The sequence below is a fragment of the Coregonus clupeaformis genome, chromosome 15, assembly GCF_020615455.1.
Source record: "Coregonus clupeaformis isolate EN_2021a chromosome 15, ASM2061545v1, whole genome shotgun sequence".
Classification (NCBI taxonomy): domain Eukaryota; kingdom Metazoa; phylum Chordata; class Actinopteri; order Salmoniformes; family Salmonidae; genus Coregonus; species Coregonus clupeaformis.
In genome coordinates, this window is record NC_059206.1 from 6746655 (window position 1) to 6867286 (window position 120632).

At 44.4% G+C, this 120632-nt stretch overlaps 4 protein-coding genes and 2 long non-coding RNA genes across 9 annotated transcripts; 2 read left to right on the top strand and 4 right to left on the bottom strand.

The window, feature by feature from the left end:
- Positions 1-324: 324 nt before the first annotated feature.
- gpr107 (G protein-coupled receptor 107) lies at positions 325-21463 on the bottom strand. The gene is made up of 18 exons (XM_041897560.2): positions 21300-21463; positions 20764-20886; positions 20531-20581; positions 20310-20401; positions 19890-20038; positions 19634-19665; positions 18141-18197; positions 17943-18053; positions 17516-17649; positions 16778-16853; positions 16543-16616; positions 16306-16423; positions 15932-16062; positions 15714-15757; positions 11749-11798; positions 11093-11176; positions 10748-10866; positions 325-1659 (listed from the first exon to the last, which is right to left on the bottom strand). Exons 1-18 carry the CDS (start codon positions 21396-21398, stop codon positions 1569-1571), a joined length of 1635 nt encoding a protein of 544 aa, XP_041753494.1. The 5' UTR covers positions 21399-21463; the 3' UTR covers positions 325-1568.
- Positions 21464-22322: 859 nt separating this feature from the next.
- On the bottom strand, positions 22323-32750 carry LOC121582047 (folylpolyglutamate synthase, mitochondrial). Its single transcript, XM_041897558.2, has 15 exons — positions 32558-32750; positions 31532-31660; positions 31339-31392; positions 31115-31179; positions 30344-30458; positions 29665-29742; positions 29070-29131; positions 27821-27923; positions 27491-27568; positions 26899-27046; positions 26660-26743; positions 26143-26293; positions 25907-25982; positions 25483-25549; positions 22323-24923 (listed from the first exon to the last, which is right to left on the bottom strand). Exons 1-15 carry the CDS (start codon positions 32699-32701, stop codon positions 24541-24543), a joined length of 1737 nt encoding a protein of 578 aa, XP_041753492.1. The 5' UTR covers positions 32702-32750; the 3' UTR covers positions 22323-24540.
- Positions 32751-40360: 7610 nt separating this feature from the next.
- Positions 40361-51272, top strand: glipr2 (GLI pathogenesis-related 2). 3 transcript variants are annotated; one of them, XM_041897555.2, is made up of 12 exons: positions 40361-41564; positions 46573-46599; positions 46946-47155; positions 47385-47462; positions 47729-47917; positions 48130-48222; positions 48443-48655; positions 48946-49023; positions 49306-49533; positions 49706-49924; positions 50215-50292; positions 50610-51272. In XM_041897555.2, the coding sequence occupies exons 1-12, from the start codon at positions 41546-41548 to the stop codon at positions 50774-50776; spliced, it is 1599 nt and encodes a 532-aa protein (XP_041753489.2). In that variant the 5' UTR covers positions 40361-41545; the 3' UTR covers positions 50777-51272. The 3 variants fall into 3 exon arrangements, with proteins under 3 accessions (XP_041753489.2, XP_041753490.2, XP_041753488.2); XM_041897556.2 differs by lacking the exon at positions 40361-41564 and adding an exon at positions 44145-44559; XM_041897554.2 differs by lacking the exon at positions 40361-41564 and having other exon boundaries at positions 44582-46599.
- Positions 51273-53808: 2536 nt separating this feature from the next.
- On the bottom strand, positions 53809-61169 carry LOC121583193. Its single transcript, XR_006003456.2, has 3 exons — positions 60361-61169; positions 56314-56382; positions 53809-53883 (listed from the first exon to the last, which is right to left on the bottom strand). It is a non-coding gene; the product is annotated as an uncharacterized LOC121583193 (long non-coding RNA).
- Positions 61170-63030: 1861 nt separating this feature from the next.
- LOC121582045 lies at positions 63031-67176 on the bottom strand. 2 transcript variants are annotated; one of them, XR_006003308.1, is made up of 3 exons: positions 66817-67176; positions 65412-65553; positions 63031-64112 (listed from the first exon to the last, which is right to left on the bottom strand). It is a non-coding gene; the product is annotated as an uncharacterized LOC121582045 (long non-coding RNA). The 2 variants fall into 2 exon arrangements; XR_006003309.2 differs by lacking the exon at positions 66817-67176 and adding an exon at positions 65847-66795.
- Positions 65036-74603, top strand: zgc:55461 (beta-tubulin family protein). Its single transcript, XM_041897553.2, has 4 exons — positions 65036-65189; positions 65482-65590; positions 71451-71561; positions 73401-74603. The coding sequence occupies exons 1-4, from the start codon at positions 65133-65135 to the stop codon at positions 74459-74461; spliced, it is 1338 nt and encodes a 445-aa protein (XP_041753487.1). The 5' UTR covers positions 65036-65132; the 3' UTR covers positions 74462-74603.
- The last annotated feature ends 46029 nt before the right edge of the window (positions 74604-120632 follow it).

Consider the following 120632-nt stretch of genomic DNA (forward strand, 5'->3'; position numbering starts at 1 on the left):
TTATTATGAGCTGTTCTCCCCTCAACAACCTCCTATACTATAGTACATGGTGAGAGAGCAGAATTGCGCTGTCAGACTAACCAACCTCCCACACATCTCAAGCCTGTCAATGTATTATTGAAAGCATCCATCGGTCTCCCTCAAACGCCGCCAGAAAGAAAAAAACTGTTCCAGAACAAACAAGAAAGGATGGGTGAGGGCTTTTGTTACATGCCTCTCTTCCAGCCCCCCTTTTAAACATGTCCCCATCAAAATGCTCTGAAAATGTGATGCATAGCATTTAGTGCCAATTAATAAGACAGCTTTAAAAACAAAAGACGTCAATTGAGGGTCAAAAAGGCCTTTATGAACAGAGGATAAAGAATTTACTCCTTTTGTAATTTAACGATATATGGAGTCTTTAAACAAACACAGCTTATGTGCAACATCAAACATCAGCAAACATAATTGTCTATCTCCCATTGCTTTCTGGTCTGGAGGCCAATGTGTTTTGCATTACTGTTATATGAACAAAATATAGACATTATACCAACATCTTGATCGACAAATAATGCAATCATCGGTCAGTATACCCTCTCTGTCACTGAAGATCTGGTCTTCCGCTTTGGCCATACTGACTTTAAATACATTAATTTATCGGTCACCTCTGACCATACGGTATATGGAGAAGTAAAAGTACATCAAGATATTGTATAGTCTATATGGCCTTTCAGTTTCTCAAAGCAGTTAGGCAAGTTTCATTGCTACCAAAAATAAAACTTGACCGGCCAATGGATTTTTCCCTGAAAATGACTATTGCTGACAAAACTAATTGCAATCCACAAGCTAGACTCACATGAGGCAGGGAACCTTGACCCAAATGGGCACCTGTAAGCATCTCACAAACATAAGTCACAGTACCACTCCACTGCAGATGAAGCACCACAAATTAAGGAAGAATAGCGCAAACAGCAGTACTCTGATGCACAACACAAATAATAACTTAGTAGGTGAATAGAAAAGAGATCAGTCAGTTTATGCGAGTTGCTATATTTCGTTAAAAACATAACTTAGGTTTTCTTCCACTTTATGGTTTGCAAGAAGGGATAAATAAATAAACAGTGTTTCTGTACTTTACCACTGTCTTTTGACATTGTCTCATCAGAATGTATCTGGTTGTGAGTGTGTGGCAGATGGCGAGTCACAGGAGATCTCATGCTGCATGTACATTAGAAAATAAATAAAAACATACAAAGAAATCATTACCAAGCACAGCAGCCTCAGTGTATCAATTAAAACAGACAAGGAATTGTTACTTGGAGTCCCCACATTTGCTTCACTGTAACATCAAAGGGAATTCCGATTCAGAGGGTAATTTCATTGATATACATTAACATACACATAGATAGAGTTATAACCACCATTGTTAAACCATAGTTGGGGATCCCCTGTTAATATTGGGCTGCTACCCAAACTCAAGTGAAGTGGGTTAAGAATTCAAGTCTGGGCAATGAGTGTCCGTCGCCACACTTGTAGCCACATAGTCCAGAGACGCTGTATTTGGCTGAGCTGGGGTACTACATCTCCCATCAGGCCATGCTCTCCCTCTCTTCCGCCGGTCCATTTGCACTCCTCTTCACTTTCTTCACTCCGTCCCCCATCGCCGTCGAGGTCGTTATTCTGAGGAGGCAGCAGAGAAGGCATAGGATTTAGTCCCAAGAATAGTTTTTATAAATAAATGTAAACCCTGAAATTTCCACCACATCCCAACATTCAGTAAAGATGGAACAAGCATCTTTAACATTGGTTTAACTTCATTTGGATAGTCCCTCTTAGATGATTGACTGATGCTCAGGGGAAAGGACCATTGGATTTGAATTAAATACTATGATAAACTGGCCCCAGACCATGTACTATCCAATTAACTAGGTTTATTAACCATCCCTAGTCACCCAACCAGTATAAGAAATGCCTGCATATTGCATACAATTTACATTTAATAAGTTAGTTGAACTCAAGGCTTGCCTCTAGGTAGAGTTTTACCAAGTACCTGCCTCAAGCACACAAAATGGGAGTACCATCTAAAGAACCCGAAGGAGTTTTTGAAATATTCAAAATGTTCCACTTTCTTTGAAAGCCCCCCTCAGGCTGCTCCACAAACATACAGACCATGTTTAATTCATACTGTATGTGGTCCCACTTTAAAAGTTCCCTAACACTTACTGTATGTATTTAAATAGTATAGACAGGTACAGTATAAATACAGATTGTACATCCAGTGTTGAGACTGTTGATGTACATATTATTTATTTAACCTTTATTTAACCAGGTAAGCCAGTTGAGAACAAGTTCTCATTTACAACTGCGACCTGGCCAAGATAAAGCAAAGCAGTGCGATAAAAACAACAACACAGAGTTACATATGGGGTAAACAAAAAACGTACAGTCAATAACGCAATAGAAAATCTATATAGTGTGTACAAAAAGTTATTACATTTACATTACATTTTAGTCATTTAGCAGACGCTCTTATCCAGAGCGACTTACAGGAGCAATTAGGGTTAAGCGCCTTGCTTAAGGGCACATCGACAGATTTTTCACCTAGTCGGCTCGGGGATTAGAACCAGCGACCTTTCGGTTACTGGCACAACGCTCTTACCCAGTATTGGAAGTAAGGCAATAAATAGGCCATAGTGCAAAATAATTACAATTTAGTATTAACACTGGAGTGATAGATGTGCAGAAGATGATGTGCAAATAGAGATACTGGGGTGCAAATGAGCAAAATAAATAACAATATGGGGATGAGGTAGTTGGGTGGGCTAATTACAGATGGGCTGTGTACAGGTGCAGTGATCGGTAAGATGCTCTGACAACTGATGCTTAAAGTTAGTGAGGGTGTCCAGGTCTGTTTTGATGTAGATCTGTGTGTCGTCAGTCTAGCAGTAGAATGTATCAATGTGTCAGTCTAGCAGTAGAAGTGAACACCATTATTTTGGATCAGGAGGACAAGAGAGAGCATGTAAATTAGTTATAGAATGTGGCTTAAAATAGAGCCTTGAGGGACACCACATGAGTTCCCACAGTTAGGCATCACCCATGGCAACATTGTGTATTTTACTCTGATCACACACTTTGGTTGTTTCTCCTATCTTAGTTGAATGCACTTCGGTGAGTCAATAAAAAAGGGTTACAGACTAGGTCATACATATAACATAAACAGTTGTAAGGAAGTTCCTGAGCTCCAGACAGAGAATCAAGGCACATTACCTGGGCCCATATTCATAAAGCCTCTCAGAGTAGGAGTGTTGATCTAGGATCAGTTTTGCCTTGTATATTATGATGAATGGACAGGGGGGACCTGATCCTATATCAGCACTCCTACTCTGAGAGGCTTTATGAATACCGGCCTCCATTTCATGAATATGTTTTATTATAGAAATGTATTTTTTTTTAAAAGAGTCCTCTTTTGAGAATGCCAAAGCCATAAAGTAGCAGCCCTATTTACTTGACTTGCCTCAGTAAACATGTTGTGTACTGGGACTGGCTTGATGTATTGAATGTGAGTTCACCACTTAAAGATCGTAGCTCAGGACCTGAAGCAAGGATATGCATATTCTTGATACCATTTGAAAGGAAACACTGAAGTTTGTGGAAATGTGAAATTAATGTAGGAGAATATAACATTAGATCTGGTAAAAGATAATACAAACAAAAAAACATGCGCTTTCTATTTATTTTTGTTCCATCACCTTTGAAATGCAAGAGAAAGGCCACAATATAATATTGCAGTTTAGGCGCAATTTAGATTTTGGCCACTAGATGGCAGTGTGCGCGCAAAGTTTCAGATTGATCCAGTGAAGCATTGCAATACTGGACTATTTTGTATCAAGTCAGCCCAAATCTGCCGATTTGGTCAATTGATACATTTTCAAGTACATTACTATAGAGAACATACAAAAATGATATAGTAATACAAAATGTAAGTTTACACACTCCCAGGAATGTCATACATGATGGATCATTAGCTTATACACTAACTTTCACACATCTAGATGGCCGGGCGGGGTGGGTGTGGAGCCAGAGACAGCAGGGGTTCAAACTGTAGAACCCAGTTCCTACATTTGAATATAACAAAACGATGCTACATTTTATCTCTGGGACCCTTAGGATGACAAATCAGAGCAAAATTACTGAATGTAAGTACATTATTTACCTTCAGAGGTGAATGTATCAAACCAGTTGCCGTGCTAAGTTTTTTGTTGTTGTGCACTCTCCTCAAACAATAGCATGGTCTTTTTTCACTGTAAATTGGACAGTGCAGTTAGATTAACATGAATTTAAGCTTTCTGCCCATATAAGACATGTATATGTCCTGGAAAGTTTGCTGTTACTTACAAACAGTCATGCTAATCACATTAGCGCACGTTTGCTCAACCGACCCGTATACGGGACACTGATCCCGTAGAGGGTAAGAGTTGTTGTGGCTGGAATAATCAATAACGCAAGGCCAAGAGAGACATTTCAAAAGCAACCACCTCCTCATTATGTTCAATAACCGCTTGGAAGAGAAGACATCCTCGTAAACCCGGCAGCTGAGTCAACTATATACACCACACTACTTTTCAGAACATCCACTGAAGCACCGCCGCCCCCTCCCCCCGGTCAGGAATCAACAGGGGGAAAGAAGTGTGTAGAAAATGTTTGTGTTTGTACACTACTGTACTGTATGTATTTTAAGACGTTTTTGCATGACAACATGCATTGAATTTGTGTTTTTTTCTGTACAAGTACACATGTGAGTGTTTGTATTATACACCCGAGTGAGTTTACAGTCATTACTGTAAGCTTGTGTGTGTACGCTTGTGTGTGTGTCCACTCTCCCTTCAGCTCCTGGTCTGTGGGTCTGGTGCCAGCTCCCCAGGCGAGTGACCCAGTTCTGGGCATCCAGGCAGGCGGGAGGAGAGCAGGACGCTAGAAGCCGGACAGGAGGGGGAGAGGGAGGACGGCGCAGCCTAGACCCAGTTTACCAGCTGCACCTGGCACTCCTGCTCCTCGCCCCATAGAGTTGAACCTTCATCGTGCTCCATTGCAGTAGGAGTCCTGCTTGGTCTTGCTTGCTATAGGCCAACTCCTGGCATTCAGGCCCTAATCTCTCATGTACAGACCAACTAAACATGGTAGTAGCGTCTGTCAACAGACTGTGGGATGCGACGACTAACGAAGAACTTTGGTCTAGTATGCAGATTTTGTTGTTGTTGTGAATCATTTGGACAAATCACGATTTTCGCAGGTGCTCTCATCTTTCGAATTTCGTAAAAGGGGAGGGGACATTGGGTCCATAGACTTGCCTGAAATTTGCAGTTTCCGTTTAAGGAGGTGGTTAGTGTATTTATTAACACTCCTAAATTAAATAGAGCATCTGACCAAGTTACGCAAGATTTTAGTTCTGGGTTACCAAGATTATTATAAATCAAGAATGAACAACCCTGCTCCTAGGAGACCTAATGTTGTGTGTACAGGCATTTCTCTGCATTTCTCCTTTGCCAAGATAATCCATCCACCTGACAAGTGTGGCATATCAAGTAGCTGATTAAACAGCATTATCATTACACAGGTGCACCTTGTGCTGTGGACAATAAAAGGTCACTCTAAAATGTGCAGTTTTGCCACACAACACAATGCCACAGATGTCTCAAGTTGAGGGAGCGTGCAATTGGCATGCTGACTGTAGGAATGTCCACCAGAGCTGTTGCCAGATCATTTTAATGTTCATTCCGCTACCATAAGCTGCCTCCAACGTCGTTTTAGAGAATTTGTCAGTACGTCCAACCAGCCTCATTACCGCAGACCACGTGTAACCATGCCAGCCCCTGGGATCACGCCAGCCCAGGACATCCACATCCAGCTTCTTTACCTGCGGTATCGTCTTAGACCACCACCCGGACAGCTGATGAAACTGTGGGTTTGCACAACCGAAGAATTTCTGCACCAACTGTCATAACAGTCTCAGGGAAACTCAGCTGCGTGCTCGTCGTCCTCACCAGAGTCTCGACCTGACTGCAGTTCGGCGTCGTCACCGACTTCAGTGGGAAAATGCTCACCTTTGATGGCAACTGGCATGCTGGAGAAGTGTGCTATTCATGGATGAATCCCGGTTTCAACTTTACCGGGCAGATGGCAGACAGCGTGTGTGGCGTTGTGTGGGTGAGCGGTTTGCTGATGTCAACGTTGCGAACAGAGTGCCCCATGGTGGCGGTGGGGTTACGGTATGGGCAGGCATAAGCTATGGACAACGAACACAATTGCATTTCATTAATGGAAATTTGAATGCACAGAGATACCGTGACGAGATCCTGAGGCCCATTGTCGTGCCATTCATCCGCCACCATCACCTCATGTTTCAGCATGATAATGCACGGCACCATGTCGTAAGGATCTGTACACAATTCCTGGAAGCTGAAAATGTCCCAGTTGCATACTCACCAGTCATGTCAACACCCATTGAGCATGTTTGGGATGCTCTGGATCGACAGCGTGTTCCAGTTCCCGCCAATATCCAGCAACTTCGCACAGCCATTGAAGAGGAGTGGGACAACATTCCACAAGCCACAATAAACAGCCTGATCAACTGTACGCGAAGGAAATGTGTCACGCTGCATGAGGCAAATGGTGGTCACACCAGATACTGACTGTTTTTTTTATCCATGCCCCTACTTTTTTAATTTAAGGTATCTGTGACCAACAGACGCATATCTGTATTGCAAGTGAAATCCATAGATTAGGGCCTAATTTATTTATTTCAATTGACTGATTTCCTTATATGAACTGTAACTCAGTAAAACCATTGAAATTGCTGCATGTTGCGTTTATTTTATTTCAGTGTATATAATTAATAAACACAGTTGGTTCTGGGAAGTTTTTCCAAAATCCTATTTGGCCCCTTTGGGTGAGATACAACAGTCTACACAGAGTGAGGTAGAGAGAGAACAGGGAACAAGGACACATGGTGCCACCAGCTATACTTGGGAAATAAAGAACAAAAAAAAAAGAGAATAAGGTTGAAGAGCCTGGAGAGAGGTGGAAGGAGAGAAGAGGACGAGTGCGGCATTGTGACCTGGATGGAGGGATGAGAGAGCTGGAGGGGAGGAAGGAGAGAAGAGGACGAGTGCGGCATTGTGACCTGGATGGAGGGATGAGAGAGCTGGAGGGGAGGAAGACAGCTTGGGAGGAGGGCGAGAGGACATTGGTTAAGTATCTCAGGGACGTCGACATACTGACACTAAAAACAGATTGAGGTAAAAAAAACCTGTCTAAAATAAGAAAACGGTAGACAAGGTGAATGGAAGCAGGTCTGCTGGTTTCCTGCATGTAGGCTGGAGCAGGTGGTGACCCAAATAGCCATGAACTGACAGCGTTTTAACTACTTTGCAGATATGAAACAAACAGACAATCATAATATAAGTAAAAAATATAAAATACCCAGTTTATGCTTCAAAACCAACTTCATAAGAGGTTTTGACATACATTAAGGCACTGTTGGCAGAATAGATGGATGCAGTTCAATGCATGATTAATATAATTCACCAATACATTTCTTGGTAGTCCCAAAAATATTGCTATCAGGTTGTAAACCACAGCTGGCCTTGTACATTGTTTGCTGCCACAACCCATTCGGGATGCACCGTTTCAGTTTCAATGACTCAATATTCTGAACAAAATCGGATGACTAACTAAGGCTGGGAATGTCAATACACTCAAACTAGCAGGGGCAATGATCACAAGTCAGTCATAACATGGCTAATAGGCTAGTGCACGTGTCAAACACAAGCGAGTATAAATGAGTCAACAGTTGAGTCATCTACTTTATGAAATGACAGCCTGATGTGCTCTTGTCGGTGAATTCAACTTCAATTGCGCTGATTTCGTGTGTCCCGTTTCCAGCGTGCAGCAGAGGGAAAGTGTACAGACACATACCACAGCCCTAGCTAGGCTACTAACATGTTGCAGACTGGCTTTGGTTTTTAAAGCTTGACAATTTCAACTACAATAGCTACATTTTGAGTGTACCATAGAGCAATGCTGAATTCAACCACACTGATGATCCACGCAGTGCAAAAAAATGAAAAACATGTTTTAAGTTTAAATGATAGTTACCTTTGTGTTACTTGGGAGTTATTAAATACTTTTTGATTATGGTCACAGCATATTATGCACATTTGCAAGCATATCAGCAAAGGCTGGACAAATATTATTTCTCTTTTGTTTTAATATGTTCATAAGTGGACATTATAAAGGGCCATATTTTTACAAATAAAACTATGACCAGTTTGGATCGCAGTTGCACGTTTTGTTGTAAAAACAAATAGGCTATGTCTGGTCCGCAAATTCGTTGTGTTTTTTAAAATATGGTCTGTGCGCTGATTGAGTTTGACACCCCTGGGCTAGCTTATCTATTTATGTAGCTAGCTATTTATTTCGCAAGCTAAAAACACAGAGCCTAACGTTAGCTAGCTAGCTGCTGGGAAGATGTCATGTCATTGGAGGAGGGTGAGTGACCAACTTTTCCCTCTCATATCGTTTTTCATTGGCTACAGCTAGAGAAGCTGCAGGTGTCATTTGGTTAGCTAGCAATAAATGTTAATCGCTTTGCTAGCTAGCTTGCTATGCTGAACTTGAACGACTTATCCACAGTTAGCATATCTCTTAGTTGTCAATCAAATGTATTTGGCATCGATTAAATGGGCGGGCAGGGAAGTTCGCATTCAGTTGTCAAAACATGGGTTGGGACAAGCATGCATTGGCAGGCAAGCTGCAGAAGGACGAGCAGACTACTATTCCCCATCGTTTATCAGTGCCATTTTGACCGCCAACTAGCTGAAAAGGCTTTTCTAATGTTCTCTCATTAGATTTTAGCTCATCTCACTCTGACTAGCATTAGTTGTTGATCTTGTTGTGAATAGGCAACTAGCCTACCTTTTCATGGTTGTTTGATCAATAGGACTGTGAAGTTCCCAAATGTAAGACTCCCTAGGTATTTACATATTTGCAGAAATCCATTCTGGTGTATTTTGTGGCGAATGCATTCTGATGATCTAAAGTCGTGCTGTTGCTACTGCCTGTAAGCACACAGTCCAGTTCAAAGTGAATGATGGCAGGCCTGTGTGGCAAATGGCTTAATTGCATATAGCCCTACTGTAGCTTTGATTGGCTACGGCACACCGGTCTGTGTAGACTCCGTTCCTGGACACGACAGAAGTTTTTATTCTGTTTTATTTACTGCAGTGTCTATTAATTGTCCAAACGCACAACCGCTTTCCCTCTATATTGCTATAGAATTTTCACAAATGATTACTATATGTAATTCCCAAACATTCTATGAATTGATGAAAACGTGAAAAATGACCATATCTATGTTCTCGCTTGTCAGAAAATGTAAAAAATAAAATAAAATGTAATTCTTCCTGGGGGTGTATATGAACAGATTTTAATAAGATTTCATGTTGCTAAAATGCTGTCAGTTCCACTTTAATTGGGTTGCTCTCCCATCGGATGCCACAGTGGCCTTGGTAGAACTCTCAGCGTTGCAGGTGGCACCTAGGCTGGCAGGGAGAAGCCACACAGCTCTCAGACCAGACCATATTGGGAGGGTTGACACTTAAGCTCAACAGGTGGAGGCGATAAAACCGACACCGCTTTTCATGTGGGCCACAATGGCGAGTAAGGATAGAGGAAGTAGAACAAAGAGAGGTGCCTGGTTTACAGTAAGTGAGGGTTCTGTTTTAACACCATCATGCCAACCCAAACCGTACTGGCTCTGATGTTTTTTCGTTTACATTATCCTTTCCAGCACGATTACAACCCCTATGGTAGATGCATAACCAGGCCAGACCTGTACAGCTTGACAGTCAATTCGGCTCAGCAGTGTGAAAAACGGTACAATTTAGCGACGAATTCGAGACAAAAGCCAGCCATTTGTGACTCGTTTCAGGAAACTAGGCATATGTCGCGAGTCACTACTTCACAGGAGAGGCATTTGAACGCAATTTGTTTTATTTTAACAAAATGCGTTTTTTGGCAGAAATGCCCTCTGGAACATGTGAACTTTCATGTGCCTTTAAAACAAACTTGTATGCCACGGAAAAAGACAGGACCTTCCCGCTAGCCATGATTGGCTCAGATAATGGATGGGCTGGACATGCCGAGAGATGAGTTCGGATTGGTCTGCCATGTAGCTCGCTTCTGTCTATAACATGAGCTGCTTAGTATGTGTAGGTAATCCTTTCTAAAGCAGCTTTTTTGAAAGATATCACGAAAAACTGCACAAGTGTTGCTAAGGCTCTCCACTTTCTGGAGGACCGAGTTTTGAAATCATCGGAATGCCCGGTGGAAGCAGAGTATGATAGCTAAGGAGATGGAGAAAATTCAGGCATTTGATTGCAGATATGCAGAGGGAGTCGAAAAGAGAACACAAAAGGCTGTTGTATAAACCACCTGTCTAGATTACATCTTCAAACTAAGGGCAACCATGGCATCCGTGACAGAGGGAGAAGCGTTCATCCATGTATACGGGTAAGATATTATACGTTTCTAATTTTGTCAGAAAGTCGTTTTCATTGCAAATTAAAGCGTACTGTTAGCTAGCTAGCGTTAGACCAAATTGAGGCGGTCGGTCACATTGTCTGAGCTCTGACTATTACTTCTGACTTTACGTGCCAAGATTATGCTGATTTGTGCTTGATAATGATTTGCTGCTGGTCAGACTCACACTTCCTCCATCTCCACGTCATCCTCCACAGAGAGCAGCAGGTAGGGGTTGTAGGAGGCCGGGCGGAACTTATGGCCCGTCAGGAAGAAGAACGCCAGCGTGGCCAGCTCATCCAATAGCTGAAGACAAGGAGGAGAGAGAGCGAGAAAGAGACATGGGTAGAAATAAAAAGTGTGTCAGTACATTGTAACAGCTAAATGTAAATAAAATAAATGGATAAAAAATGATTTTTCAATCAAACTGGTTTTACTAAGGATTAACATACTGTTAAAGTATTTAACTTGGACTACTGTATCTATATATATTATTATTTTACCGTTAAAAAAAACATAGGTGAACACCCACCTGGTACAGCCACTTCCACTGAAAGGGAACAATGAACTTGATGAGAATGGCGATTATACGGGTGAAATAAATATAGCATACAATCTGAAGGAGAGAGAGAAATACAGACATTAGATAACCGATAAACAACAATTTGCTGAACATAGATATAAACACGTAACTGGATCATCCCTCTTTTTAGAGAGCGAGAGGGAGACAGGCAAATAGGGAAGCATAGAAAGCAAAATGCGTTTACATAATCAGGAAGATTGACATTGGCTGACAATCTGAACATCGATACAACAGATCAAGATGGAGGAGAAAGCGAGAACCCATTTGGTCTGCAGAGTGGACATTACAATAAGAGAGGAAAATTAAAACACCAACAAGACAGACAAATAAAAAAAACAGACCTTCAACAGAGAAAGACACCGCAACTGTTGTAATAACTTTATGGCGGGATTTCACACGTGACTATTCATGATTAAATGAATACAAAGAGAGAGCTGTGAAAGTGGAGTGTTTTTAGGGAGTCCCGTACAGACAGACGTAGACACAATGCTTGGTGTGTTTCCATTTAAAGGCGTGCGTGTGGCTGTGTGGCCTGCAGTGTGTATTGCTGGAGTGGTGTGTGAGGAGACAGAGTGTGTCAGAAGAGCATGAAAGAGGAACCTTACCATCACATAGTAGTGCCTGAAGAGCTTCAACTGGGCAAGGTTGATGGCAGCTGCAAAAAGACATGAGCAAAAAAAAGCACATTCATTAGTAAGATAGCAAAGACCAAATCCCGGGAGAGCTTTTCAACAACATCTGTCATTTCCCTCCAAAAATAAACATGGCTCATTTGAGTCACCTTTTAGAGCAGTCAGGAGATGAAGAAAAGGGTTTTCTATAAGTAGAGTATATGGATTTTTTTTTTATTAAAACACCTCTAAAACAGAACATTGAATGAATCAGACGGGTAAAGGTTAGGGGTAGTTCTAATTTGAGGAGTTTTGCTGACAATTCGAATGCATGTGATCCAAGACGTTTGGCCCGATAAAAATCTGTAGAAGGCTAAAAAGGCCCATCAGAGAAGACTGAGTGTTGGATGTAATAATGCTGCAAAGTGCCTTGATGCAATCTGAACCCCTTCCAACAGAAATGTGACCCGAGGGGAAAGAAATGGAGGGCGACTTGTACAGTAATTTATCATTCTCACACCGTACAACTTCTTCCACAGAAGTGGGCCTTCAAAAAGGGGACAGTAAGTATCAAGTGTGGATCTTACTGTGACCTAGTTAGGACAAAAAAAGGCCACTTTGAAACCAGGTGAGCAATTCTGGAAGTGCTGTAACAACCTACTGTAGAATCGAGGAATTTTAACACTATGTGCCGTAATCTACTCAGCCTACAGCGGTTACCTACCCATAAAGACAGACTTCTGAAGCTACACTAGGTTATTCAACCCTAAATGATTTATAAAAGACGCTTTCTAGCAGGCGAGGTTGACATACAGACATCCATGTGGCTCTGAGTGATAACTTCTGCTCTGATGAATAAATGATATGTACCATACATACTGTACACAAACGTGCGCGCGTGCACACCATTTTGACACTAAGAAGTGAAGAGCTAAGGGAGTTGATACAGGTGCACTGAGGACGAAACGAAACTCAATTAGCGGCATGGATCCAAATTGTGCGCCGCCCTATGGGACTCCCAATCACGGCCGGTTGTGATACAGCCTGGAATCGAACCAGGGGGTCTGTAGTGACGCCTCAAGCACTGAGATGCAGTGCCTTAGACCGCTGCGCCACTCGGGAGCCCAAATAGTGGATCATTCATTTGGAATGGTTACTCCATTATCTCTATGGGCTGTTCATTGACTTAACGGAGCATCCACGTAGAATTGAAACTGGTCAATCAATTACAGTTTAATAGGAGGTCACTCAAAGAGAAAAAAAGCACTTGAAGGCACGATTCCTAAATCTTCATGAATGTTGTCTGAAAATTGACGTTTTCTCGCATCGAATTGTATTCAATGTAGTTTTGGATAGACAGCAATCAATTTCTATTTGATCTGTTTAACAACTAGGAATTATAACACTAACACCAAGAATACATGGTAAGATTGCGCCTTTAAACCGGTGAACTCCGTCTTTAGAGTCAAAATGGTACAAACAAATATCTTGGGGATTGTCCTATATCATCCTGCCTACTGTTCAATTCAAAAACAGGGGAATGGAGTGTGTCCAAAATTAGACATTTGACCCTATTCACACACAAACAGAACCTTCTCTGAGCTCCCACTCATGAACCAGCTCATTGACAAGTGCCATAAAAAAGATGTCTGTTACAGTGCCCTGATGAGATGAGCCCAACCTGACTGCATGTGAAAAGGCCTGACATCTCGGTAATGAAACAGATCTGGTAGCTGTGCTTTTCCCTTTCCTCACCTGGTCTAATCAAATCGCGAGAGCATTAGTAGAATGGGAATTAATGAGGTGGCTGAAAACGTCAATAGAAAAACTGCTGCATGGGACAAGAAGGGGAGGAGAACAGAGCAGTGGTATTCTACCGTTACCTACAAGTTCCTGAGCCTGATGGTTTTCTGTTCTACCTGATAATTATACTGAACAAATATATAAAAACGCAAAAAATGTAAAGTGTTGGTCCCATGTTTCATGAGCTGAAATAAATTATCCCATAAATGTTCCATACGCACAAAAAGCTTATTTCGCTCAAATTCTGTGCACAAATTTGTTTACATCCCGGTTAGTGAGCATTTCTCCTTTGCCAAGATAATCCATCCACCTGACAGGTGTGGCATATCTAGAAGCTGATTAAACAGCATGATCATTACACAGGTGCACCTTGTGCTGGGGACAATAAAAATTTGCAGTTTTGTCACACAGATGTCTCAAGTTTTGTGGGAGTGTGCAATTGGCATGCTGACTGCAGGAATGTCCACCAGAGCTGTTGACAGAGAATTGAATGTTCATTCCGCTACCATAAGCCGCCTCTAACATCGTTTTACAGAATTTGGCAGTACGTCCAACCGGCCTCACTAACGCATACCATGTGTAACCACGCCAGCCCAGGACCTCCACATGCGGCTTCTTCACCTGCAGGATCATCTGAGACCAGCCACCCACACAGCTGATGAAACTGAGGAGTATTTCTGTCTGTAATAAAGCCCTTTTGTGGGGAAAAACTCATTCTGATTGGCTGGGCCTGGCTCCCCAGTCATGTGAAATCCATAGATTAGGGCCTAATGAAATGATTTCAATTGACTGATTTCCTTATATGAACTGTAACTCAGTAAAATTGTTGCATGTTGCGTTTATGTTTTTTGTTTATCCATCTGACACATTCTTTCGAATGAAATAAATATCCCTGGAGCCTTGGTTATTGTATTCTCATTTGTATGAGCTATAGCAAGTTCTTTGGCAATATGACTTGGCAGTGGCATATGTTTGTACTGGTCCCCCGTGGGAATCGAACCCACAACCCTGGCATTGCAAGCGCCATGCTCGACCAACTGAGCCACATGAGCTACCGAGACATTGGCTTACCGACGAAAGAGTGTGGAACTGTGCAACTATCAGGATGTAAACCCTGGCATGGAAAAATAGTTTTGAATGCAACGCTGCTCTTTAAAGGCTCTCTCATTCCTCACCACAGCCCCTGACCAAAGCCCTTATAAACCTCAAAATGAACCCCCCCCCATGACAACATTTACATTACACATTACATTTTTGTCATTTAGCAGACGCTCTTATCCAGAGCGACTTACAGTTAGTGAGTGCATACATTCTTTTTTATTTATTTTTATTGGCCCCCCGTGGGAATCGAACCCACAACCCTGGCGTTGCAAACGCCATGCTCTACCAACTGAGCTACATCCCTGCCAGCCATTCCCTCCCCTACCCTGGACGACGCTGGGCCAATTGTGCGCCGCCCTATGGGTCTCCCGGTCGCTGCCGGCTACGACAGAGCCTGGATACGAACCAGGATCTCTAGTGGCACAGCTAGCACTGCGATGCAGTGCCTTAGACCACATTACCCAACACCTTGGGTCCCAGCTCTCCTCAATGTCTGAATGTGTGGGAGGGATGAGTCAATGGTTTAAAGAAAGCTGAACTATGACCAACTATGATGTGGAATGCAGGGTGAAGCGCAAACAGTGAAGGGAGGGCAATGAATAAGTTAGTCAGTTGGAGAGCATCCAGCTATGACAGAAGAAAACGCTCACTATAAAACTAAGCTTTTAGGAGAAAGTCAAAAATAACACTGCCCATGACCTAGATTAGGATTTGCCCTTAAAATATTCACCATTTCACTCCACAAACTACTTTATTATTTTTTCCCAAAAGACTTTGGAATTGTTTAAACTTTTATGAGAGGTTGCTTAGGTTCTGACTAAAATAGCTGGGGTGAAAAACTATTCCAGACCACAGTTTTAAACTTTGTGGTTGGGAGTAGGACCATGGACATGATGATATGGAGTTGATTTTAAGTGGAAAGGTCCCATTAGATTAAAAGTTATAACTCCCTGCTTGCACTTGTTATTGAATATGCTGTCACGGTAAGGTGACCAACTGCAGAGAAGCACTGGCACACAAACATTTATGTTTTTTTAAGTGAACAAGCAGCATACCTTTCCCATCTGTTGATGACGCCTCTTGTAAATGTCTGATGGACCTGTGGACAAGTGAGAAAAGGAAAACGTCAGACCAAGTGGAAAACTGGAGAAGAGTGGCCATTATCTAAAATAATCTGTCTTTCAGCTGGTCTCTGGGTACTTTGGGGCGGGGCACCTTGAAAACCAAATCCTAGGGGAAACACTGCCCATAGAGAACCTCAGTCAGAACTCACCAGACCACAGGGAAGAGGATGGCACCGCAGCACAGCAGGTCCACTAGGAAGAGCACCTCTTTCCACAGGCCGTACTCCGTGGTGCCCTCCTCTGTCGACTCTAAGATTATGTACGCCACGTTTGCCAGCACCTGGAGGGGTCAAAGGTAATGTGCTCCCATCAGTGCCACTGCAGTCCGCACTAGGTTGCTTTTGGCGAAAGATTTCTAAGATCAGCCTATCCCTTGTCACTATATACATATTACCCATCATCGTGGTAGTCTTGCCTTTAGGTACAAATCTAGGATCAGCCCATCTTGTCATTGTAGACGTTATCAACTACAACGGTAATCTTGCTTCAACAGTTAGATGGTTCTACATGCATGGTATTGTACCTGTAGTGGAATGACGATCATGAAGATCTTCTTGTCCTTATCCGAGAGGATGTGCTTGACAAAAGCCCAGCCGGTCCCTATCAGGGCAATGGTGATGAATAAGAGTGCCCCCTTCAGTCTGCAGAAAGAAACACAAGCATTGCTCGCTCATACAAACTGACTTAACGACATTGATACGTTTCAGTGCAGGTGAAGAAGGGGAGACAGTGAGGAGGCCATTTTACTGGTGAGACTTACAGGTGAGTGATATAGTAGACCACAGCCCATCCTTCTATGGGGAAGCCCTGGTTAGAGATGTAGTAGTAGTCAATCTGGAAGACAGACGTCACAGTCAATGACTCAAGCTGATATAAAAAAGGGGACAAACTAAACTATATTCAATTTGATTCAATTTTTAACCTCAAAACTTGGAAGCACCACTTTTTTTAGCAGTTAAATACAGCAAGGCTTGGATTGTAGTCCGTGTGCTCACCGCGTGGAAGATGAGTGAGAGAGACTTGGTGAAGGGGAGAGCTGTCATGAGCCAGTGGATTTTATAGACATCAGCACTGCCAGAGAGAGAACAAGAGGGGGGGGGGGGGATAACAACATTGGGTAGGTTTATGCTGATGCCAATACATTAATAATGAATCTCAACTCAACTAGGGAAATAGTTATCCTTGTAAGTCGCTTTGGATAAGAGCGTCTGCTAAATGATGTAAATGTAAATCATTTTGAGGAGTAGGGTAATCCCATGATATTGCGTTGGTATGGAGGTAAATGTTTGGCTATATGGTGCCCTCTACTGGTCACTGTAAAACAATGCAGGCGTGACTGAGGCAAGACCTCTGCTAATCATTTACATTTGAGTCATTTAGCAGACACTCTTATCCAGAGCGACTTACAGTTAGTACATTTCAATAGCATTTTCTCAGGAGCTCATAGAGCAGTCATAGAGCACTCTGAGGTAAAGGGTCATTACATGAGGCACACTGTGTGGCATGCTGACTGATCAGACTAGTGAAGATAAGGGAAAGGTGGATACCTAGTCAGTTGTACGACAATGCATTCAACCGAAATGTGTCTTCCGCATTTAACCCAACCCCTCTGAATCAGGACAAATAGAATAGTCACGCAGTCTTCTTCAAGTCTTAAGAAAGGCACAGCAATTATCAACACAGTGCGGACATCTCCTGTGCCGCAATACCCCCCCCCCTCCTGGGCAACTCACCGCTGAGTGCGGAGAACGTGCAACCACAGTGTTCCGAGGAAAAAGAAGAACATAGACATGATGATGTAGAGCTTTGGCAGGGGGATCTCTCCAGCAGACAGGAAGCTGTTGGGGTTCTTCTCCTCGATGCTGATCTGAAAGCATCCCAAATGTTGGTTATACAAAATTTGACCATTCAGACACAATGATGACCAAGTGTGGCTAAAATAATGTTTCATTTTATTATAAAATAATGTTCCTGATGTGATTTAGACAACATAGAAAATGAGGAAAAAGTGGATATTGGTATGGGGCTAGGTCCATTTCAATGATGTACGAATAGAGGATGATGTCCTTCTGACTAATCAGGAAATATCACACCCGATAAACCAGATACAAACTTCAACTTGCAATAAAGAAAACTACGAAGAGGGTCTAAGAAACTCACTTCCATGCTGAAGCGGAGGGGGTTAACCATTTGAGTGTCTTTGCTGTAGCAGTTGTGGAAGTAGAAGTTGTACAGGCCTTGCTGCTCGTCTGTGCTGACGTTGAAGTGAAACTGCACACAGGGAGTAGAAAAACCATGTGACCTGTGTAGCCCAACTCAGGCTAAATAAATTATATTAGCCTGGTGAACGACTCTTACCTGAAAGGAAAATACTTCTTTGTTTCTATGGAGTGGAAAAGGCACTTCAGCCTTTTTCTGTGAATGTCAAGAAAAGAGAGTGACATCAGAAGACGTGCTTTGATGAAATGATGGCTGGATCACAATCCTTAAAAAGTCCTCATTCACAAACCCTTGGCTAAATTAGTAACTGGGTAAAACCCTTTATCTGGAATGCAGCCCTTGGGAGCCACTGGTTTTCCTGTATAATTTCCATTTGGTGACAGACCGACATAGATAAGAGAGAACAGGTCCCTTGGTGAATCAAACCCACTAAATCAATCAAAACCACTTAAATCAGTTTTCAGAGGAAAAACAGTGACAGTCCAACCCAGAGATAAAGCATGTTGGAATTACTGTGCAAATAAACTTGTTTCACAAAAAGCTTTCACAAAACATTGTTTTGTTGATTAATAGTTATATTTAAATGTGCAAAATAAATGTTGTATAAGGATGACCCAGGAAACATAGTCACGTATTTTAATGGAGTGTGACCCTAAGAAGATCTTTGTAATATGCTTACAAAACCGCCAGACACCAGGGCTCCAATGAAAAATATGTACCATTTTGCCGTCGGCATGGGTAAATGGACGAGGGAGCAAGATTGAGATCCGGATACTTATGTTCGTACATTGTTTGAGGTCAAAGGGTTACATAGTATCTATACTGAACAAAAATATAAATGCAACATGGAAAGTGTTGGTCCCATGTTTCATGAGCTGAAATAGATTATCCCAGAAATGTTCCATACGCACAAAAAGCTTATTTCTCTCAAATTATGCACAAATTTGTTTCATCCCTGTTAGTGAGCATTTCTCCTTTGCCAAGATAATCCATCCACCTGACAGGTGTGGCATATCAAGAAGCTGATTAAACAGCATGATCATTACACAGGTGCATCTTGTGCTGGGGACAATAAAAGGCCACTAAAATGTGCAGTTTTGTCACACAACACAATGCCACAGATGTCTCAGGTTTTAAGGTAGCATGCAATTGGCATGCTGACTGCAGGAATGTCCACCAGAGCTGTTGCCAAATAATGTAATGTTAATTTCTCTAAGATAAGCCAATGTTGTTTTAGAGAATTTGGCAGTACGTCCAACCGGCCTCACATCCGCAGACCATGTGTATGGCGTTGTGAACAGAGTGCCCAATGGTGGCGGTGGGGTTATGGTATGGGCAGGCATAAGCTACAGACAACGAACACAATTGATTTTTATCAATGGTAATTTGAATGCACAAAAATAGTGTGACTAAATCCTGAGGGCCATTGTGAGGCCCATTTTTTAAAAGGTATCTGTGACCAACAGATGCATATCTGTATTCCCAGTCACGTGAAATCCATAGATTATGGCCTAATGAATTTATTTCAATTGACTGATTTCCTCATATGAACTGTAACTCAGTAAAATCTTTGAAATTGTTGCACGTCGCTTTTATATTTTAGTTCAGTATATGTTGAGGAATATTCTTACCTCTGCAACATCCCGCTTGGATTTACTCTCACCTAGGATTCAAAGGACAACATTGAGAACAAGTTTAGTACAACAGATAAACAAACAATATATTCAACCATTGGTCATTACTTACACTGCTCAAATGCAGAATTCCTCAGCTATCTCGAACTTTGGTGTAAATCTACCATCAATGCAAGTTTACAACATGTCCTCATCTCAAGTCAGTATTTATTCAGCCCTAAATAAATGTATGAACTTTAATGAGGAACCATACCGTCACCATGGTCTCCCACAGGGTTGGCGTCCTCTTTCACCTTTACAGGTTTCTGTTGGTCAGCTCCAGTCTCAACGCCTATCGTCTCTCGGAGGCCAGGGAGGATGTCAGGGAACACATTCTCCTCAGATGACATTTTCATCTTCACCCTGAGTCACACACACAATACATGTTTAGCCAAAGTTATGGTATAAAATGCAGCTGGCAATAACTTCAAAAAATAATGTTAGGCTGTTTAAAGCCACACTCCTCAATATGATTCCACCCATAGTGAGCCCATAACTCTTACCAGGCCGTCATTGTAAAAAATGATTTGTTCTTAATTGACTAGCCTGGTTAAATAAAAAACCTTTATTTGTAAACAATGGTAACTCTTTGTAGAGGGCACATGGGGTTGCCAGCGGTCAGACAGAAACTCACTCATTTTTCTTGAAGTCAAATAACAGCAGTGCCACAGCGACATCACTGCTGGGAGACTTCTTAAGGACACAGTAGTCCAGATCTTGATCATCCTGTGCACATACCAAACGTTACTGATCTCATACTGTTAGTAGGAGTAGCTCCTGTGTGTAGGTCTAGTTCGTGTTGAAAAGCTTCAGTAATAACAAAACAGCTCATCTTAGACTACATTGAATACTCACTAAATACGTGGAGAAGCCATTGCTGCTCGTCCTATCCAGACTGAATCCAACCTGAATAAGAAACAGGCAATGATTACAAAATCGACGTTGGTCAGACCCATGCATTTAGTAAATAAGAAGACTAAATGTACCTGGCTACATCATTTCCCAATGTTGAGATTTCTTAAATGGGACTTCTCATGCAATCACAATTCCTAGGAAAGTTATTGAACTGACATTGAAATGGATCTTACCGTGGAGCTGTCAATCTTGTCCAGATTCTCCCCAGTAAGGGTAAGACTGGACATATTCACTATCATGTAACCATGTTTGTAGAAGCCAAAAGTGTTCAGGTGGACTTTCTGCCGAATGTCATCCTGAAAGAATGTACGTGACAAATACACATTTATTTTGATCAACGTCACTTTTCATTCACGTTGTTGCGTCAGTGTATTAAAGAGATGAGCTGGCCACAACACACTTAGTCAATAATTGTGGCCTAACATTTTTTATCACAGTACAAGGTGGCCAGCTAGCCAGCTATTAAAGCAGAAGCAACATAGCTAACAAGTGTAGCTTGTTAGCTCAAACGTTCAGTGGATAAACATGTTCAATACAATTAGAGACGAGCAAGTATTAGGACGTCATGTCGTATCCACAGCAAATTAGCTACACTAGGCACTACATTTATTATGATGAACCGCTAGCTAGCAGCTAGGTCTGATTGACATGAAACCCTATTCGCTTTTGAGACAGCACGCGGCAATATGAAACTGGCAAATACACCTACCTTGAGTATAAGGTGATGTAACCTGCAATGGCTTTCTCTGAGAAATAACAAAAATAACACAATAGTAGCCGTCAACATATATATTTTGTCGGTCGCCATTTCTCTAAAAAATCATAATTGCAAGCAACACACTTCCGGCAGGATCTACGTACTGACGCATTAAGAAAAAAATTCAGCTACGTCGTACGTTTTAGATAATCTTTTGTTTTGGGTAATTCTTCTTCTTCGTCTTCTTTTTCTGTGGGTTTTATCGTCGGTTGGCATCCAACGTTATGGTGCATTACCGCCACCACCGTACTGGAGTGTGGGCCAGAGACAGGGATAAACTAACTCCTACCTGCCAACCCTGTCTCTCTTAAAAAAGACAAAATATGTGATACTATATCTAATGACGTTCTACTCAATTTACTCTTTAAACTAATTTCCTGTATCCCTTTCTCCCTCATACTGAATCTCATCCTCTCTTTCCCTCTGATACTGCCCACTGTAGCAATACATGCTCCAGTCTCTATTTCCTGACAATAATCACATTTTCCTGATGGATGCTTTCCTATCACGCTTAGTGTCTTATTCAACTGGCTGTGTCCCACCCTTAATCTTGTAAATATAGCCTCCTCTCTTCTGTTCCTTCCTACAGTCCTCCCCTCCCCGACTTTCCTCTGTACTTGAAATAAATGCCTTCCCTTAATATTTATATTCCACTGCTCCTTCCATCTCTGTATATATCAGTCTTTTAGCCTCTGCCTTGCTCATTGACACTTCAACATCCCCATTTTGGGTAATTATTTGTTCCTCGTATTTTTGTACCAAAAATACAATACTTTTCCTCGTCTGTTTAACAACAAATGACATGTTCTGTTAAAAACAATTTCACCTTCATTGGCTACATTCCAGGCCGTGTGCAAAGCAAGTCAAGCACCAAATAGCAATGCCTGGAATACAGGAACCACATTAACTGCTGCTAAATGACTAAATGGTAGTGTGCTTCCAAACTGGACAATATGATGCATAAGAAAACACATCTCTGTTAATGATCAATTTAATTACTTTAAGTGCACATACATATACAACTATAGCATTTCTCTAACATTTTAAGACCACCTTGAAAGAGATTTGGTAATAGTCTAGCAGTTTCTAAATATTGGCTGCATTCCAGACCAACTACATTGCTGTCACCTGCCAGATCTCACAACGCCTGGATCATATCAGCTAACTGTAGCATATGATGATCTTATGCCTGGCTGTGCAGTCGATGATAGGGCACCCATTAGTTGCTGTGTGTACTGCAGCGTGACTGCAATATAGTCAGACTGGAACAGGACCATTCACTCAACTTAAGTGCTAATTTTTATAGTACCTGGGGTGTAATCATTAGTCCAAAACATTTTGTAACAAAAATGAGTTTCTACTTTCTATTTGACAAATTCATGTAGATCCCTCCATGTTTCATTCCGTTTGGTTCCTAGTGAATACACCCCTGGTGATTTTTTTTGGGGGGGAAACACTGGGGTGTATTCATTAGTCAGTTTCCATTGCCAAACGTTTTGTAACAGTTTCCTCCAAACTGAAAAACATTTGTAACAAAAATAGTTTATATTGGACAAATTCAGGTAGGTCCCTCCGGTTTTGTTTGGTTACTAGATTAAACCGGTTCCGTTGCAAGAAGCTTTGCAACAGAATCCGACTAACGAATACACCCTACCTCTAGAGCATGATTGTGGGTTTCGTTACAATGACATACAATTGCGCTCTCAGACAAATTCACAAGGCAGTGAACATTCTGAAACGTTAATGGTCACAAAGCAAGTGCAGTATAAAAGAAGACTTATCAGTTATGACACCTAAGTCGAGAGTAATTTACAGACAGATTTTAGGCAGATCATTTGTTTGTTTACATTGTGGTCAACACTACAGGTCTAGTTTAATTGTAAAGGCTTTACATTTTTTACAAGGGAGAATATCTGATTTACAATTACAATGACAGCTACATGAAACACATTTGAAATGTTTAAGAATACTGTCAACATTATACAAAATGGCTTTTGTTTACAAATAATGCAAGTGTGAAAGATCGGTGAATGACGATCTCACTAGGAAATAATTTGCAAGAAATCCAGTTAATGTTGCAACCCTCTTCCTTTGGCTCTTATTGGCAGCAATGAAATGGACAGGAAAGAATGCCATTCTTGTACACAACCCAAAGAAACGTACTGGGTGGAAAGAGTGAGGCCTTGACCAACCCTTTCCACGCTTTTTCTTTGGATTACCTGCCATTTTACGGGCCTACCGTCCCACTGCCTTCTTCTCTCACGCTTTTAAAGCACAATACCACTTCGCATAAACAATTACAGTCAACACTCATGTCATACTGGAAGGCGCACATTTCCCCCAAGAGTCCATGTAAACAGTTTTGGCTTCAAGTATAAGACTTAGGGGTTGATATTAGTTTTCTACCGTTGGAGACTATCTGAACCCATTTTAGTTGCATAATCACCCAGTTTATAATTGCTTAATCCGCTTATTAGTAGTAATAACTTGTCATTGGTTAGGATGATCCTTCTACCCACCCCCTCCCCTAAAAAAAAAAACAGGGTGGTTGTCCCACTGGCTATCCTAAGTTGAATGCACCAATTTGTAAGTCGCTCTGGATAAGAGCGTGTGCTAAATGACTTAAATGTAAATGATGTTGGAACTGGAGTTGTATTGCAGTGGGGGTGGGGGGGGCTAGAGTGTGTGTTAGAGACTGTAGTCTCACTCTCACACACACACCTGCCCACAAAGGTTCTGGACTCAGGCTAACATCAATAGGAGGGAGGAACAGACTGAGTTCTTGCCCAGCGACTGACTGTTTATCCTAGACACAAAGAGGTGACCCGGCATAAATATATATGCTTGTGTGACATGTGTGATCCTCAGTAAGGCTCTATGTGGTACTGGCTAAAACATTTGACATGAACTTGTATTGGCCAGAGCCCTCTACTTATCAATAGAAATAGATGGTTATGGCATTGACAATTTCTATTAGACTTACCAAGGACTGGGGGTGACACAAAACCCTGTTGCCTGGTACAAACTTGATTACCTGCCAGTAAGCATAGCCAACATAAGCTTTCCCTTAGGCTGTATGATATCCCAGCATTTAGCTCTCTCTCCAGAGAGGGTTTCTTCTTGATTCTGCTTTTGCCCTTACCAGACAAACCAAGCCAATCTGATCTATTGCCGTTCTGACAGAACCGTCCCTTTAAGAGGCAAAGGAAGGGTCGAGGTGTTTCAGGACGCCCCCGACCAGATGGAGGCTTCCAGCGACGAGGACGTGAATGCCAGTGGCATCTCTTAGTGGAGCGGCTTTGGCCGTCACGCTGGGCTTGACAGGGATGACCCTCTTGTCCGGGTGTGCCAAGACCGAGTCCCTGCCCTGGCTGAGCCACTGGAGGGCGCTGAGGATGCAGGGGAAGACAAGGGTTTTGCTGCAGCGCTCGGTTGCCACCAGGGGGAGCGCGTCGCGGGAGATGAGCAACTGGGCGCCGGGCTTCTCCTCCTGGCCGTTGAGCAGGCGCCAGCTCCTCTGGTTGTCCAGGCAACGGGTGAGCATGTTTTCCACGGAGACGTTGAAGTTTTGTTGGTCTGAGAGGAGAGCGGGAAGGCGTTGGGGGGGGGTTACACAATGTTACTATGCTATCAAATGGGTATAATTTAAATGGCCATTGAACGCCAGTAAATATGGTAGATTGTACCTTTAAAGAAAGGGAAGTCACATGCAGAACTATTATTTTATTAATAGAAAGTTATTTTATTTTCACTTTTCAAACATTAATAGCCAGAACATAAAATCAACACTTCGGCCAATAGAGTTATGAAATGTTTGCTGGCTTGGACACCATGTTAACTCCGCAACGTTTCCTTTGCCCTTCCATTGACAGTGGGGTGAGAACAAGCTCACATCTACACCAATGACATTTCATGGCCAGTCGCTCCGCATAATTACAACGGCAGAACTATTCAGTTATGTTTGGATGAATCACTATGTCACTAACATGACCCAAAACAATTATCTTCAATGTTAGACAAGTCATACTATGCTACTGTTTGCTCTAACTGTCAAGCCACATTCATTGACAAAGTAGTTGATTAATAAGCAGGAAAGCCTGACTCAAAGACACCATGTATGTTATGCCTGTCTTACCTGCGTTACATGATGCAATGGCCTCTGTGATGTTGGGGCAGAACACAGCAAAGTCAAAATGGCATGGCTGAAAACCCCATAGCAAAAAAACTATCAGTTACAGTTGTCCTACAAACATGGCATATATTTTTTACTTTTTAGTCATTTAGCAGACGCTCTTATCCAGAACGACTTACAGGAGCAATTAGGGTTAGGTGCCTTGCTCAAGGGTACAACAGATTTTTCACTTAGTCAACTTGGGGATTCGAACCAGCGACCTTTAAGTTACTAGCCCAACGCTCTTAACCGCTAGGTTACCTGCCGTCCATATATGACGATACCATCACATCAGGATTGGCTAACATTATCTGTGATTGGGAAACACCGATTTTGAATGTGTAGTACTTATCGTTGTTGGGCAGTTAGCCCAGGGTAGCGTACTCACCACCAATAGCTTGAGCATGGCTGCAGAGTCTCTCTCTCCTGTAGCGTTGAACAGTAGCACTCTGACCATAGGTCCACTGTAAGGACACATAGGGGTTAGGTATATGGTTAGGATCAGTTTTTCAACTGACAGACCTTGCTTGAATTGCAGCGCTCAACACATGGTAAGGTGCGTAGACAACAGTTGACGTGACCACACAGACCCAGTGGAGCACAAACTCACACCCAGATACTGACCCTGTGGTCCTTTCGTGTTGGGCGGCAGCCTCGCTGAACCAGCGTACACAGGCCAGCATGCTGCGGGTGGTGTGGGCCCCGTCCAGGAAGTAGGTGACTGGGCCATGCTTCAGAGTCTGGGTCCTCCCCGGCCACTCGGTGTCCTCCAGCCCTATCACCCCGAGAGGAGAGAGAGACTGTTGCTGAATACCAAAATGGGCCCCTAGCATCTACCACAGATCTGAAATGATTAGATGGGCGTAAGCAGGAAGTTGCGCTGGAGGCTTGGTTGGTTCCGAAAAACCCGGGAGTTGGTGTTGAAACCTGGGAACGAACCATGGACCTTGACATACAGTCCACCTAGTCCTCCGCTATAAAGCAATAAGTAATTCATCCCATCCTCAAATTCTGAGAAAACATTTAGCATTTTCCTTACCTATCAATGCTCAGGTAATGTGATTGCGTTCACCCGTTGTCTTCACCCAAGGCTGTTATTTTTTTGCAGGTGAGTGTGTGGCAGTTGTTCTACTGAACTGACCTTTCGCCATGATGGGGCTTGGCTGGAAGCCAGCGGCCGGCGACACGCCTTTACTCTCGTCAGTGGGGGAGGGGAGGCTCTGGTCTACAGGAGAAGAGGAATACACATGACCTGAAATCACCACACAATCAAAACATGCCAGGTCCAATAATCTCACACCTGTATACACCCAGGTTGTTCCCTAACCCTACCACCCACAGACCAGTTTCACACACACACACACACTCCCACACACCTACCAGGAAGGCAGCGTCTCTGTAGCCAGCTGTGGCTGAGCTGCAGGGCGAGGGAGGCGTTGGAGCGCTGGTGGTGGCCGGCCAGGCCCAGACGCAGAGGTCCCGAGTCGGCAGGGTACTCCTCCAGCTCTGGGCAGACCCAGAGAGGACACTGAGGAGGAGGAAGAAGAGACACAGGGCGGGAGAAAGAGAGTCAGACAGTTATTCAAGGACAGTCCGAGGGATAGATATCAACTATCATAATTCACATCAAAGTCAGATATTACACCATTGTTTGTGTTACGCTGAAATGAGACGTTGTGAAACTATTTGCTAATTTAGTGCTTGCATAGATCATAGAATTTTGACGAGGCTCTTTGAAACTCTGTCATATACCCGCCCAGGATCATTTTTTTGTTAAACCACTGTGAGGTCACGTCTGGTGACTTTTTAAAAGGACATTTTACTCCAAAATGAATAAAGTGGGGCGCCGCTGCTAGATAAATACAGGGGAAACATTGTGTTCATACTTGAATGTAGGCCAATAATCTACAAACAACACTCTACAGACACAATGTTGTATCTTGTGCTTTATGACTTCTTTATTGGCCCTCACCCCAATCTCCTTTGCTCTCTCTTTGAGAACCGTCATAGGGCCGTCTGGTTGCTTCACAGTAAAGGCAGGAACTCCTGGCTGAGGAGACACGAGAAATAATTAAATAGCGTGAGTAACTCCCAATTTACTTTTTATTTCAGCATAGTCAAATGTTAGCACCAGAGGCTTTGCTGACGTTTTACTACATGCATTAAACTATCATGCATCAATTTGGACACTACTTTGTTACATTCTAGAGGCGCTGTTCTGAACCAAACGTCCTGCGCCAGAGAATGTATCAAAAGTGCGGCCTTGACAAAGCAAGAGTTACACTTTGTACTGCAATCTAACCTTAAAAATACCCCCTTTCTGCCAGGCAATTTTCTCGATTGTGTCCCCCAGTATTGAGGTGTGATCTATTCCAAGGGAGGCGATGCCACACACCCACGGCCTCCTGTCAGGGGAGGACATACAGAGCATAGACGACAGACTTTATAGTGGATTCAATGGATCATCACACGAAGCTACTTGGTTTATACAGCAGGGAAAGCTGCTATGGAAAGAGATAATGGTCCGCATGATACTGCATGCAGAGGCCGCATAAATTACATTTTACATCAGATTTCATGTTAAAAAGGTAGAATTTAAATGACGTAGCCACGTGGTAGAGATGAGCGAGACGCAACATTCCGCTCTCACACAGTGTCTGCACGGGTTCGCTTCGCGCTGTTACAGCGTGGTAGCCACAGGACCAAAACAGCGGAGAAGTTGACCCAATATGTGGTTTACTTTCTGCATCTAAGTCATATCGCTGAGTATTCCTTTAACTAGTTTGTATTAGCTATTTGTTTTGGAAGTGTAACCAACGGGTGCAGGGTGTGAACAGAAATGAACTGGATGTCAGATCTGCCAGGTCTCGTGTTGGTGACCATCTAGCGAAACACTAGCTCTGATCTGACCACGGAGAGGTCTTACAGGCGAGAATGATTTGCACACAATTGCATCTCAATCATGGGAAAGTACAGGGGCATGTCAAATTAATAATTGGTCCAGCGTAAAAAATTATAATTATTCCATAGATAACTAGAAGTAGATACGCATATCAAACCTGAACGCTTGTGCCTACATCGCACATCTTTTGAAAGTCTTTAGCTCATTAAAAAAAAAGTATGTTCTCAACAACCCTCTTCAAATAGCACCTAATGCCGCCCTCTCTCTCTCTCAACAATAAATGGAGACCTTTCATTGCAAAATGGGACCGCCTGACAAATGGGAGGATGACGAGACATAGTCGCGCTTTGTTAATGCGGTCGCACTGTAGGACAAAATGGTGGAAGGGCTCGGCGAGTGTGTTCAGTGAGACATTAGGCACGCAGCAGTAGTCACTAGAGTCTTTGGAACTGGGCCAGGGGGTACAGTGAGGGGAATCAGGGTGAGTTGCAGAGGGGCATTCCATGAGAGGGAACGGTTACCTCAGCTGCAGCCGATAGCATCATAGAGATCTATTTCTAATCGAGTTAAAGGTTAAAGGTGATTATGGACCATTGAACTAAATCCTGTTTGTTTCCCACCCCATACGATCAAACTCCATGCTTCTTACCTGATTATGTTTGTGCAGTCGTAGGCTCCACCAATCCCAACCTCAATCACTGCCAGGTCCACCTGCATCACAAGACAATATGGGTGGCTGAGCTCAACCCAAATTTCTATTCAGTCATTGCAGGAGGTCAATTGAAAGAATTGATAAGTGCCATTTTTTTTCCTCAAGAAGACTTGAGTCATGAAATGAATTTCAATTCACTTCCTGATTTGATGAGAGTTGATCACCCCACCCTGTGACACAGATAGGCCATAAAAAGCTCAGGAGAAATGTTAACCAGTACAGGTTGTGACTCATTAGTCGCCATGACACCACCACCACTAGGTCACCAAAGGGTCACCACTATGCGTTGTAGCGTTTTGAGGGACAGTATTTAATTCCAGACTTTTGTTCCCTCCCTTGTCTCCTTTTTCATTCCAATCCTATCAGGTGTGTAAAGGAGTTAACAAGGACCGAGAGGAAAGGGAGCAACCATTTGGAATGGAATGCAGCCCCAGACACCCCAGCAATGCTGCACAGGGACACCAAGAGTGGGGTATGATGGGAATGCAGGAGCTGATATGAGAGATGTGGTACACTGGTAATGGCGACCTACCTTTTCCTGCAGGAAGACGTGGAAGGCCAGGATGGTCAGGAAGCGGAAGTAAGCGGGCATGCTCCCCCCGTGAGTGTCCTGAGAAGGGTCAAAGGTAAACAGGATATTACTATAACAGCGTCGAAGTATCCCATCAACATCTCAACAAGCAGATACGCGACCTCAGCATTTAAGGGCGACAGCTACAGCATGGGACATCTACACCAAATCACATGACACACACGCACTGGTCATTATAGGACGAGAGGTTTTTCATTTTCTCCCAAAACTCAATTATCAATTCTAAACGCTAGAGACAGGAATACTACACAGGGTACAGTGGCCTGAATTCAGGCCATGGACCAAGCCCAGATGTATACGGTTAGAGGCAAATTGTGAAGGGCCCTGCTATTGTAAACAACCATTGAGAAACATGAGTAGAACTCGTTTGGTTTCCAGTTCAGACAGTGGTACTTGATTAGTACGTCCAACTTAAAAGATATTTGAAGAATTTATTAATGAAATATTATTTTCTCTACAGGAAAAGACAGGGAGCAACTTGTCATGGTTGGAGAATGTGTTGTATTCTGCAATACATTATGGACACACCCTTTTCCTTGGAGGTTAAGGACCAGGAGCACAGATAGCAGAACTCCAAACCTTCACTACAATTGGAATCAGAACTTTTTTCCACAACTACCTTAGTTTCATACAGCCGTCCATACACCTGCCAGAAATATTTTGTGAAGAGTTCTTTGCCGATTGGTTTTCCATTAATTCTTATCCTCTCCCTGACTTGTACCAAATGTGGGGAACTGCAATCGACAGAAAAGACAATGTGTTAACAGTCAAAAACATGAGGACTCAGAAAATATAATTTAGGATTATTAATTCCTAACAGGGGTATGGTTGCGAACCTTTGCAGTAGAGTAGAACTTCACTGATAAACATTTTTCTCAATTTCTCATGTAGGCGCACTCGATTTAGCCAGAGATCTCCCAGTCCGCCAGGTAGGGGAGTTTGTCTTTTCAGACAAATTAAATGGTTCAAAATGGGAACACTTTGCCTACCCAGTGCTCAGGGCTTCTGAATACAGTGCACCTACCGCCAAAAGCGTAACACCAATAAATAAAAAAGATGATCACAAGCCTTTATCGTTGGCTTTTCTAAAGAAATGCTTGGTGATCGACTAGGAATGTCTTGAAGAGCGACCAGTCGATTGTGACTGACCGGTTAGTGACCACTGCTCTATAACTACTACACAAGAATGTTGCCTCAGCAGTCAGTGAACTTAATGAATAATGTTTCAAGCAGGAAATCAGATGACGGATTATGGCTTGGTTAACTGGACGAGGCTGGTAACCACAAGTAAATGTCCTTACTCTGCATCAAAAACGGATTTTTTTTTTTTTTAAACAGCTAATTTGCTGTAGGTAGGACTGCTCTGGTTTTGATACTTCATGATATGTACCTGTAAAATCCTGTCCGAAAACCGTAGCGTCTCAGTATCTGTTCAGTGAAAGCGCACGTTGACCCCTGAAAGATAAAAATTCTAAACATTACTAACCTTCCTCCCACAATGCCATATCAAGTTGTTTACAACATTTGTTTGGCAAACTTTGCACAATAAACGAACTTGGGGCTTATACATTAGTGGATTTAAACATATACACACACACACCATGCTCCACACACCTTGCCTTTCGTTCCCGTGACATGAATGATATTGAGATGGTCAAGTTCTTCCACCTTTGAATCAAAATGGGAAAACATTTAGATTAGGAGACAGAATCACTAATTGACCATTTCAAATGACAATCCAGAACAGAGCTAACCAGCTACTCCTGAATAAATGGTAGGGGGAGACACTGCTGTAGAATATATTCACCCTCAGGCCTGCTCGCTCCAGGAAGCCCCTCATGGCCTGGAGCTGGAGTTGGGGGTGACCCCGCTCTCTACGCACTTGCTCCAGGGCACAGGCATTGGTCTGCAGGGTATTGAGGGTGCACACTGCATCCTGCAGTGCCAGAAAAACCATAAGGGTGCATGTTTTTAATATCTCTGGATAGCATATTATACACAACCATGAATTGCAGGGAAATTAAAACTTTGCCAATTTCATTAAGCCTATATGATAACACAAAAATAAAAAATAAAACTTAAATTTAACAAAATAATTTCACATGCAACAGATTTTAAGCAGACTGTCTGTGCCTGTTGAATGCATGCGTTTCCCATGGTAGCTATATTTACTTTGTTAATAATCTCGCACCACGACTTTACCAGCCACATGTAGCCTGAGCTATCCAGCTAGAGATAGTAGAGACCGTTTGTGGAGCTAGCTAGCTTGCAAGTAAGTGAAAGTAGAGCAGGTATGGTGAGTGCAGTAGCTAGTCTGTCTGAACAGTGCACACAACCTTTTTTTTGGGGGGGGGGTTGTTTGTTATGTTTGCATACTAACTAGTTTTAGTAGGCTAACAAAATATTCAATTGCTCAGAGGAGGAATTTAGTTTTAGTTGACAAACATAAATAACTTAAGGCAGAAAGCATTCATGCAGCGAACAGTAGCAAGTTTGCTAAAACGGTTCCGCGCCATGCTGCCTCATAACTTGCAGCAGAGAGCAGATATCTAGCTAATGTTCCCCCTCCACCAAAGCCAGTCCAATCCAGCAACATTCGGCTGATGTAATAGTATTTGTTCCTTGCACGTGAACACTAGTTTGCTGATTTGAAGGTAAATGATTGCTAGATAGATGGCGAAGTTGCAAAATGGCTATCATGTATTTGTATGTATAGCAAGCTGTTGATCAAGTTGAACGTGAGCCATAAACTTGTCAAACTAACGAGCTAGCTAACGTTAGTAGGTTAACTTGCTAGCACATTGGCTAGCAGATGATAGCCACAGTATCTTACCTGATACTCCATTCTGGGAAGTCGCGGTTCTGCCTTTGTACTTGAATACTTCAATGTGGTAAACTTGGACGACCAGTCCTTCTGGCGGAGGAACGCGGCAAATACGGAGCCCCGCTCCCACACGCGAGAAAAGCGCACCATCATGGGGTTTGTGAAAGCGCACACAGGAAACCGCGGCCAAATTTGGACGATATTCCTGTCAGAACGTGCTGTCGTCACGCCACGCCTCTTGAGAGAAATGTCTTCTTCTCCTTCTGTGGGGTTTATCGGCGGTTGGCATCCAACCTTATGGTGCATTACCGCCACCTACTGTACTGGGGTGTGGGCCAGAGACAGGGAGGAACTAAAGCCTACCTGCTAGCCCCGTTTCTCTTAAAAAAAAGATAGCACCATTTTTGAAACTGTATCTAACGATGTTCTACTCATTATGCTCATAGGAGAGAGGAGTTGGAGGTGCCAATGAGAAAGCCAGTGGCTAATGGAATCATATAGACAGTGGTGGTGCTGTGATGGCAGGAGCAGTGGAAGAGCCACACTAAGGGTAGGCGTCTTTTATGGGTATCATGACACCTCCACTGTGGGGCTCTATTCCAGATACAGAGTAAAGTCGGGAGGGGAGGATGCTAGGAAGATACATAAGAGAGGAGGCCATCATTGCAAGGATAAGGGTGGGACACAGCCATTTGAATAAGTCATTAAATGTGATAGGAAAGCATCCAACAGGAAGGTGTGATTACTGCCAGGAAACAGAGACAGTGGAGCATGTACTAATACAGTGTGGGCAGTATGAGAGGGAAAGAGAGAGACTGAGATCAAGTATGAGGGAGAAGGGGAAACAGGAATTTAGTTTAAAGACCTGAGAGAAATGCATTGAACAATGTGTTGTGTTAGTAATGTTGTCTCGTGTCATTCCCATGAATTCTATGATTGTTTCCATCTGTGAAAAACAAAATCTTGTTACATGACAGCAAAGAATTATGAAGCAAATCAGTTGTGCAACCATGCAACTGTCAGACAAGCCAGCCAGGCACACTGGGTTCTCGGAGAGCAAGACTTGACCAAGCTGTCAGCTGTCACTTACCTTGCCAACATTTCCACATGCATGCACGCAGAGCATGTAAGTCTCTAGGTGCGATACATTGACCTCGTTGGATATTGCAAAATAATATACACTAGATATTTCTATGAACTATCTCTAGGACCTGGACATGGCTTTTTTAGTATTGTTTTCTCCATCCTTTAGTTGCATCAATTACTGCCATCTACTGTTCTGGATGTGGAATTGGCGTAAAACTATTTCCTTTAGAAATATTCCACAAGGTGGCACCATACTACTATGAGCGGTATAAAAACATGACCTTATCCAAATTACATACAGTACCTTCCAATTTTAGTCTCTCAATTTGCAATTATAACTGTGTATATATCAGACAATATATCACGGGAATGACACAAAAATACTTGTTTACTGTTCTTTTTATGTTGGTAACCAGTTATAATAGCAATAAAGCACCTCTGGGGTTTTTCTGGTATATGGCCAATATACCACGGCTAAGGACTGTTTGCCTGGATACAGCCCTTAGCCGTGGTATATTGGCCATATATCATAAACCCCCGAGGTGCCTTATTGCTATCATAAACTGGTTACCAATGTAATTAGAGCAGTAAAAATACATGTTTTGTCACACCCATGGTTTATGGTCTGATATACCACGGCTGTCAGCCAATCAGCATTCAGGACTCGAACCACCCAGTTTATAATGCCAATATACCACACCCCCTCGGGCCTTATTGATTAATTATACAGTGGTATATCAAAGTGGATGTTTAAAAAAATCCAGGACAGGAAACAATCTTGAAACCTCCCCACTGGGCACACACTGGTTGAATCAACGTTGTTTCCACGTCATTTCAATAAAATTACATTGAACCAATGTGGAATAGACGTTGAATTTACGTCTGTGCCCAGTGGGTCATGTCAAAGACACTTAAAGGTAAAATCCGTAACATTGATTTCTGGTGACAAGTATCGGCAATGTTGTGAGTGTGTTTGTTTCAGGTTGATTGTGTTTGTTTGTTTCATTGCCACAGGTGATAGAGAGGATATTGGAACGACCTTAATGTAACGCCTAGCGACCTTGTCAAAAGGTGTGGATCTCTTGGTGTAAAGGCTGAGGTGTTGGGTTGACAGTCGCTGGATTACTGTTATACTATATACCAGGTATTCCTTAAAGAGGTAGGGTTTCAAGTGTCTCCGGAAGGTGGTCAGTGACTTCGCTGTCCTGGCGTCGTGGGGGAGCTTGTTCCACCATTGGGATGCCAGAGCAGCGAATAGCTTTGACTGGGCTGAGCGGGAACTGTGCTTCCGTAGAGGTAGGGGGGCTAGCAGGCCAGAGGTGGATGAACGTAGTGTCCTCGTTTGGGTTAGGGTCTGATCAGAGCCTGAAGGTAAGGAGGTGCCGTTCCCCTCACAGCTCCGTAGGCAAGCGCCATGGTTTTGTAGTAGATGCGAGCTTCAACTGAAAGCCAGTGGAGTGTGCGGAGGAGCGGGGTGATGAGAGAACTTGGGAAGGTTGAACACCAGACAGGCTGCAGCGTTCTGGTTAAGTTGTAGGGGTTTAATGGCACAGACAGGGAGCCCAGCCAACAGCGAGTTGCAGTAATCCAGACGGGAGATGACAAGTGCCTGGATAAGGACCTGTGCCACTTTCTGTGTAAGGTAGGGTCATACTCTGCGAATGTTGTAGAGCATGAACCTGCAGGATCGGGTCACCGCTTTGATGTTAGCGGAGAATGACAGGGTGTTGTCCAGGGTCACGCCAAGGTTCCTTGCACTCTGGGAGGAGGACACATTGGAGTTGTCAACCGTGATGGCGAGATCATGGAGCGGGCAGTCCTTCCCCGGGAGGAAGAGCAGCTCCGTCTTGCCGAGGTTCAGCTTGAGGTGGTGATCCGACATCCACACTGATATGTCCGCCAGAAATGCAGAGATGCGATTTGTCACCTGGTTATTGTTGTGGAAAATAACCACTATACTTTATTACAAATAAGGTCTGACAGAGTTTTTGTTGCATCAAGAAATGACTTCATTAAAGTTTTCAACAAAGCCGATACCATACTCCATTTGATATAGTCCTCTTCAGTTTTCCCGCTCTTTTATTGCTCCGCCCACTTCCTTTGTCTCTGAGAGCGGCTAAACTCAACTTTCATTAAGTTCAGAGTACTACAATCAATCAATCCTTATCTTGCAAAAACACTCATGTTTAGTTTAAACTCTGTTCAACCCTGGCTCTTTTCACTGTGTTTGAAGACAAAAACAAACGGCCCAAGCCAGTTTCAGTCTTTGATATGATAAGACAACCATGGATCTAAGTAAGAGCAAGCAATCTGACCCTAGGGCAGATTCCCTCTCTACTCACCCACACAGTGAAATTAAATGACCCAATACAATTCCTGGCCCAGTAACAAACAATTCTAACTTTATGCTCTTGATTAACCCAGTTCTACCTCAGTCCATTAAACTCTACAGTTCATTAATAATAATTCACCACATTATCAGAAGATGGAAAAGAGAAAATGAATTGTGTGTCGTCTGCGTAGCAATGATAGGAGAGACCATGTGAGGATATGACAGAGCCAAGTGACTTGGTGTATAGAGAGAATAGGAGAGGGCCTAGAACTGAGCCCTGGGGGACACCAGTGGTGAGAGCACGTGGTGCAGAGACAGATTCTTATCTATAAGTTATAAACCTAACATCCTCTAAGACTTAACTAAGCCCTTGACTGGTCCCTCCCTACATTCCAGGTAACATTTTCTGTCAGCAAACAGCATTGTGCAGAACACAGGTGGCTGGTGGCACCTTAACTGGGGAGGATGGGCTTATAGTAATGGCTGGAATGGAGTGTACTTACCGGTATTAAACACATCAAACACATAGTTTAAAATGAATCCATTCACTCCATTACAGCCATTATTATGAGCCATCCTCCCCTCACCAGACTCCTGTGGCGCACAGTACTGTATCACTCTCACTATGTGCCGCAGGAATGATCTTGTAACTTTTCTTTCATGATATCCTTGAGTAGGCAGCGATTACTGTATTTATTTCAAGTAAACAGTGCAGAAATGTGTTTTACATAATGAAAACACAAACGGCAGTAGCCTGGTCCCCGATTTGTTTCTGCTATCATGTCAACTTGTTGTCATGCCAAACATGACAATGAGTGACAAAAGTTGATATGGTAGCAGAAAACAGATCTGGGACAAGGCTACAACTCGAAGTAATCCATACTCAGATTGGATAAAGTGGTGTTCTTCCTGTCTATTGAAACTATTAGGTGTTTTGGGCAAGCACCAAGAAGGTTGTTCAACCTGGACTCAGGGGAAGACGTAACATAGTAAATCTATCTCCCTCCAATTAGTATGATATGTTACGTTTTGTATGATATGTATTAATTTGTAGATTTCCATCATCCATTTCATATGATATGTTACGAATTGCAATTCGTACAATAGCCTACGAATTTGCAATACGTAAGCAATGTTACGAATTCCAATTTGTTGTGGCTAATGTTAGCTAGGTAGCTAATGTTAGCTGTTAACCCCTAGAGTCGATGTCTGTGGCCCAGCAAAAATCTAATTAGCATAATAATACAATAAAAATCTGTCTGTTTAAGTTAGAGATATCCGTTTTTTGCATGGGCTGCATCTCAATCCACCGCATCCACCGATGTCGGCCTTCTGCATCTGAGGTGAAAATCGGTCTTCTCACGAAAACATCTGTAGCATCTGAACAGTTTGGCCTACAAACTATTATGACACCTCTATGGAAAGATGAGACTCATGAACACAACGCTGTTCTCAGTTTTGCTCTACCGCCGATCTGCCAACTTCTGTCTGTAGCTTACGAACAGTTTGGGCTACACACTAATATGACCACTCTGTGGAAAGGTGAGACTCACAAACACGTACATTGCTCTAGGACGCCCACAAGACTGGTCTGAATGTAGCCCAGTACCAGTTAAACAAAATGAATGGAAGTATACACTGAGTGTACAAAACATAAGGAACACCTGCTCTTTCCATGACAGACTGACCAGGTGAATCCAAGTGAAAGCTATGAACCCTTATTGATGTCACTTGTTAAATCCACTTCAATCAGTGTAGATGAAGGGGAAGAGACAAGTTAAAGACAGATTTTTAAGCCTTGAGACAATTGAGACATGGATCCCTGTGGAACACTTGACACCTTGTAGAGTCCATGCCCAAATTGAGTATGTTCTGATGGCAAAAGGGGGTGCAACTAAATACACTGCTCAAAAAAATAAAGGGAACACTTAAACAACACAATGTAACTCCAAGTCAATCACACTTCTGTGAAATCAAACTGTCCACTTAGGAAGCAACACTGATTGACATTAAATTTCACATGCTGTTGTGCAAATGGAATAGACAACAGGTGGAAATTATAGGCAATTAACAAGACACCCCCAATAAAGGACTGCTTTGCAGGTGGTGACCACAGACCACTTCTCAGTTCCTATGCTTCCTGGCTGATGTTTTGGTCACTTTTGAATGCTGGCGGTGCTTTCACTCTAGTGGTAGCATGAGACGGAGTCTACAACCCACACAAGTGGCTCAGGTAGTGCAGCTCATCCAGGATGGCACATCAATGCGAGCTGTGGCAAGAAGGTTTGCTGTTTCTGTCAGCGTAGTGTCCAGAGCATGGAGGCGCTACCAGGAGACAGGCCAGTACATCAGGAGACGTGGAGGAGGCCGTTGGAGGGCAACAACCCAGCAGCAGGACTGCTACCTCCGCCTTTGTGCAAGGAGGAGCACTGCCAGAGCCCTGCAAAATGACCTCCAGCAGGCCACAAATGTGCATGTGTCTGCTCAAACGGTCAGAAACAGACTCCATGAGGGTGGTATGAGGGCACGATGTCCACAGGTGGGGGTTGTGCTTACAGCCCAACACCGTGCAGGACGTTTGGCATTTGCCAGAGAACACCAAGGTTGGCAAATTCGCCACTGGCGCCCTGTGCTCTTCACAGATGAAAGCAGGTTCACACTGAGCACGTGACAGTCTGGAGACGCCGTGGAGAACGTTCTGCTGCCTGCAACATCCTCCAGCATGACCGGTTTGGCGGTGGATCAGTCATGGTGTGGGGTGGCATTTCTTTGGGGGGGCCGCACAGCCCTCCATGTGCTCGCCAGAGTTAGCCTGACTGCCATTCGGTACCGAGATGAGATCCTCAGACCCCTTGTGAGACCATATGCTGGTGCGGTTGGCCCTGGGTTCCTCCTAATGCAAGACAATGCTAGACCTCATGTGGCTGGAGTGTGTCAGCAGTTCCTGCAAGAGGAAGGCATTGATGCTATGGACTGGCCCGCCCGTTCCCCAGACCTGAATCCAATTGAGCACATCATGTCTCGCTCCATCCACCAACGCCACGTTGCACCACAGACTGTCCAGGAGTTGGCGGATGCTTTAGTCCAGGTCTGGGAGGAGATACCTCAGGAGACCATCTGCCACCTCATCAGGAGCATGCCCAGGCGTTGTAGGGAGGTCATACAGGCACGTGGAGGCCACACACACACTACTGAGCCTCATTTTGACTTGTTTTAAGGACATTACATCAAAGTTGGATCAGCCTGTAGTGTGGTTTTCCACTTTAATTTTGAGGGTGACTCCAAATCCAGACCTCCATGGGTTGATACATTTGATTTCCATTGATCATTTTTGTGTGATTTTGTTGTCAGCACATTGAACTATGTAAAGAAAAAAGTATTTAATAAGATTATTTCATTCATTCAGATCTAGGATGTGTTATTTTAGTGTTCTCTTAATTTTTTTGAGCAGTGTATTAGGAAGGTGTTTAGTACCTAAAAGTGCTTAAATGTGTAAATAAAATGAATAATAATTTCCAGATCTTTCTTATACTGTAAACGATCCCTCGTATGACCATCTTAAAACAATTCCATATACTATCTTAGTAGGTTTAGGGGTTAAGGTTAGGTTTAATGTTAGGGTTAAGGGGTTAAGGTTAGGTTTAATGTTAGGGTTAAGGGGTTAAGGTTAGGTTTAATGTTAGGGTTAAGGGGTTAAGGTTAGGTTTAATGTTAGGGTTAAGGGGTTAAGGTTAGGTTTAATGTTAGGGTTAAGGGGTTAAGGTTAGAGCTAACTCCTCCCTGACCAACCTCCCTCCTTTAGTATTAGCTTTAAGTAACCTTCTGTCTTATGTAACCATACCAAATGTAACATATCATACTAATTTGAGTGTCACAGATTTACGTCTACTATGTTACGTTTTTGAGGCCAGGCTGGGCTGTTTGGGACCAAGAAAGTCACCATTTTAGTATGGAAAATAAATCACAACCAGTGTGACCTATTCTGGCTGTTTCTGTCACTTCTTGCCCAGGTTACATCAGCAAAGTTAAAGATAACGCAAGTTCCTTTGGAATAGTGGACTTTTTCATAAATATTTTCAATTTGACCGTAAAAAGAACGATTCCCACCCAACTATTTTTAACCTATTAACCCAGTGATTCAGGGAACACCTTCTCAGAGATAGATATACAGATTGCACACAGGGGGGCTTGGCACACAGTATTATCTCTACAGTGGATTTAAAAAAGTGATGTTACTGTAAATCTGCAAATGGTTACGTTCTCCCCTCGGGTGTAGTTCGTCTGAGGAGGAGACGTAAATGCCCGTGCCTGCGCACACAATGAAACTAGATGAATGGGGAAGAAATGTGGGGTGTAATGAACTAAAATAACCAGACACAACAACCAGAATGCAATGTTAGCCCTCGGGGACGTTTAGTAAAGTAGTTAAACAGAATTATACAACACCCATAAAGAAACAGTAAATAAAACAAAAAAAACAGGGAAGGTAAGAGAAGGGAATGTTTGGGATTGGGGTCCAAGTAATGAAAATAAACAAAAAGGTCCCTTTGTCTACACACCTAATCCTTCCTATCACATTCTAATCCTTAACCAGCTTTCCTACCTGTTACCATAAATACAGGGGTGACACCTGCCCGGCTAACCTAGTGTGTAAAACAGCGGGTTATCTACGTGTGAATGTACACCCATGGGCAGAACTACCTTTCCCTTCTCCAGGACCCAGGTAGGGTGGAATACAGCAGGAGGACAGGCTGGAACACAAACAAAGATACATTAAACCAACCAATAACCAAATCCTCAAACAAACAAAAAGTACCCCCTCTTCCTCTCGAGCTCACAAGGCAAACAGTTTATACTCTAGTCAATCAGCCACAGCTGCCAGGACTCCGGACTGAAGCCACGCCCACCATCGTCAGCCGCAACTCAGCACACCTGTAATGACCAGAACCCACAAACAGAACAACCACTCTGAACCACAAAGGAAGATTGGGAGAAAGAAAAACATGTCACACGTAACAAAATGTATTTGTTAAAAGACCCCTCCCTGCTGCTGTCATTAATGGCATCGGTACCAGTACTGTACTTAAAGTGGTGCTGTAAACCACAAATAATTGATTGTTGTGTCATTCTGCCATTTCAATGGACATTTTTACCGTTTATTCAATCCCATGATCAAAACTGGTAACCACATTTTCATTATAAACAATTCTCTTTTTCTGCAAGAACGCACATTAAAAAGAAATAATGAACTCAATAAAAGGATGTCTGCACAGGAATGTTCATTTTTCTTCATTTTATCCTGCAAACCTGGTTAGCGGTTTTGATTGAATACTGCAGACCACATCACATCTCTATAGGCCACTCTGTTACATCAGTGTGTTGTTTTCTTGTTTACATTTTGCGGTGCGTTGCGATGAACAATAGAGGAACGTTCCCAAGTGGTGACACAGTGTGACTTCCTTCCTGTGTGACAGATGAGTGTATAACTCTAGTCTCTAGATGTAGGGTGCAAACCGGAATATACTTCACTACACTTCACCCCCCCAAAAAAAGGATCAAGCTAAGGCTGCAGTGTCTACATGGCCCTCCGATTTGCAGGTGAGAGGTCGCCAACACACCATGCAGATATTAATTACATCTACATCAGCATTTATACACACACTGACAAACACACACACACACACACGCAGCCACAGAAATACACGCACACACACAAATGTCACCGGTATGACAGGGAGTGATATACTACTGTGCTCACAATACAGGAACATTAAAAACACCCCTAGAGCGGTTCTCAAATTACCTTTTTTCCCCTGTAACTTGTTAATTGTGTGTTTAACAGTTCCAAGGAAAATATTTTTCCTTCAAGGTGTAACCTCATTGAAAGAATGTCTGGTTGATGTTAGATAAAGAAAAGGAAAGCCGCACACACTAGTAGGTCAGATGCCATAATTTAATAACCTTATAACCAACGTTTTGACAGACAAGCTGTCTTCATCAGGGTTGATGTTAGATACCAGATTAAAAACTGATGGCAGAGCAAAACTGAGATACATATTCACAACAGTCTGAGTTTCACTCTGGGTCGATGAGTTAACATCATAGTCAGTCAGAGATGGTAGATCTGGTGTACTATATATAAGCTATATATGCCACTGTTTTGCACCCATGTTAACCTAGTGTACCAGATCAGAAAACTCAAATATAGTCTTCAGACTGCATAAAGAGATGCACTATTACAAATTCGAGTTACTAATTTCCTGTTTCCTGTCAGGAAGGTGTTAGATCCTGTATAGATCGATGGTTGTGAAACGTTTTTTTTTTCCTTTCTTCTTCATAGAAATGTACAACATAGAACACACAAAACAAACCCAAACACAGTCACATACCATTGCACATAAATTCACCCAAATTACAAACTTTCTTATTTGTCTACTTACCTCGTAAGAAGTATGGACAAATTAAAATTATTTTAAAGGCGTACTATATTTTCCATTTGTTTTTACATGTTAGTAGGTTGATGAATGTCAAGTGTTCTTGGTGTCACGTCTCCTCCCGTTGCTCCCCTCCGGCGGTCTGATTCGCCGGTCTAACCGGTCTGAGCGCACCACCGGAGTGGAAACCCAACGCACCCTAATCACCTCCAGCGTACCTGCACCTCATCATCACCCCTGTATAGCCCTGGACTGTTCAGTGTTGTGTTGCGTGTGATTGTTAGTGTCATGTCCTGTACTCGCTATTTGTTGTTCTCTTGCTCAGTGTTACGTAAACCTGTACATTGTTGATTTCTGCATCCTTTCTATTCGTATCCTCATTACTCGTCACACTTGGTATGTACTCTCACAAAGCACTTCCTTAAACTTAATACCTTGCACACATTTCCCCATATTTGGTTGACCACATGTTTGAAGAGATTGGTGTCAATTCCCAGCACTTTACTCTGCAATATACCATATACCTACTCAACTCTCCGTTCTGGCACAAATAATAGGGCATTGTTTCGTTAACTGTTGTTCTCTGTATGGTTGTACTGTTTCTGTGGTAGTGTTTGTTTGTCACCGTCTTTCCTATGGGACGTTAAACGAGTACCCTGACTCTGTGGTCATTAAAAAACCCATGGCACTTATCGCAAGAGTAGGGGTGTTAACCCTGGTGTCCTCGTTAAATTCCCAAACCAGATATATTTCCATAATGGCCAACTAATCATCCCCCTGATTCCCAATTCGAATCTCCCCTCACCTCTCCAACTGACAGCTGAAGTGCTGTGAGCGTTCCGGCACAAATTGTAGCCGTGCATCATTTCAGGGTGATACACAATGGTGGTGGAAGGTGAGTTTCCCCCCTTACAGCACTTTGAGCATCTGGAAAAGTGCTATGTAAATGCAATCAGTTATCAGGTTCTTCTGTCAGTCACACCAAAATTAAAATGACCAATAACTAGTTAAGATTACATCATAAATATTCAGCCATACATGGTAATGTGTTGCTTTTCCAGATTCCTACAATGATAAAGTTTATAGTAAGTTTTTCATCACAAAGCTGGAACATTATCAACATCCGCCTGGCCTTGCTGCTATTCCAGTTAACTGTTCTGCCTGCGGTTACGAAACCCCTACCTGTCCCAGACCTGCTGTTTTCAACTCTTAATGATCGGCTATGAAAAGCCAACTGAGAGACCTGAGCACCTAGGACCATACGTCGGGACTACCGGCCGTGGTGACTCCTTGCTGTCCCCAGTCCGCCTGGCCTTGCTGCTATTCCAGTTTCAACTGTTCTGCCTGCGGTTATGGAACCCCTACCTGTCCCAGACCTGCTGTTTTCAACTCTTAATGATCGGCTATGAAAAACCAACTGAGATTTATTCCTGATTATTATTTGACCATGCTTGTCACTTATGAACATTTTTGAACATCTTGGCATGGTTCTGTTATAATCTTCACCCGGCACAGCCAGAAGAGGACTGGCCACCCCTCATAGCCTGGTTCCTCTCTAGGTTTCTTCCTAGGTTTTCGCCTTTCTAGGGAGTTTTTCCTAGCCACCGTGCTTCTACACCTGCATTACTAGCTGTTTGGGGTTTTAGGCTGGGTTTCTGTACAGCACTTCGAGATATTAGCTGATGTAAGAAGGGCTATATAAAATAAAATTGATTGAAAAATTGATTGAAATTGATTGATAATCGTCAGTACAGGGAGGAAGTGATGTGAGATGAGATTCCTATTGTGAGTGACAACACAGACAAGAAACAGCATAGAACTGACGCTGCAGGTCAGAGCTTGTATGAAGGAGAATGAAGGTAGATTTCTCCTTGAGATGTTATGCGGTTTAAATCGTTTCAGTTTTTATTTTTTTTATGTCCATACATGCATCTAATGTGTCTGCGCGTGTTTGTGTAATTTCCTCTTAATTTCTTGGGAAATACCGATACCTCTTATATGGAATCTCTCCTTCAATGGAATGGAGGGTGGGTTGTCCTGCTTTACATATAGGACTGCGCTATCACCACCCAGCAATAAAACAGAGAGAGGGAGATCAGTGAAACAACAAGAGAGAGCGACAGAGGAGGAAGTGGTGCATCACTAAGAATCTTAATAAGGTACGCATGAGGCTTTTATACTAGCTGGAAATGTATTTTAGACTGACCACAAGTCTTAGATTTACTGTGAGTGATATATAAATCTAAATAAAAATATGTAAATAACAATGTTAAAATAAATATGAATACATTTAGTCAATTACAGTGCATACATAGCAAAAATTGGAATATCAATTAAAAGGAAATTGACAAGATGACATGCAATCATGCAGTAGAAGTGTATTTTGCTGCCAGGGCTGAAAATATATTTGATCAATACACAATATAGTAATTATACAATAGTACAGGGATAACAGTGACTAACACATATCAGGAGTTGGTATTGCACAACCTAAAACTTCTTATGTCATTAAGTTATCTTCAATATTTTTGTAAACCAATTATTATTCTGTTAGGCAAAAACGGTGTCTACCGCTAATAAAAACAACATATTGGGTGAGTGAAGCTCTCTAGTAGTCAAAGCCTGTATTCTGCAAGATTAAAGACAAATCGTGAAAAGTTCACATAGTAAAAAGCAGGTAACTGAGCTTTCTTTGACAGCCTCTTCTACATGACACCGTCTGGAAACCTATTGGTCCACAGTTATCTTTTCCACTGGAATACTATGGCTTTTAAGGTAGATTTTTTTGGGTCACCTGTTAGAGTAAATGTAATTCCTGTTAGTCTGTTCTGTTGTATTTTCATCACATGTTAAGGTTGAACTCTGACAGTGTTTTAGCTTCATTGATTTCCTCAAGTCTATGCAAATGCCAAAGTTGGAATAGATCCCACTTTATTACTGTATGGAATCAGCAATATTAATATGATTCATATTATATTAGAATATGTCATATGCATAAATATTCAAGGAACATTTTAAATTTGCAGTGTACAATCTTAACATGAACAGGAATGACATTTACGCTAACAAGTGACCAAAAATAACTATCCAATAAGCCACATCTCCAATCCGATAGGCTGTCACCTTTACAATATATTATTAAAAAAAGGTTCAAAATTGAACTCCTCCCATCACAAAAAGGTTCCAGTTTGAACTTTTACACAGGGTTTCCTCAAGGAACCTTTTTCAACTGGAAAGGTTCCGCCGGTGTGGCAACCCAAAAGGTTCTTCCAGGCAACTTTACTTCTAAGAGTGTAGATAAAGATAGTTAGAATCTCTTTATTTAAAAAAAAGATCATACTTTGCCCTCTAAGCTGTAGAAACAGATAGGGACTGTAGTGATACCAGACTATAGAGCATGTCAGTCGAGAAGAGACTTGCTCCATTCATTCAGACCCACAACACTGGGGTAATCCAATTTCTCTGGCAATTCTCCAACAATTAAATTGATCAGCTGGTCTAGAGGCACTCTGATTGAGACATGGAGGGTAACAGGAAGAGGATCATTAATCTTTTGACTATGATAAGTGGCGTGTGGCCAGGCAGATGCTGAGGGGGAAGCAGTCTAATGCTCAACAGAACTATAGGGAGGGTTACTGTATAGGGTGGTGGCAGTGTGTGTTGTCTGGAGGGTGGTGGGCTAAGTGGTGACTCACTCTAGCAATAAGCAAGAGACTTTGGAGGTATCTCAGGCTGTCACACAAATCAATTAGTCTAGGTCTGGAATATGGTCCAAAAATCAAGCACCGTATATCAATTAAGATATATATCGATATGGACTGTTCAGCATTTCCTTTTAGTGAAGAGTTATCACATATTTTGAATGTTTACTTTTCCCCTATTCAAGGATACCAATAATGTTAATTGTTTTGGTAAATGTATGATTTCCCCATAAATGTACATTTGCAAATGTCTGAGGTATCAAGCAAGTGTTTTGAATGATCACTTGTCACACACCCTCAATAGTGAGACCAAAGGATACTGGATGAAATGCATGGTATGAAACAGGAGTAAACTCAACAATTACCGTGGTTTTTTAAGGTGGTGTCAAGTCTTCAAACAAACACCTACATGACACATTCCAACAGATAATATGGCACGTTACGTAATGTTGACTTTTGTTTCTGTTGCAGTTCAGCGGAAGAACAAAACAATGACAGGTGAGTAGATATTTTTCCCCGCTCTATCATTCCACTACGTCAGACATTCTCTTTTTATCCCTCCCTGTTTTTCATAGACAACCCTATTTACTAGCTACATCATTAATTAGTCTTGTTATTCTGTTAGCTAACCTCAAACATTCTTTCAATATGGTTATACCTTGAAGGAAGAATATTTTCCTTTGAACTGTAAACAAGTTTAAAGATGAATGATTTTCAGGGAAAATATCAAATGAATTCAGTCTAACTGTAGCTGTGACGGATGTTACACCACAACCTGTCATACCGCTTAACTTTTGTGTGTTTGTTTGTGTGTCCCCGACTGCCATCATATGTGTGCTTCCAGACTATGGTTTTGAGAGGGAGTTTGTGGATGCTCATAATGACTATCGCAAGAAGCATAGTGCCCCGCCCCTAGCGCTGAGCAGAGACCTATGTAACTCCGCCCAGAAATGGGCAGATCATCTTCTGTCAATGAAAAGCCTGAAGCACAGCTCCACCAATCACGGAGAAAACCTTTACTATGCATACAGCTCCACCCCCAAAAAACCTGATGGTGAGCATATGTCAGGAAAAAAATAAATCAAATCAATTATTTATTGCACAATACATTCAATATGTGGCAGAGCTCAACTAGCGGAAAGTACAGTATTGAATAGAGCCTACAGTGGATATTTTGTGTATACAACTTATCCTCTCCATTTATTAACTAGCATATGCAGACTGATTTTGAGTGGATACATATTTTTTTTAATAACAAATTGGTTCCGCTTCTATTTTAAAAGGGAAGGCCGCAGTGGACAGTTGGTACAGTGAAATCAAAGATTACCACTTCAATAAGCCTGGGTTCAGCTCCGGTACAGGTGAGATACACAATCGGCAGACTCTAGGGTAAAACAGGTGTGTACTGCCTCCACAATCCAAAAAAGCTCACCTTTGTCACATTCTTTCTGGAGTTTAACCTTGCGAATGAATCACCCGTTTATTTAATAGACCACATCTGGCTCTATTTCCAATCACTGACAGTGTCTAAATAGGCCTCCTACAGTACCTATTGCTCTCCATCCTCAACATACCGAGTGTATACACTGACTCCTATACTAACAGTGCCCCCTGCTGTTGTTTCCAGGCCACTTCACCCAGGTTGTTTGGAAGGACTCCATCGAGGTAGGGGTGGGCCTGGCCACAGATGGGAACATTTCCTTTGTAGTGGGCCAGTACCACCCAGCTGGCAACATGAGCAACGCGGGCTACTTTGAGAATAATGTCCTACCACCGGGTAGCTCCACCTCTAGCACCCCCAAATGTGCCCCCACAGGTAACACATCGTTGATTGGTTACAACGATGAGCGAACAAGAATGAGAAAATACAGTTATATGTAAATCCCATACAACAGCCCAGTTACCATTGTCTCTCTGCAAATAAGCTACTACTTTAGATAAACTAGGTATTTCTGAATGAACCCAATGTATGACACAGCATCGGATACCTCAATCTCTCAACTGACACATAGCTTTTCTTTCTTACAGCCAGAGGAGGTGGGGGCCTGAGTGTACCCCAGTCTGAAACTGCCAGATCCTCTTCACCTGCATATAAGGCTCCTCATCATGCGAACAGCACTGGTGAGATGTTTTAAAGTCATTTTCAGTAAATGTCTCCCATTATGTAAAGACAACATAATATTGGATAGATAGGCCTAATTCTGCCCTCTGAATGTTTGCCATAAATCTTATAGCCATACAATCGTTTCAAATCCACACAAGTCTCTTGGTCATTAGGAGATGGAACAAATATTTCAACTTAACGTGCCGCCCGTCCATCTGTCTATCTGCTTGCTCTAAGACCTGGCCCAGTTCCACAGAGACTTCCTACGGGCGTGTAACAAACAGCGGGAGGCACACGGGGCCCCAGCCCTCACCCTGGACCCAGCCCTGAGTCAGGGGGCGCAGGCATGGGCAGAGACCCTACTGGGAGAGAAGGTGTTGAAGAACTCATCCTCCCCCCACGGTGAAAACATCTGGGCCAAGACGGGGTCAGCGGGCATCACTGCTACAGGTAGAGAGAACCAGGAGGACTGGATGATCTGCAGGGAAAGGGATTTCTCAATAGGGAGTATATACACATCAGGCATATTTTGAATGGTTCCGGATGGGGATCGCTAACCCTATGCCTAACCTTAACCTCACCCCGCCAACCCTAACCAATTTCGAACCCTATGCCTAGCCTTTGGATATGCCTAACCATTGGATCTGCCAGCTGAATATCCACTTCTTTCTCAATAAGTACATTCCCAGGGGATCCCTCATTTTTCTTCCAATGTATGACTTATTTATTTCTCTGATAAGGTCAAGAGGTGGTGGACATCTGGTACAAACAAGAGGAGAAGTATGACTTCTCCAAACCAGGACATCAGGACAAAACAGGTAAACATATCAGCATTAAAGTAGACGACAGGTATACAGTAATGCAATGTTCTACGCCAGAGGGGTCTGAAATAGTAGCTATAGAAAATACACCTTGCTTTTTACGGTTATCTCTGCCCTCAGCATTTCATGTTTAAAGTTTGCCTTGCGTTGATATTTTCCTCAAATGTTCAACATATTGATAATCCCAAATAATTGTGATAATTGTGCTCCATTGTCAATCATCGCTCCCTCTATTTCTTTTCGTCACCCTCTCTTTTCTTCTCTGTTCATCTGTTTTAGGGCAGTTCACACAACTGGTGTGGCGTAGCTCCAAGGAGGTGGGCGTCGGGCTGGCAAACAGTGGCACGGGGATGCTCATCGTGGTGGCACACTTTGAACCGTCTGGCAACATCACCAACCCTGGTTACTACGCCCAGAATGTGATGCCAAAAGGGTCAAAAGTTACCGATAAGCCAGTAGAGGTCATCACTTTGAAAATGCAGGTGTTGGCCGTGAACTCGCTGTCAGGTGAGCAGCATCACAGAGCGTGTAAATATATGAACCTTGATGACAGGTTTAAGACATCGTTGTGACATTGTTGTGAAGGCACTATAAGTGGGGGTGACAAAAAGTGTCACTCATACCTTTAAAGGCTTAATAAAGACGTAATATACCGTGTTCCTCTCCATTTCCTGTATAGCCAATGAGCTTGGCCAGTTCGGCCAGGCTCTTCTGAAGTCTCTGAACCAATACCGGAGCCAGCACGGGGCGGGACCTCTGGTGCTAAGCCCTGCCCTCACTAGGGAGGCCCAGGATTGGGCGGCTCACCTGGTGAGCCGCAACACGCTGATGAACAGCGGCAAAGGCCACGGGGAGAACATCTTCTGCTGCTCTGGCTCCAGCACAGTGGCCCCTACTGGTGAGTCACATACCTGCACTGCACTGACATACAGCTCATAAGAGCCAATGGGTAAAAAGAAAGTCAAGGGCCTAATTCCAATATGAAGTTTGAGTAACATGAACTAACTCCGATACTGGATATGATGTTTGAATAGTAGTCGACAATCCAAAGTCTGTCAATTCCTCAAAAGTTTGATTTGTTGTTGTATGGGGAGGGGGTCGCAGGAAAAGGCTCTGCACAATGCTTGTAAAGTTCCCAAAAATGTGCAATAATTTATACATTGTCCTTCTCTTGCATATGAAATATAGGATCAGATGTGGCCGAGTCTTGGTACAAGGAGATTGAGAAGTATAACTTCTCTTCCCCTGGTTTTCAGAGTGGAGCAGGTAAGGTGTCCAGTGTCCTGACACCTCATAACACAATGCTATTGATATATATATATATATATATAACCTCATCCACAACAGTCACTGTACAGTATAGAAAATACAATGGCTGTGCTATTTAAATCAAACTCAAAATCAGGAAAACAGTGCTCCCTGGCAGTGAATTTACCATAATCAACATCTACGACATGAAAACTAAATTAAAGTTCATAAGAAATTGTTAGGAGTGAGACATGCTGGCCAAGAATGTGTTTAATTCTGCATTTGGTGTTTATTTGAAAAATAAAATAACTTGATTGGTGGTACTCTCATCCTAGGTAATTTCACTCAAATGGTCTGGAAGTCCTCAAAGCAAGTGGGTGTGGGTTTGGCGACCAGTGGGCAGGGCACATTTATTGCCGTGGCGTTCTACGACCCAGCGGGCAACATCACCAACCCAGGCTATTTCCATGACAACGTGAAAACCAAAGGAAGCAGGTTTTAGTCTGAGTCATATATGTAGTATGTATGCCGGCGCTACCAAAGGTTCCTATAGGAATGGGGTGCTTATCTGGGTAAACAGGTTGTTGCTATAATTTGTCCTCTTTTGGTAGGCTTTTGTCTTCCATCAGATGGCGCTATTTTAACGCGACACGCAGTTGCCAGGAGCAATCAGTGCAGATGGCCGTTTCGCGCTTACGCAAGACAAACTTGACCTTAACTTTTATCTCAAATCATACCCTTAGATTGTTCTTTTCTAGCTAACAACATTACATTTGGGGGAAAAAAATGGCTTTTATGTTGTCTTAATAGGAAATAATTTTAATGGTTATTTTTTCATAATTGCTGGTTTTATAAATGTTTGAGTAACAAGAAGGAAATAAGTAATATAAAAAGTAACTGTCCAGTGAAAATCTCACTTTTATAAGTTCATATTCTGTTACCTCATGTTATTTGGGTATGAACTCGTCCTATACTCGTATTTGTGGCCAAATCATAAACTGGAGAAAAAAAAAAACACTTCAAAAACCCCACCTCAAGCTTGTATCTCAAACAGACCGTTTCATAAATGCTTGCAATTTCCTCATAGAACATGTCATGTTGGCTCACTGAGCTGGCCAATCAGTGGTCAATTTGCATGAATATTTTTAATGACGGGTATACGCCCACACCATTCAAACAGATAATCTGCTTTTTAACATACTTAATTACCATTTTTTGGAAGGAAAACTATTTCACTCATATTGTAATTAGTTATAGGTCATATTTCATAGAAGTCTGGAAACACTGGACAGTTACTTTAAACCTAAATGTAATGCCTTTTATCTCATACTGTTTATTGGTGCACGTTTTTGTAATTTACTGTACATGAAGAGAAATCTTCCTCTTTTTAAATGTATTCATTGATGTTTCTCAAACATGTTGACATACAGACTGAGACTGCACTGTGTGTTGACATACACGGGGCAATAAATTGTGGAATTAAATGTTTGTAGGTTGTAACATTTGAGCCACACTTTGAAAATAAATATGCAATGAGAGCTTATTTCTAGTTAGCATCCTTGCTGCCGTCTTCCACCAGCAGAGGGGAGCAGCTTGTTACTTTTCACTGTATCCCCTGTCAAATAAACAGGCAATCTAACTGGAGATATGTAAAGAATCTGTCTCTCTCACAGTCAAACACAGACAGGGTGAACAATTGTTGCTGTAACCACAGGGAAAGACCGGCTTTGCATAGGGAATGCAAACAGAAACTAGAATAGCATGGCATCACATTGCACCATTGTCCTCTCTATCCCTAGGAGGAAAAGTGACGCGTTGTTATCTAAGGGCCATCATAGTCACATTTTAAACAAGGTCAGCCGATAAAAGTTCAGAAGCTTTTGGTTTTGCATTCTAGTTTGAATAGACAGGGATCAAATAGGATTCTAACGATAAAGCAAGAATATGGTACAGAAAAATGTTTTCTACCTATGTGCTTCGAGGCTTATAACTACTGTGTTTATAGTTTGGAATATTAATTGAGCTTAGTTGGTAATGATAATAAACACATAAGATCGAAAACTTTGTTATCACTTTAAAAATGAAAAACACCTGACAAGTTACTGTAACTTGTTAACTCTGTACCATAAACCTTGTAACTAAAGAACACTGATGATCAAAATAGGTAGTAGGTGATCAAAATGAAAGTTACAGTCTCATAGTGTCACTTCAAAATTCGGATGAACGTTTATTTTTTTACGCATTAATTGTGTGGTTACAGGGTTAAAACAGAAACAACTCAAAGGGTTAAGTTTAGGTATTAATTCCGAGTAAGGTTAGGGCTATGGTTTGGGGATGGCTTACTACAAAATCATTAACATGCCATTTCCATCAAGTATAATCTATTATTCTCCTGGTTTGCTAGAGCATTGGGAACTGCCATGACGCAGTGGTCAGCGCAGCACGCTTCGGCCTGAGAAGCCGCTTCGCCTCCAAGCATCATGAGTTCGGGCCAGTGGCAATAGTTTAACATTTTTGGGATGAGTGCCGAGGAAGGAATATATCGACGTTCTCAGGACCTTTTCAAACGTCCGAAATCAGAGCCTATTTCTAGTGATCAGGCTGGTCTATCTAGGACTCAGTCACCATGTTATCCAATACATGTTATGTGTGTGTGCGAGCGGCAACAGAGTGGTATGAGAAGAAAACAAGCTAAGAGTATGTTAGTGGATAGGATGTGGGCCAGAGGCCTTGCCTCCCAAGGGAAAAGTGAGTGGGATGCTAGCCAGCCAACACCGTCGAATCCCAGAAAGTTAGGTCAAGAATTGTGTTCCCCTAAACCTCCATCTGTCCAAGTGTCGGAATACTCCTCCATAATATTCCAAACTGTGAAAGAAGGAGTCAGGCGCAGGAGGTTAAATACCGAAGTCCAGAGTTTAACCGTTTGCATAAATCAAACGCCCCAAGCGTCAAACGAAACTGTACAAGGGAAAACATCCACCTTGACAATAACACAGTGAAATGTAGCTGCGCCTGAATTGACTAGCGCCTTACACTGGGAACCTACCAAGTGACCTGGAAAGGAGATAGATAAAGTACAGTGCGCCGCAAAGTGCTCTGAACATGTTTGAGTGTTCGTTACCTGGGGTGATGCGTGAGTGCCCTGCCTACCGCCTCCAGACCCAAAAGAACGTTGACTGCGACGTGAGGTGGATTGTCCCTTCGTGCCACCAGAGTGGCACTGTCGCTGTCCTTCTGCGCTCTCGACCGGCGGCTCCCCTCAGCTCCATCTGCTCGGGGTCAGAGTCGTCCGGAGTGGGAACTGGCAGACCCCTACCAGGACGTCCTCTGGCTGCTAGCAGATTGTCCAGCCGGATGGCCATGTCCACCAGTTGGGAGAACGATAGCATGGCATCCCGGCAGGCTAGCTCCCGTCGGACGTCCTCCCTTAGGTTGCACCGGAAATGGTCTATCAGGGCCCGCCCGTTCCACCCGGACCCCGCTGCCAGCGTCCGGAACTCCAGCGCGTAGTCCTGAGCGGTTCTCGTCCCCTGCCTTAGATGAACCAGTCGTTCGCCCGCCTCTCGATCCTCAGGCGGGTGATCAAAAACAGCCCGATGGAGTCAGGCGCTGGAGGTAAAATATCGAAGTCCAGAGTTTAATCTGTTTGCATAAATCAAACGCCCCAAGCTTCAAACAAAACTGTACAAGGAAAAACATCCACCTTGACAATAACACAGTGACATGTAGATCAACCGAGCTACACGCTCTCAAAACAATCACTCACAAAGACTAGGGGAACAGAGGGAACAGTTATACACATACTAATTAGGGGAATGAGCACCAGGTGTGTGTGATTGACAAGACATGACAAGTGGAGTGATGAGAATGGGATCGGCAGTAGCTAGTACTCCGGTGACGACGAACGCCGAAGCCTGCCCGAACCAGGAGGGGGGGCAGCCTCGGCGGAAGTCGTGACACAAACAAAAACATTCTGTAAACAGTGCAGCAATGGTTTGGGTATCAATTGTATGTGTCTTGAACATTAAAACAGGACATAACGTAATATTTTCCTTTGACCTGTCAGACCCATTTTGGACCAAGATTCTCTAATAATAATAATAATAATAATAATAATATGCCATTTAGCAGACGCTTTTATCCAAAGCGACTTACAGTCATGCGTGCATACATTTTTGTGTATGGGTGGTCCCGGGGATCGAACCCACTGCCTTGGCGTTACAAGCGCCGTGCTCTACCAGCTGAGCTACAGAGGACCACAATACATTCACATAATGCCTAAGCTTATTCTTCTAGCTTTACCACCCAAATAGAAGTCAGACAAAAACATTAGGTCATCTTACTAACTAGGTATGCAGTGAGACATGTTTTTACATTCGAGGGTGAGACCCGCTCTAAAATGCCTCCAGGTGTTCTGTATCTGGTGCCCCACTGGCTCGGCAGAAATGTACTGTAAGTCAAGCTTGGCGGGCAATGTGATGATTGGTCCTCCCCTGACTGCTCAGGGGCAACCTGATTGGGCGCAAGTAAAAAAAAAAAACATGAGTTCAGTCAGTTTGACAGTTGAGTGTTTTTGTTTAACTCACAGATGCGCGCACACACACACACACACACACACACACACACACACACATCCCACCTGTAACGGACACTGTGAAATGCCAGGCAGCTCACTTTACTGATTGGGAAATAAAACAGGAGTGTAAAGAGTCACATTGAAATCTTAACTGCTGCATAACTAACACTGAGACTTTGCTGTAATGAATATCCATGGATAATCTAAACAGCATTTGAAATATAAAACAATTGAGCATTTAGAACATGATGGTCAGAAAAGTTGTGCTAGATTGGTATGTGTGAGCATGTGCGTGCGTGCGTGCTGACATGCATCCGTGCGTGCGGGTGTTCCAAACTTGTTTTCTTTCTCCCCTATTGTGGGTGATCCCCAGAGGAAATGACTTTGGCGGGAACAAAAGCTCCCCTCTGACTGACAAAACAAAAACAACTCCATGGAAACAGCAGATACCAGTGAGCTTTAAAGACCTACACACACACAAACACGCACACTCCCAATTGCCAACAGCTGCTGAGTTGCCCTACAGTGATGGAACATTTTCGGTTTGAGGTTAGAGGAAACGAAGTTCAGGCTAACCTTCCCCATTTCAAACTCAGTTGGTCCGAGCTAGGCTAACCCTGTTGGTGACACCATTGAGAACAGATAACAGTAACCATTCAAACTCAGTTGGTCCGAGCTAGGCTAACCCTGTTGGTAACACCATAGAGAACAGATAACAGTAACCATTCAGGCTCAGTTGGTCCGAGCTAGACTAACCCTGTTGGTAACACCATAGATAACAGATAACAGTAACCATTCAAACTCAGTTGGTCCGAGCTAGGCTAACCCTGTTGGTAACACCATAGATAACAGATAACAGTAACCATTCAGGCTCAGTTGGTCCGAGCTAGGCTAACCCTGTTGGTAACACCATAGATAACAGATAACAGTAACCATTCAGGCTCAGTTGGTCCGAGCTAGGCTAACCCTGTTGGTAACACCATAGAGAACAGATAACAGTAACCATTCAAGCTCAGTTGGTCCGAGCTAGGCTAACCCTGTTGGTAACACCATAGAGAACAGATAACAGTAACCATTCAAACTCAGTTGGTCCGAGCTAGGCTAACCCTGTTGGTAACACCATAGATAACAGATAACAGTAACCATTCAGGCTCAGTTGGTCCGAGCTAGGCTAACCCTGTTGGTAACACCATAGATAACAGATAACAGTAACCATTCAGGCTCAGTTGGTCCGAGCTAGGCTAACCCTGTTGGTAACACCATAGATAACAGATAACAGTAACCATTCAGGCTCAGTTGGTCTGAGCTAGGCTAACCCTGTTGGTAACACCATAGAGAACAGATAACAGTAACCATTCAAGCTCAGTTGGTTTTAAGCAATTTGGTAATTTATTACCACAACACTGATGTAACTGTAACCATTCGCTGATTGAGTCATTTTCACAGTGTGTGCATTGTCTTACGTTAGCACGATGATGACTCCCTCTGCACTGGTCGGTTGAGGGAATAGGGTAGCACAGGAGGGACCCCACCTGTAGGAAGACAACGCAGTGTGTGTTCATGATGATAATGATACGAACCATGGTAATGATCATGATCAATATTAATCAGGGTAGCATTAGTTCAGGTTGCGACCTTGTTTAGCCTACAGGCTATTGAGTTCACTGAATAGGCGCTGTCCAACTGGAAAGCCAGTTTGACAGCGTAAAGCACTCTAGGCTTACATTATTGATAACCTCTCTCTTTCTCTCGCTCTCTCTTTCTCTCTCACAATCTCCTGGCGGGCAAAACTGGTCTAAACCGTTTAAAAATTACGTTATAATTATGTCATTTCAACCAGTTTTTCCTGCTTGTCTCTCTCTGTCTCTCTCACTCGCTCTCTCTCTTTCTCATTGGCAGTATCGTCTGCACTGCAGGCCACTCTCCTGTGACTACTCTACTGACCTAGTCTCAGACCCTCAACGTAACATTATCTTCATGTTAGAGACCGCTCTTCGGCCCTTTGTTTAAAAAGTCTGCATGATAATACATAATACATGTACAGTATAATACAAGAGGATCAGGGCTGGGGAGTAACTGATTACATGTAATCCGCTACATGTAATCCGCTACATGTAATCAGTTACGTGTAATCAGTTACGTGTAATCAGTTACGTGTAATCGGCTACATGTAATCTGATTACAACAAAAACTGTAACTGTAATAAGTTACATTATCTGCAAAAATATTGTAATCAGATTACAGATACTTTTGAAAAAGTAGATGATTACTTCTGGGATTACTTTTAAATTCAGAAAGGATGTTTGCGCCTTTCTTTTTTCTCAATGGCATTCAATTCAGCATTGAAAAAAGGCGCAGGTTTAAGTTTGTTCGACCTGAGCGAGGCCTATGATGAGCCCTATGATGAGCCCTATGATGAGCACTATGATGAGCCCTATGATGAGCCCTATGATGAGCCCTATGATGAGCACTATGATGAGCACTATGATGAGCACTATGATGAGCCCTATGATGAGCACTATGATGAGCACTATGATGAGCACTATGATGAGCCCTATGATAAGCACTATAATGAGCCCTATGACGACACCAAATGTGTTTGATGAACCCTTTTCGTCTTCGTCTAATGCCTTATATGAGGAAAGTCATCCAAAAGTAACTGAAAGTGATCAGATCATTATTTTACTGAGTTTGGGTAATCCAAAAGTTACGTTACTGATTACAATTTTGGACAGGTAACTATTAACGGATTACATTTAGAAAGTGACCTACCCAACCCTGAAGAGGATGACTATACATGAATATGCTCAACTTCGAAACATAAACAATCTGGATGAATGAGTATTTGACTGTGAAGAGTCTGTAAACTGACAAGTCAATTAATAGACGTTTACAGGGGAAGTTACTGCTAAATTACTTATCTTCAGGTTGGCGTGGGTGCATGATAATCTACGTGTACTGTCTTTCAGCAGCTCTTGTACCAGGTTGTCGACCCTACCCTTATCAGATGAGTTGACAAGAATCCTACCCTTATCAGATGAGTTGACAAGAGTCCTACCCTTATCAGATAAGTTGACAACAACTCTACCCTTATCAGATGAGTTGACAACAACCCTACGCTTATCAGATGAGTTGACAACAACCCTACGCTTATCAGATGAGTTGACAACAATCCTACCCATATCAGATGAGTTGACAACAACCCTACCCATATCAGATGAGTTGACAACAACCCTACCCTTATCAGATGAGTTGACAACAACTCTACCCTTATCAGATGAGTTGACAACAACCCTACGCTTATCAGATGAGTTGACAACAACCCTACGCTTATCAGATGAGTTGACAACAATCCTACCCATATCAGATGAGTTTACAACAACCCTACCCATATCAGATGAGTTGACAACAACCCTACCCATATCAGATGAGTTGACAACCCCCTACCCATATCAGATGAGTTGACAACCCCCTACCCATATCAGATGAGTTGACAACATTCCTACCCATATCAGATGTGTTGACAACACACCTACACATATCAGATGAGTTGACAACAACCCCACCCATATCAGATGAGTTGACAACAACCCCACCCATATCAGATGAGTTGACAACAACCCCACCCATATCAGATGAGTTGACAACACTTCCTACCCATATCAGATGAGTTGACAACCCCCCTACCCATATCAAATCAGTTGATAACAACCCTACCCATATCAGAGGAGTTGACAACAAGCCCACCCATATCAGAGGAGTTGACAACAACCTCACCCATATCAGAGAAGTTGACAACAACCCTACCCATATCAGATGAGTTGACAACAACCCCAACAATATCAGATGAGTTGACAACCTACCTACCCATATCAGATGAGTTGACAACACACCTACCCATATCAGATGAGTTGACAACCTTCCTACCCATATCAGATGAGTTGACAACAACCCTCTCTTATCAGATGAGTCGACAACAACCCCACCGATATCAGATGAGTCGACAACAACCCCACCGATATCAGATGAGTCGACAACAACCCCACCCATATCAGATGAGTCGACAACAACCCCACCCATATCAGATGAGTCGACAACAACCCCACCCATATCAGATGAGTTGACAACAACCCCACCCATATCAGATGAGCTGACAACAACCCCAACCATATCAGATGAGTTGACAACAACCCGAACCATATCAGATGAGTTGACAACACCCCCAACCATATCAGATGAGTTGACATCACACCTACCCATAGCAGATGAGTTGACAACAACCCCACCCATATCAGATGAGTTGACAACAACCCTACCCATATCAGATGAGTTGACAACAACCCTACCCATATCAGATGAGTTGACAACAACCCTACCCATATCAGATGAGTTGACAACAACCCCACCCATATCAGATGAGGTGACAACCTACCTACCCATATCAGATGAGTTGACAACCTTACCCATATCAGATGAGTTGACAACAACCCCACTGATATCAGATGAGTCGACAACAACCCCACCCATATCAGATGAGTTGACAAAACCCCACCCATATCAGATGAGTTGACAACAACCCCACCCATATCAGATGAGTTGACAACAACCCCACCCATATCAGATGAGTCGACAACAACCCCACCCATATCAGATGAGTCGACAACAACCCCACCCATATCAGATGAGTCGACAACAACCCCACCCATATCAGATGAGTCGACAACAACCCCACCCATATCAGATGAGTCGACAACAACCCCACCCATATCAGATGAGTCGACAACAACCCCACCCATATCAGATGAGTCGACAACAACCCCACCCATATCAGATGAGTTGACAACAACCCCACCCATATCAGATGAGCTGACAACAACCCCAACCATATCAGATGAGTTGACAACAACCCCAACCATATCAGATGAGTTGACAACACCCCCAACCATATCAGATGAGTTGACAACACACCTACCCATAGCAAATGAGTTGACAACAACCCCACCCATATCAGATGAGTTGACAACAACCCTACCCATATCAGATGAGTTGACAACAACCCTACCCATATCAGATGAGTTGACAACAACCCTACCCATATCAGATGAGTTGACAACAACCCCACCCATATCAGATGAGGTGACAACCTACCTACCCATATCAGATGAGTTGACAACCTTACCCATATCAGATGAGTTGACAACAACCCCACTGATATCAGATGAGTCGACAACAACCCCACCCATATCAGATGAGTTGACAACAACCCCACCCATATCAGATGAGTTGACAACAACCCCACCCATATCAGATGAGTTGACAACAACCCCACCCATATCAGATGAGTTGACAACAACCCCACCCATATCAGATGAGTTGACAACAACCCCACCCATATCAGATGAGTTGACAACAACCCCACCCATATCAGATGAGTTGACAAGTTCACTTCCATCCAAGCATGTGGCATATGTGGCCATGATGTCATATAATGCCTTCAATTACTTTAGTACCTCTTGTCTTGACAGGTTTCTCTTCCCTTCTTTCATCTGATGCTGTGATGCGCCTGCTCTGGTCTCCTTCGCACCTGCTCTCCCTCACACACACACACACGCACACACACACATACGCACGCACACACACACGCACATACGCATCTCATGTTAGCTCTGAATAATGTAAGTGCTGCCTCACACTATGCTTCTGCCTCGAGGGGAAACCAATTGACACAGCAGAACCGACATGTACAACACAGCACTGGGACCTCCGGGGGCTGTCTAGGGGATCTCTCTGCATTGACAATTAGTTTGCTAGCTAGTAGTGGTATGGATCCTTAGCTCAATAAAACTGTGTTGGGGAAAGAGGGGATTGTCTAAAGGGATGGTTCAGGTGCTAGTCATTGCGATAGTAAGGGATTCTATTTAAATATCTTAAACTTGATCACCTCTACAAGTACTTTACATTGTATGGGTCACTCACCCCATTCCCCTCCAATGTGTATAGCAGCCAACTTGGTGATTAGCAGCCATTTTGTGCTAGAGTGCTCAGCAGTTGTCGGTAGTCCAGTAACTGGGATAATTATTTACATAGAAATCATTAGTGCGCCGGTTCTCCAACAAGGGTTGTCGAGGAAAGTCTCAGGGCAGTGTGACAATGCAATGTGAAGTATGCCACACTCAATAGTAATCACTTTCAGGGAGGTCCTCCTTATGTAGTATTGTGCTGAATACTGTTTAAAGTACTTTGAGACCGAAGTGCATAGCGTTATATACTTGATGTACAGTTGAAGTTGGAAGTTTACATACACTTAGGTTGGAGTCATTAAAACTCGCTTTACAACCACTCCACAAATTTCTTGTTAACAAACTATAGTTTTGGCAAGTCGGTTAGGACATCTACTTTGTGCATGACACACACAGTAATTTTTCCAACAATTGTTTACAGACAGATTGTTTCACTTATAATTCACTTTATCACAATTCCAGTTGGTCAGAAGTTTACATACACTAAGTTGACTGTGCCTTTAAACAGCTTGGAAAATTCCAGAAAATGATGTCATGGCTTTAGAAGCTTCTGATAGGCTAATTGATTAATTTGAGTCAATTAGAGGTGTACCTGTGGATGTATTTCAAGGCCTACCTTCAAACTCAGTGCCTCTTTGCTTGACATCATGGGAAAATCAAAAGAAATCAGCCAAGACCTCAGAATTTTTTTTGTAGACCTCCACAAGTCTGGTTCATCCTTGGGAGCAATTTCCAAACGCCTGAAGGTACCATGTTCATCTGTACAAACAACAGTACGCAAGTATAAACACCATGGGACCATGCAACCGTCATACCGCTCAGGAAGGAGACACGTTCTGTCTCCTAGAGATGAACGTACTTTGGTGTCAAAAAGTGCAAATCAATCCCAGAACAACAGCAAAGGACCTTGTGAAGATGCTGGAGGAAACAGGTACAAAAGTATCTATATCCACAGTAAAATGAGTCCTATATCGACATAACCTGAAAGGCTGCTCAGCAAGGAAGAAGCCACTGCTCCAAAACCACCATAAAAAAGCCAGACTACGGTTTGCAACTGCACATGGGGACAAAGATCATACTTTTTGGAGAAATGTCCTCTGGTCTGATGAAACAAAAATAGAACTGTTTGGCCATAATGACCATTGTTATGTTTGGAGGGAAAAGGGGGTTGCTTGCAAGCCGAAGAACACCATCTCAACCGTGAAGCACAGGATTGGCAGCATCATGCTGTGGGGGTGCTTTGCTGCAGGAGGGACTGGTGCACTTCACAAAATAGATGGCATCATTGTCACGTTCGTTCATAGAAGGGTCAGACCAAGGCGCAGCGTGATATGCGTACATGTTTATTTGAACCGAATAAACAACACGACAAATGAAACGTGACGTCCAAGGTATAATACAAAACATACCTTACAAGATCCCACAACTCAATAGTGCCCATAGGCTGCCTAAGTATGGGCCCCAATCAGAGACAACGAGCGACAGCTGCCTCTGATTGGGAACCACACCGGCCAACATAGAAATACACATACTAGAATATAAACATAGATCTACACCACATAGAAACTACACACCCTCACTCAACAAATAAGCGTCCCCTGAGTCAGGGCATGACAATCATGAGGAAGGAAAATTATGTGGATATATTGAAGCAACATCTCAAGACATCAGTCAGGAAGTTAAAGATTGGTCGCAAATGGGTGTTCCAAATGGACAATGACCCCAAGCATACTTCCAAAGTTGTGGCAAAATTGCTTAAGGACAACAAAGTCAAGGTATTGGAGTGGCCATCACAAAGCCCTGACCTCAATCCTTTAGAAAATGTGTGGGTAGAACTGAAAAAGTGTGTGCGAGCAAGGAGGCCTACAAACCGGACTCAGTTACACCATCTCTGTCAGGAGGAATGGGCCCAACTTATTGTGGGAAGCTTGTGGAAGGCTACCCGAAATGTTTGACCCAAGTGAAACAATTTAAAGGCAATGCTACCAAATACTAATTGAGTGTATGTAAACTTCTGAACCACTGGGAATGTGATGAAAGAAATAAAAGCTGAAATAAATCATTCTCTCTAATATTATTCTGACGTTTCACATTCTTCAAATAAAGTGGTGATCCTAACTGACCTAAGACAGGACATTTTTACTAGGATTAAATGTCAGGAATAGTGAAAAACTGAGTGTAAATATATTTGGCTAAGGTGTATGTAAACTTCCCACTTCTACTGTATTATTTTTCAGCTCCTAGTGGAGTGAAGGCCCATCAAGCCTCTCTATCGAATTTAAAAGTGCTTTATAAAGGCTTTATTGTTCTCACCAATGAAATGAGGTACCTTATACATATGGTGTGAAGATTAACATAGAAGGTACAGTCCTGATGCAGTCCTGCCAATATGTTCTACCACCACATCATTCAGTAGTGAGGTTTAAGCCAAGCTACTGAATTCAACTGTGTTCAACTCACTGACTTTCTGTAGTGGTGAATTTATTTATCCCTGGTCAAATATGGGTGAAAAAACAAGGGGTGAATCAAAGGAAGTCTGGTTAAATGAGGACAATAGAAACATCCTGGAATAGAAACAAAGGACGCAAGTCAATTTTCCCATGTCCTCGTTTTGGCAAATGTTCTCCTTTGCCCCTTTAAAGTGCTTTTACTGTGTGCATACTGGAGCTGCATTACAATGGCTAATCCCTGCACTCTTTGTTAGCCTTGGCGTCTTTTTTATAGGAAGAAAACACCTATAGGAAATACAGCAATGTGAGGTGGTCAAGCAGTTGGCCCCATTGAAATCACTAATGTTAGGTGCAGCCACACCTGGGGTACTTTAGCTGTATTGTAGGGCATTCATATCCACTGAAAATCTCCATCGCTTGAATTACAAATGTATATCTAATAAACTTGATGTGTCTGAGTTGCATACAAACTACTTCAACATTTATAGACTGGGGGCATAGAAAATCATTCTCCAGTGAAACTAAACTACAATGATGATTCATAGTTTATTTGTCACTCACAAAATGGAAAGTTGTTGTAAAAAGTATAGAACTTCAATACTGTATGTCAAGTTATTATGCCAGGTGGACTCCGTCCAAAGTCAACGCACAACCTCCTCCAAAGCTGTCATCACCATGACTATCACCATGGTCGCCATCAGTTGTCTCCAAACAAAACAAATACTTCATGGCCCAAATCACATTCCACTGGATATAGGGACAGCATTGGCCTCAGGAACCCTCAGTTCTTTCCTAAGGATGAAAATGTTAGTCACATTTTGTTAATACAATGTTTTCCAGTTCTACTGTTAATGATATCTTGCCATTATGTGTTATTCACACATCTCTCTATCTCTCTATATGGCAGCAAAGTATTATTATTAGTATTATTATATATGCAAGTGGACTTGAATGTTTTTTCAATGGCAATCATTATTATTACTCTTCTCAGGAAAATCTAGTCTACCCAATTCATCAATGCAGTCACTAATGTCAATAAAAGATTATTCTACAAAGGGATAGCTTATAGATTATTTTTTTGCCCCTTTCCTATTTTTTACTTCACAATGTATTTGAGGTCATAAAAAATATACATATCTGACACAATTTAAATGTAATTCCAGTCATAAATTCTGTTTTCTTTTCAAACATGACCCATTATGAAATGCCATAACTTTCTTATAGTTTTATACCCGCGTGCACCTGTGCTACTTGTAAATTACTATCTAGCAAGCATTAGTTTCATGTAATGCATTGTTTTAAAAGTGAAGAATTGGAGGCAACCTTATCAAACTTGTAACATGTTTTAACATGAAAATGTAACGCTTGAGTGCTGTTTGGTTACATTTTGTGTGTAGCAATACATATTGTTGGTCAGATTCGTATTCAATGATACAGCCTGCGAGCGTTCCTAGTTACAAAGAATACAAAAGTATCCCCAAGGTCTCCGAACATAAAGAGATCTCTTTATGTTCTTAGCCCAAAGTAACCCAGCGACTCTCTAATGTTTCCATTTCTGTAACCATTGACAACAGGTTACTATATCGTGAGAGCCAATCAAAACTAGAAATCAACTTTTGTTATCCAATGAAATACAGTTATACTATGATTGACGGGTGTTTAAACCAATAGCATTCATAATCGTCCGTTGCCACTGATTATAAATTCAGTCCTCCGTTTTGAATAGAGTATTATTCTTTCTTGCTTCAGAGTGTATTCGATATTGACAGTCCTACTTCACCTGTGTTTTTAAAATTTATTCATTCACTCAAAATGAGGGAAATTGTGCATTTGCAGGCTGGTCAGTGCGGCAACCAAATTGGAGCAAAGGTTGGTTAAACTTTCCAGACTTTCACCCTTCAAGCTCAGTAACGTAGCCCTGCCTTGCATTGTCTGTAATTGACGTCGTTAACTTTATCTAACGTTAGTTATAAATACATGAGATAGCTAGGCTACTACTATTAGGCTACATATGCACACTGTTAAGTTGTCTTTATTGTAATTGCTCTGTATTTGATTCCTTTAAAAGTGCAAATTGCTTCGCTGGCATACCTTTTTGGATGGCTGTGGGATGTGACTTGGAGTTGGAGCTAACACCTGTTCCATCATTTCTTTCCTCTAGTTCTGGGAAGTGATTAGTGACGAGCATGGCATCGACCCCACTGGCACATACCATGGGGACAGCGACCTTCAGCTGGAGAGAATTAATGTGTATTACAATGAAGCCACGGGTAGGTCCTCTATTAGCCTGCTAGTACTCTATATACTCTAGCCATTATTTATTTTAGAAATAGGGTTGTAGTGCTGCCGGATCACATTTTTTAAATTTGAGAATAGGGGCCCACACGGAGCTGGTAAAAATATTTCTGGAAAATTAATTCTGATAAATTCTAAATAAATTATACTCAATTACCACAAACATTCCATGAAAAACGATAGAATGACACAAACCAAATAAATATGTATAGCAGTTTAGAGTTAACCTACTCGCTGAGTGCGCTGCCGAACTGCAGCAACAAGTGACAAAAATAGGGCGGGTATGGAACGCGCTGGGTGGCGATCTCTTTCCTGGTCCAACTTCGAAACGCTCTGCGCTCACTTTGAGCGGACCAAATCCAACGTAACAAGAACCGCCACAGACAGAAAACTACGAGGGGTTGCTAAAACGGCTGTCTTCAAAACAGTTTATGGACTTGGGGCTCATGTACGACGCTGTCCGAGTGTGTCTTGCAAGATCGCATAGGCATAATAATTACATTATGTAGGCCTATTTTACATAATATAACCGAATATAACAGCATATAGCACAGAAGGCATATATTACTGTTACACCAATAACTCCTCCTCAGTCATTTATTGTGTGCTTTTAGGATGTTAGCTCGCTGAAGCTGCATTGCCGAAACTCAACAGTTTGCACCACTAGGCAGGATATAGTCTATGCTCAGGGCCAGATTAAGAAATCATACCCTCCAGGGCTTTTTATTTATTTCTATAGACCCCCCTTCCTGCACACCATAATTTTCTGTAAACAAATCCGTGCACCAAGATGCTATTCGATGGGTGGTAAATTTACTGTTGAAGAAAAAGTCCCTTTATAATAAAGCCATAATAACATTTGTGATGTGGTATAGGCTAAAGGGGAACAATTCTGGGTAGGGTCCGGAAAAAAATCTGCTTTTTAAAAAACTAATTTCATGCAATTCCACCTCATTTATATGTCAAAGCCATTAGCTGAATCTTTTTTAATACACACAAATGACCGAATGAGTGGCTACTCTGACACTGACAAACTGAGATCAATCTGTTCTTTAATTCAAACAGCCCAGGCCAATGAAGCGACACACAGATTGTACAATATTAGGAGGAAATATATATATCCTACAGTAAGCTACTAAATAAAATGTCCAGTGGCACACTGACTCGCCTAATGATGAAGATGAAGCCATAGGCTACTCACGGTAATGGCCGACGTGCTCGTCGAGGCAATAGCCTATCTCAAGATGAGCTACTTTGAAAAACAGTGCAGTTCGCAGACAGATTAGTCTTCTCTTTTCAGCAGTAGGCATTTGCTTTCTAAACGGTACATTTTTCCCGCGATTGTATTTTGACATTTGCAAAAGGCAAACCTACAGCCGCAACCAACCATAATAATATAATTCATAGATGGCAGTTCCCATTCAAGTCAGGACTGGCAACCATTGCTAGTGTACCCATGAGTTTAACAGTCAAATTGCCATGGTAAGAGGTTCCAAAACCCTTCTATGGATTATATGTCTATGGCCAAAATGCAACAAGCTGTATATTTGGCTGCTGCCTTCCCGACTGTAGGTATACCAGTAACTGCCAAAATAAAGGAAACACGTGAGTAAATGAGGGACAAACAGTATATGTTATGGTGTGGGGTGCATTTTCCTGGCATGGTTTATGTCCACTTGTAGAATCTCTGCCAAGGTGCATTGAGGCTGTTCTGGCAGCTCGTGGTGGCCCAACACTCCTTTAAGACACTTTATGTTGGTGTTTCCTTTATTTTGGCAGTTACCTGCATGTGCTTGTGATTCAAACTTAATCCAGTTATATATTTTTTTACTATTGAAACCTCTGTGGCTAAATTATGCTCTCTGGTGTATTTTGAACATTGAGAGCGGACTCCTGTGATTGTATTAAAAAATATATATAATAATAACAAAAATAAATATAAAAATGTATTTGCCTCTTGGGCCCCCTACGGGCATGGGCCCAGCCCCTGACTTACATAATTGACCAGTCACATGGATTTATTATGCAGTTTTATTAATTAGTTACCCAATCAAGGCAGGGCCCTCCAGTTACCCATGTGGGCCCCCTACCTCATCTCCTCCCCCATCTGACGATTAGCAGAGCAGCAGCAGGTTGCCTACACTAATTGAGAACAGGCTCCTGAGTCCTCCTGTGGTTGGCGGTTGCAGTAAATAAAAATACTAAATATATACACTCAGCAAAAAAAGAAACTTCCCTTTTTCAGGACCCTGTCTTTCAAAGATAATTCGTAAAAATCAAAATAACTTCACAGATCTTCATTGTAAAGGGTTTAAACACTGTTTCCCATGTTTGTTCAATGAACCATAAACAATTAATGAACATGCGCCTGTGGAACGGTCGTTAAGACACTAACAGCTTACAGACGGTAGGCAATTAAGGTCACAGTTATGAAAACTTAGGACACTAAAGAGGCCTTTCTACTGACTCTGAAAAACACCAAAAGAAAGATGCCCAGGGTCCCTGCTCATCTGCGTGAACGTGCCTTAGGCATGCTGCAAGGAGGCATGAGGACTGCAGATGTGGCCAGGGCAATAAATTGCAATGTCCGTTCTATGAGACGCCTAAGACATCGCTACAGGGAGACAGGACGGACAGCTGATCGTCCTCGCAGTGGCAGACCACGTGTAACAACACCTGCACAGGATCGGTACATCCGAACATCACACCTGCGGGACAGGTACAGGATGGCAACAACAACTGCCCGAGTTACACCAGGAACGCACAATCCCTCCATCAGTGCTCAGACTGTACGCAATAGGCTGAGAGAGGCTGGACTGAGGGCTTGTAGGCCTGTTGTAAGGCAGGTCCTCACCAGACATCACCGACAACAACGTCGCCTATGGGCACAAACCCACCGTTGCTGGACCAGACAGGACTGGCAAAAAGTGCTCTTCACTGACGAGTCGCGGTTTTGTCTCACCAGGGGTGATGGTCGGATTTGCGTTTATCGTAGAAGGAATGAGCATTACACAGAGGCCTGTACTCTGGAGCAGGATCGATTTGGAGCTGGAGGGTCCGTCATGGTCTGGGGCGGTCTGTCACAGCATCATCGGACTGAGCTTGTTGTCATTGCAGGCAATCTCAACGCTGTGCGTTACAGGGAAGACATCCTCCTCCCTCATGTGGTACCCTTCCTGCAGGCTCATCCTGACATCATGACAATGCCACCAGCCATACTGCTCGTTCTGTGCGTGATTTCCTGCAAGACAGGAATGTCAGTGTTCTGCCATGGCCAGTGAAGAGCCTGGATCTCAATCCCATTGAGCACGTCTGGGACCTGTTGGATCAGAGGGTGAGGGCTAGGGCCATTCCCCCCAGAAATATCCGGGAACTTGCAGGTGCCTTGGTGGAAGGGTGGGGTAGTCCATGAGGAGGAGATGCACTGCAGTACTTAATGCAGCTGGTGGCCACACCAGATACTGACTGTTACTTTTGATTTTGACCCCCCCCTTTGTTCAGGGACACATTATTCAATTTCTGTAAGTCACATGTCTGTGGAACTTGTTCAGTTTATGTCTCAGCTGTTGAATCTTGTTATGTTCAAACAAATATTTACACATGTTAAGTTTGCTGAAAATAAACGCAGTTGACAGTGAGAGGACGTTTCTTTTTTTGCTGAGTTTAGTACATACATAATATACATGTACAGTGGGGAGAACAAGTATTTGATACACTGCCGATTTTGCAGGTTTTCCTACTTACAAAGCATGTAGAGGTCTGTAATTTTTATCATAGGTACACTTCAACTGTGAGAGACGGAATCTAAAACAAAAATCCAGAAAATCATGGTAAAAATGTATGGTTTTTAAGTAATTAATTTGCATTTTATTGCATGACATAAGTATTTGATCACCTACCAACCAGTAAGAATTCCTGCTCTCACAGACCTGTTAGTTTTTCTTTAAGAAGCCCTCCTGTTCTCCACTCATTACCTGTATTAACTGCACCTGTTTTGAACTCGTTACCTGTATAAAAGACACCTGTCCACACACTCAATCAAACAGACTCCAACCTCTCCACAATGGCCAAGACCAGAGCGCTGTGTAAGGACCTCAGGGATCAAATTGTAGACCTGCACAAGGCTGGGATGGGCTACAGGACAATAGGCAAGCAGCTTGGTGAGAAGGCAACAACTGTTGGCGCAATTATTAGAAAATGGAAGAAGTTCAAGATGACGGTCAATCACCCTCGGTCTGGGGCTCCATGCAAGATCTCACCTTGTGGGGCATCAATGATCATGAGGAAGGTGAGGGATCAGCCCAGAACTACATGGCAGGACCTGGTCAATGACCTGAAGAGAGCTGGGACCACAGTCTCAAAGAAAACCTTTAGTAACACACTACACCATCATGGATTAAAATCCTGCAGCGCACGCAAGGTCCCCCTGCTCAAGCCAGCGCATGTCCAGGCCCGTCTGAAGTTTGCCAATGACCATCTGGATGATCCAGAGGAGGAATGGGAGAAGGTCATGTGGTCTGATGAGACAAAAATAGAGCTTTTTGGTCTAAACTCCACTCGCCGTGTTTGGAGGAAGAAGAAGGATGAGTACAACCCCAAGTACACCATCCCAACCATGAAGCATGGAGGTGGAAACATCATTCTTTGGGGATGCTTTTCTGCAAAGGGGACAGGACGACTGCACCGTATTGAGGGGAGGATGGATGGGGCCATGTATCGCGAGATCTTGGCCAACAACCTCCTTCCCTCAGTAAGAGCATTGAAGATGGGTCGTGGCTGGGTCTTCCAGCATGACAACGACCCGAAACACACAGCCAGGGCAACTAAGGAGTGGCTCCGTAAGAAGCATCTCAAGGTCCTGGAGTGGCCTAGCCAGTCTCCAGACTTGAACCCAATAGAAAATCTTTGGAGGGAGCTGAAAGTCCGTATTGCCCAGCGACAGCCCCCGAAACCTGAAGGATCTGGAGAAGGTCTGTATGGAGGAGTGGGCCAAAATCCCTGCTGCAGTGTGTGTAAACCTGGTCAAGACCTACAGGAAACGTATGATCTCTGTAATTGCAAACAAAGGTTTCTGTACCAAATATTAAGTTCTGCTTTTCTGATGTATCAAATACTTATGTCATGCAATAAAATGCAAATTAATTACTTAAAAATCATACAATGTGATTTTCTGGATTCCGTCTCTCACAGTTGAAGTGTACCTATGATAAAAATTACAGACCTCTACATGCTTTGTAAGTAGGAAAACCTGCAAAATCGGCAGTGTATCAAATACTTGTTCTCCCCACTGTATATACATTTCCAAAATAAATAAGGAAATTATATAAACAATTTTCAAAACATGTTGCTGCCTCTTGGGCCCCCCACGGCCTTGGCCCAGGGGCTTCCTGCATTAATCTGGCACTGCCTGTGCTTTGATTGAAACAAAATACAAGAAAGGGTAATAGTTTATTAACACCATCTACTCTAATTTGCTCACGAAACAGTAATTGAAGATCTAAATGCATATTCCCATTAAACTATTTGCGATCAAATGATTTGCATGCAGATGCCGTTTGGACATTTCACCGGTAAAACGTGAATAATTATCATTCACGATTGACAGTGATGGCAATTCATTTTATGCATATTCGATAATGATATTCAATCTGTCGGTACAAACTTTGCGAAATTATGTCATTTACATTTTTTTAAATAATTGCGCTCTCGCACCTAAAATAGCACTACACCACTGGTTGAATTTATGATTAGAAAATGAGTGACGAATGTGTTTGGTGGTCGTTCATGGTTTGGTGGGCAATGCAATGTCTCAAACGTTTGTCTTTTGCTTTGCAGGAGGTAAGTATGTCCCCCGTGCGGTGTTGGTGGACTTGGAGCCTGGTACAATGGACTCTGTGAGGTCGGGTCCCTTTGGACAGATTTTCCGACCAGACAACTTCGTTTTTGGTGAGCCCTGGCAATCTGCTTTTGAGATTTTGATCATGATATTTGATCCAACGACTTGTATTAATGAATAATATTGACTAAACATCCTAAGGAAGAAGAGAAACTAAAAATGTATATTTTTTAATACAATCTGACTTTTGCTACAATGGATATAGTATTCACTTGGGGCATTACTACAGTGCCTTGTAAAAGTATTCATCCCCCTTGGTGTTTTTCCTATTTTGTTGCATTACAACCTGTAATTTAAATGGATTTTTATTTGGATTTCATGTAAAATAGTCAAAATTTGTGAAGTGAAATGAAAAAAATAACTTGTTTCAAAAAATTCAAAAAAAATAAATAATGGAAAAGTGGTGCGTGCGTATGTATTCACCCCCTTTGATATGAAGCCCTAAATAAGATCTGGTGCAACCAATTACCTTCAGAAGTCTAATAATTAGTTAAATAAAGTCCACCTGTGTGCAATCTAAGCGTCACATTATCTCAGTATATATACACCGGTTCTGAAAGGCCCCAGAGTCTGCAACACCACTAAGCAAGGGGCACCATCAAGCAAGCGGCACCATGAAGACCAAGAAGCTCCCCAAACAGGTCAAGGACAAAGTTGCGAGAAGTACAGATCAGGGTTCGGTTATAAAAAAATATCCAAAACTTTGAACATCCTACGGAGCACCATTAAATCCATTATTAAAAAATGGAAAGAATATGGCACCACAACAAACCTTCCAAGAGAGGGCCGCCCACCAAAACTCAAGGACCAGGCAAGGAGGGCATTAATTAGAGAGGCAACAAAGAGACCAAAGATAACCCTGAAGGAGCTCCACAGTGGAGATTGGAGTATCTGTCCATAGGACCACTTTAAGCCGTACACTCCACAGAGCTGGGCTTTACGGAAGAGTGGCCAGAAAAAAAGCCATTGTTTGAAAAAAATTAATAAGCAAACACATTTGGTGTTCGCCAAAAGCCATGTGGGAGACTCCCCAAACATATGGAAAAAGGTACTCTGGTCAGATGAGACTAAAATTGAGCTTTTTGGCCATCAAGGAAAACGCTATGTCTGGCGCAAACCCAACACCTCTCATCACCACGAGAACACCATCCCCACAGTGAAGCATGGTGGTGGCAGCATCATGATGTGGGGATGTTTTTCATCGGCAGGGACTGGGAAACTGGTCAGAATTGAAGGAATGATGGATGGTGCTAAATACAGGGAAATTCTTGAGGGAAACCTGTTTCAGTCTTCCAGAGATTTGAGACTGGGGCGAAGGTTCACCTTCCAGCAGGACAATAACCCTAAGTATACTGCAAAAGCAACACTCGAGTGGTTTAAGGGGAAACATTTAAATGTCTTGGAATGACCTAGTCAAAGCCCAGACCTCAATCCAATTGAGAATCTGTGATATGACTTGAAGATTGTTGTACACCAGCGGAATCCATCCAACTTGAAGGAGCTGGAGCAGTTTTGCCATGAAGAATGGGCAAAAATCCCAGTGGCTAGATTTGCCAAGCTTATAGAGACATACCCCAAGAGACTTGCAGCTGTAATTGCTGCAAAAGGTGGCTCTACAAAGTATTGACTTTGGGGGGGTGAATAGTTATGCATGCTCAAGTCTTCTGTTTTTTTGGTCTTATTTCTTGTTTGTTTCACAAAAAAAAATATTTTGCATCTTCAAAGTGGTAGGCATGTTGTGTAAATCAAATGATACAAACCCCCCAAAAATCAATTTTAATTCCAGCTTGTAAGGCAACAAAATAGGAAAAATGCCAAGGGGGGGTGAATACTTTTGCAAGCCACTGTATATATTGTCAAAAGACCTGGCCCATTTTGTTTGTCTGCAGGCCAAAGTGGAGCTGGAAACAACTGGGCCAAGGGCCACTACACAGAGGGAGCTGAGCTGGTGGACTCTGTCCTGGATGTGGTGAGGAAGGAGGCAGAGAGCTGTGACTGTCTACAGGGTTTCCAGCTCACCCACTCCCTGGGCGGGGGCACAGGCTCGGGCATGGGCACCCTGCTCATCAGCAAAATCCGCGAGGAGTACCCCGACCGTATCATGAACACGTTCAGTGTGGTGCCCTCACCCAAAGTATCAGACACTGTGGTTGAGCCCTACAACGCCACCCTCTCAGTCCACCAGCTAGTAGAGAACACTGATGAGACCTACTGTATCGACAACGAGGCTCTGTATGACATCTGCTTCCGTACACTTAAACTCACCACGCCCACCTATGGCGACCTCAACCACCTGGTGTCAGCCACCATGAGCGGGGTCACCACTTGCTTGCGCTTCCCTGGCCAGCTCAACGCTGACCTCCGTAAACTGGCTGTCAACATGGTGCCCTTCCCCCGTCTCCACTTCTTCATGCCGGGCTTCGCCCCCCTGACTAGCAGGGGGAGCCAGCAGTACAGGGCCCTCACTGTGCCCGAGCTCACCCAGCAGATGTTCGACGCCAAGAACATGATGGCGGCCTGCGACCCACGTCACGGCCGATACCTCACCGTGGCCGCAGTGTTCAGGGGCCGCATGTCCATGAAGGAGGTGGACGAGCAGATGCTGAACGTCCAGAACAAGAACAGCAGCTACTTTGTCGAATGGATCCCCAACAACGTCAAGACCGCTGTCTGTGACATTCCTCCCCGCGGCCTCAAGATGGCCGCCACCTTCATCGGCAACAGCACGGCCATCCAGGAGCTGTTCAAACGCATCTCAGAGCAGTTCACCGCCATGTTCCGCCGTAAGGCCTTCCTCCATTGGTACACCGGGGAGGGTATGGACGAGATGGAGTTCACTGAGGCAGAGAGCAACATGAATGACCTGGTGTCTGAGTACCAGCAGTACCAGGACGCCACCGCCGAGGAGGAAGGAGAGTTTGAGGAGGAAGGAGAGGAGGAGCTGGCGTAAAGATATCATGTGTACTTCACAGTCTTACCGATGTTTTTCAGTGTCCTGTTTGTCTTGTCTGTCCCTTCTTACTGTGGCATTCTCAAGCTGTCAAATTCCAGCTTTGAACCAAATCTCTATTAAAGGCATAACTTTGATAGCATTTTGTCTGCTGTGCTCTATAAGTCAATCCACCTCAATGTTCAAATCAATTATACAACACACTTTAGGTACAATCAATGCAATTGGCCCACTTACACTTAGAAATGTGATTTAAGGTTGGCTATATAATATTTCAGCAATCATTTCACAAAACTGGCCACATGTAAAGGGATAAATCCAAAACCATAGAATGAGACACCTGCAAAAAATATTTTAGGGAGGCTGGAAAAATGTAGCTATTTTCATTTTGAGGGTGGATTTTAGCTCATTTATGCATTTAGTGTTGTTTTTTTTTATATAGAATTGTTGCCGCATGTAAGCCTTCATATTTATTCAACATTCAAACTTGCCTAGTATTTGTTTCCAAGTATTTTGGCAATTGCTTTTTATCTGTTCCAACATAGGGAAGACTAAGTGGACGTGGCTGAAGGGCAAACCCATATTTCATTTCCGAATTGTTTAAAGTTGGGTTTGGTTAAGGTAAGCGTCAGTTTTAGGTTGTGTTCCCCTGCTTATACGTTGCATGCATCAACCAATGGTTGTGTGCCATGTCATCGACTTTGTCAGACTGACAGATTGGTGGAGTTCGTTTTGCATAGCCCAGTGCCCCGGGTGGATGGAGATTTCACTTAAGGACCAATGGAATAGTCTAAAATGAGCAAACTCCGCCCACCTGGGGCACCAGGCCACGTCGAACGAACTCGACCATTGCTATAACATATGATGTGGTTAGATGATAAGTAAAATACCCATCCAGCCATTGTAAGATCTGGCATGTGTCAGCAACGCCTGGGCAGAGGAACGCACCCTACATTTTGACTGGTTGGGCTGCCAATGGGATGCTGGTCAGAAAGGTCCCTTTAATCTAACCAAGCCGATAACTATAAATAAAGCTTTACTGCCATCTTGTGGTTGAGACAAGAACATGTCAACCTGCATTAATAGACCATTTCTCTAGAATGTTTGTGTTACATGTTTTGACAGCTGAATCTTTTTGTAAGTAAATCATTTCTTAATTGTTTCTAGGAAAAATAGGCTACTTTTTCTGCTTATCAAATTACAAAATTACATGCTGGTGGTCATTTGGAATATCGAGGTTGATAATTTGTAATACTTAAGGATATCCAGCCTTTGATAGCTCCTTGTCTCAGTCTTTGCACTAGCCTTATACTGGACTGGCATACACTAATGTGATCTCCTTACTCTCTACCCCACTCCTCAGAGTGTGCACTCGTTCAATCCCCCTCATCGATGTAAAAGAAATGGACTGGGGTAAGAAACTCCCTTGCTCTAGCATACCAATTCAATGCCTTACAAATCCTTGAGGTAGTGCACATTTCTGTGAGAAGGGTTGAGAGTTGGACTGCAGCAGCCCCAAAGTTGTGTAGAGACCACATCCAGCAGATGGCGCCATCACAATGAAGAACAACTCCAGACAAGAATGTGAATGATGAAGACATTGAATAGAATACCATCTCTCCTACATTTCCATTGACTAATGCGTAGGGTTCTTATGATTGGGCCTTTCATAATCTGTTTCCTTTTCTTTCTTATTCTGTGAAATCTGCACATCCTTCTGCCTTCAAAAGCCTACCTATTCAGCCTCAACTTTCTAAATCAAATCAAATCACATGTTATTGGTCACATACACATATTTAGCAGATGTTATTGCGGGTGTAGCGAAATGCTTGTGTTCCTAGCTCCAACAGCGCAGTAGTATCTAACAATTCACAACAATACACAAATCTAAAAGTAAAAGAATGGAATTAAGAAATATATAAATATTAGGACGAGAAATGTCGGAGTGGCATTGACAGTAGAATAGAATACAGTATATACATATTAAATTAGTAAAGCAGTATGTAAACATTATTAAAGTGACTAGTGTTCCATTATTCAAGTGGCCAGTGATTCCATGTCTATGTAAATAGGGCAGCAGCCTCTAAGGTGCAGGGTTGTTGTTGCCCTTATCTCAGAAATGTGACTTCCACAATACATGTATATAATAAACTTCCATATAATGTGGTAGTCCAGTCCTCTCCCCACTAAGTACTGAGCAATTACATTTGAGATTTAGTCACAATGAAAATGCTCAAGTCACTTCCCTCCCAAGAAATATAAATAATTACATCAGAGGCGTTTCCATGCAACAAGAGCTGCATTCATTAAAGAGATGCGACAATATGGCCCAATGTCATGGAACATTGAGGGAGCGCTGTGTTGAATTGCCTTTAAACTGCCAGAGAGCAGAAGGGAGAGGAGGGAATATTAATTGAATCAACTATCTGTGTGGTGTATTGAGAGCCTCATCATTACTTAAGTAATAGCATTTTATACCACACATGGCATTCAGTAATTAGGGCTCTATTCAATCCGTGGAAGTTAAGCCCTATAGCGCAATTGAAATATAAAGGTAATTTAAAATTGAGCTGACATACAGTGCCTTCGGAAAGTATTCAGACCCCTTGAGTTTTTCCACATTTTGTTACGTTACAGCCTTATTCTAAAATTGATTAAATTGTTTTTTCCTTCATCAATCTACACACAATACCCCATAATGACAAAGCAAAAACAGAATTTTCAAAATAGTTGCTCATTTATAAAAATAAAAAAACGGATATATTACATTTACATAAGTATTCAGACCCTTTACTCAGTACTTTGTTGAAGCACCTTTGGCAGCGATTACAGCCTTGAGTCTTCTTGGGTATGACGCTACAAGCTTGGCACACCTGTATTTGGGGAGTTTCTCCCATTCTTCTCTGCAGATCCTCTCAAGCTAAGGGCTGAACTTCCGCGATATGGATTGAATTGAGCGCTCAGTCTCTGTTGTGCCAGCTGAAGTCACCTTCTCCTCTGGAAAAAAGCAACAGATACTCTTTAAAAACAACAGATTTTACTGTGAATGTTTATGATGTGCGATCATGCCTTGAGCATGTTTCGATGACACACTGTTCAATACAATGACCATGACATTGTAATAGTTAGTGAGACACATCCCTGACAAGTTCTGCCAAAATCTTTCTTCTGCATCACAACAAACCAGTCGTTTCCCTTTTTAAAACATCAAACCTGCAATGATGGTTCATGCATGGTAACTGCAGAAATGGTAGCCTGGGTACCAGTCTGTTTGTGCCATCATCCCACTGCTTGCCACTCCTTTGGCATGGCAAGGAGTTGACATGATAGCACAAACAGATCTGGGACCAGGCTACAGAAATGGTTACATACAGTACATATAGTAGTCCATGCTAAGCCTTGACCGCTGCTTTTCTGTTTTTGACAGTATCAGATGAGGGAGTCTATTCGTATTTGTTATCAGATGTCTCCTATTTCTTTAGCGATCACCTGAGGCCCCAGTGTTAACACACACAGTGTTCTGCTCATGATGTCAAAGTGGAGCTCTACACGGATGATGGATTGCTCTTTTAGTGCCAGAGCTACTTTGCTGTCACTACCACTGAGGAGAGAGAGAGAGATGGGAAGGGAAGGGATGTTGGATGTGGAGAGCAGTGACAACAACGACAACAACAGCTAACATAAATTAGGAAGCGTTCCGGTGGACAGATGGGGCTTACCATCACCCCCTCTGCATGCAAATGCCAACGACCAAAGAGTACCCCCCCACCCACACCTCCCCTCCTTCATCCCTCTCTTTCTACCTCGCCATGGAAACGGCACTATGGATTATCTCCACCAATGAGAGAGGCCAGGATGGAAAATGATGCCCACTGCTCACAAATGCCAGCGTTGGTGTTCTTCTTGTTGGGTCATTTGGGCCAGTGCCTGGCTTTTCTGGTTGTGGGGTCATTACCATTTCACTGTAGTCAGTTCAGGAGATTCATTTGAAATTCAATTTCAACGATCGAAAAGTGCCATTGATTTTTTATGAGGATTTTTAATGCCATTGATTTTGTAATGCAATTATTGAATTGAAGTCTGTTCTCAAATGGAATGAATAAAAATGGAGTTGAGCCCAATCATGTTCTGCTCTCAGTGGGCTCAACCAGGAGTCATTAGCAGTGCAGCATCCCTGGAGCAGAAAGGAGTTACATACCTTGCTCAAGGGCACAACGGCAGAAGACGGCATCTAGGAGATTGATGCCAGAAACCATCACCGGCTCACTGCCACCAGATTCTCCTGTTGGACCTGAGGATTTGGCCCGCTCTAACCTTTACACTACCTGCCATCCTAAAGGAATGTGAAAGAAAAGGGCCATTTGTACATGTACATTTATTATTATATTATATTATACATGAGTAGAATTAAATGTCACACACTTACATTTTAAGTATCTTCCCTAGTATCTTCTGAAAAAGAAACCACAAAATGAGTCTCTCTGAGGATGCAATCATGTAATATTCTGTACTAAATCTGGGAAGAAGTTAATGAACTGAGATCACACTTCTTCGGGGTGTTACAAAAAAAAGTTGGAGATAATACAGTAAGTCTCTCACATGCCCTACTGGCATTGTTCTTGACACCTAACTTTTGACAGGGGAGCCCAGCAAAGCAGGCAGGACTCAAGAGGCTCTCTCCTCTCCTTTCTCTTTCCGTCTCTCTCTCCTCTCCTTTCTCTACCGTTTCACTCCTTGCCGGCGGCGGCTGTGTGTGGCTGATGGCATCCGGCGTGCGGGGCGCCACGCGCAAAAGGGGTCCTGTCACTCACTCGAGGCGGCCATATGTGTGCCTGCGTGAGATCCGAGCCAGCGGCGGCCGCCCCTGCCAGGAGACATTAGGATAGCAGCGGGACGTCATTAAGGCGGCGCGATGATTGATTAACCGCAAATCTCCCGCCTCAATCCCTCCACCACCTCCTCCCCGACTTGCCCCTCCAAAAACGGGGGCCGGGGCAACGGAGAGAGCGAGAGAGCCCCCTGCAGATGTGGGGGTGTAATTGCATTAGAGCCCAGTAGGGACAGGATGAGCGGGGTTATGCTGAAATGAACCCAGTCTGGGGCCACATTGAGCCATTACCCACACATAAATCTTATTTTTATTTTTTTGGGGCTCCAGAGGGGCACACACAGTCACACACGTAGGGCTTATGTGGTGAAGTTGCATAGATTATCATATTATACCAAGGCTGGCTGAAGCTGTACTCTCCCTTTCCACAGCGACAAAGAGAGTTGGGAGAGTGGCTCGTCTTTTTGTTGAAAGTGGTCGAATAGGGTCGAGATTTCATTTGAACTTTGTTGCTGTCATATGCTGTGCTTTTTTGTGCTTCTTGGCAATAAAGCTCAAAATAAAAGAAATCCAAAGCTCTCCTCTACATCTGCCCCTATTAGCCATGGCCCCTTTGCTAATAGGGGTTGGAGAACCACTCTGTTTGGCTAAACAAGAGAGTACCTCAAAACAGCGACAGAGAGGCCCTGAGGTGAAAAACAATAACCAAAACTCAGGTTGAAACCAGCTCAAGGAAAGAAGAACACATTCTCCACATAATTTTTCAGGGATTTTCCCTATCGGTGAAGCATCACAGAAGGAGATTATCATCCTCTAATGGCCCCCTGCCCTCCATCGCTCCATACCTCCTCCCATCCTCCTTCTCATCTCTCCATCTCTACCCCTCCATGTCCCGGAGCCATGCGGAGCGTTTGTTCGCCACAGAGAGATGACTAATGAAATCCGTGGAGAGGGATGCAGCCCAGGGACTCTCAGGCTAATGTTTTGTTTGGTATTAAAATGCGTGCGGCAGCTAAACTCCCACTGATTTGGATGAAAAAACATTTGGAATGGGCTCATCAATCAAGGCCTGCCGCACTGAAGCTGTCGAAATCCTGGGGTGCAGTGTGTGTGTGTGTTTGTGTGTGTTATGCGAGATGTCTGTATCATACAGAGAAGACGTTGTCCAAGGCATTCTCTCTTACACTGACACACTTTCAGATGCTTCCATACTCGCAAACATTCAGACATATGAACACCGTACACAAACATTCAGACATGCAGTGTAATGTCATACGGTCCAAGTCTTACAAACACAAAAACCATAACAATATTTTAAAAACTGGAACAATATATTGCTTTATGAGACTTTCTGTAAGCGTTATCCCAGTTCACAACTCCTTATACTAACCTACATAAATGCATAAATGTATTCTCAATGCATTACACACAGTTGGTTGACAGAAAGTGTTACTGAAGTACCCATGGTGTCACTGCAAAGTTGGGACTCATGAGAGTAGGAGATTGAGATGGGAATATTGTGACACTCAGAGCTTCGGGCTGAAACCCACCTCCCTCTTGTTCAGTCAATCAGAATCATTGAGGGTAATGCTGCGTTCTTGTGCTACTCGGAACTAGGAAACAATGGGGGTACACCACGCTATCTGAGTTTCCTACTGATATTTACCACTTGGAAGCTCAGTATAAACCGTTATATTGAAGTATGAAGAGTACTTCAGTTTCTCAGTTTCCGATAGCACATAAACGTAGCATAAAAGCAGACGTCTGCTCTTTCCCAGACCGAGGCCCAAATTCAATCAAATGCAGATAAAGCAAAATCACACCACAGTTCACTTAGAACAGTGGTCACCAACCGGTTGATCGCAAGGCATTCCTAGTTGATAAACAAACATTTCTGTAGAAAAGCCAACAATAAAGCCTTGCGCTCCTATTTTGTATTTATTGGTCTTGCGCTGTTGGTGGTAGTTGCACTTCATTCAGAAGCCCTGGGCACTGGATAGGAAAAGTGTTCCCATTTTTAACAATTTCATTTGTCTGAAGGGACAAACTCTGCCTACCCGACAGACCAGGAGAGCCTACTGCTCTGGCCAATTGGATAGCTCAAATCACCGTGTCTACAGCTTCCACGACCCCACAGCAAAGTTGAATACTAGCCTACATAAGATTTCATAACTTTTAAAACCATTACATTTTAGTCATTTAGCAGACGCTCTTATCCAGAGCATACATACATTTTTTTTCATACTGGTCCCCCATGGGAATCAAACCCACAACCCTGGCGTTGCAAGCGCCATGCTCTACCAACTGAGCTACACGGGACCATGACCAGAAATATATTATTAAAGAATACAGCAAAGAGCTGCTGTTTTTATGAGTGAGTTAATGTTTACGTTTTTATTCAGCACTGCCAACACTGTTTTCATTCTGTCACGCCCTGACTCAGGGGACGGTTATTTGTTGAGTCAGGGTGTGTATATTTCGTGTTGTGTTTATTTCTATGTTTAGTTTCTAGATCGTTTAGATCTATGTTGGCCAGGGTGGTTCCCAATCAGAAGCAGCTGTAGCTCGTTGTCTCTGATTGGGGACAATACTTAGGCAGCCTTTTGGCACCAGTCTGTGTGGGATCTTGTTTCCGTAAAGGTATGTTATTAGTCTACCTTGGACTTCACGTTTCGTTTGTTGTTTTTGTCGTGTGTTCAGTACGTCAATAAATATGAATGCATATCACGCTGCGCCTTGGTCCTTCTCGTTAATGAACGATCGTGACAGAAGATCCCACCAATCCTGGATCAAGCAGCGTGATGAGGAGAGAGGATGGACTTGGGAGGAGATGAGCGAGAGTCTGGCAAGAGGGATGGAGGCCATGATCACGGGGGAGAGACAAGCCCCAAAAAAATTTAGGGGGGGGCTCACGCCGTGGACGACGAGGCAGCAGGAGGCCACGATAGAGCGGTTCAGCCGTTTAGCAGAGGAGGCCGCCAGATTAAGGGGGTCATTGGTGCAGAGGGAGCAGAAGGAAAGTGTAGAGGCACGGCGAGAGGAGCTGGTTAGGCAGCAGAAGGAGCGGGGGTTAATGAGGGAACCCAGTCCCGCTCCTCGCACTAATCAAGTGGTGCGTGTCGCCAGTCCGGTCCGGCCCGTTCCTGATTCCCGCACTAGGCCAGTGGTGGGTGTTCCCAGCCCAGTCCGGCCCGTTCCTGCTCCCTGCACCAAGCCAGTGGTGCGCGTCGTCAGCCCAGTCCGGCCCGTTCCTGCTTCCCGCACCAAGCCAGTGGTGCGCGTCGTCAGCCCAGTCCGGCCTGTTCCTGCTCCCCGCACCAAGCCAGTGGTGCGCGTCGTCAGCCCAGTCCGGCCCGTTCCTGCTCCCCCGCACCAAGCCAGTGGTGCGCGTCGTCAGCCCAGTCCGGCCCGCTCCTGCTCCCCGCGCCAAGCCAGTGGTGCGCGTCGTCAGCCCAGTCCGGCCCGTTCCTGCTCCCCGCACCAAGCCAGGGGGTGCGGCGTCGTCAGCCCAGTCCGGCCCGTTCCTGCTCCCCGCACCAGGCCAGTGGTGCGCGTCGTCAGCCCAGTCTGACCCGTTCCTGCTCCCCGCACCAAGCCAGGGGTGCGCGTCATCAGCCAGGTCCGGTCCGTTCCTGCTCCCCGCACCAAGCCAGTGGTGCGTGTGTCCAGTTCGGCATGGCCCGTGCCTGTTCCACCGGTGCCTGGTCCGGCACCGGTCAGCTGCTTCACTCCGGAGCCAGAGCAATCCGCTCCACCGGGATCCAGTCCAGCCCCGGTCAGCGGCTCCACTCCGGAGCCAGAGCAGTCCGCTCCACCGGTGCCTGATCCAGCTCCAGTCAGCGGTTCCAGACCAGACCAGGGGCGCAACGGGGAGGTGGAGAGTAAGTGGTGGAATGCCCACCCGGCCCCTACCCTATTAGGTTTATGGGGCGCGGTCGGAGTCCGCACCTTTGGGGGGGGGGTACTGTCACGCCCTGACTCAGGGGACGGTTATTTGTTGAGTCAGGGTGTGTATATTTCGTGTTGTGTTTATTTCTATGTTTAGTTTCTAGATCGTTTAGATCTATGTTGGCCAGGGTGGTTCCCAATCAGAGGCAGCTGTAGCTCGTTGTCTCTGATTGGGGGCATACTTAGGCAGCCTTTTGGCACCAGTCTGTGTGGGATCTTGTTCCGTAAAGGTATGCTATTAGTCTACCTTGGACTTCACGTTTCGTTTGTTGTTTTTGTCGTGTGTTCAGTACGTCAATAAATATGAATGCATATCACGCTGCGCCTTGGTCCTTCTCGTTAATGAACGATCGTGACACATTCAACACTTTTACAAAACTTAAAACGCGCTTTACCTACTTCCACTGGTATTACAACCAGCACTGCAGCTGCAATGATTGAGTAGTCAAGTGTATCAATAGCCCTGCATTTTTATTATTAGCAGCTCGTTCTTCCTGTCTATTTTAATATTGAGGAATATTTCACTTTCTCTGGTCAGAGGAATATTTATTATATATTATTATTATATTAGAGGAATAACATTAATTTGTGCATGAGGCAGAAATAATGTAGTGCGACTCGAGTTTCGCCATCAGGTGAAAGACAGTGTCCCCTCTCTCTGGTCATAGGAACAACATGAAGACAGTGTCCCCTCTCTCTGGTCATAGGAACAACATGAAGACAGTGTCCCCTCTCTCTGGTCATAGGAACAACATGAAGACGGTGTCCCCTCTCTCTGGTCATAGGAACAACATGAAGACAGTGTCCCCTCTCTCTGGTCATAGGAACAACATGAAGACAGTGTCCCCTCTCTCTGGTCATAGGAACAACATGAAGACAGTGTCCCCTCTCTCTGGCCATAGGAACAACATGAAGACGGTGTCCCCTCTCTCTGGTCATAGGAACAACATGAAGACGGTGTCCCCTCTCTCTGGTCATAGGAACAACATGAAGACGGTGTCCCCTCTCTCTGGTCATAGGAACAACATGAAGACGGTGTCCCCTCTCTCTGGTCATAGGAACAACATGAAGACGGTGTCCCCTCTCTCTGGTCATAGGAACAACATGAAGACGGTGTCCCCTCTCTCTGGTCATAGGAACAACATGAAGACAGTGTCCCCTCTCTCTGGTCATAGGAACAACATGAAGACAGTGTCCCCTCTCTCTGGTCATAGGAACAACATGAAGACAGTGTCCCCTCTCTCTGGTCATAGGAACTACATGAAGACAGTGTCCCCTCACTCTGGTCATAGGAACAACATGAAGACAGTGTCCCCTCTCTCTGGTCATAGGAACAACATGAAGACAGTGTCCCCTCTCTCTGGTCATAGGAACAACATGAAGACAGTGTCCCCTCTCTCTGGTCATAGGAACAACATGAAGACAGTGTCCCCTCTCTCTGGTCATAGGAACTACATGAAGACAGTGTCCCCTCTCTCTGGTCATAGGAACAACATGAAGACAGTGTCCCCTCTCTCTGGTCAGTCTCACCGGAGGAAAGGAGAGAACAGGGACAGTGAGAGGCGGACCCTCTGCTGCTCTCTCCCTGCCTCATCTGAGACTGACCATCAGATGCAGGTACCATCAATCCAGTAAAATAAAATAGCTAATTATTTCAATTTATGCTCAGCTGTGCCTCGCAAGTGATACAACAACTGATCTATTTTGTTATCAAAGCTTGAGTTTTGAAATATAATATGGTCTGAGAAGAACATTATTGTCAGGCCAAGCATAGCCAATATGCTGTGATAATGTATTAGGCGTACTGCACAAACCTCATTCCTACAGAACTGTTTTTATTAGGTTAATGTTGCATAAGTTGTGTATAAAAAAGATCTGAGCGGTAGATGTCGGCTTGCTTTTTGACTCCGAAAGTGACCACTGACTTGGAATGTCCACTCTGTATAGGAAGGGGCAGACATGTTACTGTACAACCAACGCTCCCAACAAGTGGTTCCCCTTGTGGACATTGCCATTGGATATTGACGTGAAACCACACCTGTCTTTAGAATGCAAACATTCCATGCAAACATTCTGAGAAAAGCTGCAGTGCGGCTTTACTTTATCGATGGTCGATGATCTTTATATTTTTTGTGGGATGTGGCTTATTCCAGAGATGGTACATTTGGTTGAGGGTCTTCTGGTATTCAAGTTTATTCTGGTATTCAAGTTTAATCTGGTATTCAACTTTATTCTGGTATTCAACTTTATTCTGGTATTCAACTTGATTCTGGTATTGAAGTTAATGAATGACTGCAAGGATGTAGAAAGTGTGTATGCCTGTGTGTGTATCTTCACACTTTTTACTTCCCCTCTCCCCTCTTTTTCGCTTCTCTCTTTTACTCCTCTCATCTTTTCTCCCCTCCTCCTCTCTCCTTTTTCCTCTCGCCCTCTTCCCCTCTCTCTTCTATTTTTCCCCTCTCTTCTATTCTGTGTTTTCCCCTGGAGCGGGCTTGTCAGTCACACTCTCCCTGCTCTGCCCCCTGCAGTTGGAAGGAGCTCTAGTGGAACGCTCCATCTGTCTCCAGGGAGGGGGGAGAAGGGGGGGAGGAGGGGGGTCTGCCCATCTCATGAACCCTCCCACGCCACCATGAGAAAAGAGGGAGGAATGAAAGGGAGAAGCGAGGAGAAATGACCCGTGCTGTTTTCAGAAGCACTGATCTTCTCTTGCCCACCAGGGCTCATCCTCCCTCCCTCCCTCCCTCCCTCCCTCCCTCCCTCCCTTCATCCTTCCATCCCTCGTGTGGAGATGGCACATGCCGTCTCAGAGCACATATTCAGACTTATGCAGATTTTAATGCTGTTCATCAAAACAAGACAAAGTAACCGTGGTAACCGCATGTTACCTCACAAAGCGAGATTTAGAAAACAGTTCGAACTGGTTTCAAATACGTTTGCTCATACATGGAGACGAGCAGAGTGGAGAGGTTTAAATGACGTTCAGGCGTGAGTGTGCTGACAGACAAAAGGTTGGGAGCAATTCCATCAGCATTCCAGTCAATTCCATCAATTGTGCTCCTATGGAAACATTCCTGTTGAATTGACCTCAACTCTGTAGTGTGACTAACAGGTGTTTCTTCCCACCAGGGGGCAGTGAAGGATTATAGAGTAAGCTTGGACACATACAAGAGGTGGAATGAGGGGTTAGTGTGTTGTCTACAATAAAACATAACACATCTCTATGTTTTACGTTTGATAAGGGACTTGGTAGTTTTGCAGTTAAAACTCCCAAGTCCCTTATCAACCTGGTGGGAATAAAATGGTACAAACTATCACTGTTTTCATGGTCAAACCGGAAGGCAAAACATATAGACGTAGGCTGCTCAAGGCCTATATATCTCTAGATCAAACCGTACAGCGATGAAACCATGCACACGGCAAAATATTTATGGATAACTGAGGTCTACCAATGTTACATGTGACCCATCCTGCTTTGGCACGATGGCTCTGAGCCTCTGTTACCCAGACGCGTCCTGTCATATCCCCCTTTATGTGATTCCTCAGCCAGGGTCCCCAGAGGGACTGACCTGCCAGCAGTCTAAGAAAGAGCCATTTGACTGGGCTTCGACTGGGCTTTTGAGCTGCTTAGCTGTAATGTCAGTGGCTGGGTCTTTTCAGATAGAATGGAGGGGGAAATGTCAGAAGAGATGCTATCAGCTGGATTCAGTGAAGAGCGTCCCCTGGGTGGCCACCTTTGGCGACTTTGCTCCGAGGTCAGCGCGAGTCGCAAAGGGACAGAAAAGGGGATGCTAACATCTTCCAATCAACCCTCCTCTGAGGAAAAAGAGAGGGAAGGAGGGAGGACCTGACAGACGGACGGACACAGAGAAAGGTGTAAAGGAGATTTGCTATCGCTACGAAAACTTTCCTGTATTATATTACCTAGATGTCACTGAAATGTGGAAGGAAGATGGCCTGATTTTGTCACCTTGGCCTCTACCACATACAGTAGGCTACTGCAGTACTTTTCAGCTACGAAAGGACTTGTGAATAGGACACAGGGATGGAAACTTCTCTTAAGGTATTTAGGGCATATTTTCAGCCAACATTGAAATTTGCATTGCTCTTCTCATGCCAATAAAGCTTGTTTGAATTTGAAAGAGAGAGAGAGAGACAGGGACAGGAGGGTAGCCCTGTCCCAACCCCAACCTCAACCCCTAGATCATCCTTGGCCCTTGGCCACTCACCAGCTCGCACTCCCACGCTGATTACTTCCTGGTCTGAAGCCCCTGCGGTTTAGAAATGATTTTTAAATGGTTTTCATTTCCTGTGCAGGAGCAGGGTGGGCAAACTGGAGGAGGAGGAGGCAAGGAGATGGGAGAGGATGAGGGAAGGATAGGGGGTTTTGATATGGAAAACGTGTTGGCGACAAGGGAGAAGAGGGCTGGAGCCATGTTTGAAGGGTGTGTTGTTTTGTAGGATATTGCGAGGGCTGGCGGTGCGGTCTTTTCCTGCGGGGTCATGCAACGTCGTGCAGTGTTCTATTACAACGCTCATTTCCGACCCGTGGTTCAGATTGGGATCAGACAGGGTTCTAGAAGTTTCCCCCTTACTCCTCTTTCTTCACAATTCCCTAGATCCCTTTGGACCTCTGAAATCACACACTACTCTGTGTTGGATGTGTAATGAAAATGAATGATATAGCAGACTCTCCCTCTACCCAGTTCTGACCTTCTTTTCAACTTATAATCAATCACTTTTTGATCTGTTCTCGTCAAAAAAACGTCATAAACAAAGCAACAACAACCTCGTCATAACTTGGTAGCCCTACAAAGTGCACGTCAGACAGTCAGTCTGACCAATAACATTTAAATCGTATCAAACAACAAATGCTTAACTCCTTGACTGGTAAGCATTGTTGCCGTACCATACTCAACAACAAAAAATATATATTGTGCAGAGAGCCAAAAGAAACAAACCGAGACCGAGCATTTCTGTGTTCATTGTGCAGCGGGTGCGTTGTCAGTCGGTGTCCCCCAGCTGCACTCGCTCTCCCTGGAAAATGGAAGGGTCGATGTGACATCACAATGCTCTTCCTAGGTCGCCGGGGGGAGGAAGGAGGAAGTGATAGAGTTGATAAGGGAAGCGGTATCAGTGCTGCCCAAATGCACCATCCGGCATCTGTGTGTAGAGGGGGAGACAGATACTGTACTCTGGACTGGGCTGATTGTGTGCTCCGTCTCCTACTCCTTTGTTGACCACTCACAATGAACAAAGCAGAGAGTAAGAGAGAGAAAAAGAGTGAGAGAGGGAGCAGAGAGAGAGAGAGAGAGAGAGAGAGAGAGAGAGAGAGAGAGAGAGGAGAGAGAGTATGGTACTATGTTAAGAGGGCATGAGAAAGTGCTTGGGAGAGGAAGAGGGGTTTTACACTGCCATAAGACTGTTATGATGCTGTAATAAGAATGTCATGTCACCTGACATAACATGTGGTAATAGTAAATGAAAACCTGTCTTTTATGCATGGGAGTGTACATAACACTTTCACAATCTGTAATTACATGTTGTGCTTTTCACCGTCATGGAATTCACGTCATGTTATGAACGGTCATAGCTTCTTATGGCAGCCCTTATGCCATCCTTATGTCAAGGTTATAAGTATAATATGTCACCAACAGAATTTCGTGAGGGTCTTGCTGTAACATGGGAGTTTGTACCGCCAGCTCAGTTGCCCCACAAAACATAGACCCACCCAGACTTAGTTAGCGACCCATCCAGCGCAAACCAATGAAACAAGAGAATTTTCCGGACCTCCAAGAATTCCAAGGCCCTCTAAACGTTTGTGTGAAGACCCATCCCGCTGGCACAAGAAACATGTGAAAGTCGTTTTCTAGGCAGAAACAGAAAGGAGCTGTGAGAAAATGGTGTGAAAGATGCTATTTAAAATAGACTCAAAGTGCCTCGAGATGTTTTCATTATATTCATTTGATACATCTCCACACTTGAAATCAACTTCACAAATAAATCAAATACTCTTACATTGCCTTTATTTGATAAATGCTTATAATTGAAACCATAAGGGGGATTTAAGTGGAGTCTTTTATGAAGATAGCATCTTCACAGATGGAATATCCACAGATGGGCTCTTGTCTTCTCCCACTCTTTGCCTTTTACCAACCACGTTGTGCAGTGTCCCAATACAATACTAGAGTAGCTTCCTTTCCTAATTTCCCCTCATCACTACTGTTCTAAAAGGACGTAAAGTAAAGGACGTTATTTAGAAGTATTGAGACAGAGCCATTCCTTGTCTCCCTCTCTCTTAACGAGACCCTTTTATACCCAAGAGGCGGACTAATTAGCTAACTCTGCTCATTACCACCCCTCCACACAGATGTAGCATATGCAAATAACGCCTTTTCACTTTACAGCCATGGGGAGGAGGGGGGGATGGCAGCACATCCTGTGAAATGAAGACACACACACACACACGCACGCACACACACATGCACACATGTTTCCATGCATGAACGCATGTACACTTGCATGTACACACAAACACACTTAACTGCCAACTGGCTAAAACAGGTTTTTTCATGCATGCACACGTACAGACACGTGCAAAATGTGCACAAACACAACTATGGGGTGTATTTCATGAGACAGACGGATGTTTAGCCCTTGACCTCAGAGCTATGACATTCACAACAGTAGGACAGAAATACGTTTGACCACTCTTTGACCGCACTTGGAAAAATCCCTTTTGTAGCGGTCCTAAAAAAGCTGATGCCTCAAAACTCAAATCTCACGGCCCAGTCACATCCTCTCTTTGGTCCACAATCTCCTTACGACACACACACATACACAATCTCCGTACGACAGCCGTTGGACTTCCCCAGGATGCCTCTGTTTGCGCTCACGCTCCAGGGAGGGCAGCTCTGCTTGACCCGCTCGTCCTGTAGTCGACCGCCACACCGGTCGTCCACTCTGCTTTTGTCCTGCTGTGCTCGACCAGTTGGTGATTTCCTCCCCACGTAGATCCTGTAGCAAATAATATTTTAAGTTTGTGAGATAAAAGTTTATGTTGTAGAACTGTCTGTTGTTGAATGTTTTGGGGTAAGTGTGTGTGTGAGATGTTTCCTTAGCTCGTCAGCTAGCTCTGGTTAGCTCCACTGCTAAAGTTCGGCGGAAGTACCTCCAGAACAACTGGCTTTGCAACATCTTGTGGGATCAGTCAAAATTGACAATGGTTTGAAACGGTTTGAAGTAACAAGGAGTGCATATCAAAACTGTGCATTGCACTTAATGACCCCAAACACGAAAAACAAAACACTTCCATGAGTGAATAAAAAAACTGATGTTCTGGGCTAGAGGAAAGGTCCTTCCTGAGACCTGCATAGGGTACTGAGTTGTCCTGTGGGCGCACTGCTATAGTAGTCCTCTAGAGGGCGATGGTGCCGGACCTTACAATGGGGGAACCTTCCACCACCACACAGGCACAATGGCCTCAGTCAGCCAGTCAGCCAGCCAGTGAGAGGGTAGGTGTATCTCAATAGTCTAAAGCAGGGTTTCCCAAACTAGGCTCTAGGCCCTAGGCCCCTAGGCCCCGGTGCACGTTTTGTTTTTTGCCCTAGCACTACACAGCTAATACAAATAATCAACTCATCATCAAGCTTTGATTATTTGAATTAGCTGTGTAGTGCTAGGGCAAAACCCCAAAATGTTCACCCAAGGGGGTCCCCAGGAATGAGTTTGGGAAACTCTGGTCTAAATTACCTTCCTCTCCTTGGCTCCTTTCCTAAACTAATGTAAAAACTTAAATAAAAACTTTCTTGTTGATCTCAAATACCTGGTATGGATCCACTACATGGCCTTCACATATTCTGTTGTTCTATCGGTGCAGATGAAGGAGAGAAGACGAGGAGAGAGAGGCCAGTTTCGACTATTGGGACGCAGCCTGTGACCGTGTGAGTGGGTAAGAGAGGGAGCAGGATGGGAAAGGGAAGAGAAGGTGGGGGCCTTGGCTCCTCTCCTCTGGGCTTGATCAGCGTGGCTCAGTGGTAATCACACACGCGCTGATTAACAAGCTGCGCAAACACACCCAGCCTGATTGAGCTGCCCGGGTAAAGAAAATAACAGGCAATCTGCGAGGACGCCTGTGACACTAAACCCCCAAAGACCCCTCCACCACCATCGCCCCATCCCATCCAGCCAGCCGTGTGCAGGCAACACCACATATAGATACAGACAGACCAGAAAGCATAGAGGGCAACACACACCCTCCCTCCTACCCTCCTCTCTTTGGGACATCACTCGTCAGTGCATGCACAAGGCCTTCTCTCTCTCTCTACTCTCTCTCTCTCTACTCTCTCTTTTTCTTGCCAGGCCACAAAGCCATCGTCTCTCTACACAGCTCCAGAGAGCATACATTACACACACAGTGGCCATCTCCTGGAGGATCCTTCTGCAGGTTGGGGAGAGCGTGCCGTTCTGCTCTCTCCTCAACTCACCGAGGTGGTGGGTTTTGCAATGAGAGGGCCGCTCTGTTTTCAATGGCAGAGGCCCAGGCCTATTATCAGCCCTATACCCACCTCTGCTTCTCTCTCCGTCTGTCTTCCCCACTGTCTCTGTTTATGTTTTTCCTTCTGCTTGCCTCAGTCTCTCTGCCTCTCTCTCTACCTCTCTCCGCCTCTCTCTCCGCCTCTCTCTCTACCTCTCTCTCTACCTCTCTCTCTGCCCCTCTCTCTACCTCTCTCTCTACCTCTCTCTACCTCTCTCTGCCTCTCTCTCTACCTCTCTCTGCCTCTCTCTCCGCCTCTCTCTCCACCTCTCTCTCTACCTCTCTCTCTGCCTCTCTCTCTACCTCTCTCTCTACCTCTCTCTCTACCTCTCTCTCTACCTCTCTCTCTACCTCTCTCTACCTGTCTCTCTGCCTCTCTCTACCTCTCTCTCTACCTCTCTCTCTCTACCTCTCTCTACCTGTCTCTCTACCTCTCTCTCTACCTCTCTCTACCTGTCTTTGCCTCTCTCTACCCGTCTCTCTGCCTCTCTCTCTACCTCTCTCTCTACCTGTCTCTCTGCCTCTCTCTCTACCTCTCTCTCTACCTCTCTCTACCTGTCTCTCTGCCTCTCTCTCTACCTCTCTCTCTACCTCTCTCTACCTGTCTCTCTACCTCTCTCTCTGCCTCTCTCTCTACCTCTCTCTCTACCTCTCTCTCTACCTCTCTCAATTCAATTCAATTCAATTCAATTGAAGGGATTTATTGGCATGGGAAACGTATGTTCAAAAGTAAACAATAAAGATGTACAGTAAACATTACACTCAGAAGTTCCAAAAGTATAAAGACATTTCAAATGTCATATTATGTATTTATACAGTGTTGTAACAATGTGCAAATAGTTAAATTACAAATGGGAAAATAAACATAAATATGGGTTGTATTTACAATGGTGTTTGTTCTTCACTGGTTGCCCTTTTCTTGTGGCAACAGGTCACAAATCTTGCTGCTGTGATGGCACACTGTGGTATTTCACCCAGTAGATAAGGGAGTTTATCAAAATTGGGTTTGTTTTCGAATTCTTTGTAGATCTGTGTAATCTGAGGGAAATATGTGTCTCTAATATGGTCATACATTTGGCAGGAGGTTAGGAAGTGCAGCTCAGTTTCCACCTCATTTTGTGGGCAGTGTGCACATGGCCTGTCTTCTCTTGAGAGCCAGGTCTGCCTACGGCGGCCTTTCTCAATAGCAAGGCTATGCTCTCTGAGTCTGTACATAGTCAAAGCTTTCCTTAAGTTTGGGTCAGTCACAGTGGTCAGGTATTCTGCCACTGTGTACTCTCTGTTTAGGGCCAAATAGCATTCTAGTTTGCTCTGTTTTTATTTTTTTTATTCTCTCCAATGTGTCAAGTCATTCTCTTTTTGTTTTCTCATGATTTAGTTGGGTCTAATTGTGTTGTTGTTGTTGTCCTGGGGCTCTGTGGGGTCTGTTTGTGTTTGTGAACAAAGCCCCAGGACCAGCTTATTTAGGGGACTCTTCTCCAAGTTCATCTCTCTGTAGGTGATGGCTTTGTTATGGAAGGTTTGGGAATCGCTTCCTTTTAAGTGGTTATAGAATTTAACAGCTCTTTTCTGGATTTCGATAATTAGCGGGTATCGGGCCTAATTCTGCTCTGCATTCATCATTTGGTGTTTTTCGTTGTACACAGGATATTTTTGCAGAATTCTGCATGCAGAGTCTCAATTTGGTGTTTGTCCCATTTTGTGAATTCTTGGTTGGTGAGCGGACCCCAGACCTCACAACCATAAAGGGCGATGGGTTCTATAACTGATTCAAGTATTTTTAGCCAGATCCTAATTGGTATGTCGAATTTTATGTTCCTTTTGATGGCATATAAGGCCCTTCTTGCCTTGTCTCTCAGATCGTTCATAGCTTTGTGGAAGTTACCTGTGGCGCTGATGTTTAGGCTGAGGTATGCATAGTGTTTTGTGTGCTCTAGGGCAACGGTGTCTAGATGGAATTTGTATTTGTGGTCCTGGCAACTGGACCTTTTTTGGAACACCATTATTTTTGTCTTACTAAGATGTACTGTCAGGGCTGCTGTAGGCCCTCCTTGGTTGGTGACAGAAGCACCAGATCATCAGCAAACAGTAGACATTTGACTTCAGATTCTAGTAGGGTGAGGCCGGGTGCTGCAGACTGTTCTAGTGCCCTCGCCAATTCGTTGATATACAGTGGGGGAAAAAAGTATTTAGTCAGCCACCAATTGTGCAAGTTCTCCCACTTAAAAAGATGAGAGAGGCCTGTAATTTTCATCATAGGTACACGTCAACTATGACAGACAAAATGAGAAAAAAAATCCAGAAAATCACATTGTAGGATTTTTTTATGAATTTATTTGCAAATTATGGTGGAAAATAAGTATTTGGTCAATAACAAAAGTTTCTCAATACTTTGTTATATACACTTTGTTGGCAATGACACAGGTCAAACGTTTTCTGTAAGTTCTTCACAAGGTTTTCACACACTGTTGCTGGTATTTTGGCCCATTCCTCCATGCAGATCTCCTCTAGAGCAGTGACGTTGTGGGGCTATCGCTGGGCAACAAGACTTTCAACTCCCTCCAAAGGATTTTCTATGGGGTTGAGATCTGGAGACTGGCTAGGCCACTCCAGGACCTTGAAATGTGTCACGATCGGCCTGAGGAAAGCGGACCAATACGCAGCGTGGAGTGAACATGATGACTTTATTTAAATAAAAGCAACCACGAAAACAACAAACAAATGACGAATGTGAAGTCCCTACAGTGACTATGACTGAACCTGGAACAAAAACCCTACAAAACCAACAAAGAAAAACATACAGATTAAATATGGCTCCCAATCAGAGATAACGAGCCGACAGCTGACACTCGTTACCTCCGATTGGGAGTCATAGACCAAACCTAGAAATGAACCCAACAGAAAGGCAAACCTAGAAATACACACAACAGAACTACCAACATCGAAATACACCCAAATACCCAACAAAACAAAATACACTCCCTGGCTCAAATATCAAAGTCCATGGAGCCAGAGTGTCACAGTACCTCCAAAGGTGCGAACTCCGGGCGCACCAGCATACAGTCTAGGAGGGTCTGGGTGGGCGTCTGTCCATGGTGGCGGCTCTGGCCCAGGTCGTGGTCCCCACCCCACCTTAGTCACTATCCGCTTCCCGTAGCCCCCTCCACATGACCACCCCCCAACTAACCCCCACTGGATTAAGGGGCGGCACCCGGACTAAGGGGCAGCACCGGACTAAGGGGCAGCACCGGACTAAGGGACAGTACCTGACTAAGGGGGCAGCACCGGCCTGAGGGGCAGCACCGGACTGAATGGCGGATCCTGGCTGGCTGGCTCTGGCGGATCCTGGCTGGACGGCTCTGGCGGATCCTGGCTGGACGCTCTGGCGGATCCTGGCTGGGAAGGCTCTGGCTGATCCTGTCTGGCGAAGGCTCTGGCTGATCCTGTCTGGCGAAGGCTCTGGCTGATCCTGTTCTGGCGGAAGGCTCTGGCTGATCCTGTCTGGCGAAGGCTCTGGCTGATCCTGTCTGGCGGAAGGCTCTGGCTGATCCTGTCTGGCGGAAGGCTCTGGCTGATCCTGTCTGGCGGAAGGCTCTGGCTGATCCTGTCTGGCGGAAGGCTCTGGCTGCTCCTGTCTGGCGGAGAGCTCTAGCGGCTCCGGTCTGGCGGACGGCTCTGAAGGCTCCTGGCAGACGGGCGCTTTGCAGGCTCAGTCCAGACGGGCAGTTCCTGCGGCGCTTGGCAGACGGACAGTTCAGCGGGCTGGGCAGACGGGCAGTTCAGGCGCCGTTGGGCAGACGGGCAGTTCAGACGGCGTTGGGCAGACGGACAGTTCAGGGCCCGTTGCAGGCCGGCAGACTCTGGCCGTCTGAGGCGCATCGTAGGCCTGGTGCGTGGTGCCGGAACAGGAGGGTACCGGGCTGAGGACACGCATCTCAGGGCTAGTGCGGGGAGAAGGAACAGGCCGGACCGGCTGGCGACAGCGCACCGTCCAGTTTGGTGCGAGTGGCAGGAACAGGCCGGGTCGGGCTGGCGACGCGCACCGTAGACTTGGTGCGGGTAGCAGAACAGGCCGGACCGGGCGTGGCTGGCGCGCACCGTCAGCCAGTTTGGTGCGAGTGGCAGGAACAGGCCGGTCGGGCTAGGCGACGCACCGTAGACTTGGTGCGGGTGGCAGGAACAGGCCGGACCGGGCTGGCGACACGCACCGCCAGTTTGGTGCGAGTGGCAGGAACAGGCCGGGTCGGTTGGCGACGCGCACCGAGACTTAGTGCGGGTGGCAGGAACAGGCCGGGTCGGGCTGGCGGCACGCACCGTAGGTTTGGGTGCGAGTGGCAGGAACAGGCCGGGTCGGGCTGGCGACGATACCGTAGGCTTAGTACGTGGAGCAGGAACTGGCCGGGCTGGGCTGGCGACGCACACCGTAGGTTCTGTGCGTGGAGCAGGAACAGGCCGGGCTGGGCTGGCAACGCACACCGTAGGCCTTGATGCGAGAGGCAGGAACAGGTCGGACCGGGCTGGAGACGCGCACTGACCTTTTGGTGCGAAGGGCCATCCAGGCCGGACCGCACTGGGGACACACACCACTGGCTCTACCCCCGGGAACTGCGAACGGGCCGGACCGGACTGGATACACACCTCAGTCTCTCACGCCGTGCCTCTACATCTCCCTTTCCCTCCTTTAACCAGTAGCCCCCCGTAACCTGGTGGCCTCTTGATTCGCCCCTTCTCTGCCTCCGTAGCCCCGTCTCCAGCCCATGTGCCCCCCAAAAACTTTTTGGGGTTGCCTCTCGTCCTTCCAACGATTATGGCCCTGCTGACGCCGTTGCTCCTCTCTCGCCAGGGCCTTGATCTTCCCCAAGGTCCCTTGCCCCCGAGCATGTCCTCCCAGGACCACGATTTGCCCACCTGGGCCATCGCCAGCCTCTCGATCTCCCCTCTTACCAGGCGCTTCCTCCCATGTCCAGCTGTCTTGCTCCTGGACACGCTGCTTGGTCCTTCTATGGTGGGGTTTTTCTGTCATGATCGTCTGAGGAAAGCGGACCAATACGCAGCGCGTGGAGTGAACATGATGACTTTATTTAAATAAAAGCAACCACGAAAACAACAAACAAATGACGAATGTGAAGTCCTACAGTGACTATGACTGAACCTGGAACAAAAACCCACAAAACCAACAAGAAAACATACAGATTAAATATAGCCCCAATCAGAGATAACGAGCCGACAGCTGACACTCGTTACCTCCGATTGGGAGTCATAGACCAAAACCTAGAAATGAACCCAACAGAAAGGCAAACCTAGAAATACACACAACAGAACTACCAACATCGAAATACACCCAAATACCCAACAAAACAAAATACACCCCTGGCTCAAATATCAAAAGTCCATGGAGCCAGAGTGTCACAAATGCTTCTTCTGAAGCCACTCCTTTGTTGCCCGGGGCGGTGTGTTTGGGATCATTGTCATGCTGAAAGACCCAGCCACGTTTCATCTTCAATGCCCTTGCTGATGGAAGGAGAGTTTTCACTCAAAATCTCACGATACATGGCCCCATTCATTCTTTCCTTTACAGATCAGTCGTCCCTGGTCCCTTTGCAGAAAAACAGCCCCAAAGCATGATGTTTCCACCCCCATGCTTCACAGTAGGTATGGTGTTCTTTGGATGCAACTCAACATTCTTTGTCCTCCAAACACGACGAGTTGAGTTTTTACCTAAAAGTTCTATTTTGGTTTCATCTGACCATATGACATTCTCCCCCAATCCTCTTCTGGATCATCCAAATGCACTCTAGCAAACTTCAGACGGGCCTGGACATGTACTGGTTAAGCAGGGGACACGTCTGGCACTGCAGGATTTGAGTCCCTGGCGCGTAGTGTGTTACTGATGGTAGGCTTTGTTACTTTGGTCCCAGCTCTCTGCAGGTCATTCACTAGGGTCCCCCCCTGTGGTTCTGGGATTTTTGCTCACCGTTCTTGTGATCATTTTTGGACTCACGGGGTGAGATCTTATGTGGAGCCCCAGATCGAGGGAGATTATCAGTGGTCTTGTATGTCTTCCATTTCCTAATAATTGCTCCACAGTTGATTTCTTCAAACCAAGCTGCTTACCTATTGCAGATTCAGTCTTCCCAGCCTGGTGCAGGTCCTACAATTTTGTTTCTGGTGTCCTTTGACAGCTCTTTGGTCTTGGCCATAGTGGAGTTTGGAGTGTGACTGCTTGAGGTTGTGGACAGGTGTATTTTATACTGATAACAAGTTCAAACAGGTGCCATTAATACAGTAACGAGTGGAGGACAGAGGAGCCTCTTAAAGAAGAAGTTACAGGTCTGTGGGAGAGCCAGAAATCTTGCTTGTTTGTAGGTGACCAAATACTTATTTTCCACCATAATTTGCAAATAAATTCATTAAAATCCTGCAATGTGATTTTCTGGATTTTTTTCACTCAATTTGTCTGTCATAGTTGGCGTGTACCTAGATGAAAATACAGGCTCTCTCATCTTTTTTAAGTGGGAGAACTTGCACATTTGGTGGCTGACTAAAATACTTTTTTCCCCCACTGTATATGTTGAAGAGAGGTGGGGCTTAAACTGCATCCCTGTCTCACCCCGAGCCCTGTGGAAAGAAATATTTGTGTTTTTGCCAATTATGTAACCTCACACTTGTTGTTTGTTTACATGGATTTTCATAATGTCATATGTTTTCCCACAACACCACTTTCCATCAATTTGTATAGCATGCCAAATTGAGTTAAAAGCTTTTTTGAATCAACAAAGCATGAGAAGACTTTGCCTTTTGTTTTGGTTTGTTTGTTTGTCGAATTAGGTTGGTGAATAAGTGGTCTGTCGTACGGTAATTTGGTAAAAAAGCCAATTTGACATTTGCTCAGTACATTGTTTTCGCTCGAGGAAATTAACTAGTCTGCTGTTAATGATAATGCAGAGATTTTCCCAAGGTTGCTGTTGACGCACTATCCGCCAGTAGTTATTGAGGTCAATTAGTCTCACTTTTGTGGATTGGAGTGATCAGTCCTTGGTTCCAAATATTGTGGAAGATGCCAGAGCTAAGGATGATGTTAAAGAGTTTAAAAGTACAGCCAATTGGAATTTGTGGTCTATGTATTTGATCATTTCATTGAAGATACCATCAACACCACAGGTATTTTTGGGTTGGAGGGGTTTGTATTTTGTCCTGTAGTTCATTCAACTGTAATTCGGAGAATCCAGTGGGTTCTGGTAGTCTTTAATAGTTGATTCTAATATTTATTGTGATCATGTATATCTTTTTGGCTGTTTGTTCTTTGTTATAGGGCTAAAAAGATTGGAGAAGTGGTTTACCCATATATCTCGTCACACATTTGGCGATAGCTCTTCGTGTTGTTGTTTGTTTAGTGTTTTCCAATTTTCCCGAAGTGGGTTAGAGTCTATAATTCTTCAATTACATTGGAGCTGATTTCTGACATGCTGTTCGTTTCTTTTCCGTAGTGTATTTCTGTATTGTTTTAGTGATTCACCATAGTGAAGGCTCAGGTGTTCTGGGAGTCTCTATGTTTTGGTTAGATAGTTTCTCAATTTTCTTTCTTAGGTTTTTGCATTCTTCATCGAACCATTTTTCCATTGTTGTTACTCTCTACCCCTCTCTCTCTCTACCTCTCTCTCTCTCTACCCCTCTGGCTACCTCTCTCTCTCTACCCCTCTCTCTCTCTCTCTCTCTCTCTCTACCCTCCTCCCTCTCTCTCTCTACCTCTCTCTCTCTACCCCTCTGGCTACCTCTCTCTCTCTCTACCTCTCTCTCTCTCCTACCCCCTCTGGCTACCTCTCTCTCTCTCTCTCCCTACCCTCTCGCTGCTATCTCTCTCTCTCTCTCTCTCTCTCTACCCCTCCTCCCTTCCCTCTCTACCCTCTCCCCCTCCTACCTCTCTCTCTCTCTACCCTTCCGACCTCTCTCTCTCTCTCTCACTCTCTCTACCTCTCTCTCTCTCACTCTCCCTGCCTCTCTCTCTACCTCTCTCTCTCTCTGCCCCTCTGACTACCCCTCTCTCTCCCTAAACCTCTCTCTCTCTACTCTCTCTCTCTCTACCCCTCTCTCCCTCTCTACCTCTCTCTCTCTCTCTACCTCTCTCTCCTCTCTCTCTGGCCTCTCTGCTTCCTCTCTCGCTGCCTCTCTATCTATCTCTCTGTCTCTCTCTCTATCTATCTCTCTGTCTCTCTCTCTCTCTCTCTCTCTCTCTCTCTCTCTCTCTCTCTCTCTCTCTCTCTCTATCTATCTCTGTCTCTCTCTCTCTTACCCCCTCTCTCTCTCTACCTCTCTCTCTCTTATCTCTCGCTCTCTGTCTCTCTCTCTATCTATCTCTCTGTCTCTCTCTCTCTACTCCTCTCTCCTCTCTCTCTCTACCCCTCCTCTCTCTCCCTCTCTCTCTACTCCTCTCTCTGCTATTCACTCTGCCTCTCTACCACTCTCTCTCCCAATGTCTCCGTCTATCCTTTGTCTCTGTCTGCTTCTTGTCTCTATAACGGTCTCTCTCTGGGTATCTGACAAATGCCAGTTGGTTGCCACCAATTGAGGTCACTCACAGTCACAAATAGTGGAAGTCTCCACCCTGCTGACAGACCCTACCAACACCCCCCCTGCCTCCGAGCTGCAAATTAAACCAGATGGACTCATTTTATAGCCAATTAGCTCCAGCTCTAGTAAGTGGAGCCTCACCTACGCAATTAACAGTTAGCTTTGTGAAACCTCCCAGCAACTCTCCAACACTGCATTTCAATGTGAGAGCCTCCATCTGCCCCCTAACCACGATCTAGGGATCAGATTACCACAAATGCCCCAATCCTAACCTTAGTCAAGTGGGCTGGTAAAAAAATCTGACCCTGTATGTGTGCAGTTAGGATTACCTTCTATCTATACTCCCTCACCCACAGGAAGTATACACAACCCAACAAAACCACACACTCACTAGTATGCACACACACACTCACTAGTAATGCACACACATATGCACACTACATAAACACTACTAGCAGACAGGGGTTAGCACCTTAATTGGGGAGAGACGGCTCATAATGATAGCTGGAGCGGAATCAGTGGAATGGGTATCAAATACATCAAACACATGCTTCGCATCACACACCTACCTCTGTCAATTCTTTTTTAGGTCCGCTTGATTTGCTCTCCTCTGGCACTTGCCTGGTGTGCAGGGTTTGTTCCTTTTGGTACTATTCCCATTAGTTACGCCGAGCGCTATACCGGGTGATTTCAAAGAAAACTATACTGTTCTGACACACATGCAAGCCAGGATTGGCTAACCAGCCTATGTTCTGAATTATGGTTTAATAGGATTGATCGAATGGTTCTCTCTCTCTCTCTCTCTCCTCTCTGACATCACTGTGATTGTAATGTTATTGAGATACCTGATTACTTTGGCCAAACTGGGAGACAGCCAGAACAGACGTAGAGATTAGGGATGTAGTGAAGTCTGAGGCTAGCCAAATCAAATCCTCTGAGTTGGTTTCCTATCCTCTGTGCTCTTCCTTACCCCTTTTACCTGATATGACTGAAGAGACAGATGACATTTGTGTGCTCTGTAAAAACATTGCTAAAGAGTGTTGGATTGAATTCCAGGCAGCCATAGAATAAAGACACGGAAGCCAGTTTGTCGAAAATACAGTGCACAAGTTATAAACCGAAGACATTCCCCCTGGAAACATCCCTGAAACGTTCTTGAAAGCGTGGGTTGGGAAAACGTTACTGGAATGAAGGGTGTTCTCTCCTGGAAACTAGACAGGTAAGAGGTTAAAGAAACATAATCATGGGCTGCCTTCCAAAAGCGACTCCCTATTTCCCTACATAATGCACTACTGTTTATTAGAATCTATGGGCCTGGTCAAAAGTAGACAATTTCCTAGGGTATAGTGTGCAATTTAGAATGCAGACATAATCTATGTAACCGACAAGAAACATTGTGGGAACCAATAACAGCTAGCCGGGGGAGGGCTTGTTGCCCAGTGCGAGAGACAGAGGGCCGCATTTCAACACATCTCACATCAACTTTTACACCTCGTAAGTATTGAGTGGAGGAGAAATGGTATAAAGCTGAGAACATGTTGTAAATCCTTCAGGACGCTTTTTTATTTAGAAGTCCCTTGGGACGTGCTGGAAGCATGTGTGTGTCAGAGAGAGAGAGAGAGAGAGAGAGAGACAGAGAGAGAGAGAGAGAGAGGAGAGAGTGAGAGTGAGAGGAGTGTGAATGAGGGGGAGTGGGGAGGAGGATGTGACCTGAACATACGTGCGTAGGGAAGGGGAAAGGACGGAAGAGAGAGGGTTATGGAGAGAGGAGAAGAGAGAGAGAGAGAGAGAAAGAGAGAGAGAGAGAAGAGAGAGAGAGAGAATGGTGCTGGAATGCTGCAGAAATTGGGATTGTGTGTGGTAGAGCTGCAGGAGTGGGCGTAAGCGGCCTGACGTGTGTGTGGCCTCTCGAGGACGTGTGTGTGTGGCCTCTGAGGACTTTGTGTGGCCTCTGAGGACGTGTGTGTGTGTGTGTGTGTGTGTGTGTGTGTGTGTGTGTGTGTGTGTGTGTGTGTGTGTGTGTGTGTGTGTGTGGCCTCTAAAGGTAGAGTCAGTTAGCCATATACCAGGCTTTACATTTTGAAGCGCTGTCAATGATCTGTAATGAAATGGCCATGAGGGTCAACCATGTGTGCGTGTGTTTGCGTGTGTGTGTGTGTGTCTGAGTATGTGTTCAGCCCTGGACCCAGCCCACTCTACTAGATTGAGCTGGGTTTTGATGCAGTGTTACTGGTTTCTTTTTCCGCTGTCTCGTAATCAGAGCCACATGTTCACAGATTAAGATCCCCTTTGTTCCCTCTCCATACGTCTAATTTAAGAGGGCTCACTGTCCCCCTTTCTCCCCCAAAACCAACCTCTCCCCACCCATATGACCTGTCCTTGACAAGGTTTGTGAAAGTACAGTAAAATAGAAAGTCGTACTGTTCTCAAAACTTTGAGAGATGGAGAAAAAACTGAGAGAAAAGAAGGCGGATGGATGAGGAGTAGAACCGCTGCCTTCCAGCGACTCTACTTTCTTCCCCCTCTTTCTCTCCAGTAATCCCTCTCTCTCCATCACTAGCGTAAGTCTCTGTGATGGTCCGCTTCTCGGATCAAAAATCGTGGCGTCTTTCACGGAGAGGGTGCAAAGTTAAAAGGTCATTTCAGGTATTCCCTGGTCCAGACCTCCTGGATACCAATTGTTTTGAGAATCTCTTCCACAATGTTCATAGCGACCGTTCATGGAGGTGGGAAACATGGGGATGGGATCATCACTCAAAATGATTGTTTGGACTTTTAAGATGAGGCTTCTGCAGGCAGCAATACAATCAGACATAACAAAATGGCAAGCGAAATGGCAATATTTCATTGTGTGCCTATTTCTGTTAAACATAGCATGACAATAAAGTTTGAGATGATTGATTAGCTTATTTCTCAACTCTGCCACCTCTTTCTAGCTGTCCTGATCTAACACTTCGTGAAAAGGACAGACAATGATGACAATATACCTATATTGTCAACGTTCACCTAACCAACAACTATACTGTAAACCATAAGAACAACTCAGGGAAAGATACTCATCCATAACGAACTTTCAACTTCAGCAAGTGTTTGTGGTGACGTTGTCATCGGACTTTGGGGCCAAGAGGTTTCCATCCCTGTTCCATCATGTCCCATGAGGCTGATAATGGCAGCTGGGGTTATTTTTGGGTGCTCAGAGTGCAATGCAATTGTCCCTACAATGCTAATCCGAGTTCCGCCAACCCCAGCTGGAGCGGAAAGACAGAGCACTTTCCCCTGTTACAGAGCATGCAGAAGCCGAGGGAAAAGAGGAGGAACGGTGAAGGGAGAGAGGAGTTGGCAGAGATGTCTGTCGACGTAAATGTCTCGTAAATACACACAGGTGTTTTGGGTTTTAACTGGCTAACATGTACTTGGGTCTACATTACTCAGTCCTGAACTCTACAAAAGAATGTTTTAGGAAAAATACTATTATACAGTATAAAATACTTATAATATACAGTATAAAAAGACTAATAATATACAGTATAAAATACTAATATACAGTATACAGTATGGGGGAAATACTAATATACGTATATAAGACTAGTAATATACAGTATAAAATACTAATATTCAGTATAAAATACTAATATACAGTATACAGTAGAAAAGACTAGTAATATACAGTAGAAAATATAGTAGAAAATACTAATATACAGTATAAAAATACTAATATACAGTATAAAAGAAAAGGAGGATATATGAGAAGGGATGTAGATCATGTAGATCACTTAAGATTACTTCCTCTATCTTTCAGAGTCAAACTGTTGATGATATTTGAGGAAAAGTGAGGATTTTTTATGTTTCAGTGCGTTTCAAATCGACTCCCTCGGTGAGAAGGGAAAATGAAAGGTATACATTAGACGAATCTCTCCTGGCGTTAATACCTTCCTGAGCCGGCATCTCATCTGTTCAACCAGCTGGGTTTTCCCCAAGGCCTCCGCATGGTTTTGATGCTGGTGAGCAATTTCCTACAGATGAATATCACATTACATTAAATCAAATTGCATTACCTCACTCTCAATGAAGTGTTTTATTTCCCAACAGACGGTCTTATCCCATGGAAATTAGGGGATGCAGACCGGCTTTGAATCGCACAAGTTTGATCATATTTTACAGCTATATTCCATAAGAGTCAGTATGGATCAAATGTCTCACTGAAGTCAACACATGCAACGCAATTAAGTCTGAAGTCCAGAAAATTAATTATGCTCTGATCGTATTGACAGTGATTTACACAATTTTGTAGTTTGTTAGTTCTAAGTTTGGACTCCAGGACTGTTAAGCTGGAGTTGTTGAGGTGGAAATGCTTTTCTAAAACATGAAAAAATAAAGCAATGTAAATAGATGAGGACCCCACTTCTGACACCATGTAATAAGGAGACGGGGACACCATTTAGTTAAACTTGAGAAACATCTTTACGAAGAAAAAAGTGGATATATTGTACAGAGCATTATGGGTAAACTGTAGTAGTACATCATGTTACAGGGTTGTTTCCCTGGCTAGAAAATGTACAGTTGGTGGTGAAGGCCAGGGCGCAACTTTGGTTTTAAAAGGGGGTGGGGACACAATTTTGTATTTTACTTTTTATTTTTTATCCAGTCGGATAAACACTCCAAATAGCCTACCCGACCGCTGAGGTGTCGCATGGTCCTAAAGCACACTGTTGCCTTCCTAAAAAGCACACTGTTGCCTCGTTTTCCAATTATACAACATGGGGGAGGGACAAAAATGCAATTTCAGAATGTGAGGGGGGCATGTCCCCAGTGAAAGTTGCATCCCTGGTGAAGGCTGACAATTCTGGTTGTCATGGCAGACATCTGACAGTGAGCTGCTTTTCTTCAGAAATGTATTCTATATCGCAGCTTTGAAAAGGGTTCAATATTTATCCAGTAGGGGAGACTTATCGTCTACTACGCAAGTCATTAGTAATGAACATTTTGCGCACCTGGCTTTGAAAGTCATCAATGCTGAAAGTTAATAATGCCGGTAGTAGCTGTAGCAAAACAAGGAAAGTCTTAATGCAAGGTTGCAGTCACTTATGGCCTATGGACTTCTTCCCAAGGTAAGGAAAGATGGTGGAAAATCATAAAATGAGTGGGCTATCCCACGGCTTTGACTGATATCAGAAGCTGACATTGTGGAAACAGAGACAAGACTAATGTCTGTACCAATGGTACAGACAGTCAGAACTTTACATGGTGAGCGCACTGGGGAGCTATCAGGGATTAGGTTTAGCTGGGGCGCTATCGGAGGGGATCTTAAAGTATTGCTGTTTACTCTGTCAATTTAGTGAATAGGCTCTTTGTGACATTTTGCTTGTTCAGCCAGACTCCAGTTCTGGTGCTGTGTCTCTGAAGTGCTCGGTGGCCAGACATGGATCCTGTCTGGGATTAGAGTACTGCTGACCAAATGGAGTCTAGCCAGATAAAGACACAGATAGTCGGCAAATGAAGGAGGGAGAGAGGGGAAGAGGAGGGGGGATATCCTGTTGGTCAGATATCCTGTTATCTCTCTCCTTTAGCTCTCTGTCTCTGCACTTTTAGACAGTTCAGTGGAACAGCTGTCTGCAAACAGCAATAACCATAAAGCACTGAAGAGCAGGCAGAGGAAGCTGACCTCAAATTTTTAAAGAGAGATTAAGGAGGGAGACATGGGCACTATAGACCTCAATTGAATTAAGATACAGATAAAGGAAAACCGCACTGTGAATGTTTATGTTGTGTTTAAAGGGACGTGTGGTTTCTGAGTCCATATCCAAGGAAAATGTCTACGAGGAACAGCTTGTGGATTGTGTGGTTTTTAACGTGTTTTGATACCTCCAATACAACGCAAACGTTTAGCGAACTCTCAGTATGGTATTCCTTTATCTGCAATTGATTGAATCTTTGTACATACTTCTGTAGAGGTGAACCTTAAAGAGCTTTCAGATCAAATCAATTCCGGCCCATTAGCGGGTTACCTCATCCAGACAGAATTTGGAGTGGAGTGGCACGTGGACTTCAGGACACAGCAGAGGAGCCGCCCCTATCCAAATGGTCCACCCACAGAGACAATGTGGTGAAGAAGGCGCCAACAGCGCCTCTTCAACCTCAGGAGGCTGAATAAAATGTTCATGGCCCCTAAGAACCTCACAAGCAACTTAGCAGATGCACAATTGAAAGCATCCTGTCGGGCTGTATCACCGCCTGGTACAGCAACTGCACCGCTTCGCAACCGAGGACTCTCCAGAGGGTGGTGCGATCTGCCCAACGCATCACTGGGGGCACACTGCCTGCCCTCAAGACACCTACTGTACATCCGGCGGTCTGAGTCGGGTCCTGTCTGGTGACTAGTGTTTCTGGTCGTAGCTCCTGTTTCCCGAGGGTTGGGAACGCTCCGGGGAGCCGCTTGTTCACATGCCTGCTTCCCATCAGCAATCGGCACACCTGGGCCTAATCATCACCCTTCTTAGGTTCTGGCCCAACATCCAGTTCCTGCCGGATGGTTAGCCATGAACAGTATGTTTTGCCGCGTATCAGCCTCAGTACTAGAGTTAGTTTTGTTGTTTTGTTTGCACCCTGTTGACCTGCCTGGTACTTTCACCTCCCGTTTTTGTTCTCCCCACAGTCACTCGTCCGAAACCTCTACCCAACCTCTGCCTGATGGTCGGCGGCTGCCGAGCCATTCATCGGATCAACCACTGGACCCTCTACAACTCCCTCCACGCGCCGCTCTGTTCCTGGATTATTTCCCCTTCACCCTTGGTTCAGTAAATAAACACTCACCTTTTGACACCACTACCTTGTCCTGGTCTGCTTCTGGGTTCTGGCTTAGTAAACCGTGACAGAACGATCGACCAGTAATGAACCCAGCGGACCTGGACTCTGTTCGCCATGCTATTACCCAGCAGGAGAAGATGTTTGGTCATCATATGCAGTACTACAGGAGATCGCGTTGTCAGTTCGGAACCTTTCTACGGTCTGACGGAGGTCCAGAACCAACGCAAGTGGCCGTGGAGGGATCCACTACCGTTTCATCCATCTCCCTGCCGCTTCTGAAGCTGTGGCCATCCGTGAGCCCAAGGTTCCCGCCGGGATAAATATGAGGGGAGCTGGGAAGATGCCGTTCCTTCCTCTATGCAGTGTGGACTAGTGTTCGATCTACAGCCTACTCTTATGCCACAGACAAGGCTAGGATATGCCTTTGTGATTGAGTTGCTGCGGTGGTCAGTGCGCTGGAGTGGGCTTCAGCCGTTTGGGAACGACAGGATCCTGCATGGCTTCATACCAGGGGGTTCACGACCGAGATGAGGAAGCTCTTCGACCATTCCGTCCGAGGAGGGACGCAGCTAGGCGCCTGTTTCGCTTCGCCAAGGACTCGCAGCGTGGCCGACTTCGTGATTGAGTTCAAGACGTTGGCTGTGGAGAGTGGGTGAGAACGAGGAGTCTCTGCAAGCGGCCTTTTACCAGGGTCTGTCGAGCAGCTCAGGGATGAGTTGATCTCCTATCCGGGAGCCTAGTGACCTGGACAGCTTGAGTAGCCTTGTCCATTCGGGTGGATAATCGAGGTCCGAGAGGCGAAGGAGGGAGAAGCAATGGGGTCCGTCCAATCGATCAGTTTCTCAGTTCCCGTCGGGTTCGGGTGGTGACCAGAACACATCGATCATTCTCCACCACAGTGGATTAGTGGAAGGTCCTCTCTCGTTCGAACCATGCAAGTGGGCGGCACGGGTTAACCAAGGAGGAGCGTCAACATAGACGTAAGACCAACTGCTGCCTCTACTGTGGTAGCTCCGGGACATTACATCTCCACTTGTTCCCGGCGGTCGTCAAACTGCCCGGCTCGCTAAAGTTGGGAGGACTTTTAGCGAGCCAGTTTCAACCTCTCATACCTCTGTCAGACCCGCTTCCGACTACCCACTTGTGAACAGGAATCAGAGCTTAGCGCTAACGCTTTATTTCGATTCAGGTGCCGATGGAAGCTTTCTTGATGCCGAGTTGGTGGAACAGCTGGGGCTTTCCGGAGCAATTGCGGAAGCCATTGAAGCGACCACTCTGAACGGCAGTAGTCTGGGCACGTATCCGCGATGAGGGACTGAACCGGGTTAAGATGCGGTTGTCAGGAATCATTCTGAGATGATTTCATTTTTCATTCTGCCGTCTTCCCATGTTCCTCTGGTCCTTGGATACCCCTGGCTGAAGGAACACAATCCCACGTTCGATTGGGTGACGGGCGAGGTAACGAGTTGGAGCCTGGATTGTCATGCTAACTGTCTCAAGACTGCCTGCCCCCATTCGGTTCCCAGTCAGGTGATTGAGGCTAAACCTCCAGATTTGTCCCTGGTTCCCAGAGACACATCACGATTTGGGGAGGTTTTCATAGCAGAAGGCTCTGTCACTCCCCTCCCCACCCGACCATATGTGTGCCATCAACCTGGTCCCTGGAGCTGTCTACCCCAAGGGAAGGTTATACAGTATCTCCCGACCTGAACGTGAGGCGTTGGAGACCTACATCAAGGAGTCCCTAGCTGCTGGTCTCGTTCGTCCCTCACAACACCCCTGGGAGCAGGATTCTTCTTTGTGGGTAAAAGAAGGATGGCTCTCTTCGACCATGTATTGACTATCGGGGTTGAATGACATCCGGTCAAGAACAAGTATCCCTGCCTTGATGAGTTCTGCCTTTCCGACTCCTTACAGGGTGCTACGGTGTTCACCAAGTTAGACCTACGCAATGCGTATCACCTGGTCCGGATCAGAGAGGGGACGAGTGGTTGATGTGGTTTCAATACACCGATGGGGCACTTGAGTATCAGGTGATGCCGTTTGGACTGACCAATGCTCCAGCGGTATTCCAGAGTATGGTGAACGGCGTCACCGAGAGATATGATCGGTCTCTTCGTGTTTGTTTACCTGGATGACATTCTGATCTTCCTCGAAGGAACCTACCGACCACGTCCAGCATGTCCGGCAGGTTCTGCAGCGATTGTTGGAGAATCGCCTGTTCGTGAAGGCCGAGAAGTGCGAAAGGTTTCACGCCCACACAACATCCCTTTCTCGGGTACATCATCTCCAGGGGAGAGATTAGGATGGACCAGGAGAAGGTTAGAGCGGTTCTGGAATGGGCCCAGCCCGTGCAGAGATTGCAGCTCCAGAGATTTTTTGGGGTTTGCAATTTCTACCGCAGATTCATCCGGGATTACAGCTGTTAGGCTGCTCCCATTAACTGCCTTGACTTCGCATCAGGACCTTCAAGTGGAATCCCTGAGGCGGATCGAAGCGTTTTCTGGATTTGAAGAGCGAGTTCTACTAACGCACGATTCTCTCTCAACCGGACACGCCCGTCAGTTCGTTGTTGAAGTGGACCGCGTCTGATGTGGGAGTTGGCGCCATCCTGTCGCAAGCGATGCTCCACGGACAGTAAACTCCATCCCTCGCCTACTACTCGCCGCCTTTCACCTCGGAGAGGAATTACGATGTGGGTAACCGGGAGCTTCTCGCGGTGAAACTGGCCTTTGGAGGAGTGGCGCCACTGGTTGGAGGCGGAGCAACCGTTTATTGTCTGGACTGACCACAAGAATCTTACGTGCAATCGGCAAACGTCTCAACTCCCGTCCAGCCAGGTGGCGTTGTTTTCGGACGATTCAGTTTTGTCCTGACGTTCGACCTGGGTCTAAGAACGCAAGGCGGAGCCTGCTGTCCCGGATGTTCTCCAAGACGGAGGAGAGTGGGTCCAAGACCGAGACTATTCTCCCCGGAACTGCGTCGTGGGAGCAGTCAGTGTGGAAGATTGAGGAGGAGGTGCTGGCGGCCCTTCGGACTCAGCCCGGTCCCAGTAACGGTCCACCCGGTCGGGTTGTTTGTGCCTGAGTCGGTTCGTCCTGCTGTTCTCAAGTGGTCCCACGCCAGTAAGATGGCTTGTCACCCTGGGCGTGGCTCGGACTATGGCGTTTCTTTGCAGACGTTTTTGTGGCCTGCCATGCCGAGGATACTCGGGGTTTTGTTGCTGCCTGTCCAGTGTGTGCGCAGAATAAGAGTACCAATCGGCCCAGCTCTGGACTACTTCACCCCTTCCTATTCCCGGCGTCCATGGTCGCATCTGGCCCTGGACTTTCACGCGGGGGTTGCCCGCTTCTGAGGGGAACACGCCGGTCGTTCTGACTATCGTGGACAGATTCAGCAAGTTCGCCCACTTTGTGCCGAGATTGCCAAGCTTCCCTCTGCCTCCGGGGAGACGTCCGAGATCCTGGTTGAGGAGGTTTTCAGGGTCCACGGTTTGCCCAGTGATATCGTTTCCGACCGCGGCCTCAGTTTGCCCTCTGCTGTCTGGAAGTCCTTCTGTTCGGCCATTGGAGCTACAGTCAGTCTCACATCTGGTTTTCACCCCCAATCCAATGGTCAGGCGGAGAGAGCCAACCAGAAGATGGAATCCACGCTACGCTGTCTGGTCTCTTCCAACCCCACCTCCTGGGCCTCTCAGTTTGCCTTGGGTTGAGTATGCCCACAATACTCTCCCTACATCTGCCACTGGGATGTCTCCCTTCCAGTGCCTGTATGGCTACCAACCTCCCCTGTTCCCTTCTCAGGAGAAGGAGCTCTCCAGTGCCTTCTCGTTCAGGCCCACGTTACATCGTTGCCACCGGACCTGGCATCGGGCCAGAAAGGGCACTCCTTAGGGGTTCGGACGGTATCAGCTCCAGGCGAATGTCGCCGGATCCCCGCTCCCCACCTATACCATCGGAGATAGGGTTTGGTTGGCTACACGGGATCTTCCGTTACGGACTGGAGTCTAGGAAGTTGTTACCCAAGTTCATTGGTCCGTTTGTGGTGGAGAAGGTGATCAATCCAGTGGCAGTTCACTCAAACTACCGAGGACGCTCAGAGTCCATCCCACCTTTCCATGTCTCCTGCCTCAAAGCCTGTCCTCCTCAGTCCTCTGTTGCCTCCTCCGCCTCCTCCCTCCTCCTCCTCGGATGATCGGAGTGGTCCCCTACGGTGCGGCGCATCATGGATTCCCGGCGGCGGGGCCGGGGTTTCCAGTATCTCGTGGACTGGGAGGGGTTATGGTCCTGAGGAGAGAAGTTGGATTCCGCGGCGACAGGTCCTAGATCCGGATCTCATCAGGGACTCTACCGCCTCCATCCTGGCGCTCGGGAGTCCGCCCGGTGGCGTTCGAACCGGAGGGGGTACTGTAACGATCCCGGCGGTCTGAGTCGGGTCCTGTCTGGTGACGCAGTGTTTCTGGTCGTAGCTCCTGTTTCCCCGAGGGTTCGGGAACGCTCCGGGAGCGCGCATTTCCGCACCTGCTTCCCATCAGCAATCGGCACACCTGGGCCTAATCATCACCCTTCTTAGGGTCTGGCCCAACATCCAGTTCCTGCCGGATGCGATGGCCATGAACAGTATGTTTTGCCGGCGTATCAGCCTCAGTACTAGAGATTTAGTTTTTTGTTGTTTTGTTGCACCCTGTTGACCTGCCTGGTACTTACCTCCAACGTTTTTGTTCTCCCCACAGTCACTCGTCCGGAACCTCTACCCAACCTCTGCCTGATGGTCGGCGGCTGCCGAGCCATCATCGGATCAACCACTGGACCCTCTACAACTCCTCCACGCTCGCCGCTCTGTTCCCTGGATTATTTCCCTTCACCCTTGGTTCAGTAAATAAACACTCACCTTTTGACACCACTTACCTTGTCCTGGGTCTGCTTCTGGGTTCTGGCTTAGTAAACGTGACACCTACAGCACCCGATGTCACTGGAAGGCCAAAAAGATCATCAAGGACATCAACCATCCGAGCCATGGCCTGTTCACCCCGCTGTCATCCAGAAGGCGAGGTTAGTACAGGTGCATCAAAGCTGGGACTAAGAGACTGAAAAACAGCTTCTATCTCAAGGCCATCAGACTGTTAAATAGTCATCACTTGGTGGCTACCACCCGGTTACTCAACCCTGCACCTTAGAAGCTGCTGCCGTATGTACTGTACATAGACAAGGAATCACTGGTCACTTTGATAATGGAACACGTGTCACTTTAATAATGTTTACATACTGCTTTACTAATTTCATGTGTACAGTGGGGAGAACAAGTATTTGATACACTGACGATTTTGCAGGTTTTCCTACTTACAAAGCATGTAGAGGTCTGTAATTTGTATCATAGGTACACTTCAACTGTGAGAGACAGAATCTAAAACAAAAATACAGAAAATCACATTGTATGATTTTTAAGTAATTAATTTGCATTTTATTGCATGACATAAGTATTTGATCACCTACCAACCAGTAAGAATTCCGGCTCTCACAGACCTGTTAGTTTTTCTTTAAGAAGCCCTCCTGTTCTCCACTCATTACCTGTATTAACTGCACCTGTTTGAACTCGTTACCTGTATAAAAGACACCTGTCCACACACTCAATCAAACAGACTCCAACCTCTCCACAATGGCCAAGACCAGAGAGCTGTGTAAGGACATCAGGGATAAAATTGTAGACCTGCACAAGGCTGGGATAGGCTACAGGACAATAGGCAAGCAGCTTGGTGAGAAGGCAACAACTGTTGGCGCAATTATTAGAAAATGGAAGAAGTTCAAGATGACGGTCAATCACCCTCGGTCTGGGGCTCCATGCAAGATCTCACCTCATGGGGCATCAATGATCATGAGGAAGGTGAGGGATCAGCCCAGAACTACACAGCAGGACCTGGTCAATGACCTGAAGAGAGCTGGGACCACAGTCTCAAAGAAAACCATTAGTAACACACTACGCCGTCATGGATTAAAATCCTGCAGCGCACGCAAGGTCCCCCTGCTCAAGCCAGCGCATGTCCAGGCCCGTCTGAAGTTTGCCAATGACCATCTGGATGATCCAGAGGAGGAATGGGAGAAGGTCATGTGGTCTGATGAGACAGAAATAGAGCTTTTTGGTCTAAACTCCATTCGCGGTGTTTGGAGGAAGAAGAAGGATGAGTACAACCCCAAGAACACCATCCCAACCGTGAAGCATGGAGGTGGAAACATCATTCTTTGGGGATGCTTTTCTGCAAAGGGGACAGGACGACTGCACCGTATTTAGGGGAGGATGGATGGGGCCATGTATCGCAAGATCTTGGCCAACAACCTCCTTCCCTCAGTAAGAGCATTGAAGATGGGTCATGGCTGGGTCTTCCAGCATGACAACGACCCGAAACACACAGCCAGGGCAACTAAGGAGTGGCTCTGTAAGAAGCATCTCAAGGTCCTGGAGTGGCCTAGCCAGTCTCCAGACCTAAACCCAATAGAAAATCTTTGGAGGGAGCTGAAAGTCCGTATTGCCCAGCGACAGCCCCGAAACCTGAAGGATCTGGAGAAGGTCTGTATGGAGGAGTGGGCCAAAATCCCTGCTGCGGTGTGTGCAAACCTGGTCAAGACCTACAGGAAACGTATGATCTCTGTAATTGCAAACAAAGGTTTCTGTACCAAATATTAAGTTCTGCTTTTCTGATGTATCAAATACTTATGTCACGCAATAAAATGTAAATTAATTACTTAAAAATCATACAATGTGATTTTCTGAATTTTTGTTTTAGATTCCGTATCTCACAGTTGAAGTGTACCTATGATACAAATTACAGACCTCTACATGTAAGTAGGAAAACCTGCAAAATCGGCAGTGTATCAAATACTTGTTCTCCCCACTGTATATACTGTATTTTAGTCAATGCCATTCCAACATTGCTCATCCTAATATTTATATATTTCTTAATTCCATTCTTTTACTTTTAGATTTGTGTGTATTGTTGTGAATTTTTAGATACTACTGCACTGTTGGAGCTAGGAACACAAGCATTTTGCTACACCCGCAATAACATCTGCTAAATATGTGTATGTGAGCAGTAAAATGTGATTTGATTTGATTTTCAATATCTTACTTAAGCCCCGTTTCCACTGGCACTTAAAATTAGGGCCAAATTCGAGCTGGCTCGAATGGAATTCTCAAATTCGAGCTGGGTTCAAGGGAAACCTGGGCTAGCGCAACCCAGTTTCACAACTTGTGTCAGCTCGATTAGAATTGGGGCTGGTGACGCAGTTACTATGCAACCACCAAGCTGATCAATGCTGGATGCTGACCCAACATTTAGATAGCTTGTTGCTGTTAGCTAGCACATGGACAAGCAGTACTGCAGTAGTCTGACATGACACAAATTACCACCATATCTGGACCCTTCATTCATTTTTGCACTACACAAACCTTTATGAGAACAGTCAGCCCTCAAATGCTAGTAGCAAAACAGAGTTGAAACAAGCTACTTAGCTAGCTAGCTAACGTGAGCTATCAGGAATTTTAGCTGGCCAGGTCTTATTGAAAGCTAGCTAGCTAGCTACATCATATCGAACCTGTCATCTGGTTTGCTTGGTTAGCTAGCTAATAGCCAATGCCATAGCAAGCAAGGTAGGAATTAAGCCAGCTAGCTAGCCTGTTATATTAATGATGACGCTAAACGTTTAGCTATTTAGCGAACATCAGCAAGCTAAATATATGGCTCTGAGTCTGGCTGGCACTGGCAGGAGTATAGGGTAACGTTAGTTACAGCATGGTGAGGGTGAATTAAATTCTTCAAAATCTTGCTACCTAGCTAGCAACATTAGCGAAGCCAGATGCAGTCACATATTGGCTACCTAGCAACATGACATAATCTATAATTTCTGGAGGCAGTGGAAACACAATATTAGCTAGCCCACCAAGGCCAGCCCAACCTGGGTTGACTTCAAAGTGCCAATAGAAACGGGGGTTTAGTCTGAATATTGGGTTATATGAACAACATACAAGATACTCCCTGAGAAAGGTCAAAGTGTTGGTGTAATTTACCTATTAACCATACACACGCTGTGGAAAGATGTAGCTAACAACAAACATTTCTGATTTACATGACCGGTTGATGAGAGCCCTCGACCTGCAGGGGCTGGCTGTACTGACTGTAGTACCGATGATAGGGTGGTGTGGCGGGTGATTTGGACGGAGTCAGGCTCAGGAGGGTAAATCAAAGAATAAATGGTTTATTCGGTAAGACAGCGGTACACAGCAATGCGTAAAACAAGGCACACGGGTGAATATCCCGGCGATACAAAATACCATATAGCTCCACCGAGCTATAGTAACCTCCACAATAAACAATCACCAACAAAGACAAGGGGGGGCAGAGGGAATACTTATACAGGTACTGATGAGGGAATATGAACCAGGTGTGTGTAATAAACAAGAGAAAACAAATGGAATGATGAGATGAGGAGAGGCAGTGGCTAGAAGGCCGGTGACGACGAATGCCGAAGCCTGCCCGAACAAGGAGAGGAGGCAGCTTCGGAGGAAGTTGTGACAGGTGGTGTGTTTGTGTGTGGATGGGGGCACAGTTTGAGTCAACAAATGACTCCAACCCTATTCTCAGTGCTACCTCCTCATTAAAACATTCCCCAAACCAGCCACGTCTCCCCATAAAGTCCCCTTCCTTTATTTTTAGGTGTCTAATTAGGGCCCTTGGCTTGGATTCTGTGTGTCGACTTTAACGGGGCAATTAGTAATATTGTGTCTGGACTGCCTCCCTCCTGCTATAGGAGATTTGGGGAAAGGGGTGGAGGGGTGTGGGGCAGGGGCAGGGGGGAGTGTGTGTGTGTGTGTGTGTGTGTGTGTGAGTGAGAGAGAGAGAGAGAGAGAGAAAGAGAGAGAGAGGGGGTGGGTGGGTGGTGTAGGGTTGCGGGCGTGTTGGCACTGGCTCCAGGAGGCTGGTGGTACAGGGAAACACCGACCCACCCAGTTTCTATGATTAGTCAGGATAAGAGGGATTCTAAGAATAAAACGGTTTCCATTACAACATTACAAAGTTGATTCAAACTTGTCTTTTGCGAGAGCTTAAGGGAATTAGTTTGTTGTGAGCGATATCAAACAGCACAGGTGTTCCATCTGAAATGGTGTTGGGGTGAAAAAGAGTTCCACTTGACTGTTAGAGCAAGGTGTTGTCATATTCATTTTCAGTCAATATTATTTTCTCAGTTGATCTCAACTTAAATATGAGCAAGATAAGCATTCTGTCATGTCATGTGATGTCATTAGGGAATAATCCATCTCACTGTCTTTCAAAGGTTTGGCAAGTAGTTGTTCCATATGGGGCATCGTTTGTAACATGCTACATTTTGTGAAAAAGGCGCCACATAATCCAAAAGGTATGCTAACCATGTGCAAATATTTAAAATGATATAAAACCCTGGAATGCCTCCAGGTTTTTTGCAATTTATCAAGCCAGGCATGTACTGTAAACCAATTTTTTTTGGTATTTGGTATTTTATTAGGATCCCCGTTAGCTGTTGCAAAAGCAGCAGCTACTCTTCCTGGGGTCCACACAAAACATGAAACATGACATAATACAGAACATTAATAGACAAGAACAGCTCAAGGACAGAACTACATTTTTTTTTAAAGGCACACATAGCCTACATATCAATACATACACACAAACTATCTAGGTCAAATAGGGGCGAGGCGTTGTGCCGTGAGGTGTTGCTTTATCTGTTTTTTGAAACCAGGTTTGCTGTTCATTTGAGCAATATGTTCCATGCAGATGTTCCATGCAGTAATGGCTCTATATAATACTGTACGCTTTCTTGAATTTGTTCTGGATTTGGGGATTGTGAAAAGACCCCTGGTGGCATGTCTGGTGGGGTAAGTGTGTGTGTCAGAGCTGTTTGTAAGTTGACTATGCAAACAATTTGGGATTTTCAACACATTTATGTTTCTTATAAAAAGAAGAAGTGATGTAGTCCCGTGTAGCTCAGTTGGTAGAGCATGGCGCTTGCAACGGCAGGGTTGTGGGTTCGATTCCCACGGGGGACCAGTATGAAAAAAAAAAAAATGCACTCACTAACTGTAAGTCGCTCTGGATAAGAGCGTCTGCTAAATAACTAAAATGGAAAAAAAATTTAATAAGTCTCTCCTCAACTCTTAGCCAAGAGAGACTGGCATGCATAGTATTTATATCAGCCCTCTGATTACAACGAAGAGCAAGACGTGCCGCTCTGTTCTGGGCCAGCTGCAGCTTAACTAGGTCTTTCCTTGCAGCACACGACTGGACAATAATCAAGATAAGACAAAACTAGAGCCTGCATGACTTGCTTTTTGGAGTGTGGTGTCAAAAAAGCAGAGCACCTCTTTATTACAGACAGACCTCTCCCCATCTTTACAACCATTGAATCTATATGTTTTGAACAAGAGTTTACAATCTGAGGTAACGCCAAGTAATTTAGTCTCATCAACTTGTTCAACAGCCACACCATTCATTACCAGATTTAGCTGAGGTCTAGAACTTTGGGAATAATTTGTACCAAACACAATGTTCTTAGTTTTAGAGATGTTCAGGACCAGTTTATTACTGGCCACCCATTCCAAAACAGACTGCAACTCTTTGTTAAGGGTTTCAGTGACTTCATTAGCTGTGGTTGCTCATGCGTATATGGTTGAATCATCAGCATACATGGACACACATGCTTTGTTTAATGCCAGTGGCAGGTCATTGGTAAAAATAGAAAAGAGTAGAGGGCCTAGAAAGCTGCCCTGTGGTACACCACACTTAACGTGTTTGACATTAGAGAAGCTTCCATTAATGAAAAGCCTTTGAGTTCTATTAGATAGATAGCTCTGAATCCATGACATGGCAGAGGTTGAAAGCCATAACACATATGTTTTTTCAACAACAGGTTATGGTCAATAATATCAAAGGCTGCACTGAAATCTAACAGTACAGCTCCCACAATCTCCTTATTATCAAATTATTTGTTGTTCTAATTTTAACCCCCTTTTTCTCCCCAATTTCATGATTACGATCTTGTCTCATCGCTGCAACTCCCCAACGGGCTCGGGAAAGAGGCAAAGGACGAGTCATGCGTCCTCCAAAACATGACCCGCGCTTCTTAACACCCGCTCGCTTAACCTGGAAGCCAGCTGCACCAATGTGTTGGAGGAAACACTGTTCAACTGACAACCGAAGTCAGCCTGCAGGCACCCGGCCCGCCACAAAGAGTCACTAGAGCGCGATGAGCCCCCCGGCCAAACCCTCCCCTGGGTGACGCTGGGCTAATTGTGTGCCGCCCTATGGGACTCCCGGTCATGGCCGGTTGTGACACAGCCTGGGATGTGACACCGCGATGCAGTGCCTTAGACCGCTGCGCCACTCGGGAGGCCCTATTTTCAATTTCTTTCAACCAATCATCAGTCATTTGTGTCAGTGCAGTACATGTTGAGTGCCCTTCTCTATAAGCATGCTGAAAGCATGCTGACAGAGAAATAGCATTGTATTTGGTCGCTTTACCACTCTTGGGAAGAGGAGTTACTTTGGCTTCCCTCCAGGCCTGTGGACAAAGACTTTCCTTTAGGCTCAGATTAAAGATATGACAGATAGGAGTGGCTATAGAGTCAGCTACCATCCTCAGTAGCTTTCCATCTAAGTTGTCAATGCCAGAAGGTTTGTCATTATTGATCGATAACAATAATTTTTCCACCTAACTTTACAAAATTCAAACTTGCCATGCTTTTCTTTAATTATTTGCTTTTTTATGTATGAATATGATGGCTCACTGTTCGTTGTTGGCATTTCCTGCCTAAGTTTGCCCACTTTGCCAACGAAGTAATCATTAAAATAATTGGCAACATCAAATGGTTTGGTGATGAATAAGCCATCTAAATCAATGAAAGATGGAGTTGAATTTGTCTTTCTGCCCATAATTTCATTGAAAGTACTCCAAAGTTGTTTTCCATCATTCTTTATATCATTGATTTTGGCTTCATAATACAGTTTCTTCTTCTTTTTGTTGAGTTTAGTCAAATCATTTCTCAATTTGCAGTAAGTCAGCCAGTCAGATGTGCCGCCAGACTTATTAGCCTCTCATTTTGCCCCATCTCTTTCAACCATACAGTTTTTCAATTCCTCATCAATCCACGGAGCCTTAACAGTTCTAACAGTCCGTTTCTTAACAGGTGCATGTTTATCAATAATTGGAAGAAGCAATTTCATAAATTCATCAAGTGCTGCATCTGGATGCTCCTTATTAATCACGTCAGACCAACAAATATCATCCACATCTTTTGTATGATCTATTATACACTATTTTAGGCCCAGTTTTTGGAACTTTGGCTTTCCTGGATATAGCCACTATATTGTGATCACTGCATCCAATGGGTACGGATACAGCTTTAGAACAAAGTTCTGCAGTATTAGTAAAAATGTGATCGATACATGTGGATGATCTTGTTCCTGTAGTGTTTGTAAACACCCGGGTAGCTTGATTAATAACCTGAACCAGATTACAGGCACTGGTTACAGTGAGAAGCTTCCTCTTGAGTGGACAGCTTGATGAACACCAATCAATATTCAGTTCCCCAAGAAAGTAGACCTCTCTGATTACATCACATACACTATCAAGCATTTCACACATATTATTTAGATACTGACTGTTAGCATTTGGTGGCCTATAGCAACACCCCAAAAGGAAAGGCTTTAGATGTGCCAAGTGAACCTGCAACCACAACACTTCAATAACACTTGACATAAGATCTTCTCTAAGGATTACAGGGATATGACTCTGAATATATACAGCAACACCTCCCCCATAAGTATTTCTGTCTCTTCTATAGATGTTATATCCTTGTATTGCTACTGCTGTATCATCAAATGAATGATCTAAGTGAGTCTAAAAAATGGCTAATATATTAATGTTATCTGATGTTAGCAAGTTATTGATTTCATTAACCTTATTTCTAAGGCTACATATTAATATGGGCTATATTCAGCCCTTTCCTGGGTATCTTATCAGAGATAGACATAATATGGAAAAGAGCAAACGAAGCAAGAGAAAAAAGCAGTCCATTAAACAATTGGTGTGTGTGTGTGTGCTGCGGGGTTGAAGCTACGAACCCATAGGCTTGGCTCTCTCATCCCTTCCAGGCTTCTGGGAGGGAGGGTGGACCATGAGCCTGTCATAGTGGATGTAAGCAATGTCCCCACGCGCTCCGGCAGCTTTCATGGCTGGGATAAGTTCTTTCCTCTTCTGGCGCACAGCTTCAGGATAGTCCTCGTTGAGGAAGATATACATTCCTCTCAAGTTCTTGGCTCTTTCCAGAACAGCTACCTTGTCCTTGAACCTAAAGAACTTGACCACTATCGGCCTGGGCCTGTAACCTGGGCCGGTGGTGGGTTTTCCAGTCCTGTGGGCGCGCACCACCTCAATCTTCCTAAGGTCAATCTTCAATTTCTCAGAGAT

Excerpts from the sequence above, each read along its gene's own strand:
- zgc:55461 (XM_041897553.2), top strand. The coding sequence starts at position 65,133 with ATGAGGGAAATTGTGCATTTGCAGGCTGGTCAGTGCGGCAACCAAATT. Across the intron at positions 65,591-71,450 it reads GTATTACAATGAAGCCACGG|GAGGTAAGTATGTCCCCCGT; the intron begins GTAGGTCCTCTA and ends TTTGCTTTGCAG. Across the intron at positions 71,562-73,400 it reads ACCAGACAACTTCGTTTTTG|GCCAAAGTGGAGCTGGAAAC; the intron begins GTGAGCCCTGGC and ends GTTTGTCTGCAG.
- glipr2 (XM_041897554.2), top strand. The coding sequence starts at position 46,533 with ATGGCACGTTACGTAATGTTGACTTTTGTTTCTGTTGCAGTTCAGCGG. Across the intron at positions 47,156-47,384 it reads CACCCCCAAAAAACCTGATG|GGAAGGCCGCAGTGGACAGT; the intron begins GTGAGCATATGT and ends CTATTTTAAAAG. Across the intron at positions 50,293-50,609 it reads TGGTTTTCAGAGTGGAGCAG|GTAATTTCACTCAAATGGTC; the intron begins GTAAGGTGTCCA and ends CTCTCATCCTAG.
- gpr107 (XM_041897560.2), bottom strand. The coding sequence starts at position 21,398 with ATGGCGACCGACAAAATATATATGTTGACGGCTACTATTGTGTTATTT. Across the intron at positions 20,402-20,530 it reads ATGGCTTCTCCACGTATTTA|GATGATCAAGATCTGGACTA; the intron begins GTGAGTATTCAA and ends GTATGTGCACAG. Across the intron at positions 15,758-15,931 it reads ATCCTCTTCCCTGTGGTCTG|GTCCATCAGACATTTACAAG; the intron begins GTGAGTTCTGAC and ends ACTTGTCCACAG.
- LOC121582047 (XM_041897558.2), bottom strand. The coding sequence starts at position 32,701 with ATGATGGTGCGCTTTTCTCGCGTGTGGGAGCGGGGCTCCGTATTTGCC. Across the intron at positions 30,459-31,114 it reads TTTCGGACAGGATTTTACAG|TTCCCCACATTTGGTACAAG; the intron begins GTACATATCATG and ends TGTCGATTGCAG. Across the intron at positions 27,569-27,820 it reads AGAAAGGGGGTATTTTTAAG|CCAGGAGTTCCTGCCTTTAC; the intron begins GTTAGATTGCAG and ends GTGTCTCCTCAG.